The sequence below is a fragment of the Pteropus medius genome, unplaced genomic scaffold (genome assembly GCF_902729225.1).
Source record: "Pteropus medius unplaced genomic scaffold, Ma_sr-lr_union100, whole genome shotgun sequence".
NCBI classification, from domain to species: Eukaryota; Metazoa; Chordata; class Mammalia; order Chiroptera; family Pteropodidae; genus Pteropus; species Pteropus medius.
In genome coordinates this window covers 9,269,030-9,375,049 of record NW_024349802.1, presented here as the reverse complement: position 1 = coordinate 9,375,049, position 106,020 = coordinate 9,269,030, and the positions used below count along the sequence as shown (strand labels likewise).

The window sequence follows — 106,020 nt, the reverse complement described above, 5'->3', positions numbered from 1 at the left end:
CGGAAGCAGACGGCAGGTGGGTGGACTCGGATAGAGCACAGTCTTCCGTCTGCTGCGGGGCACTTGCCCTCCTTGCCTGGACCCACTGCTTTCTTCGTCAAGAAGCGGCGTGGTGCGTCTGCTTCGGAATTGGAGGGCGGCGCCCGCGACCCTGGTAGGGGAGTGTGGGCGCTGCACGAAGAGGGGTGGGAGGTGGCAGTGGGAGGTGGCAGTGGGAGGCGCCAGCCGAAGGCCCCACACTCTGAGCTCCAGCGCGAGGAGAGAGGGGAGCGCGGCACTTGGCACACGCAGATCCGAGCGCCCGCGGGTGGACACCGGCAGGCACCCCACGCCACCACCACCATGGTGTGCCCTCGGTACCTACGACCACCACAGCCTGTGTTCCTGCTGCTGCTGCTGCTGCTGCCGCCACTGTTACTGCTCGGAGCCGGTGAGTGTCGTCTGTGCGGATACGGAGCCGGATACTGTCGGGGCGTTGTGGGGAGAAGAGGGGACCGCGTAGGCGGGGCCCTGGACACCGCTACCCAGAGGAGTGAGACACTGCACTGCCACCTGGTCCCGGGCTTCTGTCCCTCTGAGCCTGGGGAACTGGACGAGGGAGCCCAGGGCGCCGGGAAGAGATAGGTTCCATGCCTAATAGACTGAACCGTTGTAGATGGAGTGTCAGCAGTGGCCAGTGCACCAAAGCATCTCCTTGCTCCGGGTTCCCCCTCTTCCCTCTTTTGAGATGTGTCTGCACCAGCACAGAACAACCTGGAGCCAGGCCACTTCCACGACAGCATCTCTAAGAGGCAGGGAGAATCAGAAGCAGGACTCCATTTGCTCCATGTGGGCTTCATCTCTTCAGCCTCCTGTAAGGATTGGGGAAGTGGACTCTAGGTACAAGTGAAGAACTGACTTGTCACAAATTAGGGTTGTAAACTGCTGCTGGAACATGCTAACATTATTATTTGGTTGTATTGCTGAGAATATTGCTCACCACCAACCTACCCCCTTCAGGATATACTTTTTGTTACTGTTTTAGAGGAGAAAACTTGCTATTGGGCAAGATGGCTTTTCCCTGAAAGCTGCCCAGTACAGTGCCTTACCATATTATAGATAAACAATAGGTGTTTTAGGGAATATGTAGTTCAAGGCTTGGTTTTAGAACCATGTTATTCCCTCATGGCTCCCAGGGAATGTGCCCATGGCCTTTGGGAGTAGGATGTGTGTGCTGAATCTTATGGTGGGGCTCCTGCCCAGAGCCTGAGTGGAGGGAATCCTGAGGCAGAGACCACACATGGACTGGTGACCTCACTCCACAAGGTACGTATTGGAGAAATGCAATTTTGGCTGCATGGCAGATATGGAAGGAAGGAGAGGAAGAACTATTTGTCCAGACTGCCTCCATCAGTAAATCAGGGCAGTGAGACATCACCAATCTGATTTGACTGCCCAGGAAGTTTCACTAACCCCAAAGTATGGCTGCATGTCAGGATCAGGGGTAAATGTTAACCACTCATCATTAACCAATTAAGTGGAACAAGTACCTCCTCATTATGGTGAAATTTATCATGGCTCCCACCTTCTTTTGAGCTGCGATGCCCCTAAATCTACTGCTGCTCAGATTTGATGAACTATCAGCTAAGAAATTAGGTTTACTTTTGAAAATTGTTACGATTCAATATTTAGAAAAAATATTTAGAAAAAATATGCTAGAAAATGTATAAGGTCGAAGTTTCATTGCTTTAACTGCAATGCACTTGTTGGGTACCCACCAGAAGTAACATCTTAAACATTTAGTATTTCTCAAACTGTTTAAATTCATGTCCCCCTTTTGGTAAAGATAAAAATCTCATGCTTTCCTTAAATATTTTTTGAAACTTCACAAGCTGTTTTTTCATCTTCCACATATAAAATTATCAAATATGCTTTTTTTGAACCACACATTCCCTTTGAAAATTCTGATATACCCCTAAAAGGGGCCCAACCTCTCTTTTCTCCATCCCCTCCATTGAGAAACTCTGATTTAATCCAATCCCCTCATCTTATATTTGGGAAACTAAGGTCCAGAAAGTGAAGTAAATTGTCCTAGGCAGGGCTGGGACTAAGGTGAGGTGAGTGAAGGGGGTGCTAAGAAACTCAGTCGTCAAGATAAAGAATATTTTAATGCGATATTTTTAAAAATCAAAACTAATGCCAAAAAATTCATGATGAACAAAATACTGGGATTTTAAGTAAAAAGAACAGTGTCCTGCTGAGGCATATTGGGGCTTAAAGCAAAAGGAAAAATCAGTACTACTGATTCTGTCTTTGTTTATGCATTGGATATGGCACCAATTCTCAAACTATAGGGTGCATATTAGTCTCCAGTGAACTTGTTGAAATTCAGATTCTGATTTATCACCAGAGATTCTGATTCAGTAATTCTGGGATGGGACTCAGCAATCTGCATTTTACCAAGTAATCTAATTGATTATCACGTGATTGGAAGAGGAGGTTGGACTAACTCAACTCTGAGACCCCTCCTAACATTGGGACTCTGATTGTAAATAAAGGGAAGGAGCCTGGAGAAGTTATAAAGGTGTCTCACAGAATGTCTCTGTTATCTGGTTCTAAATAGTAGGAGCTCACAAAGAACAAACACTGTTCTAGGCATTGCTGACAGAATAGTGATAAGATAGACATGGAAGTCTAAAGGGAGATATAATCAGAAAAAAATTAAGTAAAATAAATCAAGTGGTTATAAGGGCTCTGCAGACAATTAGAGTAAGAATGTATTAGAATAGCTAGGGAGTTATTTTACATTGGTTGATTGGGGACGGCCTTTCTGAGATGACATTTAAGCGGTGAACTGAATTACTAGAAGGGTATGGCCAGGTGAAGATCAGGGGGAAGAGCATTCCAAGCAGAAAGAAAGGATGGCCGAATGTTTTGGGAGAACGGATTTAGAAGACGGAATCAGGGAGACCAATAAGGAGTCTTGGCAGTAGTTCAGACAAGAGATAATGGTGGCTAGAGGTAGTAATAGATGTGGAGAGAAGTGGGCAGATTCCAGATATGTTGTGGAGTTGACAGGATTTGTTGGATTGAACACGGGATGTGAAGGAAAGAGAAGAATTAAGGATGACTCCCGGATGTTTTACCTTGAAAAACTGGGGGGTGGAGGGGGCAGGGTGATGGTGTTCTGTTACTCTTTGATAATGACCCTAAGTCCCTTCCTCCAGGGCTGAGCTATAACCAACCTTGGTATTCCCGAGTGAATAACAGAATCAGCAAGAGTTCCAGTTCCAACCCCAACCCCAACCAGTTCCCACTTTAAGGTCTTTTAAGTGACTCAGAATAATCTCTCTTTTAGCATGCCCATGCACACCTTCAATTCTCTGCGTATGGTGCTAGCCCTGCCCATGGCATAGAGCTGCCCAGGGCCCTCCTCCCTGTGCCTGGCAGGGTCATCAGGCTCTGCTTCAAACAACTGTCCCCCTTCCCCTCCCTGGAGTCTGAGCAGCCTCTCTCAAATCCCTACCTCTTCTTGGGCTTGATCTGTTCTGTCCAGGTTGTGACAGCTGCAGACTCTCCACTTCTGCTGGGCTTCTTTCTCCTCATACTTATTCCTAAAGGTCTTTTGTGCCACCCCAAGACTTTCCTACCCAAGGCTTCACCTGGACTCCCCCTACCTTATCTTAGGACTTGGTACTTCTAGGCAGCTACTCTGACCTTATGTGAGCCTCACCTAGTCTCCCGCCCTCCACAGGGGACCCCCTCCCCACAGAGAGCCGGCTTGTGAACAGCTGTATCCAGGCCAGGAAGAAGTGCCAGGCCAATCCCATTTGTAATGCTGCCTACCACTACCTGAATTCCTGCACCTCTAGTGTAAGCACCCCATCACCTTCGGAGGAGCCATCAGTTTCTGCGGACTGCTTGGAGGCAGCACAACACCTCAGGAACAGCTCCCTGATGAGCTGTACATGCCACCGGCGCATGAAGAACCAAACTGCCTGCCTGGACATCTACTGGACCATTCATCCTGCCCGCAGCCTTGGTGAGGCCTCTATCCTAGAGTGGACTAAGCTAGGGAAGCTGGCTCTTGAGGGTTGTTTAATCCTTCAGCATATGAGCCACATGATATATTCTGACAGGGATAATAATGAAGCTCTGCATGTGACATCAGTAAGAAGTGGAGGGAGGAATTGGTAGTATCTTTTGGGCTCTCTAACATTGCCCTCTCTTTTCCCTACTTCTCCCTTTCTTACCTGACGATGTATAGCCTCTGAACCAGGCTGAGGCCCAACTTGGGGAGCTCCTGGAACAGAAGGGTATGGAGAAGAGGGGGAAGAAAATGGTCTTAACCCATAAACAGCTTCAAATACAATATAATCCATAAATTCAGAGAGACTGGGAGGCAATGTCCTGATCTCGCCTTTAACAGAAGGATACTCGTTAGCCAGGCAGAAGATGGTAGAAGAAGGCAGGCACTGAGAGAGCCAAAGAGAGGAGCTTTCTCTGACTCTTTCCATAGACCCCTCTCTGTATTAGTTAGCTTTTACTGGACAATGCTGTAGTAACAAAGGTTTACTTGAAAAGAGGTAACTTGCAAAACAAAGGTTTAGTTCTTGCTCATGTTCTGTGTTGGCTGTTTCATGTGTCCCCTTCATTCTGGGATTCAGGCTGAAGGTGCAGCCTCTATCTGAGATGTTCCTTCTCAGGGCAGAGGAAAATGAACATTGGCAAAACCATGTTATGGTTTTAAAAGCTTCTGTTCAGATGTTACATAAAATACTTCTGTTCACATTCCATTGACAAAGCAAATCACAGGGTGCACAAGCCTAACATCACAGGGAGACATGAAAATTACATGGCAATAAGTGAGGAGATATAATCCTATAGGGAGAGCAAAAAACAATACTGCAATGTCCATAGTCCACTTGATCAAAATATTCTTTTTCCTCCCTTCCACAAACAAAATATACCTACCCACTTTCCAAGGATGATGTGCTGCGTTCAATCAAACATGACATCAGGCTCCAAGTCTAGGATCTTGTGATAATTTCTATATCAGGTTTGGCTCCTCTTGATCTAGAAACTTATAGGCAAGTCATCTAACTCCCATACATACTCAACGTACAATAATGGAGCAGGGACAGGAGAACCACAACAAACACTCTCAGAAAGTGGAGGAATGGGAGGCATATAGCGGTCATTGATTCATAGCAACTCTGAAGTCCTGCTAGATAAATGTCACAAGGGCTGTCTTCTCTGGGAGCAGAGGTTGTTCTTTAGTAAGGTCCTCTTTTTGCTCCATGAGAGAGTCACTCTAGCCACTGTTCTCCAGGGCTCTTGGCCCAGCTCTCTGGAAGATCCTTCCTTTTCCATTACAGTAAGTCTTCACTTAACATCATCAATAGGTTCTTAGAAACTGACTTTAAGCGAAACGACATATAACAAAACCAATTTTACCATACGCTAATTGATATAAACAAGAGTTAAGATCTTACAGCATATTTCTGGTCTCAAAAACATCACCAAACTTCTAAATAATATTAAACATTGAAATAAACATGAGCTCTACATACATTTAAGAAAGATTAACATTAACAAGTAAGGTAATTATTTTCCAACCTGTTTATTCCAGTTCGGGTCATAGGTGGCTAGAACCTATCCTGGCAGCTCAGGGTGCAAGGCAGGTACCAGCCCTGGATAGGATGCCCATCTGTAGCAGAGTGCACACACACACACACACACACACTCACTCACTCACTCACTCATGCTGGGACAATTTAGATACACCAGTTCACCTAACATGCACATATTTGGGATGTGGGAGGAAGCTGGAGTAAAAAATATGCAGATATGGGGAGAATGTACAAACTCCACATAGACAGTGGCCCCTACTGGGAATCAGTCTTTCCCCCCCTCAACGCTATGATGAAAAACATTGAACCAAGTGACGTTATCCAAGGAACTGCTGTATTTTCTTTGGCCACATCTGAAAAGAGCATTGGAGACTCTGACCTTGTTGGAGGGTAGGCAGCCTCCTGTCCAAGGAATGTTGCAGCATTTTAAATCTCAAAGTCACAGTCTTTTAATCCAAACTGGTGGCTCTTAGCAGTACAACTCTCTCAAAACATAATTGCTTTTTATACTTTGATTTCTGTCACCCCTTATGCCGGTAGTAGCCTTTCCTAGAATTCTTTTCAAGACATGCATCTCTTTCTAGACTGAATTAGAAGCATCTTGCCCTTATCAGCCTTCTGTGAGAGAGCCACTACCTTAGTCTTTTTTCCCTGAGCACATTTTTTTAACTGGCAAGATTTATTGGATACCATCTTAATCAATGGGAGATCTCCACAAAGGGCATGATAGCCACAAACTTGATTTGGTCTTTTCTCCAGTGCTGAGTTGTAATAGACTTTATTACTCAAAGTATTTTTCAATGTTATCTTTTACCATTTGAATATGAGAAGCAGTTGTTTCTCCTAATACTGCAAGTACTGGAATTTCTGGATTCTCCCTTTTCTGTTTCCTCTCTATTTGCAAACTGGCCAGTTCTTCTCTGAGCATCTTTCTTGTAGTTCCTTGCCAAATGCAGCCAATAGCAATCAAGACAAACTAGTAACTTGCTTCTCAGCTTCTTCCCCTTAAAGCATGAGCTTATTCAGTACATCATCCTTCTTCCAAGTTTACCACCCACTAGTCAGTCCCAAAGCCAATACTATATATTTAAATTTTTTTTTGTTATAGCAGTGCTCCACTTTTAGATACTAATTTCATTTTTAGTAAGAATTTCCTAGGTTATGCTGCAGTAACAACCAACTCACCCCCAAATCTCTAGCTTTCAACAACGAAAATGTACTTCTTGCTCATGTTACACATTTGCTGCAGGCTTCCACAAGTTGGCTTTGTCTTTGTTCTACCTGTCTTCATCTGGGGATCCAGGCTGGTGGGGGAGAGCAACAGCAGAACCATGTGATGGTTCTTAAAGCTTTTCCTCAGATGTGATTTACGTCACTTGAGTGCACCATCCACAGGCCAAAGCAAGTCACATGACCAAGACTTACAGTGGGATGGGGAAGCATACTCCTCTCATACGGGGTCTGAAAGTCACATGGCAACAGGTGGGGATGTATAATCTTCCCACAGGGTGGGTAGCAAATAATTGGAAACAGTAATACAATTTACCACCTTCCTTCCCTGCTTTCCACTCTTCATCCTAATAGTTTCAGTTTCGCAGCTTCCCCTGAGAGTTCTCCTTGGATCCTCTCGCTGCCTGCTTCGCCCTTAAGAATGTCAGGTCTTCCCAAGTATCCAAACCATCCTCTCCTGTTTGCCTGATGTCATCCATGTTTCTTCCCTCCCAAAGATGCATTCACAAAGGCTTATTAGATGACAAACCTGCAAACTTACTTCTCTCTCTTCCAACAAAATTTATTAACCAACATGTATATGAGCTATGTATGCAGTGATTTTATAAGACCTAGCAATCCCCCTTAAGAAACCCACAGCACCTTGGAGGTGACTGAGAGAGATGTGTTTCCTTCGAGATCACTGTATCTTCTTTCTCTGCTTTTCTCAGTCAGGTTCAGGGACCTGGCCGCACTTCCATTTCTTCAGCATGCAATGCATCTGCATAACCAAGTGGTCAGGCCTGGAACAGAGTCCACCAATGCCCCTTCTCCAATAGCAAGAGAAAACAAAACAGAGTCCCATTGCCTGCTTATGGACTCACAGGCACTAAACCTAGTGGTTAGGAGCAGAGATTCTGCAGTCAGATAGTCTAGGTTTCAAATCTCAGCTCCACTTCAACAGCTCATATCAGCCTGAGCAAGTAACTTAACCTCTCTCATCCTCAGTTTCTTCTTACCTACCCAAAGCCTTCTTAAGAGGATTAAATGAGAGTGAATATATAAGGATAGATAGAATCTCTGTGTGTGTGTGTGTATCTTTTCACTTACACCATAGTGGCCAGCACACAGTGTGCTCAACATGATAGCTTTACTGTTCTCATCATTAAACCCAGTTTATTCGTTGAGCCCAGCCTATGCCTTCATGGCTCTGTTTATTCTTACCTCTGCACACCTTGCAGCTAGTTAGGTAGAGATGGTGCCTTTCCCTTTTTTCCACGGGGCTTTGAGGTCTGACTCAGCAGCCTCAGCCCCTCCTGCTCCTAACCCCAACCTGGTCCTCAGGACTCTGGTGCTTCCCACCTTATCTCTAGGTGACTATGAGCTGGATGTCTCCCCCTACGAGGACACGGTGACTAGAAAACCCTGGAAAATGAATCTCAGCAAACTGAACATGCTCAAACCAGGTGTGGAGGGAAACAGAGGCTGAGGTGTGGGGGCTGGGCCTAGACCCTGAGGGAAGGGTGGCTGACGGGGAACACAAACTGGAGGGCTTGTGGAAGAAGAGTCCTCACCTGCCAGGTAACTAAAGCAGCATTGTGTAGGGTGAGAGTCTGAGCTGTGGGTCATGGTCTGGTTTTGCAAGAATCATCAAAGAGCATTGTTTATTAGGGAGGCATTTAAAGAGAGCCTATTAGGACTCCCTGGTTTCAAAAGGTATGTCTCTATAAAGGGTTTGGTGGGCGTGGCAGCAGTCCCAGAAAAAATGTGCTTTAATGGAGTATTTACCCTCATTGGAGCAGCCACGTCCCCGAAGACTAAGAAATTGCTTGTTTTCAACCATTCTAAAGGGATGGGCGAGGTGTTGGGCAGGGAAAATGGTTAGAGAGAGTGTGACTCCTCTGGGGTGACTCAGGGTGGGGAGCCATCTGTCTGGCAAGGGATATGATGCATGTTTTTCATGAAAGGGAAGCTCTTGTATTAATTTGGAAGGGAATGCACACATACACACTCTTTTTGAGGAAGATATGAGTTTTGTTACACAGTCCTATATATTAGAATTTTGAGAGAAAAGCATAGAGATTTATACATAATAAATCCTAGTTACAAGGAATCCAGGAATTACCTTACTCCATTGTTCTGACTGCTGGAATATTCTGTTAATAGAAATATTCCCATGATTTCCCAAGACTCAAGAGTATGGGAACCTTTTGTGCATGCATTGGTCAATAAAAGACAGGCAAGTGATATTAATACTGAGCGGAATGGACAAATGTAAAACAAAACAAAAATCCTAAATAGAATTTGGCTGCATCTGTTTTGCACAGTTCAGAAAAATGCTTTAGATTGTTGTAGGGCCTCTAGGCTATGATTTCCACTATGAGATCTCACTCAATGCATAGGATTGAGGAAAGGGTTTTGGTTATTTGAGCTTTCTGGCTGCTTGAATTGTAGATAAATAGTGTTAGATATACATGGTTGTTGTTGTTGTTTTTTTAACCTAGTCAAGCTGAGGAATAGGATGGTGATGGCTGGTAAATACCAGATTTGTTCGTGTGTAGAGGGAAAGCCCTGAATTAGAAGTGGCTTACTCGGAGCAGTCCTCCCTTTCTTCCTACCCTCTACTACCATGCTTGTTGAATCAGAGGGTTGAGGGGGTTCCTAGGGAAGCCGAGTTTGCAGAGAGTACTAGTGACTTGGTTCCACCACTCTCCCCACAGACTCAGACCTCTGCCTCAAGTTCGCCATGCTGTGCACTCTTAATGACAAGTGTGACCGGCTGCGCAAGGCCTACGGAGAAGCGTGCTCAGGGCCTCGCTGCCAGCACCACACCTGCCTCCGGCAGCTCCGAGCCTTCTTTGAGAAGGCATCGGAGCCCCACGCACAGGGCCTGCTGCTGTGCCCATGTGCACCTGGTGACCTGGGCTGCGGGAAGCGCCGACGCAACACCATCGCCCCCAGCTGCTCACTGCCATCTGGGACCTCCAACTGCCTGGAGCTGAGGCGTCTCTGCCTCTCCAACCCACTGTGCAGGTGCAGTGGGCAGGGTGCACACCATTCCTCCCAGGCCACCTTCCCATACTGGTGCTGGGTCTGACCCCTCAGGGACCATGGACTGGCTTCACCCAGCTGCCTTTGATATTTTCTGAAACTCTTTTCTCAAAAAGAGTATATAGTTTTTTCTTTATGTGAAAACTTCAGAAAATATAAAAACATATAAAATATCACTCAACATCTATCACCTGAAGATAATCTACCATACTTTGGGAGCATTTCCTTCCAGTCTTTTTCATACACAGATAACAAAATTTGACATTCTGGGAATATATTTGCATCTTATATCGTATCTTTTTCCACTTATGGTACCTATCTCGTGAGCATTTTTCCATGGGGCAATATGGAATAGTAGCGAAGACAGGCTCTGAAGTCAGATAGATGTGAATTTAAATCCTGGGTCTGTGTGACCTTGAGCCCATCACTTTACGTAAAATTCCATCACTTAACATAGAGTTTTATTTAGTCTTCTGTGGAAACTGGGATAATAATGCAGACCTCATAGGATTTTTGTGAGAGTTAAATTACGTAATTTATGTCAGGTGCTTCACTTACTGGTGCAGAGTAAGTATTCAATAAATGGTCGTGCTTATTTTGTCATTTACTGTCCTTTGACAACTTGATTTTTAAGTGCCTACATCTTATTCCATCTTATGGATGCCCTATACTTTATTTAATCATTCCTTTATTGTTGGATGTTTTAATTGCTTTATTGCTATAAATAATGCTGCGATAAGTATTACTCTTGTTCTTTCATCTTTGTGCACAAATCTAATTATTAGGATTTGTTGTTACAAGTGCTATGACCAAATCAAAGAATGTGAAGGTAGTTGCTCCATATTCTCTAGCCAAATTCTGATCTGGCTTTCCTCTGCCTCTTCAGGCCAAAACAGCCACTAAATTGAAGTTATCATACATTCAAGTGACATTCGTTGACATTGGGAGTCATACCAAACCTTATTTTGCAACCTGGTTCTACCATTTACTTCTCTGTAATCTTGGGCAAGTTACTTAATCTCTGAGTCCCACTTTCCTCTTCTGTGAAATATTACATAGTCAGAGCTCTCAGTAATCATACTAATACTTACTAAATACTTACTATGGGCTAGGTACTATTTTAAGTATGTACTATCTAAACCTCGCAAGAACCCAGTAAGATAGATGCTGTTTTTATTTTTTTTTATCATCCTTAGTTTACAGATGAAGAAACCACATTAAAGAAAGGTTAAATAATTTGCTCAAGTTCACCCAGGTAGTAAGTCAGGTTTGTTAATGAGGTTTAGAATCAAGAAAGTCTGGCCTAGAGTCTATGCTCCTAATCTCTCTGCCAAACTGCCTATTATTGTGCTGGTAGCTATTACTATTAGGTAATATGTGCTGGACTAGATGATTAAGATATTGTTCCTTTCTTCAAGGAGTTTGCATATGAGTGGGGGTGACAGAGAAGTAAAACACCAATCTAACAATCAAAATATAAGGAAAACTGCAGAAATTTTTACAGAAAAACATATTCGTAATTCCCATCATCCAAAGATAATGAGTTTTACCTATTGTAGGATGAATGTTAATAATAACAATATTTAACATTTATTTTTTAAACACAAATACCAGGCACTATGCTAAATGCTGTACATATATTCTCTTATTTCATTCTCACAAAAATCCACAATCTCTATTTACAGTCAAGGAAACTAAGGTTAAAGAACCTGCTTAAGCTCTCATTCCTAGGGTTTGTGGAGCCTAAATTTAGAGTGATATGCTATAGGAACTGGGATAGTAGTACATTTAATTGTGACAGGAGCAGGCTTCACTGAGAAAGAAGACCTGGGCCAGGTTCTGAAGGCAAAGGAGGATTTGGCTAGAAGATGGGCATGTCAACTAAAGGGCCAGCAAGGGTGAAGGCTGCAGGCCAGACCTTCAGTGGAAACTCTTGAAATTTCCCTTCTTCCAGATCACGCCTGGCAGATTTTCAGACCCACTGCCATCCCATGGACATCCTAGGAACCTGTACTACAGAGAAGTCCAGATGTCTGCGAGCCTACATGGGGCTGATCGGTGAGCTGGGGCTATTTGTAGGGAGCGCACAGATTATCCAGCACTGGGGATGAGAATACTCTGGCTACTGAACTCAGATGGAGTGCTCCTGAGAGAGGTGGGAGAGGGTGGGAGCTGAAGTTGGGGTTGACCTAGGCCCTGACAATCCCCTCTTCACCCCACAGGTACTACCATGACCCCCAACTTTGTCAGCAACATCAATGCGAGTGTTGCCTTAAGCTGCACCTGCAGAGGCAGTGGCAACCTGCAAGAGGAGTGTGAACGGTTGGAAGAGTCCTTCTCCCACAACCCCTGCCTCAGTGAGTATGCTCCACCTGCTCCCTCCTCTGTGGCCAGGTCAGCTGGATCCAGGGAGAAGGAAAGGGCCAACTTCGTGGTCCTCACTGGCTCTATCTGTCTCTTGCAGACAGGGCAGCCCCCTCCTCAGCATAGGTTTACATCCCCCAAGCCTGGTGCTTTCTTCCTTTTCCCACTCTCTGAGTGACCCCCAAGCTGCCTGTTTAACCTGTCTGGGCCCCAAGGATACTCTTTAGTTCAAGGAATAAACAAGCAGAATAAGACAATATCCATTCCCACCTGCCACCCATCTATCCCCTTATATCCCGAGGTCCCTGAAACCTTCCCTTTCCTTCCTTGGGAGCCTGAGAAATCTGCAGCATATACCCACTTCCAACCTACCTTCTCTCTTCTCCTTAGCGGAGGCCATTGCAAGTAAGATGCTTCTGCACAGCCAACTTTTCTCCCAGGACTGGACAGACTCTACCTTAGCCATTATGGAACGCCAGGTAGGGCCTCCTCTATTATCCTCCTCATACCTTTACCTAACCATCTGAGGGCAATCCAGACAAGGCAGACAAGGGGATGAAGCGGGGTGACCTTGTTGTCATGAATCTTGTAGACCTCTAATGGATACCGTGACTGAGGCTGAGGTGGTGAAAGGCGTGGAGCTGACTCTTGCATTTCTTCCACAGAACAAAAACCCTGCTCTGAGGCCACAGCCCTGGGTGCCCTCCCTTTTCTCCTGCACACTTACTTTGATTCTGCTCCCAAATTTCTGGTAGCTGGACTCCTTGGAGGCCCTTTTCTCCCTCTACTACACCCAGCCTGACCTGCTGCCTGCGAGAGGTGAGGAAAGGACAGCATCAGGAAGGAGGTGCAGTACACAATGTGACAACCCTGACCACCCCACCCCTGTACATCCAGCTTTCTCCAGATAAGGCCACAATAGAAACTGACTGGCTAAGTTCTCATTTCCTCTACTTCTGACTGACTCAGGCTATCCCTCCTTAGGAATTGGTCACCACCGTTTAGCCATATCTTCTGGTGATGAGCAGCTCTCCTTAGCTCTCTCCTGATCCCTTCGTCCTGCCCGTCAGGATCTCTAGGCTCTAACAAATCCATCATTCTCTGTCGCATTCTCCAGGTAGGCAGGGCTGGGTATTCTGAGGCAGCCTAGAAAGACATTCCCTATTGTTAGGAAGGCTGGAGCAGGACTCTTGCCCCCTTGTCTCCGCTGGATGAGGGACAAGCTGCTTGCCTGCCCTTCCCTGCCCTGCCCTGCAATCCTACAGAGCACTTGAGCATCAGGTGCCAGAGCATTCGGGCCTTGCTTTCTTTCTGCTACTCTCCCAAAGTACCCCTGGCCTCTTGGATCTCGATTAAACACTTTGACTTAAAACCTTGCTTTTTTTCTATTTCTCACATTGTGAATTTATACACAACTAGAGATTTTACATAGGCCAGGTGACCAAGAGACACAGCGACTCTATCACCAACTGCTGTATGACCTCAGGCAAGTCTCTCAGCCTCTCTTAGTATTTGACATAAAGTTGGAAAAAAAAAAATAGCTTATGTGAGACTGTGAATCTGGTATCTGTCCTAGCTTCAGCCATTTCTGAGATACTGCCTGGGATCTGCCAGAGCAGCTGAGAATGGAGGGTCTTTAGTCAACCACAGAATTTATTGAGCACCTGCTTATGTTACTCGTCTGCTCCATACTATAATGGGGGCCAGAGGAAAGGGGAAGCTGCTCCTTGATCTCGTTTGCCATCCTGTTGGAATAAAGAAACAGCTACCCATACAAAGTAGTTAGAAGAATATATTTCCAGAGCTGAGGACATTTGCCTATTAACTCATTCACTCACTCTTTCCATAAGCATCCTATGAGTGCTGGCTCTGCATGGCGCTTTGCTAAGTGCAGGAGATTCCAAGGTAATAATATTCAGATTCTGTTTTCAAGCCTATCACACACCAGAGCAAGGGAATAGACGAGACAGTCAATTAAAAAAAATGCATTGTGATAAGTGCTGTACAATAATCATAGTGATAACCTTTGGTTATTTAGCCCCTACTGTATGCCAAGTATTACTTTGCCCCTACTGTGTGAAAGTACATATATTAATTCTTTTAATCCTCCAACAACATTTTGTCAGTCACTAGTTATATGATCTTGGGTTTAATCTCTCTGGGTCTTATTATCCACATCTGTAACATGGAAAAAGCATAGAACCCACCTCATAAGAAATGAGATAGTCCATGTAAAAGCATTATGACGGACACAGTAAGACTCAAAAAAAGCAATTATAAAGTTTTTGTAAAGAATTTGGACAATATAGATAGTTATCAAGAAGAATGTAAAAATCTTTAAAATCTCACTCTCAAACTTCTAAACTTGCTCCCTGCACACCTGCACACATGAGAATCTTGGGTATGTATAATTTTTACATAAATGGAGGCAGACACTGCATAACGAAGTATAAGTCATGGACAGCTTTCAGCTTCCATGAGTAGAGTATGAGCTACATCATCCTTTTTATCAGCTGCCTAAGATGGACTTGCATGAATGCATATTTCTACATACATAGTTTATTTAACCAGTTCTATGTTGCTGAATACTTGGTTGTCTTTCCATTTTTCTCCCAGCCAGGTTTTAAGGCAATTAAGAGGTGAATGGGCATAAGATGTGCAGAGGAGCTGCCAGAGTGGTGGGTGTAATAGGAAAGCCTCTCCCTATACATTCTTGTGTCCCCATAGCCCACCCTGCCCCAGGATGTGCCCAGACAACCTGCCTCCCTGCAGACTCCAGTGGGGCACTGGCAAGACTTTCCTCTTCTTCCCCTCCCAGGAAGATCTCTGAGCCATCAAGACCTCTCCATTTGCTTTGGCTACATTAGCCTAGGGCTGGGGCTTGAATGGTGCAGTCATTCCTTGCTAAGTGCTTGAATTAGACTAATAGGTCATCTGTGCTGTTCTCTGAAGAAGGTCCAAATTCCTGGTAAACAACCAGACCACTCTCCCAGCCCTGGGCCCAGAGCCAAGACCCCGGGTGGGGGCACAGTGGCTGAACTGACATCCTGGCTGACTAGCTTCTGGGTAACAAAGTGGGAAGCGCTGCTGGCAGCAGTGATAAGTGAAGAGTGCTGAATTATAGGCCTCTGTATGGTCGGTGTGGAGCAGACTATCTTTTAAACAACTTTCTTCAAATTTCACTCGTTCAATCATTCATTCAGATAATGGACCTTTTAACAAGCACTTGCTCTGTGCCAAGCCATGAGTATTTTTCAAGATCTGTCCCCGTCCACTCATGAACTGCCATTTCAGTGAAGGGGCAGCCCAGGACTCTGGCAGTTGGGCCCTAAGTTCTGGCAGCTGGGACTCTTCAGTTATCCTGGTTGATTATAACGCTCAGCTGTTTGACCTTGGGAAATATTCTATACCCCTCTGAGCCACCATTTCCTCATCCACAGTGGGGATGCCAATAGGAATACCTAACTTAAAGGGTTACAGTTTTAGTTTACTTAGTTTTTAATAAATGTAACATCAGCAATTTAATTTCCACTAAAAAATGAATTGGCAATATCAACTAATGTTTATATCAATTTTAATGGTTTTGGTTGCCAATCGTTTGGCTTCCTATTTCTGTAAAAGTTTATAAGTATGAGGAACTTATGCTTGTTTTGACTTCCATGTGTATTTAGGTTAGATAATAGTAAAAATATTTAAAGCCAACCAGGGTTGTTTAGAGGGCTGGAAATAATTATAACACACATAGTGCTTGATACAGGATAAACACTCAATAAATGGCAACTATTACTATTATTACTTTTGAGAGGGGATCTGTGGGTACCATGTTTTCTGCTCCCTGTCCTGGAACAGTTGTGAGTGATGGTGCTGGCTCTCTCTCCAATTGTGGGCAGTAGGTGGGATTGCCCACAGAGACTTGCTGTTCAAGATCTGAACTCCAGGATGAAGCCAGAGCTCTGGGTCTGTAGCGCAGGCCCTGAGGGTCCTTGGACAAGTTATGGAGTCAAAGAAAGTCAGTGCTTTAGCCAAAGGTCTTTTGACTGCAAGTAACAGAAACATAGGAATTACTTAGGGGAACATAATGCAACCCAGTCCAGGAATTCTGCCAGACCTTGGGGGAGTTGAAACTGGCCGAGTCAGAAACCAGTTTTGGGCCCTATTGGTTGACAGCCTAGTCATCATGGACCATCTACTTTATTCTCTCTGCAAACCTGCTTCCTCTGTATGATCTTCCAGGTCTAGTGACTTCACTAAATGACCTCCCATCCCAATTCTAAATTCACAGAAAATCTGAATGTCTGTGCACAGGTTCTAGATTGACTTTTCTGGAGTGAGGGTCCAACCTAAGCCTATCAGCTGTGTAAAAGAAACAAATCTACATGCTACTAAAGTAATTTCAGAATCCCAGGCCTATTAGTAGAGGTCAGTTCTCAGAGAAGGAAGTGTGGCTCACTAGAACTCCCCAAAAGCATAGTCTCTTGTTAGGGAATTGGGGTGGATCTTAATAATCTGAGATCCAGCTTTATTTCTTTTATGGCTTCCTCCCTAGCCTTGGAGTGTCTTCTCTGAGCTTCCTTTTTAGATGCCCTGAAGGGATGGGAATGTAGGAACACAGGCCACATGCTATAGGTCTGAGAACCACCCTTGGAGCTAGATCTGAGTGGAGGTTCTTTATGGCTGCAGAAGGAGGCTTTGCTTCTGTGGGGCTTGCTAGATTTCTGGTCCTTGCAGTTTAGAGTAAGGCAAAGTGAAGAGGATCAGAATATGCCACCCCAAAATATGCCACTTCGGCATAAGAATTATTTTGACTTAAAAGCAATTGAGAATCAACGAGGACAGGAAGAGTTCTATGCCCACCCCTTATCTGCCTGAAAGCAGAGTATAACTGAAGATGAGAAGTCAACTCCAAGATAAATTTGCATAAAGAGAAATCACTTAAGTAGGCCTTATCTTCCATTAGTTTCTCCATATATTTTCTAGTCACTTCCCCACAATTTGTTGTCCCTTGGAGCCCAAACACTCTTCTTTTGTTTAAAGAATACACGAGGCTCTAAATCTAACCCTGAGTCTTATTTGATTATTACTTTTCCTCAGGTAAGTTCTAAAAGGATAGAAGAAAAGCATTGCTATATTCTTGCTATATTTCATTTGACCAACAGTCATAGGCTCTCACCCTCATTCCCCTCTTGGGATCTCTAGTTCTCAGAAATTCCAGTCTCTTTTTTTAGTATCTCTGCTTTTCTCAGGAGGAAGTCTATTCACATCTGGAACCTGTGACACTTATTGCAATAAAATTACACCTTCAGATATTGAGCTGGTCATGGCCTTATCTGACACATTGTGGGTGAGTGTGAGGGTGGAAGTGAGATGGAGACAATAATAATAGCTTAATGTGTGCAAAGCACCATGCTAATGGCTTAATGAACATTATCTCATTTACTTTTCAGAACTATCTTATTTTATTTTTCCCATTTTACAAGGGGGCTTACAGAGGCCAAGCAACTTGTCCAAGGTTACAAGACTAACAAGTGGCTGATCTAGAAATCAAATCTTAATCTTCCTGACTCCCAGGTAAAATCTTTGATCCACATCATATTTATCCAGTAATGGAGTGAGACCCCCCACATCCTAAATTACAACAGAGGCCATGAAGAGGGGTATGGGGTCAGAGGGAGCTCTATTAGGCTGCAGAGATGGTTTCCTGGAAGAGAAGGTATTGGGACTTGGCCTAGAAGAATAAGTAGGATTTATTAGGCAGAAATGGGGAAAAGGATACCCTAGAGATCAGAGTAAACAAATGCAAAGACTGTAAAGGGCAGGATGTTTTGGAGGAAACAACAGACAGTCTGCTGTGACTGGAGTTTTGTGAGGGAAGGTGCTCCCAGGTGTTCCTGTCACTCATCTTCCCACCCCACAGTCCTGCAGGAGGGATCTCCTCTGAGGACACACCGAGCTGCAGAGCTGCAGCTATGAAATCCAGGCCCTTTGGAGCAGGCAGGAGTCCTGGGGAACTGATGTGCAGAATTCTGGCGTGGCATGCTTGGCATCCCTGGCTATGGGGAGCTCCACGGCCCCTCAACCCCTCAGTGACATTCCAGGGCACAGAGGTCAGTCAGTGTGTATAAGTGAGAGGATGAAATGAGCCTGTGTCTTCGGCTGGTAACAGTGACAAACAGGAAGGGAGATCTCATTCCCCACAGAGAGATACCAGCAAATAGCCCTTCTCAGGTGCTGACTCTGCTACCAGTTGCTGGAGTTAGCTGAAGTGTCAGAGCATTTGTTCTGAGAGTCTGGTCTTTCCAGACTTTGCTTGGCTTTTGAGTTCCCATGGAGGTTTCAGGATTCCTGCTGAGTGCTTATGGTAGGCTGGGTAGGCCAGGCAGTAGGATGGCACAGAGACGAAGACAAGTTTTGTGGTGGAGACCGACAAATAATAGTAAGAGATATCATTATTTGAGCACTTGGTACATGTCAAAACACTGCACTAAGAACTTTGCATGTGTATCCTTTTTAAAGCTGAGCTGCCTCATGGCCTCATCTCCACATGGTATCAATCTAACATCCACAATATGTTAGGGAAAAAAAAGTTTAAATAATTTTTTGCGCAGTCTTTGAAAAAATACACAGCAAAACTTAAAATTCTCTTTCCCCATGTGCTCTCGGTATTGTATACACAAACAGTCACCCCTACAGACTCTCTTCTCTCTCCATGCTCCTCAAAGGAGAGATTTAGGCTATGAATATACATAGATAATACTTTTCACATGCATAATTCAATTTAAACTTCTTTACTGCCCTCTGAGGACAGGCTCTACTATCCCCATTTCATAGATGAAGAAACAAATGTCTAGAAGTTAAATCTTGCCTAAGTTCACACAGCTAATCACTGGCAAGTGGATTTGAAGGCAGGCTCTGTGTATGCTGTGAAGGTGCGTGTGATCCAGGGCCTGTGAGACTCTCAACAGAGGGGCAGTTAATTAATCTTGGGGGGCTTCATGGAGGAGGCAACATTTGAGTACGCTCTCAAAGGATAAAGAGAAGCTTAACAGATAGAGATGGGCAATAGAAGTGTTTCTTAGGAAGAGAGGGAAGCCTGGTAGATGAGTATATCATATAGTGGAATGTCAGAAGGGAGGCCATCTCATTGCTCCATCTCCATGGTGGTGGGCCTGGCATTTAGATTTGCCTCATTTTCCAAGTGCCTCAGGCAGATTCTGCCTGTGCCCTTTTTCACAGTCTCCATCACAAAGCCTCCTTGTGTCTTCTAAAAGAGACCATCTGATTCAAGCTGGCTTTTTTTCCCATCGTCCCTTCTACATATTGGAAGATGTGTGATGAAAGAGCCCACAAATGAACCCCGTCCTAGGCCAAATCAAATTCCTCAGTAATTACATGTCACATCTTAGGGAATGCAGCTCTCTGGTTCAATGAAAGCATGTTGTAGTGAAAATAGCACAATGGAAAGTGGGTCCAGCTTAACCTCGGTTTGAATTTCAGCAAAACTACATTTAACCTTTGCAGGATGTGGAGACTGGGGTTGCAGGGTGATTAGGAGTGCTAATACCCGCTCCCTCGGTAGATAACTTTTGACTCCTCTTAAATTGTCCCTTGGTATCTGCTGGGAGGTTGGTTTCAGGAATGCTCCCCATACAGAAATCCGAAAATGCTCAAGTCCCCTATATGAAATGGCATTTATCAATGCGTGCAGTTGGCCGTCCACATCTGCAATTCCAACAGGTATTTATTGAAAAGAATTCACATATAAGTGAACCCACACCATTCAAACCTGTGTTGTTCAAGGGTCAATTATACTTATCGCCTGGTTGAAATCAAGCAAATTGCTTAATCTTGCCACACTTCAGTCTCTTGATCTAGAAAATGATGGGCCCTCTTGCTAAAAAGTGGTGCCTGATAGGTTTGTCAGAGAGGAAGAGGAAATGGTTGGCTGGGGGATTTGTTGACTTTATATTTACGTCAGCGTTGCGTGTTAGGAACTTGTCAAATCTGGGTTTCTCCTACAGGAAGTGGATATTATGAGAGCTCAGGAACTTGGGTGGAAAGGTGACTCCCAGCAAGTGGAAGGAAAGAGAGCAGGTGGTACACAAAGCATGGACAGACAGTTTGCAGTCTCCTGAAGTCTTGCCAAGCTGGAACAATTCCATGAACCTCTCCCAGCCTCAGTTTCCTCACCTTCAAACACCAATTCAATGAATATTGGCCAGATACTTGAAATGCTATTTCATCTGTTTTGTTTTTAAGGGTATTTTTTTATATTCTACCTTATCCTAGAAAACACTTGAGGTGGCTTATAAAAATATACAATACAACGAAATGAAAATAAATGTATGGGAACCAGGGTGAGGAGAGAATTGGAGTTAAACAGTGAATGACAGCCGGATCATTTCAGTAATCCGTAATGCATATAAGAGGGTCCTGCCAGATTAATGCCATTACCACCCGTGTGAGTGTGTTGTGCTTGCAGGTAGTGGGGGTTAGATGTATCTTTAACAGAACTAAAGGTAACATTTCTGTTTTACAAATGAAACTGAAAATAAGTCCTGCCCTGGTTCCAGTATGTAATGTGCATTTGCACATTTGAGAGGGAGGAGAAATCCTTTGTAAATTACACACAGAGTACAAAGTTTGGGCCCCCTGTGTTTGTGTTTGGCAAGAGAGCATAGGCAGCTGCCTCTGCTTTGCCTCTGCTTTCTCTATTGTCCAAAGAATTACAGAACCTGACTACTTGAGTGAAATGGGCATCCAGGAGAGAAGAGGCAAAGAAGAATAACCCCAAATTTGTATTTCAATAAATTATCCTGCCACTCTAAAAATTATTGAGTGCTTATTATGTGCCAGTTATTCTGCTAAGCACTTCACATTTAGAATATTTCATATTTAGTATAGTCTTAAGTTACATGTTGGAGGGTAGGTAGCGTAGTAGGTTAAGGGAACAAACTTGGGTAGAACAGATGAGAGTCCGGTCTCCCTCAGTAGCTTGCTGCATATCCTTGGTTACTGGTATGGTCCTCCACCTGCGATCCTCAATTTTTCTCTCTGCCTCTGGAGTCGTGGTAATGATTCAGTAGGCTAAAGTATTTAAGAGCTTTGCCCAGTGTTGACACACATTGAGCAACATAACAGCAGACGTTTTTTGACTGGTAAGGATGGCAGGGGCGTCCAAACCCTGAAGCACAACCCCCTCACCTTCCATAGCAGCACCCTGGGGTTAGTTAGGGAGGTAACTGCATTGTCCCACGCCCTGCGCAGGGCTCCTGGGCGCGGGCTTAACCGCGGTGGGGAAGCCACAGGCGGCATGCTGAGGAGGCGCGCCGCCTAATGCAGTTGTCAGTTAATTAGGGGAGAAGGTTATGTCATTAACGGCGGGATCGATGCAAAGGGAATTAAGAGGATCTGGCAGCGCCGCCGCCACGCTTTAAAGGCGCAGGCCGTGGGCCGAATTCAACAAAAATTCGATACACATTAGCAGACTATCAGCAGCTGCCCGGGACACTGGGGGCCTATGAGCGCAGGAGCTGTGCCTGGATCCAGTGCTCAGGACGTCCCTTCCCGGGCTGCCTCAGCGAAGGGCGGTATCTGGGGCGTGGAATGCGAAAAGTCCTCGCGGGCAAGCATCGCGGCCTGACACCAGAGATGTTGGAGGCATGATGGCTGGGTCAGAGTTTAAACGTTTCAGAATGCTCCTTGTGCTGTTCCCTAGCGCACTATAGGGTGAGGAAACTGAGGCTCAAAGAAATGAAGTGACCTGCCCAAGATCGTCCTGGTCTCCTAGCCCCCAAGCTCTTCGCTTGAGCAAATCACCTAATCGGTCTCAATCTTGGTTTTCCTATCTAGGGAAAAATTACTTACAACTGCCTCCATAGTACATGCCAGAGACTATGCTAACATTGATTTAGATTTACCCTTTAATTCTCACAAAACTCTGTGAGATCAAAATATTTTATAAAGGAGGAATTTGAAACTAGCAAGCGCTGAGCCCATCATTTGCCTGTTTGGCCTCAGATCCATTGCTCTTCTTCTGATACTCTGTCAGTTGGACCACCCCCACTACTCTACCCACATCCCACTTCCCCGCAGGCTGCATTTTCCAGGCTTCCTTGTCATTTGTGTTTTGGCTAGGTTTGGCCAGTGGGAGCCACTGGCACAAGATTGGAGGTCTGAAGGCAGGAGGAGCCAGGATACTCCCAGCCTAGGCAGTGTGGGGGAGGAAGAACTTCCCTCTACCTTCAAGGTTCTTTCTGTTGGTCTAATAATCAAATAGATGCGAGACAGATTACAAAGAGAAAATGAACAAATTTACATTCATATGTATATGGAACCCCACATACACAAAAGAATCAGAGACTCCACATACATGAGAGGTTCAAAGAAAGAAAATGAACATGGGTGTATATGACCTTCTGAGCTGGGGATGAGGTAACACACCATGGGGCTTCAGCAGGTCATTGCGAGAAGAGCACATGTTCAGCAATTAGTAGTTTGCCCTGCCTGTAGATAGGTCATAAAAAGTTATTCCCGGTGATAACTCTTATCATGGCCCAAGCCCCTAATTTAAATTCTTTTAGATAGTTAAGGCTTGGGTAATTTCTCTCGAGCTTGCAGGGTCTCGGTTGCCTTTAGCTTAAAACAATTCGCATACCACAGAGGCACATCTTGGGGGGCCTTGTTCTGAACCCCTAAAACAGCTTCTGGATTCTGTCTCCTTTCTTTGGCCTCCAGACCAGGAATGGTAGTGGTTTCCTGCTCTTGCTAATTTCTGGGTTACCTCACTTTACCCTGTTTGTGTATGAGTCTGTTTGTGTATGAGAGTGTATGAGTCTAAATTGTTCCATCTTCTGATTGGCCACAGTGTTAAATTCTCTATATTAAATTTCCTCTGTTTGAAATACTTAGAGCGAATCCATTTTCCTGATTACTATAAGAGCCATGATTGGAATCCAGACCTGACTGACCACAAATGTGCGCTTAAAGTTTCTTATAGAAGATGACAGTGGGGCAAAGCAGAAAGAGAATGATTAACCATTTAACCACCCTTCCCAGAGAGCTCTTACCAGGTCTCTTCTGTGAGAGAAATTAGTTTTAAAGATAAGGATCCTTTCATAAAACCTGTTCATAATTTGCTATTATATTTAAGAATTTCTACTTTCTATAGTTAAAATGTTGTTTATACCTGTAAATGAAGGTATTAATAATATCTACCTACTAGAATTGTTGTAAAGATTGAATAAACTAATGTATGCCAAACATTTGGCATGTAATAGATATTCAACGATATCTCCTTAAAATCTCCCACTCTCTTAAAATCTAGAGAATTTTTAGTACCTTCAGCTTTCTCAGCTCTGTAATCCTGGAGTGTAGAAGACAGCAGCTCTGTTTTTCATTCCCTAGCATCCTCCTTTTCACATTGTAGATTCACCTTACCCATTCATTGGGCCAGTGAGTGAGAAGTAGTAATCAGATGGTTGGCCTGGCAGCTGCAATACACAGAAGATGTGTGCAGTGAATGTTAGAGCTGAGAGAATGCTCCTAAATCAATTGTACCACCCCAGAGACTTGGCTGGCAATGAATAAGAGTGTGAGGTGCTTTTGACACAGTCATCCAGGGTCTGATTTGAGCGAAGATGTCTGCTCAGCGGTCCCAAGGGCAATTTTCTCCTGATTGATTTGCAACTTTCAATCTTAATGGAAAAGAAGCCAAGTGTAAAGGAGGTTATTTTTCTCCCTGAACCAGAAATCCTTGTTGTGCTTTTATTTCTGAACTTGGTGGGAAGAGGGGATGGGTACCTGCAAAGGGGCTACAGAGGCCAAAGTTTGTTGGGAGAGGGTGCTCAAATGTGGGGATGAGATTTGGGAAGAGGAGCTTCTTAACCTACACAATCTCCAGTGATTTGAGAGAACTAGGAGACCAGAAACTGCCCCTGATGACTGAACAACTGCAGATAGTATGTCAGGTCTTCAGACACCACAGCCTAGAGCCTGGAGCTGCGAGTCCCACCTGTGCCCTGGACGAGGCACTTCATTTGAACCTGCCCTGTCTACTGCACAGGTTGCTGGGGGCTCATACAAGTCATTGATGTAAATGCAATTTGAGGAAGTTTGTAAACCTTACAAATATATTTGAGATAATGGTTTTAAGCTAGATCAACAGTTGAAAACTGTTTTTAACCACACTAGCATAAGCCTCCTGCCCCTAGAAGTTAACAACACAATATTTGGAGCCAAACAGATCTGGGTTCCAATCCTAGTGACTTGACTACTTCTTACTTACCCTTTCTGAGCACCAGGTTCTTCCTCTGTAAGACAAGAATTATAATGCCTATCAGGAAGGGTTATTGTGAAGATTAAACTAGGTATTAGGATGAGAGCTTAAGAAATGATAGCCATTATTGAAATTGTGCACACCTTTATTTTCCAGCTAACGTTTTGGAAAAATGTTTCTTAAAAAAAAAACTCAAGTGGTCTTCTTAGAATTGAGCTTATATACTCAAAACACACCTTATCTCAGTAAACTAGTTGGCACAGATCATTTACCCTTTTCCATGTGTTTTTGGAAATTTTATCATTATACTGAAAGTCCCAAAATGTTTGATTTCAAAAGCGCCTGGAAGTTCTCAAAAAATTGCATTACATGATTACGTAGTTTCTAAACAGATATTGAAGACCTAAGGATGGGTGAAGTTAGAGGACTTACATGGATAATTGAAGAAACAGGAAAAGGGAGAAAAAGGCTGTCTGAGAGTGTATGAGTCTAAACATCTATTATCCTCATCAGTAAAATGGGGATAATAACATACCCATTTCATATCATAGATTTGAGTATTAAATGAAATAGTGCATGTAAAATTCATTGCCCAGTGCCTTTAGGGCATATAGGTTAAAATCCATAAATGTTTTATTAACAAGTATGATCATGAAGATATGACATGCTTAAAATCTAGCTTGCTGCTGGAGTCAGATTTTAAAGGAAAATGCTCTAAAATTAAATTAAAATTAAAATAAATGCTCTGGTATCCACTCGACCTTGTAGCTTTACAAGGGGTAGGGATTGGGGCTTGGTCACTGTGGTTTTCTCAGTGCTTAATACCTATTCAATTTTTTGAATAAACAATTGATGACCAGTATGGTCATCACAGGACTGAAAAGCAGTTTGAAAGCTTTAGGAAGTAAAGTGGTAATTTTAAAAAGGATTCTAATGGTGTAGAAGTATTGAAAGGAAGTAGATGAAAAGGATGGAGAGTAGAAGTCCATGGACTTAGAAGCGCAACATGGACACAGGAAGAAACAACTGACAAATTCGTAAATTTACAAAAGTTTAAGATCATGAGTTTAATCAAGAAGTGCTAACATGAATTGTGTCCTCCCAATTTATATGTTGATGTCATAACCCCCAGTACCTTAGAATGAGACTGTGTTTGTTAATGGGATCATTGTAGATATAATTAGTTAAGATGAGGTCATATTGGAATAAGGTGGATCTCTAATCCAATATATCTGGTGTCCTTAAATAAAGGGGATAATTCGATATAGATTTGGGAAGAGGAGCACACAGGGAGAATGTCACGTGAAGATAAAGGCAGAGATCAAGATGGTGCTTCCACCAGCCAAGAAATGCCAAAGATTGCCAGCAAACCACCAGCTAGAGGAGAGAGGCCTGGAATAGATTCTCTCATAGCCCTCTGAAGCAACCAACCCTGCTGACACCTTGATTTTGAACTTCCAGCCTCCAGAACTGGAGACAATTTCTGTTGTTCAAGCCACCCGGTTTGTAGTACTTTGTTACGGCAGCCCTAGAAAACTAATATATGAGGCAAACAAATCCAGAAATGCTGCACCTCTGGCTCTTTCAGCGGTAATTCATGCACAACACTGGGTATTTAAAGCTATATGTGCTTGCCTCCAACCATTTCTGTTGTAGCAGCACCTGCCAAGGACACTTCTAAGTAGTAGGCAGAACGACATGAAAGCCCTTGGCCTATTAGTCCCAAGAAGCACAGTAGTTATAAGTCCAATCAACTACAACCATGTAACTAAAAAAACAAAATAATTCCTCTTTAGTTATGAAAAGCTTAAAAAATGTTTGACATTATTTAGCAATTTCACCTTAGTGTTATATTAATAAGTAATCATAATTTCTATATATTGATTGATTATTAGGGGCCAGCGAGTTTGCTAGACACTTTACATACATCATTTCTTTAATCCTCTCAACAACTCTAAGAGATAAGAACCGTTATTATATATTTTATAGATGAAGAAACGGAGACTCAGAATAGTTTGTCTATAAATGCACAGCTAGTCAATAACGGGGCTGACCTCAGAATCGAGTTGGCCTGAGTCCATGTTCTTTGTTCCCACACTCCTCTGTCTCCTGAGAGTGTATTGGGCCTAGTATGTAGAGAAAGCTTGTGAAATATGTGAGAGAGAAACTTTCCTCTACCCTCAAGGTTCTTTCCATTGGTCTAATAATCAAATAGGTATGAGGCAGATTAACGAGAAAATAACCAAATTTGATATATACATATGTATGGGAATCTCATATACATGAGACTCAGAGACCCCACATACATGAAAAGTTCAGAGACAGAAAAAGAACCTGGGTGTATAAGACATTCTGAGCTGGCGAAGAGATAATGCACCTTGGGGCTTCAGAAGGTAACAGCAGGGAGAGCAAGTATTCAGTAATTATTAGTTTGCCCTGCCATAGAGATAGGTAAAAAGTCATTTCTGGTTTTAACTCTTATCGTGGCCTAGGCTCCTAATTTAAATTCTAGATAGTTAAACTGGGGAGTAACTATCTAGAGCCTGCAGGGTCTTGGTTGCCTTTAGCTCAAAATAATCTGCATACCACTGAGACACATCTTGGAGTGGCTCATTCTGAATCTTTCTCTTTGTCTGACTTAGTCTTGTAATTGACGTAAAAGCTACTGCTTGTTCTGTCTGCATTTTCAAGCTCGAAATGAAAGAAAAGTGACTGGTACATAGTAAGTGATCAGTGTTAGCTGTTATGACTATCAATATTGCATTGTACATATTCCTCTGTGGCAAGGGAGGTGAATCCCTAGTCTATTGCTAAGAGTGAGTACTTAGAAGTGTTCTTGGATGAACAAAACCTGTGGGGTAGAGGCATGGAAAGCAAAGTTGATCTAGAAAAAATGAGAAGTGAGGGTGTGAAGGCTGAGACTAGGGGAGTGGGTGAGGGACAGAGAAAGTGGTTGGCAGAAGGCCAGACTTCACTTTGCCTTTGGTGTGGCTGCCCCTGGGGCTTGGGAGGTGGTGGTATGTAGCCCCTCTGCTCCTGATTGGTTGGCTCACCTTGCCTTATCCTTTATTTCTTCCCTTTTGGAGTGATGGGGAGGTTACAGCTTGTGGTTACATAAAGCTTCCAGGAATTCTTCCAGGAAGAGGGGAAGCAAATGAGGTGCTGGCAAACAAAGATTCCAAGGATGAAGCTGTGTGTGACTGAGAGCGATTATGTGTGGACAGTCAGCACCATGTGAAGCTGGAGGGCATTGGAATTGGGCTGATTTAGGTGTAAAACCCTGCTCTCCCTCTTTAGCAACTGTAGGACCTCGAGCACACAACTTACCTGCCTGAGTCTGATTTCCTCTTCTGTAACAAAGATGGTAATAGTACCTTCTGTACAGGTATTTTGTGAGGGCTTAATGAGAATGCATTTAAATCCTTAGTACAGTGCCTAATAAATAATAGCTCTTGTTATTGTTATAATTTTAAGTGTTACTAGGATTTGATGTGCTCTGTGCCTGAACATATGGATTCCCCATCTTCCTCCTCTCCCTCCTGTTCCCCTAGTCATGAAAATTTGAGTCAAATACCCTTGAATGTCCTTTGCTACCTCTGCTTTCCCCTAGGCCTTCCAGTGGGGCCAGGCCTTCGGGAACCCTTGGGTAGCATCAGGACAGTGCAAAGCATCCTTCTATGACTCTGGGATGGTCCTTTTTTTGTCCCCCACATCTCAGGAAGGATTGATAAAAGCCTTATCGGAGTCACATTCCATTATGGGATTAAATCAGACTTGCTCTGGGGCTTTCTGGCTGCTCCCCCAGGCTAGATGCTAGCAGATCCTGGTTATTATTGCCTTTGGCCCAATCTGAGGTCATCACACTTCTTTGGGCCCAAGAGATCCTCAGGGGCGGGGGCTGAGGAGAGACTCTAGCAGCCATTTGGGATTAGTTTCAATTAGCATGACTAAGCACGGAGGCCAGTAGCCAGGCACATACTAGGCACTATGAGGGAGTAAGTAGGAAGATAGAAGACTTACCCAACCAGCTCTGACCTGAGGCAACAAATGACAGTCTCCATGAGGGCAGTAGACAGGGATGCGGGAAATTAGCAGAGTTAATGAGGCAAAGGAGTAATTGTGTGATTGCAGGTAAATTGCTAAATTTCTCCAAGCCATGGTTTCTTCGTCTGAGTTTGGAACATTAGCATTTACTACAAAAGGTTAATTTAAATGGAAAGGAACTAGTCAAAACAACAAAGTTTTTGGGAAAAACATGGGTTTGAATCCGTCCTTGGCCACCCACTGGCTTTGTGCTATGGCTTTTAACTTCTCAGAGCCTCAGTTTCCTCACATATGAAAAGGAGGAAATAACACTGCCCTCCCAGAGTTGTCGTGAGGTTTAGAAAACTAGCTGTAGTAATTAGCAGGTACTCTGGCAACCTCATGCACCCCCCACTCCCAGGATGGCTCATTCGTTTTTCTTCTTAGCGTGGATGAGAGTAGATTTAGCCTTTTTGGTAGCCTCCCCAAGTTAAAGAGGCAGGAGAGAAGATGCACTCTTTCTCCCCGGGGTGGATTTGCATGTCTCTGTGTGTGCCCTGGCAGTGGGAGCCTGGACTGAGCCAGATGCCACCTCTCCATGAGGTCACCTATGTGGAGATGTGTTTACTGGACTTGGGTCAGCTTGGTACCAGCCTCAGCTTGGAGGGCAGAGCAGGGGAAAGGGAGAAAGGAGGATTTTATTGGCCTCCAACGACCAGGAGCATCTCTGAGTAGGCAGGAGCAAGCTGTGAGATGTCTGGGAGGCCTAAATGCTCAGGAGTCTTTGCCGATGGCCCAGCAGACTCAATCCTGAGTCTAAGGGGCCAGCTCAGGACTCCCAGCTTGAGAGTCCCAGAGAGACTCTCAGTCTCTCGCTGCTCAGATCTTTCATTTTCCTCACTACCTTCCTCTCCTTTACCCTTGTTTTTATTTGCCACTACTCCTAAGTATATTGTGGTTGATTTTTTTTCTGACTCAGACCCAGTTGGTAATCTCGCAGGTGTGGAAGGACACCGGCTTCTGTGCCTGTTGGAAATGTTACATTCTTTGTGTACCTACTGTATGCATAGCACAATCTCATCTCATTCTCAGAACAACCCTATGAGCGAGATTTTCTTAATATCCTCTTATTACAGTTGAAGGAAGTCATTCTAAGAGATAAACTGCTCACGGTCACCTGGCTAGGAAGTGGCCAGAACAGGACTTGAACCAAAGACTGTCTGACTCCAAAGCCCATGACTTTTCCACTCTGACTCCAGATAAAGAGCGTTCTCAGGTTCTAGCTGTGCTTTCTGCATTTGTACTCATGGACCCTGGGGAAGTGTGAGGGCTGTGCACTTGCAGGAGCGGGTATGCCAAGAGTAGAGATTATGCCATCTAAGTTTTAAAGGGAAGACCAGAGGTTCCTGAAGAACATAAGCAAAATAAAACAAAAATGGGGAGGCAGTAGGTTAATTTGAAGTGGTGCCAGTAGGTGCCCCTGCTATGGCAGTGGGCCTTGGAGTCTGGTAGACCTGGGTTTGAGTGCCACGTTGGCACTTGCTTTTTTTGTGACCTTTCACAAGGCATGAAAAATTTCAAAGCTTTAGTTTCTTTCTCTGTAAAACGGAGATGGGAGTAGTACTTTGTTGTGAAGGTCAAATGACAGCATGCACATAAAGTATTTAGCTTGATACCTGGACCTCAACTGATGTTAATAATAGTATTATTAGTAATAAAATTGGGTTAAGAGTAAACACTTATGAGAAATGTTCTACAGTCGACCCTTGAACAACACAGGGATAAGAGGCGACTACCCACCATGAAGTAAAAAATCTATGTATAACTTAGGTCAGCTGTCTGCAAACACAGATTCCCAACTGTGGCTTGAAAATATGTATATCTTGAACTGGGTGGTGATTATATGAGTATGTGCATATGTAATAAAATCATTGAACTATACACTTAAAATCGGTGTACTTTTTACATTTTATTATATGCATCTTGTACTTTAACTATAAAACACGAACAAGAAAAACAAAAAGGAGCTCTTGCAAGTCAGGGTTGGTAAAAAAAGTGTTGAAATTAAAAAAAAAGTTTGCAGCCTAAAACATAGGGGAAAAATGTATTATTGAGGTATGTTGGGCAGTTATTTAATAAAAACATATGTTCCCCACCCCTGGATTTTGTAATACTTGTGGTATTTGCTAGTTTTTTTATATGTTGTTATGACTTCTTTTATTATTTTAATATTCACTTTAGTAGTTAAAAAATATAAATGCCCCCTCTTTGGTAGGGCCTAGCCCTACAGGAGAGAAAGCAGGAGTTCGGGCAGCCTGGGTGTGGGGTCCTGTGGTTGTCCTGGGGGACCCGATGGGAAGCCTGCTGCGATCAGGCTCAGCCTGTTGCCCTTGCAGAGGGAATCCCTTTGGATCATCTTTCTGAGATAAAAAGGCTCAGCAACACAGTGATGTCAGCATGATCAATTCTCGCTCTTCCTAACAGTTCTCACTCAGCAGTGACCTTGGAGGTGATGCATCCTTAGGGGGGACTTTATTGAGTAATAGAGATAAAGGACACTGAGGAGGGGGGGTCCCCAGGCTGTGAGCCTCTGATGGGCAGGGATGGTAGGAGGCCTCCCCTTACATTCTGGGGCTATTACCTTGGGGAGATGGAATTGGACAAGCCTGCCTTTCCATTATGCAAAGAAAGGACTTTTCAAGTAAATTTCCATTTAAGTATGAGCTTAGATCAGTGAAGATAGGGCCATAATAGCTTAGATGGTCATCACAGCTATTAAAAATACATTTTTTTCCTGTGCTCAGGCTGCCTTGTCATCTTCATATTATTCATCCCCAGAAGACTGCGAGTCAACCTTTCCCAAGCTTCGGGGAGGCAGGTTAATGGCCATCTCTATTTTCAGATTTTTAATTCTGCTCACATCCTAGCACACATAGCTCCCTAAGTTTTTTTTTTTTCACTGCTCTTATAACTGTTATTGAATAATCCCTTGAATGATTATTTGTTTATTGTTTTTATTCCTCACTAGACAAACAACAAAGTCCGTAAGTGTAGGGATTGACTGTCTCATTCATCACTCTATTCCCAGATCTTGGCACGTAATGGAAGCTAAGTAAGGAGTTGTTAAATAAACGGATGGATGGATGGATGGATGGATGGATGGATGGAAGAATAAACAAGTGAAAGATAAGGTTCCAGGAGTCCCAACATTATAATATAAGGCTTTGGAGATAGCCCTGGGTTGGAATCCCAATTCTAATACTTCCTAGCTGTTTGACCTTAGGCAAGTTGCTTAATCTCGCTGAGCCTCAGTTTCTTTATTTTTAAAGTGGAGATGAAAACAACCCCTGCTTTACAGAACAATCCTAACTCCAAGGGTTTCAATTCCACATTTGTTCTCTCCCCTTTTCTTTGTGACCCTTTTAACTTTTCTTACTCATCAGGTGAGGGCTGCTAGTTTCCTTGTTTTAAGGGCCTTCCCCCAACTCCCAAGCATTGGAAATTGGGCTTTCAGGGCAGATGGCCCTCAGAGTATATCCCCCATTCTAAACAGACCATTGCCCCAACACCATTAATGTCTGCGAACCAGTGGTTCTCAACTAGGGGTGATTCTGCCCACCCCAGGGGACATTTGGAAATGCTTGAGACATTTTATTTTTGTTGTCACAGCTTAGAGGAAAGGCTTGCTACTGGCATCTAGTGGGTAGAGGCCAGGGATGCTAAACATCTTACAATGCATAGGACAACCCTTTCCCAACCCCAACAAAGAATTAACCAAAATGTTACTAATGCCGAAACCCTGCTGGGAACTGACTGTTCTTACAGCCCTCACCAGGTTTATATGTAATAAATTCTTCCTGGTAGTAGTCAGCCCTCACTCTCTTTGGCCTCCAGTGTCTGGTGACGGCCCCAGTCCTCCTATCCCTGGGCCGCATAGCTTTTAAGCAACAGTTTTTCTGCTTAAGCAGTTTGAAGAATAGAGAGGGAGGGAATGGCTCCATCTCTTGGCCAGAGCAGGGATCACAGCAGGATAAGGCAATGGAATTTTTCCCAAGAAAGGCCTCAGGTGTGTCAACTGTCGCTATATCTCAGGGGCAGATGGAGAATGTGAGGTGGGACAGCCTGTGACTGGATAAAGCTGTTGTATACAAGCTTGAGGTTAGGGCCTAGAATTGTATTTAGCAACCTCTAATTCTTCTTGGAATGCTTTTCTTCTTGTTTTCTATTATTTTTTTCATTTGTGAAACATATGATACATTATTATCATATACAGTATATAAGCGTGCTTATACATAGCATACAGTATATAAGTACATTTTAAAGAATAATATTAAAAGAGACATCTATGGCCCACTACTCAGATTAATAAATAGAACATTAGTTCTTTGAAGCTCCCAGTGACACAGTTACACTGTTGATCTGTTTCCTTTCGCTTTTGCTCTTTTCCCTTTTTCTCCTCTGCTATCCTCCGTTTTTACATTCTTTCTCCTATTGTGTTCCTTTTAAAGAATTCCTTCTTTTTTACTTACTGCACTCTGCCATTTTATTGCTATGAAACCTAGAACAAGATACTTCATTCTTATGAACTTCAGTGTCCTTATCTATAAAATAAGAACAATAGTAAGAACAATATCTACCTACTGGCATGTTGTGAGATTTAATGAGATAATGTTTGTATAAGGGTTAAAATGAGATCGCCTATGTAAAACTTTAGCACAAATCTTGGCATATAATAAACCTTGGAAGTCAATAAATAGGAGCTGCTTATATTTTTATTATTATTTTAAAACCATTTCTTCTCTGATTAGAAGAACTCTGTGGTATAATGGAAATAGGCATGAACTTTGGAATCAGAGAGACCTGGGTTCAAATTGTGGTTCCATTATTTACCAGCAGTGGCTTTATGCAAGTCACTAAAGCTCTCCTTCTATAAAACAGAGTGATGATACTGATGGTCAGTAATTGACTATACAGAGCTGTTGTGAGGATCAGAAGAAATGATACATCAGGTACCCACTAATCAGTTAAAATAAGTGTTAAATCTTTTCCTTCCTCTCTTCCTCTTTCTCTGATAGTTCCCAGCAGGGGCATTAACAGCAGCTGTGTGTTTGTGCACTTTCTCCTGGACTCTGGATTCAGTTAAGCAAGTGTTTATCAAGCATCCAGCAAGTGTTTAACAAGTACCTCCCTGGCTGGTGTGCTGTTAAACCAAGTACACTAACCCTCTTGAAGGAAATGAAGTTCTATGGTCATCTCCCTTCCTGGGTCTGGGCTGCTGGGTGGGGCCACAGTGCATCAGGGTATGGGTGCGGCCCACTCTCAGAGATTCATCCACTGAGCTTGGAAGCAGTTTGCTGGGCTAGCTCAGCCATTCAGACTTAAGAGAGAGCATCCAGTGACTAGACATAAACAAGTGAAAATATAATCTATGATTGAAGGGCAGAGGGCTAGAACTCTGGTCTCTTCTCCCCTCTCCTCCCCTTTAAGGAACCTGTCTGATACTGTGCGGAGGAGAGGGGGTCCTGGTTGTAAAGTAGGTGAGGTAATGAGAGACTGATGTCTCTGATTTTAGTATATGTGCTGCCGAAGCGAGCAAGACTTTAGATGGAGCCTGATTTCTGGAAGGAGTTCACAGGCTTCTCCTGGGAGAAGAGCTGTGCATCCCATAACTGTGACTTCTTAATTCTTCATTATATCTCTCCCTTTGATTTAGTGTTAATAAATCAAACCAAGGAGGTCATTCCCTCTCCTCTAACCTTCACAGAGGCATTCTGAGCTCCAATCTCCAATTAGAGATTACTGGAGGCAGAAGGAATCTTGGATGTCATCTTGTCCAGTTGTGTCATTTTACTAGAGGGAAACACAGAGTCCTGATTTCTTTACCACTGAATGGCTGAGTGAACCCTAAACCATGCTGTCTATCCCTTGATAAAAATAGTAGTATTGGCTTAGTGCACATATCTCTAATCATCATAACAACTCTATAAAATAGGTCTTATTATCATCTAAAAATGAAGATAGTGTCTTCACAAAATTCAGTAAGATAACATTTGAAAATTATAATGGCAAAACATACAAATAAGATGAATTTTTTATCATTATTGAAAACATAGTGGAAGAGTATGGATTTTAGTTAGAACTTATCTGAGGTCACCTCAGATAAATTGCCTATTTGAGTCTCTATTTTCTATTCTGTAAGGTAGGCGTAATACCTGCCTTACAGGGTTGTCACAAGGATTAGTGATCAGATATGTGAAGATACCAGCAGAATAAGTGTTCAAGAATAGCTTTCACGATCCAGTGCTTATTATATGGTAAAAATTGTTATTAATATATTATATGAATTATCTCATTGAGTTCTCACCCCAATTGACTAGCAGGAATTATTATGATCATTATTTTATCAATGAATGACCTAGTCCTAAAGGACATAGAACAAATGATATTCCCACAATCAGGAGCTAATAATGGTTGAGCTAGAGTTTCAATCTTCATAGTATGGCTTAGAGCCCACATTCTCAAGCTCTGCACTGGTTATGTATATTTATAGTATATCCATATAATAGGTTATCATTGAAACCATAAGGATATGATGTAGAAGAATATTTTCATGGGAAAATACTCCCAGCGAATTACCAGGTGACAAATGTGGGCAATAAGACAGTATGAAGCTATGTACACAGATGGATGGAAAAACACAGAAACCAGCAACTTCCTTTGGGTGAGTTAAATGGTAATGTTGTATTTATTCATTTATTTATTTAGTAGGCTTTATCTTTTTAGCACATTTTAGGTTCACAGCAAAATTGAGCAGAAGGTAAAGAGATTTCCCTATACTCCCTTCCCCCCAAATGCATAGCTTTCCATTATCAACATTCCCTACCAGAGTGGTACATTTGTTATAACTAGTAAACCTACATGTAAAATCTGTAGTTTACATTAGGATTCACTCTTAGTGTTGTACATGGGTTTAGACAAATGTATAATAACATGTATCTATCATTATAATATCATACAGAGTTGTTTCACTGTCCTAAAAATCCTCTGTGTTCTGCCTGTTCATTCCAGTCTTCCCCTTTACCCCTGGCAACCACTAATCTTTACTGTCTCCATAGTTTTGCCTTTCCCGGAATGTCTGATAGTTGAAATCATACAATATGTAGCCTTTTCATATTGGCCTCTTTCACTTAGTAAAATGCATTGAAGTTTCCTCCATATCTTTTCATGGCTTGATAGCTCTTTTTTTTTTTTTTTTTGTCCTGAATAATAGTCTATTGTCTGGATATACCAGTTTATTTATCAATTCGCCTATAGAAGGACATCTTGTTTCCATGTTTTGGCAATTATGAATGAAGCTGATATAAATATATGTGTACAGGTTTTTGTGTGGTTATTAGGGTTCAACTCCTTTGAGTGAATCCAGCAGTTGCTGGATCATATGGTAAGAGAATGTTTAGTTTTATGAGAAACTGCCCAGCTGTCTTCCAAAATGTTTGTACATTCTGCATTTTCACCAGCAATGAATGAGAGTTCTTGTTGCCTCACATCTTTGCCAGCATTTAGTACCGTCAGTATTCTAGATTTTGGTCATTCTAATAGGTGTGTAATGGTATACTTATTTTTCTTTATGATTACTATATTCAAGTTTTCTGTATTGATCATACATTATTTGTAATAAAAAATGTGTTATAAAATAGGAAGCTACAAATTCCATGTAATAGCAGGGAGTGGGAGGGAGGGATGGTGGAGGAATAAATATTATATAATGTCACATAAAGAAAACAATATAATGTAATAATATCAGAACAATTATGATTTTAAAAATTGTAAAAAAAATTGTGACAGTTATTCCAATTTAGCTTTTCATTCCTTGGGGGCTCCACCCAAAATGCATTGTTCGTAGAGTAGTGCTTGCCAAAACTATCTTGAAATAATCTCTATTTTCTTGTTATTTAAAAACAAAAAATAAAAACAATAAAATTATATACAATTATAAAAATAAACAATTTGGCAAAATGTAAGAATTCTAAACCAGTCATAAAAGCATTATTTGACTACCTGTAATGCCATTGTTAAACAAAAAATTTTAACTTCTATGGTTGAAAGTCTTTAAAAGAAAGCGTTTATAAGGCCATGGCTGGCAAAAAAAGAAGACCAGTCTTGGAGCATGGAGTCTAAACCACCAGCAGTATGGCTAGGTAGTAAAGACATGTCATATCGGAGTTTTACAAGTGTTTTTATTCATTAAGTAGGGGGAGAAAGTTGTACGCTGTTCTGAAAAGATTTACATTAGCTATAGACAGGGGATGGGAGAAAGGTGAATGGGGCTAGTTCTGGGATTGGCGCACACAGCAGAGTCCACAGCAAAGTCCCAAAAGCTCATGGCTAAACAAGAAGTGGAGGCTCCTGGGTTAATATCGCCTGGCTATTCTCTTTTTAGATAATCTCAGAGATAGCCACCTGGAAGTTAATTTAATAATTCCGACATACACTAAAGAGTGTGAGCAGCCTTCTGTTGGTTTTGCACTGCAGTTGTTAACAAACTGATTAACCTCTTTTTGTCTTTTTTCCACCCTCTGGCCTGCTGTAATTTAACTTAGGACATTTCAGAATTTTCTCCTTGTCACCATAAGCAGTTACATTTCATTTTATATGTCAGTATATATTCAATTTATATTTAATATATACATACATGAGTAGATGTATGGTATAATTTTTGTATTTGCTAATCATGCTTTTTTCTTAAGTTATAAATTTAAAACAAATACAAAGTGTGGATCACTTGTGAAAGAAAAAAGTAGAATTTTGCCTTAACATACTATATCTTATGGTGCAATACAGTTGACTTTATAATACAATCTTCAATAATATATTAATCTAAAACAACATGCTTTACCTCAAATCACTTCTATATAACAAAATGGTTCAAAAAATTCCTAAGTGAGTTGGTAAAATCATATATTGTGCTGGCTAAAAAGTTACTGCTTGGCTATCGCCCATGGGAACATAATGTTCTAACAATAAGCTTTCTGCTTCTGTACCCCCCCTTGCATAACCGACCGGTGGGTTGACAGTAAAAAAGAAGAAAAATAGACTTGTGTGTTCAAACAGGATGAAGAATAGGGGTTTAGGGCTTAAAAACCCTGTACCTCTACATTTCGGGGCTGCTTGATTTGGGGTCTGCGTACCCAGCTGGTTGAATAAAGAGTGTGTTTCCTATAACTCACTGATTTCTGGTGGTCCATGTGTCTATGGGGGCTGGCAGCTACAACAATATTACTACAAAAGGGTTAAAACCAAAAAAGGTTAAAAATGTTCATGTAATGTTTAAAAATGCTGGGCTTTGGAATTAGAGCTGTGTTATAATCTACACTCTCTCTTTTGAAGAGTGATAGGATCTCTCTGAGCTTCAATTTTTTTAATCTGTAAAATTTAGATGATACAAATATAATATAGCTGTTTTAAGGGTTAAACTAGATTATACTTGTAAAAGTACAGAACTTGTCACAGGATAAACCTTCAATAAATGTTAGCTATCTTTCTCACTCTGGGGTAAAAAGGGTGGATAAAGGAGAAGGATTCTCCACCTGTGGCCAAACATCTTAATATTAATAAATAGGAAAATCCATAGGATACAGGGAATCCTTGCGAGACACATGCATCACTTGGTTATCCAGTGGCACAGGACCTGCCCACACACTATCTTTCGTCGAATCACATGACCCCTAAGGTGCAAGCTCTTCCCCTTCTGCACTCCCTCTAGCCTCTACTTCCACCTCCAGTTTCCCAGTCCACCTTTCTCAGTTACCTATTTCTCTCTGTCCCGCCATTTTTTCCCTCCCTTTCCCGCTTCTAACTTTCCCGCCCCAGTAGCTCTTGGCCAACCGGGAATGTAATTGTCTCATCTTTCCCGACCTTTTAGTGACGTTGCGAGAAGTAAGATATTGATTGGTTTTTCTGGAGAGAAGCTCACCAATAGCAGGCAGACGTTTTTGGTGCAGACGCACAGCTAGTATTATCGCTGGTGATTGGCTAAAGTGGCCGAGATGCAAAAATGGCTGCGAGTCCCTCTGTAGTCCCTGTGGCTCTGACAACTCCGATTGTACCTGTCTTGACAGCGAGCGGCGATTTCTCAAATTTGCGGGAAATTAAAAAGCAACTGCTACTTATCGCCGGCCTTACCCGGGAGCGGGGCCTACTGCACAGTAGCAAGTGGTGAGATGTCGGGGTCGGCAGGGACCGGGCTTGGATCCTTTGGCCTTGGGGGGCTTGTGGAGCTGATACAGTTTTTGTGTGTTCCAGGTCCGCGGAGTTGGCCTTCTCCCTCCCGGCATTGCCTCTCGCCGAGCTGCAGCCTCCTCCGCCTATTACAGAGGTAAGGACTTCTTCACAGCAAGCACTTTCCATCAACCCAAAAGGTACTGAGTGACCTGTCACTGGAGGGGAGCAGAGCAGACTGCTTAGCAGGAATGTTTGTAGAGGGAATTAAAGCATTTAAAGAGCTGGATGTGTTTTTGTTTGTTTGTTTGTTTTGGAGCTTGGTGTTTTATGCGATTTTATCTGTGTGCTTCTTTTGAGCTTTGAAAGATTTGGTGGTGCTCTTACTTAAGCTTGAGAGAATTAGTAAACAGTCCTTAAGATTTCAGCCTTTTAGGGTTCGTAGCCCAACGTAGACAGTATTCTTAATGAAAAGAAGAATCGAAGGTTTTTACAACAGTGCGAAACAGGCTTTAGATTCAGACAGCTCTGGATTCAAATCTCATCCACACTAGTGACTTTTGGCAACTTAACCTGAACCATAGTTTCCTCATCTGTGAAGTGCGGGTAATAGTATTTACTTTATGGGGCTATTGAGAGAATTAAATAAGATACAAATATACTTTATGTATGGTCTGTAGTACATATGTTTATATAGTCTGTGCAGTGTGAATGCTTTTCATTTTATTTTTCCTGAAGATGCCATTTCTCGATTCTCCGTCCCCCCCACACACACTTAAAAACAGTGACTATTTCCTACTCCAAAAGGTATAATGCAAGTGAGAGGGGGCAGGGGAAGAAATAAGCAAATGCCGAATGGATGTGAAAAGGCCCACTAGAATCTTAAATGTGAATGGTCACATTTAAGACATGTCGATCCAAGGATGAAGAAACTGAATATATTTTGTTTTTTAGTTTTGTGCTTGTAATATTTGGGGCAAGAAGGATGAGGAGAATGAAATTATTAAAGTTTTAATCGACTTATCCCTAGAATTTGCAGGAATTGCGTATTTTTAACTTAAGCCTTACTTCATTTTTTTAATGTAGAGAATTATAGCTGTTTTCTCTGCTTTTTGCAATACTAACTTGTCAAAATTTTCTTGACGTACAAAAAGTATAAGTAATTGCATTTATGTAGGAATCTAAAAGCCTGGAGAACAGAGAGAATGTCAGATATTAATGCCAGACATTTTCCATGACTTTTTCACTTTTTCTTCATATCATATCTGTTACTGGCTCCATTTTACAAGGAATAAGTGAATATTCATGCAAACTAAGTTAAATTCCCTACTAGTGTCATGAAACAGGAAATCAGGGAGTTAGAATTTGAATCCAGATCTCAAACACTAAAGCCTAGGCAGTGCTTTACACTACTAGTGCTTTCACACTACATTTAAGAAACAATACAAGTTTCTGAGTGTGTTGGTTTATTTTTTAAAATTTTATTTTCCCCCCAACTTTTTAAAAAAAAATTTATTTAAATTAGTTTCAAATATACAGTACATTGGTTAGACATCTATAATGTTCATAAAATGATCCCCCCGATTGCTCCCTCCTTCCCCTGGCCCTCCACTTAACCATCATATTAATGCTAACTGCATTCCCCCCAACTTTTTATTTTGGGGGGAAAAAAGTTCTATGACCTTACTTCATAAATAAATAAATCAATCAATCTATTTATTAGGTTTTTAAGAGGAGCAAAATAATTATCTTCGCTTACATCTTGAAATTAATATGTATATTTGATTTGAACTTTTGTTGTCCTATTCCCAACCACTTTCATAAATTTGTCTCTTTTCTAGGAGGATGCCCAGGACATGGATGCTTACACCCTGGCCAAAGCCTACTTTGATGTTAAAGAGTATGATCGGGCAGCGCATTTCCTGCATGGCTGCAATAGCAAGAAAGCTTATTTCCTGTACATGTATTCTAGATATCTGGTGAGGGCCATTTACCTTCAGTGAAACATCCATATTTAGAACCAAGTAGAAAAAGTTAAATCTTTTAAATAGCTTAGCAATAGGACGTGGTTCTATAGTGTAGCCATTAGCATGTCTTCTTCACACACAGAAGGTCCTGGGTTCACGTCCTAGTGGAGCCACAGTCCATGGTCTACTGCCATGCCACCCTGAACTAGCCTGATGTCTGATCTTGGAAGCTAAGCAGGATCGGGCCTGGTTAGTACTTGGATGAGAGACCACCTAGGAAGACCAGGTGCTGTAGGCATTAAAAAAAAAAATAGCTTAGCAATAGTCTACTTGGTGAATGTATTTTATAAATACTTAAAAAAAATAAAGAGGATATTAGAAATAAAGTAAAAAGAATGATGTTATGAAAGAAAGGTATTAAACATATTGATAATATTCATTATTGATAAAGGTGTGGGGCAGTAGACCTCCTGTTTTAGAAATAAAAGTTCATACAGCCATTTTGAAAGTCAATTTTGGCAGATTATGTCAACTTGAAATACTATGACCAAACAATTCTACTTAAAGAAACCTGTCCAATGGAAATACTTTAATATGTACTCAAGCATATGTGTATAGGGATGTTCACTGAGGTATTTTTTGTAATAGTAAAAAAAAAAAATAGCCTAAAGATCCATCAGTCAAGAAATCCATTGTTAATTCTTGCCTTAAGTATTTTTTCTGTGATGCTACAAAATGATGCTTTTCTGCTTCAGCAGTCTCTCCACATTTACTATTCATTTTGTGTTCTACTCTAAGCAAGAGCCTTCCCTTTCTTTCTCTGTTTATTTTTCTATTTATCTGGTGTCAGCATGGACTCAGAGATTCCTATATTTTTAATTGTTTGTAATTCATTATTTTGCTTAATTATTTTGGTTTTCAAATTATTCCACATTTGACCAATTGGAGCCCCTAAATAGTTGTTTAAAATTAGTGACCAATAGTTCGTGCCATTTTGGTTGGACTTGGCCCTTTAGGTAGAATCAGGCTGCTGGTTTTAGAACAGGTTCAGAGTAATCTGCAAAAATACCAATTTGCTGATATTCTCTTACAGTCTGGAGAAAAGAAGAAGGATGATGAAACAGTTGATAGCCTAGGTATGAATTTTTTTCTCTTACCTTTTGGATTAAAGCAGAGGTTGCACACACAAATGTGTACAGGAGCCAGGCAGTTAATATACATGTATGAAGTGGTCTGAGGAGGACTGTTGCAAATTGGAGAACACAACTGGCTGGTTGTCACCCAGCTCCAGCTGAGGGCTACCTTATGGTCTGGTATTGCCAGGGCTTTATATCCTTGGCCCTACCCCATTTCTTGCAACCTGAAGCTGGAAATTCACATTTTTAGTTGAGGCTTCTGATTTTTAAACATTGATAACTAATTCAAATTTTTTTTAAAAACTGTAAGCCTTACAAAATATGATTGTAGGCCAGTTATCAGTTGTGATTTTTGGAATAAAGTAAACGAAGTAAGATATCATTGTTTCTTAAAAGTTTCAGGTGTAATTGGTTGATGCCAAAGGAAATATCTAGGTCTCTGAAATGAAGACCAGCAGTCTTAGATCAGATACTTTGTTTCTTTTCTAGGACCTCTGGAAAAAGGACAAGTAAAAAATGAGGCTCTTAGAGAATTGAGAGTGGAGCTCAGCAAAAAACACCAGGCTCGGGAACTTGATGGATTTGGTCTTTATTTGTAAGTGTTAGAGTAATTTGGAACTTTCTATAATATATTCTTCTGAGTAGAAGAGACATGTTGTAGAGCATTAACTTCTCCTCTGATTGCTTCCTTCTTTCCTAGGTATGGTGTTGTGCTTCGAAAACTAGACTTGGTGAAAGAGGCCATTGATGTATTTGTGGAGGCTACTCATGTTTTGCCTTTGCATTGGGGAGCCTGGCTAGAACTCTGTAACTTGATTACAGACAAAGAGATGGTAAATTGAGATGAGCTATGTGAAAAATCCTGTGTTCCAAGCCTTTTGTAGTTCTGTAATAATGGGGTGAGGGGAGAGAGGTTTGCTAAGCTTTTTATTAGAGCTAGCTCTGTTCTCTTTCTAATCTCTTTCGCCGTTGGGATTTAGGTCTTAATTTGAAAGACAGATATCTAGCTCTTGTTGGGTAGTAGCTATTGGATTTGCATCCAGTTGTACTAGAATATCTTTTTATGTTTATGTTTTCATATTTAAATTTTACTATAACTTATTGTATAGACTAAATGCTGTTAGTTTCTCTCCTAATTCCAAAGATGCTATAGTAAAGGGTTCTCTGATATCAAGGATTGTATTAAAACATTTTTAAAGTCTCCTTGGCTCTCATAGGACTCTCTAAAGATTTGAAGATTTGTCAATTAATTAAATAATTTGTAAACTGCAATCATTTCATTAGTCATTATTAGAGAACATTGTCTATAGAGTTTACTTTGCTATTCTTTAGTAGTTAATGGTAGTGATAACACATTTCCTTTTGTTTGCTTTAAAGAGACAAAGGCTGGTTGATTTCCCCAAATAATGATATATGCTACTAAATCTGTGTCTGAAATCTTATCTTGGTTTACTTGTATTCATCTATCTCTAATTGCCTACTAGACTTTCATTGTTTTATCTCTGAACTGAAAAAAAACAAAACCAGATTTCTCAGCTTACCTACCAAATTCTCTTTCTTCCTCCCAACTTGATAGACTCTCATTGGCATTACTATTTCTTAAGACACCCAGTCTTAAGGCCTCAGAGTTATATTTGTCTCTTTCCTTTCTCTTATCTCCCTTTAACTAGTCAATCTCCCGACATTGCCATGGTTTCCTTCTTGCATCTCTTCTCTTGGTTTTCTTTGCCATATTGGTTATCATCTCCAATTTGGATTTCTTATAAGTAATAGATACTTTCTAATTAGCTTTCCCATTTTTACACTCTCATTTCCATTCTTAAAACACTCATGTCATCATGTCATTCTCTTGCAAAAAATTGCAGTGGTTTCCTATTGCATCCCATTTCCTGTTGCACATAGGACCCACTCTACCAGTTCAGCCTTATTTACTAACACAAAGGCTCCTTTTCTCACTCTTCACCCACACTCATCATGACCATTTTTCCTCTGTGTCATTGCCCTTACCTGGAATGTTGTCTCTTTTCTCTTCCTCTCCCTTTTTTTTCTATTCAAGTCTACTCATTTTCAAAGACTTACCTCAAATCTTGTCTTTTCTTTGAAGCCTTCCCCAACTAGGCCATTTCTCCTTATTGTGTTTGTAAGTCTTATTATAACTGAAGTGCCCTATGTTCATTATTAGGTGCTCTAATGAAATTTTGGCGATATATCCTTTAGACCATAAAAATAGTTCTTTGATGTTCATTTGGGAGAGAGGTCAAAGTATATTAAGTGTGTCCCTCTCTCTCCTGCTGCCAGCTGAAGTTCCTGTCTTTGCCAGACACCTGGATGAAAGAGTTTTTTCTGGCTCATATATACACAGAGTTGCAGTTGATAGAGGAGGCCCTGCAAAAGTATCAGAATCTTATTGATGTGGGCTTCTCTAAGAGCTCATATATTGTTTCCCAAATTGCAGTTGCCTATCACAATATCAGAGGTGAGTGAATAAGGACAGTATGAAATACCATCAATCCCTGTAAGTAGCACTGTGTTGTTTTCTGAACTATCTTATTGCTGCAGATATCGACAAAGCCCTCTCTATTTTTAATGAGCTAAGGAAACAAGACCCTTACAGGATTGAAAATATGGACACATTCTCCAACCTTCTTTATGTCAGGGTGAGCTACTTCCTTTACTTGGACTTGATTAAGCTCTTTTGTGCTTTCATCTGGGTTGGATTGTCACCCAGTTGCATTAGCTACAAGAAAAATAATTTAGGGAGTTCCTTTATCATGCTTAGATCATCTTTCTCTTTTCTTCTAGAGCATGAAATCTGAGTTGAGTTATCTGGCTCACAACCTCTGTGAGATTGATAAATATCGTGTAGAAACATGCTGTGTAATTGGTAAGAGTCATTTTTTTCCTTTTAAAATTTGTTTTTATTGTAAGATAAATGTAAGAATAACAATATAAAAGTGTCAAAGGTAACAAAATTATATACAGTAGAAAATGAAAGCTCACTAATTCCACCCCCAAGATTGTTTGGAGAACATGACTTCAGAATATTTTTGTGTGTGAATACTAAATTTTGGTTCTGCCGCTAACCAGCTGTGTGACCTTGGACCTAAGCTCTCTATGCTGTAGTTCCTCATTTATAAAGGGACAATAAAAATAGAACTTTCTCTTATTGTAAGGATTAAATAAATTAATATATACAAAGCCCTTATAACAATGTAAGTTGCCTAGCACATTGTGATCATTGAGTACATTTTAGCAGTTACAACTGGTCAAAAATCTCATTTACTTGATCTGTCCAGAATGTATCTGTTCTGACTTCCCTAACACCTCCTTTGCCATCCTGAATCCTTTAGCAGCTATGATTTATACACTTGCTACCACTACCCCATTTCTCCTATTCTATTACAAAAGTTAACCTTTGTACACTGTCTAGAATCTGCTTACTCTTCTGTCTCTGAGTCTGAGTCAGTGGCAGAAGCAAAGATATTCTTGTGTAAGACATAAAGCTCTCCATCTTGCTTATTTCCAGATGAACATGAACTTGAATTTGAACTTAAATCATCAGGTATAGGGTGCAGACAATTGTTATAAATTATTTCTCCCAAATCAAGCTTACAACTGAATCTAGACAGATTTAAAAAAAACATATATGGAGCTTTTGTTACTTGGTTTTTACCAAAATGGAATCATATAGTTTCTCTGTAATTTGCTTTTTCCACTTGGCGGTATATCATGATCTCTGCAAGTTAGTATATATACATCTAAACATATCTTTTTATTTAGTTTATTTATGCACATACAGTTTACATATAAAGGAGATTTTTTTGAAATACAGGTTTTTTTCCCCCTTTTTGCTTGCTGCTTTGTTCCCTCTTTAAGAAACTTGTGTTAGCATGTTCCATGCCACGTAAAAATGTATATACTCATATGTGGGGTTTAATGGGCTGTTTGCTTACAAAAATAAGATTGTATTATATACATTTTTCTGTATTTTACTTTTTTTATTCGACAATATTTTGTAAAAAATTTCTCTAAGTCTTGATATAGCTTTAATTCTTTTTTAAAAAATAGCTTTATTTTTAAAAAATAGCGTTACCATAAAATTCACCCACTTTAAGTTTATAGTTCAATGAATTTTTATAAATTTATACAGTTGTATAACCATACTCATAATCCAGTTTAGAACACTACATCACCACAAAAAGTTTCCTTGGGTCAATTTGCAGTCAGTCCCATTCCCATCCTTTAGCAGCCACAGATCTGCCTTCTATCTCTATAGTTTTGCCTTTTCTAGAAATTTCATATAAATGGAATCTTGCAGTAGTTAGGCTTATTGTCTGGCTTCTTTCACTTAGTGGTTTTTGAGGTTCATCCATGTAGCATGTATCAATAATTCTTTCCTTTTCATTGCTGACTAGTATTCCATTGTTTTGATATATACCACATTTTGTTTATCCATTTACCAATTGACATAAGATAGATGGCTTTTATATCCTTTCTTCAAATAAAATCTTTCACAGAATCCTAAAATCTTATTTCCTCTTTTCAAGATCAATGATAATAGAACTGCATTGATTTCTGTGGGGTACCTCCTTAGAGCCCTAGGAATGTAATTGGAAAACCACCAATCTAAAGCTTACTCTAAAATTTTCTACCGTTTATTAAGAAAATATATGTATAAATACTACATCCAGATGAAATAAAATGAGGAAAAACTTGCAGTGTTAGGGAACACATTTTTTTTAACCAGAATGTGTGATAGATAGATGATATATATTTCCCAAAGGAATGACGATATTCTCCTTATGTATAATTTGGCTTTTCTGCAAGGACTTTCAGAGAATGGGTTATGGTTTCATGCCCACTCTGGAATGCTATCTATTTTAGTGGACTTTTATTTTCACTTTTCTAGTTACACACACACACACACACACACACACACACACACACACACACATTTAGTGGACTTTTCACCTTTCTAGTTATTCACACACACACACACACAGATAAATATATATATATTTATATATATTTATATATATATTGTTTTTCAATCAGGCAATTATTATAGTTTGCGTTCTCAGCACGAGAAAGCAGCCTTATATTTCCAGAGAGCCTTGAAATTGAATCCTCGGTATCTTGGGGCCTGGACACTGATGGGACATGAGTACATGGAAATGAAGAACACATCTGCTGCTATTCAGGCTTATAGGTGAGCTTCTAGCTGGGGGGGTGGGGGTTGGTGAGGTGGAGTAGGTTGCTGATGTTAAGAGCCTCTATTGAGCCTATAAGTCGCTAACCTTGATTCTGCCCTCTTACCGATCTCTCTTCCATTTCTTAGACATGCCATTGAGGTCAATAAGCGAGACTACAGAGCCTGGTATGGCCTTGGGCAGACCTATGAAATCCTTAAGATGCCATTTTATTGCCTTTATTATTATAGACGGGCCCACCAACTTCGGTAAGTCTGGCCACTTGACGATGTGTTTGTTGTGGGAAGGGCTGATACTTTTATTTCTCTTTGGATGGCCACTAAGTCGCTTACTGGTGGGTAATATACACAGTGTGAATACACACTGGACAAAAGGATGATTCATGTCCTGGATGGAGGAGCAGGACTGTGTGAGATTTCATGTGCTATTCACAGTGGCATGCAATTTAAAACTTAGAAATTTATTTCTGCAATTTTTCATTTAATATTTATGGACCACACTTGACTGTGGCAACTGAAACTGGAAAGTGAAACTGTGGACAAGTGGGGACATACTGTAGCAATGGTGGTTGTGGACAAGTGGGGACATACTGTAGCAATGGTGGTGGTGGTTCATCAAGTCTTTGCTCAGACTGACTATTTCCATTCTTTTAGGCCCAATGATTCTCGTATGCTGGTTGCTTTAGGAGAATGTTATGAGAAACTCAATCAACTAGTGGAAGCCAAAAAGGTATCTGAAATTGGGTCCTGGAGAATTTAAATTGATATATCTACATAGAGAAATCTGAATATTTAGAGGTGCATAGGCAAAAAAAGCAAAGTGGGGGTGATATCATGGGAATGTCAGTATATAACCTGGACCTATCAGATTTAGTAAAACTGCCTTGCATCCTACAAATCTGAAGTTCTGGGAGGCTAATAGGATCTGAACCTTTATGTGACTAGTCATGGTACATTAAGCCTTACCTCCACATGGGGCAATGGTCAAAGTGACTAGTTTATTTTTTTGACAGTGTTATTGGAGAGCTTACGCCGTGGGAGATGTGGAGAAAATGGCTCTGGTGAAACTGGCAAAGTGAGTGAAAGGAGTGAAATGCTATTGATATTTCTGTTGGTTTCTCTGGTATGGTGGGTTCCGCATGCACTAGAGCCTCCTATCCATCATCCTACAAGAGTGTGGTATGTAGCAGGGTGTAAGAATCCTGGTCTGGAAATTTAACCATCTTGACTCAAGAGAATGCCACTTGTCTTTGAAGGGGGAATTGCTTTCATTTTAGGCAAGGGGTCAGGAATGAATCGAAAGAAATGAAATTTTCAGGTCAGAGCAGTCTAGGAAAACTACTTTAAGTACTAATCTCCTAATAAGAACCAGGAAAATAAGGAATAACTCAGAAATAGTAGGCAAAGAGGTTCTTAAATGCAATTTCGTTCATGCCAGTTCTTTTCTGGATTCTTAGGAAAAAATCTAAATTGCTCGGTATCTCTTTTTAATCTCACTCAGTGTATTACCAGAGAATTTTTGAAAAGATGTATTATCTAGCTTAAGTATTTACTAACATTCCCTCCATCACCAGTAACAGAGTAATGATTCTAAGTTTTGATAAAATAACCATCACATCTGGGCACTAATACTATTCTGGTGTGCCATGTATGTCAAAATTTGTACTTGTCTGTTTGTCCTTTTTTGATCTTAGTCATGTGCTTTTATTTTTTATCACTAGCTGGCTTTGAGATCTGATTTGTACTTATAGGACCAATTTCTTTTGTAGGCTTCATGAACAGTTGACTGAGTCAGAACAGGCTGCCCAATGTTACATCAAATATATCCAAGATATCTATTCCTGTGGGGTATGTGTCATGAGCATGAGAACTGGGTTGCCAGTCTTATTCTTATCACCTCAGTCATTCCTGCTTTCCCTATCTAGGAAATAGTGGAACACTTGGAGGAAAGCACTGCTTTTCGCTATCTGGCCCAGTACTATTTTAAGTGCAAGCTGTGGGATGAAGCTTCAACTTGTGCCCAAAAGTGTTGTGCATTCAATGATGTGAGTATCAATTTTTTAATAAAGGGCTTGGATTTTAGGCTCCAACATATGATGTTTACCATGATCTAGGGTGGAAGGTGGATAAGAAGGTAAGTGGAAAGGCTACTTTGATCTGTGGAACTTATTTATCAGTATTTTAGAACCTATTTATGACAATAGCCTTGGACATATTTTGAAACAGTTGCCTTTGTTTCAGACCCGGGAAGAAGGTAAGGCCTTGCTCCGGCAAATCCTGCAGCTTCGGAACCAAGGGGAGACTCCTTCCACTGAGATGCCTGCTCCCTTTTTCCTCCCTGCTTCACTCTCTGCTAACAACACTCCCACACGCAGAGTTTCTCCACTCAACCTCTCTTCAGTCACACCATAGTGGCTACTTTCAAGCTAGCACATTGCCAGACCCATATTAAGCCTTACCTCCAAGTAAAAAACAGCCATGTCTGTTCTTCCAAGGACTTTAGCTCTTTTTGTTTGTATAGATGGAAAACAGTTCCTTGGAGGAGTTTATAGAATCACCTTAAGAGCAGACTGACAGAAGAATCCTGGCAGGAATAGTCTTTTGTCAGTTAGAAGCACTTCTATCGTCCTTCTGTTCACGGTGGCTACAGATCTTGGACTCATTCCCAGACACCCCACCCACCCCACTGCAAAACATCTCTTTAATAGCACTTTAGCAAAGGCAAAGCTACAGGAACAAAGTTTTAATGCTGCTAGGAGTGGAATCAGATTTCTTTAGAGGGGCAAGGAAAGGAGAAAAGTCTGCCACTCTACTGTCTGTGGTCAGTAGGGGCACTAGATAGACACGATCTTGTCATGCTTGGATTTACTGAGCGTGACTATTTTGATGTCAGAGATTGGGTTTAAATGGAGTGAAGCTATACATTTGTTCTTACTCTAGGGAGACATTCTTCCAAAACATGGTTTTGAAGTCTCCTGGAAGCTTTCAAATTGGAAGCGAACTTCCTAGAGTTGAATAATAGAAGGCAAAAGATGTCTACAGCTATCTATACCTCTACTAAAGCAAAGCAGAGACAGGATTATAGATAATTTCATGGATATGTGGGAATGATAACTTTTGTGATTTTACAGATAAGAATAAACTCACTTCAAGCTGGTCTGTTTTTAACACTTTTGATGTAATTGTTTAATTTTTTCCCTCTATCTCACACAGAATATTTTTTCAGCCTTTATCTGATGAGATAAGGTAAAGGGAATCATTCTTGGCTGTGCTGTTAGAGGGTTTCAAGCCTGTGCATGTGTATTCAGTAGGAGATAATATGCTATGTTTACTGTAATGAATTTGTACAGTAGATGCTATGGATTATTGAGTTCAGGGCCCAGCCTTTCTTTGTTTGTTTCCAGAAGTTTGTTTGTTACCCATTCACCTCTTAAAGTATGACACTTCATTATATATTAAGGCAAGTTTAGAATATCTAATGTCTTGAATTCATTTCTTACCAAGTTTTCTTAGGTTGCAGTACACTAGTTGCTCTCTACTGCCATTCCTGTGCAGGGTTCCCATGAGCCCGAATGATGTTTGATTTTCAATTTTTATACTTTTTCTGCCCTTTTATAATTTGTTTTAATGATTTTGCTAAATTTGGAATTCAAATAAAACCGTGAACAATACCTTTATTTAATATAACTTTTTTGTGTGCATAGAAACCATATAAGTAAAAAAGTATGCGATTACATAGGTGATATTACACAAGGGGGAGGGGGAAACACCTAGTGTCTGAATATTGCATTCTGGATAGAGTTCAGGTACATGGTAAAGCTTAAAAAGAGACCTATTTCTTAAGCTGAGCAGCTGACCCACCTCAAGTCAATGAGTGCTCACTCCGTCCCCACAACCTTAGTATTTTTTACCAAAAGGCCCAGATTTGGGCAAAGGAGAGCGCCGTGAGCGCAGGATCCGGGCATAAGGGCTGCAGTCTGTTGAGCTTTGGCAGGTGGTGTTCGGGAAAGGAAGTTTCGAAGAAATGGTTTTTTCCCTGGGGGCTGTTGGTCTGGTTGCTGGTTTTCCTGGTTGGCGCCAAGGCGCTTTTTAGTAGAAGCCTGCCCTTGGAGTTTTAGCACGGTATACTGCTCTGCGATGCATGCTGCCTTCTTCCGAAGGTCCAATTTTACTAGCATCATGTTATTCTGCAGCTCAGCCAGGGTCTGATCCTGAGGAAGATCAATAAAGTTAAAGAAAACATTTATGTCTGGTATACTAGAGAAACAAAATGGCAAAGTAATACATGCCATCCACTACTAGTTACAATAGTTTTTATAAAGATTAACTCTTTAAGATCAGATTTTATAATTGAATAGGGGATATTTAAGACCTAAACAAACATCATTGGATATAAGGACATTTTCTAACACAAGATGATATGAGCTTGAATAATTTTACTTAACCTCCTCAGTTCCTAGGTATCAAAATTAAGTTCTATGTTTAGTCTAAGACTTTTTAAAAATATATTTTAATATCTCTAGAATCAGGATATATTTACTGACAACAAATGTCATAACTTAATTGTTAGACTTTTGTCTTAGTGGTACATGAAATAGATTGTAAGAAACCATTAAGTATCTTGGATGAAATGTGATACTATATACCTTCCCAGGGTTGTTATAACAGAGAAAGTGCCTATAAATTAGCACAGCATCTTGTACTTCATGACTGGTTATTTTTATTTCGCAAGAAAGAGAAGTTCCCCTCACTCTAAGATTAGTCTAAAAATCTTTATCTTTCTCTTCTGTCCTCATTTCCGTTCCCACATATACTCTGGCATGGGCTGATGGGAGAGAGGGGGGTATATACGCTGCCCTAACCTGTTTGATTAAGATGTCATCACAAGTGGTCAAGGCTTGACGAAGTTTTCCTGCCCCAGTGCTGTGGCAACAGGCTCTTTCTGCTGACTGGAGAGACTCACCAAGTTTCTGAAGCTCTGTTCGCAGCAGCCTTATATTCTGAAAAAGGAGTAGTAGTAACCAAATGGTGGCCGATATCAACCAGGGTAATGATCTGGAGGGGTCAAATAGCCATTTGAAGAGAGGTAAAATTAGAAAGTCTAAGTAGCCAAATGAAGTAGCCACTTTCCAGGACTGTGCATAAAAACATCCTCACATGAACCAGGAATATAGTGTGGGAAATTGCCTTAGGTAAGAGCTTCAGTAATAGGGAAAGGTGATTACCTTCTGGCCCTCCTCTAACTTCTTGTCCACATCAGTGGTGAAGGGCTTGGCAGAGGGTGGTGGTTCTAACATTTTCTGATACTTTTGCAGCTCTAAGGGAAGGAAACATGAAACTTCAATATGTAGGCTTACGTCTTTAACTGAATTAACAGTAGCTTGCAGCAAATATGCAAAGTGAGGCCACCTGCATCCCAGGGTGAAAGGTCAGGGGGAATGTGGCTTAGAGTTAAGGAAATTATCTTAGAGTTGGTGTCAGAAGGCCCAAGTTAGGAGAATAGTTCTTCTCTGAGTCACTGTTATGCTTCCTGCCCTCTCTAACTTCCTCACCTTCAGTGGTGGAGGTTAGCTCTGCTCTGCACTGATCCAGCTGAGCTTTAACCTCCTGGAGCTGCTGGGTGGAGGCAGAAGTTGCCAACCTTTGTGACCTCCGCAGCAGGGATAATTCAGACCCTGATTGTTGATGGGCCACTGGCTGTTGTCTGGCTTCCTTCAAGAGAGCTTGTAGCTCTTCAATCTTCTCATCCCGTTCCTACAAGGGAAGCAGAGGGCACAATTCCACCCAGAGGCAGACAAATATGGCAGAAACAGATGACTGAATAATGAACAAAACCTTCCTTCATACTTATGCCTTAAAAGCCTGTTTGTTAGCACTTATTTAGCACTTTGTTAACATTTCCTGGCCAACCAGACCCTTAATTCACCAAACGTAGACTGACACAAAGCATTAAAAATACTAGAGAAAAGCAAGTTACACATTCCTACCCCTATCAGTTTATAAAATCTTTACCTCAGGCAGTAGGAATCTGAGTAGTCAGTGGGGCTGGTTCAAAGCAACTCACCTGAAGCTCTTCTTGGTAAAAATTTGTCAGTGACTCTTTGAGGATCTTTAGTTTCTCTTCATACATTTCCTCTAATAGTTCCTTTTGGGTATCCAAATGTTCACTATCAGAAAGAAAAGAGAAATGAGTGAAGATTCTGAGAAGTGAGCTTACAGGACAGATCTTGAGGCACAACTCTGTCCTAGTCCCTACTTCCCACCCTCTAGACCAAGAGGGGTCACTCAGCTGGTACCTGCACCACTGTTCGCGTTGTTGCATCTGCTCCACCATCTCATTGCAAATTTCATCACGAAGCTGCATCTCCAGCTGCAACTTTTCCTGCCGTTCTTTCAAAAGCAGTGCTTTCATGGCTTCCACTACCTGTAGGAGGTCCTAGGAGGTACATACAAGTCAGAAGTCATCAGATGGCCATATCCCAAAAAGGCACAGGCCCACCTAGAAGGCAGCATGGGAAATGTGTAGCCATCAAGCTGCTGCACCAAAGCTTTCTTACATCCCCACCTCTTTGCCATACATGGAGATGTCAGCTTCATTTTCAATGTCATCATCAAGACCTAGGTCTGTCTTAGTTCCTGTCTCTAAGCTGGGAGATGCTTGCAGACTGTGTTCCTTGATGAATGAATGTAGTGATGGGAATCCCAGTTGCACAGGTGGAGCATGCACAAGCTAGCAGGGGAAAAAAATCTTAATTGAATCCATAACTAGCTCCTAGTAGCATTCATAAATAAAAGTACCAGTCCAAAGTGAGTACAACCATCACATGTACACTACAGCTTCTTACCTGGCTGGCAATGGCTGAGAACTTAGCCACATGAAGAGTCTCATCATAGGTAGACGCACAGGGATTTACATTGACAATCATGCAGGAACGACCTCGGCCCGTGAAGAAGCCTTGGAACACTCGAGTCAACTTGCTGTCACGGAAAGGAACCAGATTCTGTTTTGACCTGGCAGGGAATCAGAATAGGGCTATGAGCAGAATTCCACCCCTTGGGATATCCTAGCACCATCCTCAGTGACCAGGAAGTTTCTTAGTAAACTGCAGAACTCCAAGCCATCCCAGCCCACGGCTCACAGTCAGAAGCTCACCGGTTCTGCTGGTTTTGGCGCAGGGCAGAAATACAGCGGCCCAGGGTGTGCAGAGAAGTGTTAATGTTTCCTGCTTCCTTCAGCCGCTCACCATTCTTCTGATCTTTGCAGCGCTCTGAGCCAGCCAGATCACAGAGTGACAACCTTGAATGATGGACAGGATATGACATATAGGCCCATGTTATGAGCCTTCCATCCCTTCATATACTTCTGGGGAGGGGAAGAGAAGGACCCACCAAGAATCTCTCTACCCAAGGAAGGAGAACAAGAATCTAACAGAAGTGATTCCTCTGAGGGTCTCCCTTGCTCCCTCCCTCCACTACCATTTAAGGCCAAAAAGCCCAAATTCCTAAATAGAAAAACTTACTCGCTAATCTTGGGGACTATATCCCCTTCCCCTTGAAGGTGCAGGATCCGAATGGAGAAGATGCTGTGACTAAAGTTAATTTGAAGAAGAGAAAAATCATTGCACATTTTCCATGCCTAGGTAGAAGATTAATATTTCCTGGAACACAGTGAAGACTTGACTCTCACAACCCACTCACCTGCGGCTGGAGTTCTGGTTCAGGTGGGTGCTGGCAAAGCTCTGGTTTTTACGACCCACTTTCAGGAGTTTCCAGGCCTCCTCAGCATCCTGAACATGAATCCAATTGAGATCTGAGGCCAAGGAGAGAAGGACATACATAAGGTGGGAGCACCTAACTCTTTCCTAGTTTCTCCCCAAATCCTCTCCAGGGTTCATGCCAGCCTTCCTGCTTTCCCATCCATACCTTTCACATAGGGATTGCCATTCTGGTCCTCACATAGCCGCAGAGTTTGCCTCTTGCGCTGCTGGCTAGGTGGTTCCAACAGGTCATAAAGCAGTTCATTGTAGATCTCAAAGAAGGAGATCCAGATGGAGAAGCGAATGTCCGCAGGGACACTTACAGGGGCAGTGTCTGGCTGTGCCCATCGGTGACTTGTTTCTGAGAAAGAAGCAAATATACAGGGTATCAACTCCAGAGAAGTCAATCTCCCCTTAGGCCTGCAAGGACCTTGGAAGGCAGAGCTCAGGTTGCAACCTCTGGTCTCTTGTTGGGAGCTCTGGCAGCTGTTGGGAGCAGGGAGTGGGTTCCTACTGTTACTTGGCATGGAGCCCAGTCATGGTACCTACCATCTAGCTGGCTACTGCTGGTGAACTGACTGATGGAGGAAAGCCCAGCAATGCCACTGTCAAAGCTGGTGCTGGTACCTGTCCGACTTTCAATGTAGACACTCCTCTTTAAGGAGGTAGACAGCTCCTCCTGAGGGATCCAGGAAGAAAATAAGTACAAAACTTTGCAGAGATTTGTCCCCCTATCCTTGCCTCTGTGGACACTAACACTTTACCTCTTGGAGGCCTCCATTTAGCAGGACCAGTTTCTTCATTTCCTCCTGCCGGATCTGCTTGCTGTCAAGCCAGATTACCTCATTGGAGAGCAAGGGCTTCAGATCAGGTATTGGATGAAGTTGGCCTTGGAGACTATTGAAGATCAGAGCCAGGGACCGTGGCAGGATCCCTCCATCCCTAATGGTACCTAGAGACATGTGAAAGATGGGATAGCTGAGGTAAGTGCCTTTCTCCCCCAAATGACAGCATCAAAATGCAAAGACAATACCATTACAGGCCAATCAGCAATCTTGTGAGGCCTACTACTCACCTTGAATTGTGTGGGTTTTCCCCGAGTTGGTGACTCCATATGTATAGATAAGCCAGTTCTGCCCTTTGAGTACGTCCTTTACCATCTCCTTCACAGTCAGGTTGAAGAAGGATGCTTGTCCCACTTCTGGCCCAAAAATCTAGAGACAGACACAGTATCTCAGAGGCCCAGCCTTCATCTCCCACCTGTCTCCTGTGCAGAGCTAGCAGATGCATCTCCTCCTGAGTGATTGGCTCTGGACAATACTGAAGCAACTTCTTCCTGCAGTGCTGCCAGATGCTCCCTAAAGACTCAACCACTCACTGCCAGTCCATCTTTCATCCAAATTAATAAATGCCTAAGGAATGCTATCTCTTAAGTCCAATGCTGGACACACAATATGGCAACATAATGGTCATAAGCATGGGCTTTGGAGATAGATGGATCTAGATTAAAATCTTAACTCTACTACTGACTAACTACATGATTTTAGCAATATTACCTTCACCGAGCCACAGTATCCTTGTCAGGAAAATAGGAACAATAAAGATAATAATAATAGAGCTGTTGGGACTTAATGCACCTTAATTACTTGACGCACTGACTAGTTTTAAAAAGGGTCCTCCAAATTGCAGACATGCATATATAAGGAACTCACAATCAAGTAAAAAGCTTTCCCTCTAAAGAGGGAGTAAAACCCCCTACATGTACCTCCATACCTGGGAAAAGGTGAACCTATGGGTGGCTTGGCCAATTCCCCGCTCATTGCTCTTCTGGGCAAAGGAGTCTTTGGGTGCCTGTAGAACAAGGGTCTCCATATTCTCAATATGGACACAACCCTGAGAAGGGAGAAAACACAGTTGACACAGAAGGAAACATTCCTGGGAACCTCTTCTGTATTGCATCATTCCACCTTAAATCCTCCCTCAGAAACTCACCTGATCCTCTTGCCGTTCCAACTCTGAAGGTAACAAGGGCCTGACCCTCAGGTATACTTTCACCTTCTCCGTACTATCCTCAGATGGAACCTATGGCAGAATTCCAGGCCGGAACTATGGATTAATCTCAGCAGCTACCTCTGAGCAGATGTGCAGGCATAACAGTTTCAGGGAATCATGCTAACACTACCCTCTTTCCACCTCAAATGTCTCTCTACAGCTACTCTTTGGTTCCATAATCATTCCATCTCACATGAACCTTTTCACTACTTTATCACCTTCCCTGTCTCTTTAGTAACCTGCGAACCTGGTTTATCACACTAGTTATCTGAATTAGAACTGGTTGACTGGTATGAAAATCAGCATGTGATATTGCAGTAAAGCACAGTAGTTAAGTACCTTGGAGGCAGACACACCTGAATTTGAGGCCCAATTACATCATTTAATAGGAGAGAGGCCGTGAACAAGTTTTTAAAATTCTTTTTGGCCTCACTTTCCTCATCTGTAGAATGGGGTTAATAATAGTAGCCACCTCATTCTCTCAACAGACATTTGGCGATCTACCTACTATGACCTAGGAACTCTAAGAGGCTCAGGTGGTCCATAGTGAAGGGCATTATCAAGGCTCTTGCTCTTATGAGACTTTCTCTATAAAAGAGGAGACTTCTGAGTAGATTTGTTCTCAACCAGGGCCATTTCCTCCTAAAGAATATTTAGCAATGTCAGAACAGGTTTCTTGGTTGTCACAAGTGGGAAGGTGCTACTAACATTTAGTGGGTGCACAGTAATGAGAAAGGCCAGCCTAGCTGAAAGAAAGGCTCCATAAATGGAAGTTATGGTTAATATTTAAAACCTGAAGGTACAGCCCACCTACTTAATGACAGTATGGTTTTGTGCAAATCCTTTAATGTGTCTGGGCCTCATGGTGAAGGAGAGATAACTATTATCCTTCCCTCATAGGATTAGCTGATAGAATGCACTTGAGGGTACTTCATTAACGAAATGTAGCAATAGTTCTTATGGACACACAACTCTACATTTTTTACTTGTCATGCTCTTAATTTTGAATTGATCTCTTAGACCCTCAGAATTCCTAGTGACCTCATACTACTCTGTATGGGCAACTAGTAGTCTGAGGCTATTACTTTCTGCTCCCAAGCCACCCTCCAACTCCTTTACCTGCTGCTTGTCTTCCAAGGAGGTAGAGATTACAGAGCAGTCAGATAGCAGATCCTTGCGTACCACAGACCCCAAATCTGCAGCTGTGGATTCAAACATGGGGGAGACTACGACTTCCTCATCTGAAAGCAAGCCGGCTGGAGGAGACAGGATCCCTCGCGACATGACAGCAGGGCAGCTTAGGTGTAAAAGGAGACAAGAGTGGGTAGGGAGAACCTTAAAGGACAGAGGGGGCTGCAAATCCTAGGTAAAAAACAATTCCCTTGCCCCAGAACACCGTGGTCTTGCTGCCTGAATTCATTCTCCCTCTCTCACTCTACCAGCAGAGGGGAAGGGGATGAGAGAAGTTAAACATTTAATCCAGTCTGAGGCGGCATTTCCGACCGCGAACAGGAGTGAATAGATATTCGGCTCCAAAAGCAGGTCACGCTCCAAGTAGGGTGCCTCGTCCTCCGGTGCTGTAGAGGTGGTGTCAGTAGCCCTAGGCTCTTTCTCCAACCTCGCCCCCAGGCCCACAATGAGGACAGAGGTATTAGGAAAAATAGGGATAGCGGCAGCTCGGCTTTCTGAAAGTCTATTCCGCGAGGGCAAGAGCTGGTACACCAGCTGAGCTCCGGCACAGCTACACTCACCCAAAGATGTGACACTTATTCCACCTCCGGTACCGGCCCACTCGCACCCTGCCGCCGAATCCAGACTTCTGCCGACTGAGAGCACCACCCCGCCCACGAGGTGCACCTTTGTTACCGATACAATGTTTTAAATTACGCGCTGCGTTCCTTCCGCCAATCAGATAGCAAAGCCTGCAGCTACCAATCAGAGCAAGGAAAGGGGGGCGGGGAGCGAGACTGGGAGACGGTTTGTTCTGGTTTGACCTTTCCACTCTAATGTGGGTCCGGGTTACCAACTGTCAGAAGTTTGAGTAGGGTCGCCTGGAATTCCCGCCTAACACTTTTTCTTGAACCTTAGGCATATCTTTTCTAAGAACCCTAAACGAAGTCCTGAGGTTTCAGCCGCCGTCCTCTGTCCTTTAGCACGTTCCTTCCCAAGAGCGCAGAAGAGAAGTGGTTTGGGGCGCTTGTTTGTTTTGGGATGCCAGTAGAGACTACATTTCCCAGGAGGCAGCGCGAACAAATACCCAGACTCTATTTCCCAGAGTTCCCCGGGCTTGGGCCCTGCCAGGCGGTCTTTAGAGGGTTGGAGAATTCGGGGCCAAGATGGCGACAGGAACGGGCAGTAAGTAGGCGCACTGCATATAGAGCAAGGCCTTTGTAGAGCCAAGGCCTGGCACCAAATATCAGTCACACGCAATGATTTTCATGAGAGCCCAGGGTCTTCCGAGATCTGCGTTCAGTGGCGTGGTGAAGGCCGAGGTTTAGGGGTCCAGAAGCGTAGGGTCTTCGTGTCTCAGGGAGGCAGGCCGTGGAGAGACAGCTCAGCATATGTTTGGGAGCTGTGTGGTTGAGCGGTAAAGGTGTTCTAGAGACTCAGGCGTACAGTCGAAGACATGTTAACATTACGGAGTGGCTGGTATCAAAGAACCATTCACATTCTGACCAACGTTTGTGAGGCCCGTATCCTATCTCCCAGAGAAACGGGATCTTTTAACCGTTGAGCTTTTTCTGCCACTGGGGAAGTTGCGTTTCTTGCACTTCCGTAGCCATTTTCTTCCGTTTCATGGATTGAAAAAGTCTTTGAGGTCCGACAACTAAAAAGGAGTGGTTTGGGGTTTACTGAAAGAGGTAAATGTATGTTTAGAAGGAGGCGGGGCAGTGACGGGGGTAGCCGCCTAGAATCATGGGAAATAAGCCCGTGCGTTCATACTGAAATAAAGTATGTATTCTTAAAACTGGGCTTTTCGGGAGAACTGCTTTATCTTAATCTGACATTATCTATTTTTGTTTTCTTATAAAGCAGAATAGTCGTGAAGAAATATTTTACCAAATGCTCAGAGTGCAATTTGCACGCAATGAATAGGTACTATCTCAGTGGTGATATTTTACTAGGGAGGTGAAAAATCAAGATTCGGCAATAATAGTTCACTTTGTCCTTGCAAGTTGGGATGTTTTGTATTAGGTTTTTAGTCCTCCTTTTGGGGCTTAGAAGTGTCTCAGTGGTTGCCTCTAAGCCATTTCTTCTTTCAGAGCACAAGCTTCTGAGTACTGGCCCTACAGAACCATGGTCTATCAGAGAGAAACTGTGTTTAGCGTCTTCTGTCATGAGGAGTGGAGATCAAAATTGGTAAGGTGCTTAGGATATCTGAAACTGTTGAATTTATTTTTTTGCAGTAGTAGATTCCTGTAGTTAATCATACTAACCTTTCAGCAATATTTCTTTTTTAACAGATTTGAGTTATAATTCACAAACTATAAAATTAACTCATATTCACAAAATTTAGTATATTCACAGAATTGCGCAGTCATCAGTCACTCTACAATCTCCTCTTCTTCTCACCCAGTCACTGATCTACTTTCTGTATCTTTAGATTTTTTATTCTAGACATTTCATATAAATGAAATCATAATAATTTGTAGTATTCTGTAACTGGCTTCTTTGACTTAGTGAAATACTGTCAAGATTCCTATTATAGCATGTATTAGTACTTTATTCCTTTTTATGACTAAACTGTATAGACTGTGTATGGGTATGCCACATTTTTTTTATACATCAGTTGGTGAACATTTGGGTTATTTTACTTTTTTGACTATTAATGCTGCTATGAACATTTGTGTATGAGGTACCGACTTATGTTTTCAATTCTCTTGAATTGAAAGAGTTCACTTGCTGGGTCATATGGTAAGTCTATGTTTAACTTTTTGAAGAGCTGCAAAACTGATTTTAAAAGTGGCCACACCATTTTACATTTCCACCAGCAAGAAATGAGGGCCCCATTTTCTCTGTATGTTCAACAACTGTCTTTTTGATTGTGGCCATACTGGCAGATGTGACATGGTATCTCATTGTAGTTTTCACTTGCATATTCCTGATAACTAATGTTATTGAACGTCTTTTCATGCATATTAGCCATTTATATATGTAATTTGGAGTAATGTCTGCTCAGATGCTTTGGGTTATTTTTATTGCTGAATTTTATATGTTCTGGACACAAATCTCTTGTCAGATAATTTGTAAACATTTCTGTCTCGTGTGTTGCCTTTTCACATTCTTTATTGGTACCTTTTATAGCACAGAAGTTCTTAATTTTGATATGTCCAATTTTTTCTTTTTTGCTTGTGCTTGTGTCATAGCTAACAAATCATTTATTTCTATAAATGTTTTCTTCTAACAGCTTTATAATTTTAGCTCTATACATGATCCATTTTGAGGTAATTTTGTGTATGTTCTAAGACAAGGATCTCTTTCGCATGTAGATATCCACTATCCTAGTACCCAGTATTCGTTGAAAAAAACTATTATATTCTTTCCTTATTTAATTGTCTTGGCACTCCAGTATTTCTTTTTAAGTACCAAATAGTAGGATTGTGGTTTCCAATCTTTTTTGCTGCCAGACATACCCTTTATCATTTTTAACATTTCCCTTTTTCTCTTTTACCTCAGGATATTTTTATTATTTTAAGTCTTATAATTATTTAACTTTTTGTATTTATATGGTATATTGCTACTACTGTTTATATGGTATATCTCTACTACTTTAACCATTCAAATGAGTTTACAAAAACACTGTTACGGGTCACACTTAGCATTTCTGCCACTTGTATATATTTTAAAAATAGCTTTTCAAATATGAAACAAGGATATTTTAGGTGGCAACTGTTCTTGAGTCAAATTAAATGGTAAACCCCAAGACAAAATGAAACACACTAATTTGATAAATCTCAGGTTGAACTTAAATGTAACTCAACTCAAATATAAACTGAACAAACCACCAAGTAAACTGGTTTGAAATACACTTCAATCTTATAATTCTCACATTTTTACTAGAAAAATAGCATAAAAACACTAAAATTTTAAATTGTATTTATTTTTTGAGGAAGTACTTAAGTCATAAGGTTCAAAATTCAAAATAGTACATTGTCTTCCTCCCATCACTGTGTCTCATCTCTCAGCATTAGCAGTTTCTTATGTTTCTCCAGCATTAATTTTGTATACATGAGCAAGTGTATATTTCTTTTCTCCGTCTTCTTTTTAAACATAAATGGTTATATACTATTCACACTGTTCTTTACCTTGCTGCTGCTACTTTTCTCTAAATTAGTACTATGTCTTTGTGTATCTGTATGTGAAAGTCTTAGCTCATTTTTTTAACAGATGCATGGTATTGTTTTTATGGAGATGCCATAATCGATTTAACTGCTACTCTATTGATATACATTTGAAGATGCAAATACAACTTTGCATAGTTATATATACATTATATCTAAAATAAATAAAGTAGAATAATGGGGTCAAAGAATATGAGTTTATAAAATTTGAAAAATATTTTTAAATTGCCCTACTCAGAGATTATTTCAATTTATACTCCCAGTGGTAATATATCAGAGTATCTGTTTTTTATGCGCTGGTTCATCGAATGTGTTAGGTGTTTTTGATCTTAGCAGTATTATAAAGGGTGAGAAATAGTTCTCATATATTTCATTTACATTTATCCTATGACGAGTGAGGTTGAATATCTTCGTGTGTTAAAGAGCCACTTATATTTCCTTTTCTATAAACTAATTTTCCTATTTTTCTATTTGATTATTAGTCTTTAATTTGGGGAGCTCCTTATATATTGGGGAGATTAGCTATTTGAGCTGTGAGATGCATTTTTTTGAAACCAGTGTGCCATTTGGCTTGACTTATGGTTGATATTTTTACATTAAGACTTTTAAAATGTAGTTTATTTCTTAATACGTTTCTTTCATAGCGCCTGGATTTTGTGTTATAAATAGGAAGTTCTTCCCTAGTCTGAGATTATAAGATAATTCTTCTATGATTTCTTGTAGTACTTTCATGGTTAAATTTTTTTAAACATTTAAATCTTTGATCCGTTTGGGGCTTTTTTTGGTATAAGGTGTAAATTTTGGATCAAACTTTATTTTTTGGTTATAGCTATCCATATAACAATGTTCAGGTAAACTTTTTATAAAGGAAAATAGCTCTGTTATACCAATATCTCAACACAAAATTTAAAAACTGTTCTTTGGGTTTTTTTCTGTTTTCTTTTTAAAGTTATGAAATATTTCAACCACATAGAGAAGTGTGGAGAATAATATAGATTGCCTAGGTACCCAGTACCTGGATATAACAAATCTTAATATTTTGTCATGTTTCCTTCAGATCTTAAAGAAACTAACAGATAAAGTTGAAGCCCCCTTGCACTCTTCCTTGATCCTATTTCTGTCCAACTATTTTCATTTTTGCCTGTTTCTTAGTCTTTATACCTATAACTTTTTTAAAGTTTGTGTGATTGTATTATAAAAGAAAATTGTCCTTTTAATAGTTAATATAAGTATGTTCTGTATCACCACATGTATTTTATAGTTATTTTTATGGACTGTTTAATATTCATAGAGTTGAAGTGCCATAAGTTAAACATTCTTCTACAGGTATTTAGAAAAAAATCTAACTTCATCAGTCTGATCAAGTCTAGATGGTGCTTTCTTCTTGGTGCTTGCTGCTTTTGTTAAATTATTTCCTATATTACATTTCTAGGAGCTTTAGTAGTGGATCAAAAGAACTTTTTTGGGTCTGTAATTAATTACAACTTGCTTTTAAAAAGGTGTGTGTTTTCTAAACACAAAATCAACATTAAAATATTTTCCTAAATGAACAGAAATGATACTTTAAGTTCTAATACCTTCACTTTACCCAGGAAATATATCATCTAGGAAAACCATTGAGCAATGACTTTCCCTGTAAATGATTTTCAAGCCCTTATGTCATTTTCCATAGTCACATTTCAGTATACTTCACAATGGCAATTTTTTATTCCAAGATTTGTACTCTAAACCTTGAACTCTCACCATGCTTCCCCCGCCCCCTATTTGGTATGTAATAAGGCTTTTCTCATTTTATAGGGTATCAGTTAGCAGAGCTATTAAACCCTTTGCAGAACCTGGCCGCCCTCCAGACTGGTTCTCTCAAAAAGTAAGTTCCCAAGCAAGTGCTCTTTTAGAGTAGTCTTTGAGATGGGAAGTAGGTTCCTTTCCAGGCTCTGCCCTTTAATCATAAAGATTTTATACCATGAAGAGGGAGAATAGTTGAGAATCCCTTTTTCTTTTTTCCGTTTGTCAATCCATTGATGCATGCTTATATTACAAACTATTCTTGTCTGTGTAGTGTAATAGTTAAGTACCCAAGCTTGAGAGTTAGATCTGGGTTTAATATGACTCCACTTAATAACTTTGGACAACAATCTTCAGTCTTCTCATTTGTAAAATAGAGAAAAAAGTTGCTTCAGGGTTATTTTGAAGATTTAGTTGAGGTAGTACCTGTAAAGCATTTAGCATAGCGCCTTGCATATTATAACTACTCAGTAGATATTAGCTGTAAATATTGGCTATTAGATTTTCCCCCAAATACTCAAACTCCAGGCCAGAAGATTCCCCTTTCTGTGTCTTGGTATTGGTTATTTTGAACCAATTCGATTGCTAAGTAATTTGCTTTCCTGGAAAGCATTCATATCTTACATATAGCTCCTCTCTCTAAACCTCAGTCTATCTGATATTTTGAAACTTTGAAAGGTCATTTCTTTAAAGGCTTGCTCCTTATATTTTCACTTTTTTTCCACAGCATTGTGCTTCTCAGTATTCTGAGCTTCTAGAGACCACTGAGACCCCAAAGTGAGTACAAAGCCACACATTTAAGCTAAATCTCTTTAGGGAAGAGTGTTTACTGAAGAAGTCTGGTTTTATATCAGTTTATATTACTGAGTGATAAAAATATAGAAGTTATCAGTGGTTACCTGATGGAGAAGGCTCAAAGAAATTAAGTAGGAGTGGGAACAAATGTTCTCTTATTCAAGTGTGTGTGTTGTGTGTTTGTTGCAATTTTCCACAGACGGAAACGGGGTGAAAAGGGAGAAGTGGTGGAAACTGTTGAAGATGTTATTGTTCGGAAACTGACTGCTGAACGAGTTGAGGAACTAAAGAAAGTAATAAAAGAAACCCAGGAGAAATATAGGTACTTACCAGAGAGATGCCAAATGGTTGGGAGAGATGGCTAACTTCTAGTACTAGTCGAATTTTTTAATAGCAGATTAAAAACCTATCTATCTACTTACCTCTCTTTCTTCTTACAGACGGCTAAAAAGAGATGCAGAACTAATTCAAGCTGGGCACATGGACAGCAGACTGGATGAGCTTTGCAATGACATTGCGATGTGGGTTATATTATATCGTTTTTCTATGTATACTCTTTTCTCTCTTTTTACCTCTTTTCTCTTCAAGTAATCTGGCTTATTTCCTCTGTCTGTCATTCCTTTAGACTTGAGAGATTCTGGAAGGGGAAAGCTACAGAGTGGCCTGGTAGCTGGGAGGGGGGAGTGAGTCCTAGAAGTTAATGTGATAGAGCATTTCAGTGTGAAAATGTAACTTAGTTCTAACTTAAAAGTGGCTCTGGTTTGTGTGGGTGAAGAACTGGTAGTTAGACAATAACTTGACATTTCCTGTTTTGCTCATAAGGACTCTTTTTTAGGCCTTTCCCCAAGAAAGTGCTAGCCAAACCGCCCCCAAAAAAAAAAAATCCTTGTGAGGGCATTGAGAACTGCGGAGGAACTAGAGCTGGTTAGGATCTAACTCTTAATTCCCTCTTTAGGAAAAAGAAATTGGAGGAAGAGGAAGCTGAAGTGAAGAGGAAGGCTACGGATGCTGCATATCAGGGTAAGCTGAACCTAGTAAACCTGTTTAGCAGTTGACTACACAGTACTACATGCTAATGATAGTTGAAAAATATTTTGTAGCATAGAATTTACTGATTCCAATTTACTTGCATAGTTCTCTCTGTCATCTTCTACCAGAATCAAAACATCCCTCTATGTCCAGGAAGAAACAAAAATGAGCTCTGCTCAGATCCAACTAGACCTTGTGTCCTTGAAGGACACAAAGGCTTAATAATAAGACATTGAACATAATTAAGGTTTTAGAAGTCAAAGCCTGTAAAAAAGTTGAGAATAGCTCAGTCACTCTATAAGGGGAAGAACTTAAGCATTTGTACTCTAGGAATACATGCTCTGAGCCAATGAGGTCTTTTCCTCTTGTTAAAAGCAGAATCTTAATAAGTTATTGAAGAGGCTGTTGAAGGGTCATTAAACCACTTTTCTACTTCATGGACCTTTAGGATAGTTGAATAGTTAAATGAGTTTGCTCAGAGTGAGAGTTTCTCTTAAGCAACATTTCCTGTCTTTTAGAAGAATTAAAAAAACTTTCTAATCCAACTCATAAAGCTGTTTTAATAAAACATCTCCACTTGTCCTTTATTATACAATAGCCAAGTAGTGTCTAGTTTCATTTATTTAATCTCGAAGACTTAGGAATTGTTCTCTTATGGTTCTAGCTCGTCAAGCAGTAAAAACACCCCCTCGAAGGTTACCTACTGTGATGGTCCGCTCTCCTATAGACTCTGCCTCTCCAGGAAGTGATTATCCACTTGGGGACTTGACTGTAACCACTATGGAAGAAGCCACCTCTGGGGTGAGTCTATTTTCATCTGCAAGAATTAATCAGCAAAGGGGCAATAAGCCAGCAGAGAGCTGAGTGATGAGGAAACCACTTTTGGCCTAGAGGCAACTTCCTCTCTTGGTCAGAATCTAAAGACTTAATTCACCTTTTCTGTGCTCTAAGATAAGGATGGACCTAAAGACATTAAGGCTTTTGATCTTTTGAGAGAGATGAAAAGACTATGTATTAGTCTTAATGAAATTCCCGCTGAAATAAGGGACAATGACCTTGTAAATACAAAATATTGGTAGTGGGTAAGGAGTTTGTAAAGGGCAGGTTGAGTGGAATGGTTGGGTCTGAGTGAATGTAAGAGAAAAAATTGTGGGGAAGAAAGGTGTGGCTGAGAACAAGAGAGGTAGAGGGTTTCTGGGCAGTTCCACTCAGGACTGTTAAAGTAATAGTTAGACACAGTAACCCATCCAGATTAGTAGGGAACCTTCCAGAGTTTGAGAAGTCAGATAAAGGTTCTCTGTTGTCTCTTAGGTAACCCCTGGGACTTTGCCGAATACCCCAGTCACCTCGTTTCCTGGGATTCCTGACACCCTTCCTCCAGGCTCTGCACCCTTAGAAGCCCCCATGACCCCAGTAACAGATGATTCACCCCAGAAAAAGATGCTTGGACAGAAAGCAACTCCACCCCCCTCCCCTCTGCTGTCAGAGCTCTTGAAGAAGGGCAGCCTCCTGCCTACTAGCCCCAGACTGGTATGGAGACTTCTGTGGGTGTTTGAGAGCTGTGGTGATTTAGTACTTTGGAAGGGAGTGCCTGGGACCTAAAATATGACACGGAAAAAAGTTCAAAAGAGAAATAGATTTCCTAGTTAAACGTTAATTAAGGAAAAACAAAAACCCACACAGTAAGTTGGTAGAATCCTTGGGTCCTGAGGTATCTGAAACCATAATTAATTTGGTTCTCTTTTCCAGAGAACTCTTGTTAAATAAGTTTTGAAAATTAGAGTTTCCCTTGGGTCTGAAGTTATTCTCTTTGGACATTAACTTTTAGATTCATGAAGTTTGGTCAGCTGCTGGAACTCTTTTGGGAAGTGGTAGTAAAGGAAAGCTTGAGTGTAGCCTTCACCTCTATTCTTCCCTGGTAGGTAAATGAGAGTGAAATGGCTGTGGCTTCTGGCCACCTGAACAGTACAGGTGTCCTCCTGGAGGTAGGCGGGGTCCTTCCCATGATACATGGTGGGGAGATGCAGCAAACACCCAACACTGTTGCGGCCTCCCCTGTTGCCTCAGGTAAGTCACCACTTTTCCGTTACCTACTTTTTCAGAGATGTTGAATTCAGCATTGATGGCCCTTGATTTCTAGCCTTTGTTACTAAGCAACTGTCAATCCTAGATTTAAAGCCCAACATTGGAGCTACTTAACCTCTTAACCTGCTAAACCACGTAGTGCCCAAGATTTTAAATCCATTCCATCTTCAGAATATTGGTAGCCCTGAATGATATTTGATAGATATTGATGAGAAAAATAGTGAAGTTAATAGTGAAGCTGCTTCTCTGGGGTTTACAAAATCATGGAAGGGTGCTAGAGATACCTGAGATTATAGAATAGGGGAGTGAGATTTGGAACCAGAGAACTGGACTTGGGTCTTAGGCCTGCCACATACTTGATTTTTTGACCTTGGATAGATAACTTGACTCTTGAGTCTCACTTTCTTCTCATTAATTGTAGTGTATATACTTTACAAGGCTTAGTGAGAATTAAATGAAGTAGAAAATGTAAAGCAAAAAAGAAAAGGCTTTACTAAATAACAAATAAGCATTAGATATTGGCATTTGAGTGGTGTTAAATTTGGGTGGTGTATAGCATGCTTAACTTTAGCAGAAGTGACAGATTTATTCAAACCATTTTTTTGTTGTTGTTTAATTTTCTTCTGAGAAGAAATTTCCAACCATTTTTCATACACGTTGTGTGTTCTCGTGCTTTGGGTCATTCCTAACTTGGCAGAAGATCTTAAGGTTGGAGAAAGTAAGGATATAGGTAATGAACTTTTTTAACAGGGGACTTGCTTTCATCCTTTGAGACTAAAAATTTTCTTGGTTGAGAAAGTGGCTATTGCTTCTTGTTCATGTGCTTCCTTCTTATCTCATTTTGTGTACTTCTTTGTCTGTTAGGTGCTCCCACTCTTTCCCGGCTTTTAGAAGCTGGTCCTACACAGTTCACCACACCTCTTGCTTCCTTCACTACTGTTGCCAGTGAACCTCCAGTTAAACTTGTGCCACCCCCTGTAGAATCTGTGTCCCAGGCTACCATTGTCATGATGCCTGCGCTGCCAGCACCATCCTCTGCTCCGGCTGTCTCCACTCCTGAGAGTATAGCTCCAGGTGCGTCCCTTACCCACGCCCTGAGCAGCCACTAGGTTCAAAATTTCATCTTTAACTCCAGTTAGAGAAAGGTGACTGAGAGCATCAGCTCCAATTCAGATGTTTCAGTTCTGTTCTCCATGGACATTTGTCATCTTTATCCTTAGAAAAACAAGGATGTGAGAAGAGTGGGATGGGCATTTATGCGCTGGGGGAAAAGGCTAAGTGTACATAGCAGTGGGCTTGAGAATGCGTTCTCACCTTTCTGGATAAAACTGGAGAGAAGGAAATGTAGGCAGATATAAGATAACTTTCTGAGCTTTAGTGTATGGGTACTTGTCATCTGTTTGTAGCCTTGGTGTGATCTCCAGGTGGTCACTTGGTACTAAATAAGTTTCTGAGGTGTTTTTCTCTTCCTGTTACTCAGTGAGTCAGCCTGACACCTGTGTTCCTATGGAGTCTGTGGGGGATCCGCATACTGTGACTGTTTCCATGGATAGCAGTGAAATCTCCATGATTATCAATTCTATCAAAGAAGAATGTTTCCGATCAGGGGTAGCAGAAGCTTCTGGAGGATCAAAGGCTCCCAGCATAGATGGGAAGGAAGATTTAGATCTGGCTGAGAAGATGGATATTGCTGTGTCTTACACAGGTGAAGAGCTGGATTTTGAGACTGTTGGAGACATCATTGCCATCATTGAGGATAAGGTAACTATTGAGCAAAGCCCAAAAGAATCTCTCATGGGTCCTGCATAGCCTTCTCTCCTCAGCCTCTTCTTGCTTCTCATAGTTTGTTCTCAAACATGAACAAACAACTCTCCTTCTGCCAACTTCCATCTCTGTAGTCCCAAAGCCCTTTGGTGCTGACATACTAGTCATCTTCCCAGCCATCCCTATGTTACTGGTTTGCATAGGACAGGTTCCTGTCCATTGGTTATTTTTACTATGTAGAGAAGGCGGAGAGAAACTGCAGATTTAGGCCATCTTGTTTTGGTACTAACAGAATTGAGGGACTTGGTCTTCATTTTTTGACTTCAACAGTGTATGTATTATTGGACAGGTAGATGATCATCCTGAAGTGCTGGATGTGGCAGCAGTGGAAGCGGCACTGTCATTCTGTGAAGAGAATGATGATCCCCAGTCTCTGCCCGGCCCCTGGGAACACCCTATTCAGGAACGGGACAAGCCAGTACCTCTTCCAGCACCAGAGTTGACAGTCAAGCAAGAGAGGCTGGACTTTGAGGAATCAGAAAACAAAGGACTCCATGAACTGGTGGACATCAGGGAACCCAGTGTTGAGATCAAAATGGAACCTGCTGAACCAGAGCAAGGCATTTCGGGGGCTGAAATAGTAACTGGAGTTGTTCCAGCCACAAGTATGGAGCCACCTGAACTCAGGAGTCAGGACTTGGATGAGGAACCCAGAAGTACTGTAACTGGAGAGATTGCTGAAGCAGATGTTTCCAGTGGGAAAGGCGATGAGACTCCACTTAGAACTGTGAAGACTGAGGTATTTAAGATCAGGGGCTGGAAGAATGGAGGGTTATACCTTAGGTAAGAAGTGACAGTTTAGGCCTTCAGTTTTTTTGTTGCATTCCTGAGTTCTGACATGTTTGATGTTTGGTGTGTCTAAAGCCCATAAGTGTGATCAGTGCTATGTATATACATACTTGTCCTACTTTTATATAGGCATATATTAGAATTGTATTATGTGGGTAGGACTTAGAATTTCTTCTGTAGTCTCACTGTCATTGAAGAATAAAATCATGTAAGCTATAGTGACTTACCAGTATTTACAGTATTTGTTCTTTTTGGTCTTCAGGCATCCCCTGAAAGCATGTTGTCTCCATCACATGGCTCAAATCCCATTGAAGATCCTTTAGAGGCAGAGACTCAGCACAAATTTGAAATGTCAGGTAAATAATAAGGCCAGGAAATCTGTATTCTGTAACTAACTTGAAATCATTTGCTTTGGCTTCTGAGGGATCGTGGGTTGTGGGCAAGTAGAGGAGGTAGAATAGGTCAGCATGGAAAGGAGAGCTGCAGGGGATTATTGTCCATAGGAAGGGGAAGGCGAAGGTGGAAAAATCTTCAGGTAGTCTTTCTCTCCTCTGCAGACTCATTGAAAGAAGAATCAGGGACTATTTTTGGAAGCCAGATAAAGGTATTTCAGACTTTTCTTTATTCCTCTTGCTGTGTGACTAGATTTCCTTATAGCACAACCTTTTAAATGAATTTCAGTAAATTCACATCTTTATTCTCTGAGATGAGACTGATTAAGAAGTTGCATGAGGAAAAGCTGCAGTGGACAGTTAGGCATAGTAGAAGTACTATGTTATCATGTGCTTCCTATCTGAAAAAATCTGTGACTATCACACACACTTTTCTGTGCGTATAATGCACAAAGAAGTTTTGATACATCCAGAGGGCTTTGAAATTAATAGGAATACCAGAGCCAGGGAGACCATATAAGAAATTAGATTATTAATTACAGTATCTAGAAAACCATCCAAAGTTTTCTTTTTAGAATTATTAAAACAGTAGTAACCAACAGACTTAAAATAATGCGATGTGACCTTGCTCCATCCGATGAGACACACAATAAAAACTATTTTTGATAACTTTGTACCCAGGGTCAGAGTTCCTCTCAAGAGCAAGGGGAAAGAAGGAACGCCTCTTAGCTTAGTCTTAAGTAAGTAGCTTTTTTTTTCTTCTTTTTAAGAGGATCCTGGGTCTTATTCTTTGTCCAGGTTCTGAATTACTTGATTGATCAGTGTCTGTAAGTAGATGGTAGTATAAGTGATAGAGGGCTCAGTCAGGAAAGTGTTAGGTCATTTTCTAAAACTGATCTAACCCAAAAGACAGTTCATATTTAATGATGCTTTGCTGGATAGCTTTGCTTACATTTGTTAACTGGAACATGCTGTGTCTAAGGATGCCCCAGGTGAGGACGAGGAGGAAGATGGAGTCAGCGAAGCGGCTAGCCTAGAGGAGCCTAAGGAAGAAGATCAAGGAGAAGGCTATTTGTCAGAAATGGATAATGAACCCCCTGTGAGCGAGAGTGATGATGGCTTTAGCATACACAATGCTACGCTGCAGTCCCACACACTGGCAGACTCTATCCCCAGCAGCCCTGCTTCCTCACAGTTGTGAGTATCAGATTCTTTGAGGTCAAGGCAGTGAAGGTGAGAGGTAGGAGAGGATCTTTAATCTTGCTTTTTCATCTTCCCTTTTTTGGCCTGGAACAAATGCAGGCATATTGTGGAGATAACACGGGTTCAGTTGCAGACCACTGAAACTGAGATTTGCAATAAAGTGAATTACAATCTTTTTGCTGGTGGAGGAGCTTGCCTTCAATTTGTAAAAAATGTAATATGAAGTACACTAAAGTGAAGTGTAGTAAAACGAGACACACCTGTATTTGACAAGAAACAATTAGGACTTTTTAAAAAAAATTACGCCTAGTGGGACTTCTGTGTTTCTTTGATTTCAGCTCTGTCTGTAGTGAGGATCAGGAAGCTATTCAGGCACAGAAAATCTGGAAGAAAGCTATCATGCTCGTATGGAGAGCTGCAGCTAATCATAGGTGAGTGGAGGTTTTACCAGTTAGTAGGAACATTTTCTTCTGCTTCTCCTCATTGTTGGTGGTTAGAAAAAAGTCTGAGTAGGTTTATATGGGACTGCTGGCATTGGCTCTTATAACCTTCAGCTACTTAGGTTAAGTTCCCTCACCCGTGCTTCTGGAGGATAAGCCAGTAATTGCATCATATTCTCTTTGGACAGGTATGCCAATGTATTCCTGCAGCCTGTTACAGATGACATAGCACCTGGCTATCACAGCATTGTACAGAGGTAAGCCACAATCCATTCAGCATATTGACTTCCCTGGATTGTAAATTGTCCAGTCTTAGTGGATTTTTACTTTAGACAGTAAGTTTAAAGCAAATGTTTTTGATAATGAGTAAAAGTGACCAAGTACTAAACTGATCATTTCAGTAGCTGGATCACCAATGATAGTCTAAAAGAACTAACCTCTTTTATTACCTTTTTCAATGCTTATCATACAGACTGACGTTGGGTTAAGTGCTTGTTTCAGGATGAGGAGTTGGCATTTGAGACCTGACAATTAGGACTGAAGGGATATATGAGATCTGTATGGTAATATATTCAGGGATTCATTTGAGCCCTCTTCCCCTCTCTGCTACCATTTACCTGTTCTTTTTTTCAGGCCTATGGATTTGTCAACTATTAAGAAAAACATTGAAAATGGACTAATCCGAAGCACAGCTGAATTTCAGCGTGACATTATGCTGATGTTTCAGAATGCTGTAATGTATAATAGTTCGGACCATGATGTCTATCACATGGCCGTAGAGATGCAGCGAGATGTCCTGGAGCAGATCCAGGTACTTTGAGGATCCTTAGTGTTTTAGCAAGGATGAAATGAAAATACTCAAGGGAGTAATTCATATATTGATGTCAGGAAGGGGTGCTGTGGCTTTTACTTGGAATAGTTAGGAACATAAAATTTTGTTCTTTCTGGATTGATGTTAGTTTTCTCATGTTGGATTGGTAAAAGAATTGTGAGAGAATAGTCCACCTTTCTTGGGCAAGTTTCTTGAAGTTTTTTAATAAAATTCTTATAAAATGGTGAGTGTATATTTTTGATTACATTAAGTGTGTATATAGTAGACAATCAACAAATAGAGTTTCTTCTCCTTATTCATCACAGGTAACCTACTTCTATCCTGTAATTGCATTATCAGACTTCCTTCGGGATATTGAACTTGAAGGGATATGGTCTATCTCTGCAGAGTCTGCCAAGTACTTAGCTTACTTGATGTTCTTTGGTTCATCTAGTTTTATTCTCTTTCTCATTCTTAAAGGATAGAGACTTCGATTCTATATTATAGCAAAAAAAAGCCATTTGGCATTTTCAAATTTCTTGAACACACACAGCTAGAATTAAAACCTAGTATGTTAAAATTCTAATCAGTCAAGAAATATTTGGATGCTGATTGCAGAAAGGTACTATACAAAGTCCTGTTTACAAAGCCTAAGGTGTCTTTAGTTCTTCCCTACTGGATCAGGTCTCTAGGGCCAACTGTATTTCTTCTCCCTACAGCAATTCCTGGCCACACAGTTGATTATGCAAACATCTGAGTCTGGGATCAGTGCTAAAAGTCTTCGAGGGAGAGATTCTACCCGCAAACAGGATGCTTCAGAGAAGGTGAGGAGACCAAGAAAGGGCCAGTATGCCAGTGCTAGAAGTCTGAAGCATCCAAAGAACCTTATGTTACTGCTGGGCTTCTGAATTCCAATGGTGTGCATATAAATCTGAGAATGGTTGTTGTTTGCTCCCATCCAAACAAAAGAAACCTGTTGTGACTGAAAGGCCCAGTCACAGGGGAGAAATTGTGAGCTGAGTGAGTGAATTACTAATTCCTCTGAGAGAGTGCTTGCAAGGTGGGGTAAACGACTTAGCTTATAGCAATTGGGGACCATCAGTTCCTGTTCCAGAGGCTTAATGGCCAGATTGCTTTTGGATCTCTTTCCTCTTATTCTTGAGTTTTTAAATTTTGTCTTTGTATGTGTGGTGCTTGTGTCTCTATCCTGAGGTTTGGGGTGCTTGCGGCTTAGAGTTTCCGTGGAACCTGATCAGTGTTTGTTTGTCCTCTAACAGGACAGTGTCCCCATGGGCTCTCCTGCCTTCCTTCTCTCTCTCTTTGTAAGTATTGAATGGCTGCAAGGGGTGGTGTTGCCACAGAGATTCTCAGCTCCTGCTGGGGGTGGGTGGCAGAGGGAAATCCAACATGGCAGACTGTGGCAATGTCTTGAATTTCTGTTTATTCAGATCATTGAATAAGAAACTGTCTTTTCTGCACTCCTATCTTTCTGTGTGTGTGCGTGTGCGTGTGTGTGTGTTTGTGTGTGTGTGTGTGTGGGCTGGGTAGGGACTTTTCATGAGTTCAGCAGGCTGAAATGAAGTATTGGTAAGGGTCTAGGATGCACCTGCTCCTTATTTCTTGACTTCACCTTTTGCCAATTTTCTTACAAATAGAAGATTGTTCAGAGCAGCAGCTACTAGCTGGATTTTAAGTGTTCTTCATACTGGCAGATATTCAGCACATGGTTTTTTTCTTTTCCCCTAATACTAAGTTGCAAGGCTGATGCCTGATACACAAACACTCAGTAAAATTTAAGATGAAGATCTCAGTAACAATGACGACTGCATACAGTAGTGGCTGGTGGAATTAGAGATGAGCTTAGTAAAGCTAGCCTAAAGACTTTTGCTCCATGAATTGAATGATCCTCTGACTCTGTGATGTTCATTATGGGGCACTGAGGCATGATATGGAAAGAGCATCGGACTAGAAAACCACATGATCTTAAACTGACTGGATTATTTCATGGAGCCTTGTTTTCCTCATCTTTGTGATGGAGCTAATATAATGAGGTACCTGTCCAGCCTACCTCACAGGGATGTTGTGAGGATAAAATGAGATAATAGGCATGGAACTGGCTTGGAAAAAAATGTTATACAAATGCAAGGTGGTATCTTTGTTCTCACTTTGCCTCAGAGGCAACTTGTGTTCTCAAGCTCTAAAAATTTTAGAGTCCTTGCACGTTAGAAATGTAAAAATGGCCTGGCCCAGCAGAAGTGTTCAATAGTTCATCTTGCCTACAGGCCTCAGCCTGTACCACAGACAGAACACTGTAATCTCCGTTCTTATTGACCTGCAACAGTGACTCTGGATCCCCAAGCAATTGGCTGGCTGTTGCAAAGCTGGTTAATAGGATCTTTTATCTATTGAAGACAGCAAAGTATTGCACAAGAGGAAGGAGCTGGGCTACAGGGAGAGAGCAGCAGATGGAAAGAAGCCTTCTGGTTGTCCTGATCTCATGGAAAACAACTATCAGGAGGTGCTAGGGAACTAGTGCCAGGGTCAGTCTGCAGGAAAGGCCTTTCTTATAGGGACCAACAGCTGGACAGGTATGTTAGCCAAGAATCTCACTATCCACTGCCCTTTCTGACTCTCCCACCTTTCTTTTACTATTCCTGTTCCTTTGCACATAATTTGGGGCTGGGTGGGATGACTAATAGTCATTCTGTGGGACCCCAGGTGGATTCCAGCAACCTCTGGTGGGCAGGAGCAAGATACCCTGTAATACATAATCCTCTCACAAACTACTACCAGGTTATTTTTATCACACTCTGTGGGAAGACAGATATATGCCCCTCATTTCCTGGATTTTTCTGCTGATTCCCCTCTCCCCCAAGAAACCAAATCCTCAGCATTCTTGTTGTACCTTCTTTTTAACCAACTCACTCATACTCCCTTTTTTTGTCTGCCTGTCATTTAGGATGGGGGCACCAGGGGGCGCCGCTGTGCCATTGAAGCTGATATGAAAATGAAAAAATGAAGTTTCAGAGTACCTTCATTGAGCTGACCTGAAAAAGTAAACATGCTTGGGCATGTGGGCCCAGTTCCAGAAGTGGAAGTTGCAGAAGAGGAGGCACCTGGGCCATGTGACATGATTTAGGAAAATCTCTCTCAGAGAGTTGAAGTAGCATAATTGCCTGTTTTAGGGCAAAAATCATGGGCTGTGTTAATGTCCTAATGTGTAGCTAGCAGATTGTAACTAATTTGTACTGTCTTGTGAAGTGTACAGACTTTTAAAAAAACCTGTGAAGTGTGTGTGTGTACACAATAAACTCTGAAAGAAAACTCTAGCCTTTGGTGTGTTCTTTTTGTACGTGTGTGTGTGTGCACAAACTTGTGATTTTTTTCTGCATGATAACTTTCATTATTTGTGGAAATGAGATGGTTAGAGCAGGGAAGTGGTCTTATAATATGAACTGTTCTACAGCACAGAGAAGGTAACCAAGATTGAATTTATAATTAATAGGTTAAAGTATTGCATTGTGCTATAAGCGCTGTCTTATTCAGCTTTTCTTGAATGTTTAGGAAAACGTAAAGGTTTTCAGAGTTCTGTTCATGGCATTGCTTAAAGAAGATAAGAGCATGGACATCGGTAGCACTTACCTTTACCTTGGACATTTGTCCTTAATACTATTTTTGCATATGGTTATTTGTAAGTTAGTATATTACTGTTTCCTTCTTATCTATTTTGTGTGTAGTAGTCTTGTGTATTTCAGAATTTATAACATTTCTATTTGAAGGCTACACTCGGTTTAAGCATTATCAAATTTATCACCTGACCTTATTCCAATTTCTCTTAATAAAAATCAACTCCATGAAATGAACCTAATTATGAGCCTTTTATTTTAAAGAGACGGATGTTAATAGAGTATCGTCTAGTACTTTGAGCCTTCTTGAAAAAGATGTGTTTAAGAAAGATGAATAGAAGTCAGATCTTTTTGGTTTAAAACTTAAAGCTTGTTAGGATACTAAGGAAGTAGAAGATACAGTCTTTGTGAAGTGATAGGAATTCCATCCAGAGTTTAGAAAATTAACTACAGTATATTCCCAAGCAATCCATAAACATGGATAAGATAGAAGGAATGAAGCCCTAAAAGTTGGAGAAGCTTGTGGCGGAGGAGGTCTATTGAAGGACATAGTTTTGAGTTGGTAGAGGTGATGAATAAGCTTAGCAAGCTGATTTGACAATGTAGGCATCTGTGGTGGGGACAATAAGGAGACAAATGAAATCAGAACAGGGATTATACTAAAGAATTGTGAAGTACAGGTACCAGGCCAGGGAGGCAAAATGGGCTTGCTTAATGGAGGACTTTGGCAGATTGAGAAATTTATATTGAGGTAATAGCTACTGTGAGTCCTTGAATAGGGACACTATTTTCTTACAGCAGATCAGATTATAGAGAAACTGACCAGGAGGCTATGGCATTTATTCAGGAACAAAGGATGGGCATTGAGAAAAATTGTGGAAGAAAATTGGGAAGTGGACTTGCCTATTGAATATAAGAGAAGAAAGAGTCAAAACAGGATCAAGAAAATAGTGTTGATGGTGGGGATAAGGAAATTAGGGAGAGCAAATGATTCTGGAGATATTCAGGAAGATGAGTAATTTTGGTTTTTGAAATGTTGAATCGAAGTAGATGGTAGGGCACAAAAAGGGAAGCCCAAACTGACTTTTGGGTACATGGAGAAATGATCCAAAATTCATATAAGTAAAGGTGGAGAGATTTGGGAGCCATCTGAATAGAGATCAAAGTTGAAACCTCAAAGTATATACATTTTTAAAGGAAATAATAAGGAAACAGAGGACCAAGCAAGAACATAGATGACAAGGATTTGTTGAAAGGTGTAAAGGGAGAGGACAAAGGGACAGGAAAACCAAGGTAGTGTAGTATAATGAGAGCAAGGGACGACATTTTAAACTTCTGAGACATGAAATTTGGATATGAACAGAAGGTTGCCACAGGTAATCTTAAAGTATATTTTGTGGATTTAATGGTTGATAGGTTAAGAATGTCTATACGCTGAGGGAAATATCCTTTGTCTCTCAAATTTACTGCCTTGCAGTTGAATTTAAGGGTGGTTTTGGATAGAGGAATTCTGTTTAGCTGACTATGCTCCAGTTCTTTTGGAGTATGAGGAAATCCAAGAAAAAATACCTGTTGAGCAATATTTTTATTATACTCTCTGATGTGGGCTTCTTTTTATTTCCAATGACAGAGATTTCATCTCCTGATGTCTCCTTTCAGCTATCTTTTACTCTTCTTAATGATGAGTGGAAAGTAATTTCTGGCCTCTTTCTAGCAAGCTTAGGAGATGCAAATGCCTTAGGAATATTGATTTGAGTGAATTTAATGCATTTTTTCTGTGTATTTACAGATGGGGCGTGAGTGGGTTTGGTTGGATTCTGAACGAGACTATCCCAATGATTCTGAATTGAGCAACGACTGCAGGTCCCTCTTCAGCTCATGGGACTCTAGTCTGGACCTTGATGTGGGCAGCTGGAGGGAAACTGAGGAGCCAGGGGCTGAGGAACTAGAGGAAAGCAGCCCAGGGAGAGAACCTAGTGAGCTCCTTGAGGGGGACGAAGGCAGTGAGGAATATCAGGACGAGGCAGAGCAAGTCAGCCGCCAGAACCTCCTCCACTTTCTCTCTGAGGTAATGGGGAGCCATAATTTCCAAAGTTGGAAGAGTCTTACCTGTACATATTTCTAACCACTTGTAATGTTGTTTACTAAAATATAAGCTCCACAGTGGCAGGGACTAAGTTCATTGCTGTGTCTTCAGCACTTGGTACTAACCAAATATGTGCCCAATGTGTACTTCTTGACCGAATAGTCTAAAATCTCAGTCATTAGGACTCTGAATCATAGAAAGTGAAATTTCTGTATGCAGGACTGCCTTGTAAGAGTATTCTTGCAATTCATTTTTTGAGAGTCATGGGAGGTGATAACTTGCCCAAACTCTTCTTGAAGTTTATAACATCAAGACTCCAAGGCCTTATTTTACAGTGTCCTTATAACCCTGGTTAAGGGCTAAGGACCAGAAATAAACAATTGGACAGAGTTTATATTTATGCAGCAACTACACATATTCAGGAAAACCTATCTCAAGATCAGCAAAGATCCCATTCAGATATTGCCACTTCTATCTGCATTGTCTGTGGCAGACAAAAATTTCAGCAGTTTGCTTATCATTCCCAATTGTTCAGAGTTGACACTGAAGATGAAAAATTAGAAAATAAGCTCCTTGAAAAGGCAAGAACCATATCTATCTTGTTTACTGTTTTGTCCCAGCAATGAGTCCAGTGCCTATGTATATAAGATATTTAATACATTTAAAATGATTGACTGAATTAACTTATTTGCCATCTCAGACTTAGTTACAGTGGCAATGTAATCATGTGGCATTATTGATATGTAGATGATTACCATTGGTGTTCCTATGCATCTAACAATAAATTGTGATTGCAGGTAGCTTATTTAATGGAGCCATTGTGCATTAGCAGCAAAGAATCAAGTGAAGGCTGCTGTCCTTCACCTGGTAACAGACAAGAAGGAAGTGAGATTGAAGCTACTGAAGGAGAAGTGGAGCCCTGCAGAGGTTCTGAAGAACTTTTAACCATAGTAGACCCCTTGGTAGCCGAGAAATCAGTGGGAGAAAATGGAAGGCAAGAGGTGGCTCCAACTCCCTCAGATGTTTGTGCAGTTCAGGAACTCCTCACAGAGAATGAAGAGGTAAGTGAATAACTCAAACTGGCCATCTGATTGTCCCTCTACACAGGGAGGCAGAGTAGAGTGGTTAGAGCACATAGGTTAACTCCAGGGAGTTCAACTACCTGGGTCCAAATCCCGCTTTTAGCACGACTTAGCTGTGTGACTTTAGGCATGTTAGTGAACATTTAGAATCTCAATTTTCTCTGCTATAAATGGAATAATAGTGCCTCTATCTTAATAAGTTTGCTGTGAGGTTTAAATGAGACAATTCATGTAAAGCACTTAGTGTAGTACCTAGCTCATAGTAAGTAATCAGTAAAATTTAGAATGCTATTATCATTAATATTATCTGACCAGCTAGACTAGTTAGTTCCAGGATCCCAAATGATAATGACAGCCTTAAAAGAATACAGCATCCATCTAGAATTGAGTATATTGCTTTTTAATTTTTTTCTTAGGATACAGTGTCAAAGTTCTCCAGCATAATTGTTACTAAGAATTCATTACGTAGGTCTAGTTAAGTTACCTTTAACTAATTTATTTTATAGCTTTATATAATTGGCCTCTTTTCACTTTAAGGTCAGCTTTCATTTACCCCATACAAGTAAAATTACCTTGCAGATAGTAAATCTCTTTCTAAAATTTTCTTTGTTTCTTGGCATTCCCAGGGAGAGGTTAAGCAAGAATCCAAAGAGGAGGACCTGGGTGAAGGGTATGTGTCAGAGATGGAAGACCAGCCCTCCTCAGGTGAGTGTGATGATGGCTTCAGCATTCAGGAGCCTCCTCTGGTGGACATCCTTTTCAGCCATGCTACCTCCTCAAAGCTGTAAGTATAGATATTTATCCAAGGTTGTTGAGATTTATATTTTTGCTGCTGTTATGCCTATTTGAATTTGTTACCATGAACATGGATTACTTTTGTAAATTAAAAAAAGAAAATTTAAGTTGGAAAACTCTAGAAATAGAATTAAATAAAATTTTATTGTATAAATAGAAGTCTATGATTTCCTCTTATAAAACAAATGTTTCAACATTCAAGAATCTTTCATAAATAACCCTTCTTTCTATTATATTTATTCAAGAAACATTGCTGAGTCACTGTCCCTTATGTCTAATACTATACAAAATGTACTTTTTAAGAATACTAAAATGGCTTCTATTAACCTGAAATTAAAAATTATTTTGAAGTTATACTCTCTTTTTTTCACAAATCTTGGGAAATTGTTTACATAATTTTCTCATCTTTTTATAAGTAATTATGGGGCACATTTTAGAATCTTAATTTTTTTTGTAAAGTGAATTTCTTTTTAAGTCAGAAAAATAGTTCTTTTCCAGGCTTGGTCCTTTTGTCTTACCTATTGAGAGAAGACAGCATGAAGTGTTTCAGTTTTTTTTTTTCTACTAGACAATCCCAGATCCATCCATGTATCTGTAGGAAGGCAAACCAATAATTATTCTAGACTTTTTTTTTGTTTAAGGTATACAATGGAACCACGCATATATGTTTTTTAAATAGCAGATTTCAGATTTTTGTTACACAAATAGAATACAGCTTAAAACTTAGGTTACTAAAGAATTACTTCTTTGCTTTTTCTGTTACTTCCTATGTAAGCATGAGCAGATGGCATATGATGACTATCTAAAAAACGGGAAATCTCTAATCTGGGACATTTTATCTCATGGCATTCAGTGTCTTGAATGGCATACTCCACACTATTAGAATTTAGATTAAACATTAAATCTTTATTAGAAAGAAATAGATATTAGTAATTGAGTCTGCTTGGCTAGATAGTTTAAGGGGAGATAGAAAGCTGAGTTCTTGTTTTATCATCAGGGAAGCTTAAAACGACTTTGAAAGATAGACATTTTCCAGGCTCCTCTTTTCTAGTTCCACCCTTAGTTTGTACTGACTCTCAAAGGGAAGTAGAGCCTTTGGAGCATCACTCCCAGTCTACAGATCCTTTCCACTCCCACACTTTTACTTGTAGTTGCCTAGCATGCATTTCCAAATAGATGGAAATAAAGGTAAGCAAGAAATTATTTCTTAAAATATCGCAAAAGTGATTGATTATGAAGTTACAGAACCTGGTGTAGTACCTTGCTTATAATGGAAACTTAACTAAACATCTGTTGTGTGGACGTGTGAATAAAATTGCACCAGTGCCAAGGGGTTATTGTTCATTCTGGTTGACTGACTAGAAACAAAGGAAGAGGTCTGTTTTGGACTCTAAATGCCTTGTTTTTATAGGGTTCTAAATTTAAGGATAAATTGATTTTTGTGGTATATAACTTAGATGCTGGTAAGATATTATATCATGAAAATGAATAGTTATGCAGAACTGCTGAAATTGGAGAAAGATAAAATGAGATGTGAGTTGTACTCAAATGCAATATGGTGCATAAAGGCTTCATCCTTGTGAAGCCTTAGGTGTGAAGAGAACTCGTTTAGAGAGAATAATACAGTGTATAAAGTGGGAGGGGTAACATGATGTTTAATTTTGGAGTAAATAGAAAACTTGCCAACTGGGAAAATTATAAAATGAAATAAAACATCAAACAGTTGCACCTTTGAAGAAAAACTAAATAAATTAGACAATTTAGCCCAGAGAAGAAAGGGCCATGAGGATAAATGACTTTTTAAAGGTATTTTAAATAGTACTATACAGAAAGAAAAAGTATATAATTATTTGGCATTCAGATAAAATGCAAGAAAATTCCTTGGGATGTGAAACCAAGTAATTTTTTCTCTGAAACATGGGAGAGACATTTATCCATGTGGCATATTTCTGCATAAAACAGGAACAGATATTCATTTATCATATACATAATTGAGTATCTACTATGTGCCAGGCAGTTGGGAAACATCAGTGAACAAAGTACTTTCATAGGTCAGTTCTTTAGAGTCACAGGCGCTGAGGAGCAAAATCAGCAAGATGCCAAAAAGCACAGTCGATTGTAGACTTATAGTATATTTTATAAGAAGGTAACTACTTCGTTGGGTAATAGTGATCCACAAGAGAATATAAAGTTTGGGGTCCCTTATGGAAGCATTAAATATGTTTATATTCTTATGGTGTTATATTCCTTCAGATATTAACTAGTAGCACTATGTCTTGAGAAAACCTCATTACCACCAGGGGAGACAGAATGCCATTTGTGAAGTTATTGTTTCTTTTTCTGTCCCATTTTTCCCATAGGTCAGATTTAAGCCAGAGTGACCCTGTTCAGGATCATTTGCTATTTAAAAAGACTCTACTACCAGTCTGGAAGATGATTGCCAGTCACAGGTAGATCTCCAAGCCATTTTTGGTGTTCACAGCCACTCTTCTAATTTGAGCGACTTTCTAGGGTTTCTTTTTCCTTTCTGGGTTTGTCCCCTTACAGGTTCAGCAGTCCATTTCTGAAGCCTGTATCAGAAAGGCAGGCCCCAGGATACAAGGATGTGGTGAAAAGGTCAGTGGAAAAGGGGTTGAGAAAGGCTGGTTGCTTTTATATTTGTCTTTTCATACTTTATTTCCCACCTATTAGATTATTTCTTATTTCATTTACATTACTTACAAACTAAAGAGATGTTTTATAGCTGGATAAGTTTGTAAAGTTATGATAATAAAGGCTTTTTTTCTAGTGTTGATTTTTAAGTAATATGATTCATTCATTATAATCTTACATTATCCTTCGGTAGTTTTTGACACTGTTCTTTGGAGCAGAACTTTAAAAGGCAAAGATGATAATCCAAATGATATTACAAACACTGGTTGATGGCAGTATTTTGGATTTTTATAGCATATTTCACCTAAAATGCCGTCCCAGACCAGTGTGTTAATAGAGTATAAAAGATCAGGAAAGGACATTTGGAGACAGACTCATTCTATAAATGAGGAAACGAAAGCTCAGAGGTGGTCATGACTTGTCTGTGATTAACAGTAAATAGCAGAGCTGAAACTAACCCCAGATTCTTACCTTTAAGTTCAGTCTTTTTTCTACACTGCTGTGCCTTCTCTTATATACCCATGCTCTGTCTCATTAATAATTTATTTGTCTTAATATTTGTTTGATTCTCTTTTCACCTCCATAAAAGGAAAAAAATTCTTAGATTTTGATTATGCAGTCAGTAGGTTAATACCTAGTATATTACTATGCATTGTAAACAATCAGTCTGTAATAACCATGTGAAAAATTGATTGTTGGAGCTCTTTACAACTTTGGTACCTGGGGCCACCACTTCTCTAATAGTAGAGTGTAGTGGCTGGGCCTGGAGTGGGCTCTGGAGTCAAGCTGCCTCTGAATTGGAATCCAAGTTGTATGACTTTGAGCAAGTACTTAACATCTTTAGATGTTTCCTCATCGCCAATTGGTGATAATAATGGTATGTACTTGATAGGTTTATTGGGAAGTTTAAGTGAGTTAATATAGAAAGTACCCAACATAGCGTTTGGCCTATTGTAAGTAGTAGCAGTCAGAGATTAACTGCTGTTGCTGTTTTATATCTAGTGGGGATTGTTATCGTTACTGCTATTTTCCTTAAGAGCTAGTTCTCCAAGAGAGCATGTTAGGTCACTACATGTTCCACATGAATGTTTGATTTCCTCTGGTTTCTCTTGGCCACCTGTAGACCCATGGACTTAACTACCCTGAAAAGGAACTTGTCTAAGGGACGGATTCGCACCATGGCACAGTTCCAGCGGGACCTGATGCTGATGTTCCAAAATGCTGTGATGTACAATGACTCTGATCATCATGTGTACCATATGGCTGTGGAGATGCAGCGAGAAGTCTTGGAGCAGATTCAGGTACTGTATGTAGAGAGTTGCAAGAAAAAAGAGTGTAATCTCTGGAATCTGGTTTAGAAAATCTGTGAGAATATGGGTGAAGTTGAAGTGTTTCCAGAGTTTATATTTAGGGATGAGTCAAGGCCCTGAAGGATTGACATCATACCTACTGGTTTGGAAAAACCTGAGCCTCAGTAGGTCCAGAGTTAATGGTAAACTAAAGTCATCTAGGAAGACAAGCACTGCTGAAGAACTCTCAAGAGAGCTGGAATGGTAATGGGAGCTCCTGCTTCCAGAGCCTCAAGCCAGAGGGCTAAACATGTAAACCAGATGCTAGAGTCACTGTCCTTTTTTTTGTTCCTATACCTGTTGATATTGTATGTTAACACTGTCACATCAATAGGGGATAAGACATAGTAGCCAGAAGAAGACATTTGATGGTTTCTTTTCTGGGCAGCATCATATTTTAAAGAAAAAAGCACAGTCAAATCTCATGTGGAAAAACAAAGAAAATTGTATTAAAACCTCTGTACCTTTTAAGATTCATAGCTTGCTATCTGCTTTGACCCTGTAGGTGCTGAGTATTTGGTTAGACAAAAGAAGAGACTTAAATAGTCTGGAATGAGAACCAGCCAACCCAGTGCATGATGGAAAATCAGTTTTGTTAACCTGGAGCTGCTACCCTGACCTGTCCTGCAATTTCGACCTTCATTGAGACTCTGACCCAGAGAAGATCCCAGCACTTGTTTATCACTTCTCTGTTGTGTTTTCTAATAAAAATAAGGCCTTAACTCGCAACCAAGGAGTCAAAGGTGCCTGCCTGTGGACATAATATAAGGAAAAAGGGTAAAGCCAAGATTTGGGGCTTTGCCATAAATAATGCCCATGTCTTTGTTCCATAGGCTTAATTTAGAGGTAACTAGATTAAACCTCTTATTACTGCTCTATAAATAAATATTATTCCACAAGTGGAAGATTGCTTTTTAATGATTACAGAAGTGGGAATAGAGGGGATAGCATCATCTGGTGAAATGAGGAAGGTATTTAACATGGGTTTTCTAGAAGGGGCTGGAGTGGGATGAGAGGAGAGTGTTTATGATTTGTCTCATTTAGTGCTCTAAGGTTCGGAAGGGGAATAAAAATGCCTGGGCTGGCTCCCTTTCTTGGTTAAAAGGAACCGGTTAGAGGCTGTGAAGTGTGCTGCTGGAATTGTCCCTATGCAGCCACCGTCCCTAAACTGGGTTTCAGGTCTCCTAGCAACAAGCTGTCTTCTCACCTCGGGAGTAAGTGCTGAGGTGAGTGCACAGAGGAGGGTCGGAGTCGGCATTTGACAAGAAAGGCCCAGGGGAACCCAGGGATCCTATTTTCCAACCAGGCCTATGATAGTCGTCCCGGTGGGGTGGGGTTGCTCAATCTGCCGCTGGAGAGCTGGCGATCTGGTCTCCTGTTCCTGCCCAAGAGTCTGTGTGGGTCCCAGGCTTTTGGATTGTCCGGTGGTCTCTCCACCTCGATGAAAATGTTTAGGAAACCCAAGGCATGATTTATCTGCAGAGTAGAAATTGTATTACAGGCAAATATTTTATTGCACTTCGAGCGCTTTATGCACTTGACAAGTGTTGCATATTTTACAAACTGAAGACAAGACCCTCCACAAGCACAAAGATTAGGACCCGCTTTATTGTGATACTCGAGACAGAACTCGCAGTATCTCCGAGGTATGCCTTTATTGAGAAACTGTTTATAGAAAAAGATACTGCAGTTTCTAACTTTATAAATTAATAAAATCAAGCGCCCAACAATGCTGTTCTTAATCACTATTGCATTAAATCTGGGATGTGGGGGGATGCATGTCATTGCAGTTGATACCTGTCAAGAATCTCTTAAATTGTACCCCCAAAACCCAGAATGGAGCTATCAATGCCCTCACCTCAGATATATGTAGAAAAAACTCTGGCCATTATCAAACCAGATATTGTTGACAAAGAGGAGGAGATACAAGATATTATTCTCAGATCTGGATTCACCATTGTTCAGGTAACTTCTGGGCACGATGATTGTGCTTTCTGTCATTGAAGCTTAAAAAAAGAACTGTTTATGTAAATGTGTTGACCCATTTAGATCTGTAGTATTTTGCATTAAAAAAATTAGGTTTATTAAAAGTCACATGTGATAGTTTTTTAAAGTTTTTTCACACCTCAAAAGTATATAAAATGAGAAATAAAATTTCTTTACCTCCCACCTCTCCTCTTCTACCCCAAGTCTCATTCTCCAGAGAGAGATAACCACTTACCACTTTGTTCTTCCAGGATTTTCCTATGCATTCGCAAACACTTTTCCCCACTGGAATAGGACAGTTCCCCTCCCTTGACTCCCTTTATGACTCAGATAGCATTTCAGATGATTACATCTGAATCTAGCTCATTCTTCCTAACTTTTGTGTCATATACCCCTATGTGGATTGTGGATGAACCACAATTTATTTACTTGATCCTCTACTGATGGACTTTGAGACTGTTGATGTTGTTTTTTCTGTTATTACAAACATTTAATGTTTTAAGCCTTATATTCTGCAGTTGGTAGAGGTTTGAAAATGAATGTAAAAAGAGTATTGTTAAAGATTATTGAATAGAATCGAATATACTTAATCTTCCTTTTTGTACCATCCTTATTTGAAATTAAGTATTATCTTCCTTTTTGTACCATCCTTATTTGAAATTCTAGTTTTTATTATACAGTGTTACATTGCCTGTTTAGTGTTTTAAAAAATAAAAAAGAGAAACTCAGTCTTCAGAAAAGATGGGATTTCGGTTGAACTTAGGATAGGTGGAGGCTGAGGGAAGGGATGGTACAAGAAAGTGTAAGGAAATAGTACAGGAAAGTATAAGGAATTATTTAATACAATAATGAAAAGACTCATGTAAAGATGAACTTTTTAATACATGTAGTTAGGAAAACTAGGTATCCATTAAAAAAAAAAAAGTTGGATTCACGTATTACACTATATACACCGGGATAAACTCCTAATGGATCTGAAATTTAAATATTAAAAAATTAAACTATGTAAATTCTAGAGGAAAAAATGCATGAACTTTTTTATTCTTAGAGTAGGACAGCCTTTTTTACTATGACTTATTCTAGGAACCACGAAAGAAAAGATTGATAAGGCTATAAACATAAAGTTCTGCATAGCCAAATAAGCACCATAAGCAAAGTCAAAACACAAATGACGAACTTGGAAAAAAGATTTGCAACTCATATCATAAAGAGCTAATCTCCCTAATATATAAAGAGCTCCTAGAGAACTATAAAAATTCAGTTGAAAATGGACAGAATATGTGGATGATCACAGAAAAAGAAAACAAATGCTTCTTTAACGTATACAAAGATGCTCAATCGCTAAGTAGGAAAAAGCAAATTAAAATCATACTGAGATACCATCTGGCAAAAATATAAAAGTAAATGGCATAACCCCCATGAAAGGGAACCTGGCAATTATCTATTAACATTACAGATGCATTTATTTACCCTTTGATCCAGCAGTCCTACTTCTGGGAATCCCTCCTATAACATATGTTAAGATGAAGTGACATATATGCAGGTTATTTTTTGCAGCATTGTTTATTTACCAGCAAAAGGTTGACAACAACCCAGCATTAGTGGTTAATTAAGCCCTGGTGAATCCATCTATGACCATGCCACCCTGAACGAGCCCAATTCTGTCCAATCTTGGAAGCTAAGCAGGGTAAGGCCTGGTTAGTACTTGGATAGGAGACCACCTAGAAAGACCAGGTACTGTAGGCGTAAAAAATAAAAATTAAAAAAATAAAAGATTGTAAACTGACAAGGTCCTTGCAATCTGTGAGGTCAACCAAGGGTTGCCTTGCCTAAAATAAAATAATAATAAAATAAAATATAAAATAAAATAAAATAAAATAAAATAATAAAATAAAATAAAATAAAATAAAATAAAATAAAATAAAATAAAATAAAATAAATATAAAATAAATAAAATAAAATAAAATAAAATAAAATAAAATAAAATAAATAAAAAAATAAAATAAAATAAAATAAAATAATAAAATAAAATAAAATAAAAAATAAAATAAAATAAAATAAAATAAAATAAAATAGAATAAAATAAAATAGAATAAAATAAACCCTGTGTCCACCAAATTAAATACTATGCAACTAACTAAAAAGAATAAGGAACCTTTCTGTGTCCTCTTATGGATAAAAGGAAATATAGAACAATGTGTAGCAATCTCTTGTGATAGAAAGAGGGAAAAGTAATATACATGTTTGCCAATATTTGCAAAACGAAATACTAGGGATAAATAAACATTAAAAAAATAGTTGCCTATGGAAGGCAAGAATAAGGTGCATTAGGACAGGGATGGGAATGAGATTTTTATACCTGTTTATATTGCTTTGAATTTTTTAATGCTCTAAGTATATTACTCATTAATATTAGGGAAAAAAACAATTAGAGGAAATATACAAATAAGATATCCTATTTAAGTTTTTTTAAAGTCTGTATTTTAAAAAGAAAATAAAGCCTACATTAAAAGCACACTTAAATGGCTAATGTTAATCACAAATTAGAAAATAATATTAATACTAATATTTAACATTTTTTCTAGTGAGCAATAAATTTCAGACCAAAGAAGACCTTGGTATTGTAGGTTTTTTGTTTTTTGTTTGTTTGTTTGTTTAAATTGTGGTTAAGCAAATACAACATAAAATTTACCATTTTAACCATTTTTAAGTGTAGAATTCAGTGGAAGTAAGTACCTTTACATTGTTGTGAAACCATCACCACTATTCATCTCTAGAACTTTTACATCATGAAACTCTATACCCATTAAATACTATCTCCCTGTTTATCCCTCTTCCCAGCCACTGGTAACCCGTATTCTACTTTCTGTCTCTGTGATTTTGCCTATTTCAGATATATCATACATAAGTAGAAACATACAATATTTGTCCTTAGTATTGTGTGCTTTTAATGTAGGCTTTATTTTAGTTGGGAGTCCATTGAACTTGAAGCTTTCTTGTCCCATCCTGGGAAAATCTGGAAAATGATGTATCCTTTCAGTAGGTGGCAGTCTTTCCTTGGTTACAAACTAATGGTTCCTTTCTGATATTCTTTAATATCTTTGCTTCTCTTTGTGAAAATATTCATCCAAATTCCAAAAATTTTTACCTGATCTAATTTTAAAGTAATCAAATGGAATCATTGATTCAGTATCAACTTTAGTTTAAGATGAGCCCTTAATTTTTATAATTATGCTACATTAACTAGCATACCTGAGAAGGAAGCTTCCCCTGTTTATTAAGGGGCATGTGGCAGATAAGGGCTTACATGGCAACAAAAGAGATTTTCAGTTTTGAACCCAGCAACAACAACAACAAGGACAACCCACACTAATATGTGTAAGAATCACAAATACTGGCATGTCTTAATTTTAAAAAATAGAATCAAGGATTATACTAAATCAGGTGATATAACTTCTCAAATCTATTTCTTGACTATATGAATTTTAATATGAGAATAGATGTCAGAACCTTTATTTATAGTAACTGGTCCTTGACTGGTAAGAATGTTATGCTTGTCCAGTAGAACTTGTTCATGCAGTGCTCTGACCCACCTAGATAAGCATCTTCCCAAAGGTCTCTTGCTACAAACCAACCAAGCAATTTTACCAAGTTTCTGAAACCTGAAGACACATGATAGTTTTGGAAGTGGCTTTAAGAAGTAGGTCACTTGGTAAAAGTCACACTGTACTCTCAGGAAAATCTAACTCATTTTAGAAACATGGATTTCTACCTTAATCTTGCAGATTTTTACCCTTCACCTTGAAACTTATCTCTATGTCTTCTCATCGTTCCATCCAGAAGTTTTCCTTGATGTCTACTTTGAATCCTTCTGTTATATTTTGTGCCTTTCTCCTCATGATACATACTGTTTGCTTTTTCTTCTGTTTTGATATGTAGTAATGTATGATTTTTAAAAAGCATTCAAATAGCTGCTTTTAGTTTTGGAAAGCACGATGCTTTCAATTGGAAGAATAACTACTCCTTTGATTTTTTTTTAAGCTTATTGATTCATTCATATTGTCTCTCATTTATGAAGAAAATAATATTTATATGCCCATAATATTTTTTATTCTTTCAACTAATTTTTCTTAAGATCACAGTGAATCAACATATTTATGGTGGAACCAGAATAAAGAATACACAGCTTATTAAAATGAAAAACTTGTTTATTGCATCATTATATACCATGTTATTTCACAGAACTGCAATGGTACCAGCTCCCTAACGTAATGTAGGAAAATTTCACAATAAATAGAAAAATACCACACATAGACAGAGAAAGATGAATTTGGAATATTCCGAAGTCCAGTTTTGTTACTTTATACAAAGTATATATCAACAAAATATTGATGATTGGAGTGTTTTTACTTTAAGAAGGAGATATGATGAATTTGTCATAAACCATATGTTGAAGGAGGCTACTAAACAGGAATAGTTTTTAAGTAGGTTAAATAATTCTTATAATTTTATTTATAGCCTACAATTAATTTTCTTATCTCATCCTTCATAATGCAATCAGATTTGTAATCAGATTGGTACTAATTTCAATTTATTAATGACTTAATGAGGTATTATTGAACTGTCATTTTAAATGCTTTTGTTGACTTTGTTTCTCTTATAGAGAAGAAAACTACATCTCAGCCCTGAGCAATGTAGTAACTTTTATGTGGAAGAGTATGGGAAAATGTTTTTCCCCAATTTAACAGCGTACATGAGTTCTGGACCTCTTGTTGCCATGATATTAGCTAGACATAAAGCCATCTCTTACTGGAAAGAACTTTTGGGACCAAGTAATAGCTTAGTAGCTAAGGAGACACACCCTGACAGGTAACTTTCCTATGGGAAAAATGGAATACAACTATAAAAATGAAAAAATCTGATTTCATTGTAATAGAAATTTCCTTTCATTTGAAAGTTTTCCTAAATCAACTGTTTTTTGTTTGTTTGTTTGTTTTGTTTTGTTTTAGTGGTGGGGAAGAGGTCCATTTTATATTTCAACTATTTAAATGTCTATCTTAATACAAAATACCATAAAAGGCCTCAGGGAATATCTGCTTTCTGGTTGATAACCTTATTCTCTCATCCTAGAATTAAACTGCCACTGAAGTAGAAATTTTCATGGGAAAATTGGTATGGTATTTTAAAAAATATTAATAATATAGGACCAAAAATCCAGATTTTCAGTCTTATGATTAATATCTGAAAACCAAAGGACACTGAGTTCTTGCAGTTTTGAATATACATTGCCTTTTCATTTCTCACAAAACATCACCTCTTTTTCACCCAGACAACTCCTATTTTCCGTGTATCCCTCTTGCAGATTTAAATATATTTGACCCTCATCTAGATAGATTTAAGCTTAAATTCAAGATAGCTTAAAGCCTCCATATGTGAGAAGTAGCAATGCCTCTGTAAAATATCTAAGTAGAATGTATATGTACAAGATAAGGATATCAGATTGGATGATCATCATCTCTAACTTGCTTTTAGTCTAAGGGCAGTTTATGGAACAGATGACCTAAGGAATGCACTTCATGGGAGTAGTGATTTTGCTGCAGCAGAAAGAGAAATTCGATTCATGTTTCCTGAAGGTAGTTACAGGTGACTAATTAGCTAATCGCATCTCCTTATTGTTTGCTTTTTCTTTTATTTTGGAATGTAGCTGGGAAAGAAGATAACAAGGTTTTTCTCCAATATTCTTTTTAATATTTTCAAATTATAGTTACTTAAAAACTTGAAGCTGAGAATGGAAAACTCAACATTTCTCTCCACCCCAAATGAATTGTGTTCTCTAGAAAATCTTTTGAGAAGAATTTACTTTTTTTCTTTCTTTTCTCTTGGGCATATTTAGGGTTTCTCTTCTGCATTGTAATTCCTTTTAGTTTTCCCTAATGCATCAGTGAAGTTCGTTACACATGAAAAAAAGAATTTCCCTTGGAAAATATGATTGATTTACCATTTTCTTTTAACAGTTTACTGTTGGCCTAACAAACACTCATGCAATTGTGAAATTAATAATTCTCAGTTCTTTTTTGGTTTCTATCCTGTTACAGAGGTGTTAAATCTTTTAGAAGTGGGCATAATGAAGACAGCACTGAGATTTTTAGTTTGAAAATTTGGTGGTTTTCATGACAAAGAAAAAAATGCAAAGCATTGGGTAGTTTTTAAATCTTTTTTGCCATGTTATTTTTCTCTGACTCATTTAGATCTGTTCCTCAGTATTTTGTATTGAAGATTTGTTCAAAAAAACCTGAAAACTATCTTGGAGATTTAAAAGTCTGATTCTTAAATAAACAAAAACTGTTTTGTAGATATTTGTACACAAAAAGATTTACCTACTTACATATTTTATTCTTACTGTTCTAATTTCTGTCACATATGCATTCCATTAAGGTATCCTTTTCTTTAGAACTGCTTATTGTGGAAAACTACATACACAAAAGTAGACAGAATAATGTAATAAGCCCTACTGAACCCAGCATCCAATTTCAACAAATGTTGTCGGTCTTATTTCATCTATAATCCCTACTCCTACGTTTGCTTCCATATAATTTTGAAGCATACCTTAAACATGAGATTTTTAAAAATGCAGTAGCACTTTAGGTTTAGTCCTGCTAATGAATTAGATGTTTCCTCTTTAGCTTTTAACTAAAATAGGACAAAAACTCACTTTATCTTTAGTAGAAAATGTATTTGGAAGCTCTTCTAACTCCTAGGGTTATATATATAAACTGTTATTTTAGGTTACCTTTAATTTTTTGCATTAATTAATCTTCTAAATGTGAATTTAAGAGGTATGTTTAGATATTTGAAAAGCAGCAGTTGTAGGATAATTATAAATTATTAATTATCTACTGCTGTGGGAATATGAAGTTATTTAGAGTAAGTTCTTAGTTTGTGGCATGAGCTCCATCTAGTTTAGCAGTCGGTCAAGAACTATCTGCAAAACCCTATATGATGAATGGCTAAAGCAAATTATAAAGATAGTCAAAGACATGATCCTAACCCTTGAAAAGGATAGTGCTCTTCCCTTTCTCTTTCAATGGGTTTGGCCAATTTAAAGCTTTGCTATATTTCATTCATTCAGCAAATTTACCAACTTAATAAAGACAAGATGTTGCTGTTCTCATGATAATTATAGTTTAAAAGTCTATAAAAATAAATATACAATGCAATATATAAATTATAAATGTCATTAAATTGTTTTAAAAAGTGCAATGAAAGTTCATCGATGTAAGAAACATGAAAGCACTCTTTATTCTCTCATTAACTCATCCAGCCTTAGGTACCTGAGACAGATAATAAATGGTCAGCAAAAATAGATGTGGTAGAAACAATTTAAAAATGAAAGAAATAATTTCAGAATAGCATGAAAAATAATAAAATATTAAAGAATAAGTTTAACAAAAGAAGTGCAATTCTTATACAATGAAAAGCACAAAACATTGCTGAGAGAAATTAAAGAATATCTAAATAGACATCCCATATTCATGGATCAGGAGAGTCAATATTGTCAAGATGGCAATTACGTCTTAATTGATCAATAAATTTAATGCAATCCCTATCAGTCCATGCATGCATTTATGTAGAAACTGACAAGATAATTCTAAAATTTATACGGAATTGCAAAGGATCGAGAAAAGCTCAAACAATTTTGAAAAAGAAGGACAAAGTTGGAGAACTTGCACTAAACTGATTTCAAAACTTACAAAGTCACAATAATTAAGACGGTATGGTACTGGCATCAGAATAGACATATAAATCAATGGAACAGAATTGAGAATCTAGAAATAAATCCTTACATTTATGGTCAATTGATTTTTTACAAAAGTGCCTAGATGATTTGATAGGGAAAAGATGGTCTTTTCAACAAATGGTGCTGAGACAATTAGATATCCACATGCAAAAATAAATAAATAACTTAGACCCTTGTTTCACACCATACACAAAATTTAACTCAACATGGATCATAGACCTAAATATAAGAGCTAAATACATCTAGAAGAAAACATAAGAGAAAATCTTCATTACCTTGAGTTAGATAAAGAGTTCTTAAATATGATATGAAAAGCATGGTTTGTAAAAGAAAATATTGATAAATTGGACTACATCAAAATGAGAAGCCATAATTAAGAATATGAAAAGATAAGCCACAGACTGGGAGAAAAAATGTACAAATCATATATCAGATAAAGAACTTGTATCCAGAATATAAAAGGGCTCTTACAACTCAATAATGAAAAGACAACCCAATTAAAAACTGGGCAAAAGCTTTAATAGGCATTTCACAAAAGATATATGAATGACTAACATACACATGAAAAAGTATTCAACATAATTAATCATTGGATTAAATGCAAATTAGAACCACAATGACATACCCACTAAAATGGCTGTAATCAATAGTAAGGATATAGTGATACTGGGATCCTGGCAATCATTATTGTAAAATGTTATAGCCACTTTGGAAAAGTTTGGCAATTTCTTAAAAATGTTAAACTTACCAGGTGACTCCATTAGCATGTCCACTCCTAGCAGAATCTACTCACCCAAGAGAAATGAAAACATCCATCTACATAATGACACATGTGAATCTTTATAGCAGCATTATTTAATATAGCCAAAAACTGCAAACAATTCAATTGTACATCAATGGATAAACAAAATTCAGTATGGCCATACAATAGAATACTACTTAAATGGAACAAACTACTGATAAATGCTACAACATGAATGAACCTCAAAACATTATGCTAAATGAAAGAATCCAGGCATAAGAGACCACATGTTACATGATCCATTTATATGGAATGTTCAGAAAAGGCAAATTTTTAGAAACAAAGAAGCTCAGTGGTTGCCAGGGGGTGGGAGTGGGAGCAAGAATTTATAAATGGGCACAAAGAAACATCTTTGGGGTGATGGAAGTGTTCTAAAACTGGATTATGGTGATGATCATATGACTATAAGTTTATTAAAAATCAATTGTATATGCCAATGGGTGAATTTTACGATATGTAAATTATACCTCAGGACTTTAAAAAATTATAAAAAATAGGTCTGTGTTCTTATGGAGCTTACAGTCTAATGTTTGAAAGATAACCTTTAAACAATAATTACCCAAATAATTGCATAGTTATTGTGTGTTAAGTTTTATACAAGGTAGTTACAGGATATCATGAAAGATTATAAGAAAAGCTTGACTGAGGAAGTGACTTTTTAGCTGAGATCCAAGGAATAAGTAGTGGTTAATCAGAGTAAAGGGAAGAGCATACCTGCAGAAGGAACAGCATGTTCTCAAGTCATGAGGAGGAAAGAATGTGGCACATTCTATAAACTAAAAGGTCTAGGGTAAGATAAACATAAGATGAGGTTGGAGAGGTAAGTAGAGGTCGCATGGTCTTATGGGCCATGGTATAGAGTTCTGTCTTGACGATAAATGCAATGAGGGACCAATGAAGCATTTTAAGGATGGGAGTGACATAATCCGATTTTCATTTTTGAAATACTACATAGGGCCTGGGCACAGGTAACAGTGAATGTGATAAACGTGGTCTTACCTTTTAGAAGAGACATGACAGAAATATTTATATAACCAAATAACCAAAATAAAAATTATTATAATGATCAGTACAAAGAAGTGTGCTATAACAAGACTGGTAAGAAAGAAACCTTTTACTGAAAAACTGTGAGGAGGCTTCCAGCGTTTTCTTGCATCCTAGCAAAGGACTCGCATTGTTAGTCCTTGTCTCATTAAGGCTGAGCCTATACACTAGTCATACAGAAATTTCTGCTCTCATCCTTCTTTCCCTTGGGCCAGTGAGGATTTAGATCTGAACACAGACCAGTAGCTTCCTTTTCTCATCTTTATCAAAAGTAGCACATTAATGGAGATCAACCTCAAAAGACTTATACTTACATTTTCTAACTTATAAAGACTTATACATTCTTTTTTTATAACTATATTCTTTGTAGTATTGCAAATCTGGTTCACCTGTATAGTGTCTAAATATGGCTGAAAAGACTAAAATTTCCCAAAGTCTCATATGATTTATTTAAACACCTGCAAAATAAGAGCAGGAATATTAATATATATTATATAGGCAAATATAGATTTTATGTGTATATTCAGTAGATTGAAAGAGAGCAAGAACTATGTATTCTTATTCACTGTTGTATCTGTCCCACTTTCAAAGTGCCTGCCATTTTATTGGCAGAAATTAGTTGTCAGAATGAATTAATCTAATCTCCCTGATTTTACATATTCTTCATTCATATTTTTCTTTTTCATAGCAGTGTCCAATATATTTACTGTAAAAGCATAGAAATAGAAATACAGTAAAGAATATGGTTGAAAATATAATCAGAATCCTATACATGATCACTATTAATGTTTTGATATGTTTCTTGCCAGTCTTATGCAGTCTTATTTTTTTTTCATGTGTGCTTGTGGTTTTGAACACACTATTATGCTATGTATCCACTTCTGTTCCCTTAAAAAAAAACTTAAGTATTTCTTATGCCATTAAAATTTTTTTGAATGGCTGTATAATATTTCATCATTTATGTTAGCTTTAATGGGACTACATTTGTATTCGCAGTGATCATTGAGCCCATACCAGTTGGACAAGCTGCTAAGGACTATTTAAATTTATATGTAACATCAACTCTGCTTGAAGGACTCACGGAGCTTTGCAAGCAAAAACCAGCAGATCCTTTTGTAAGAAATCTTTTTATTTACACTAAAGAATATTGTTTATAGTTTTCATATCTAAAATATTATATTTGAAACAGTCAAAGTATCGAGGGCCTTTTAACAAAGCTTTTATATATTTGCAATGACATTGATGGACCTAGAGGTTATTATGCCGAGTGAAATAAGTCAGACAGAGAAAGATAAATACCATATGATTTCACTTATATGCAGAATCTAAGGAACAAAAAGAATAAACTAATCAAAAACAGACTCACAAATATAGAGGACAATCTGGTGACAGCTGGAAGGGAGGAGGTTTGAGGGACTGGGAGAATAAGGTGAAGGGTTAAAGAAGTACAAATTAATAGTCGATAGATGGTGATGGGGATGGGGAGCATGGCATAAGGAATGCAGTTAGCATTAATGTAATGGCTAGGTGGGGGGCCAGAGGAAAGAAGGAGCAATTAGGGGGATCGTTTTATAAACTGTATAAATGTCTAACCAATGTACTGTATACTTGAAACTAATAAGAAAATAACATTTTAAAAACTAATAAAAGATAATAAAATAAAAAAGCTTTTATATACATTTTAGATACGTATTACTTGATTACTTATTTTCTTGCTGTGTTTTAGCTCTTAAAAAACATTGTTTCTAAATACATTTTCAAAAACAATTGCTGAGCATTGTTTTTGTGTATAATTGATATAATTAAATGATAAAATTAACATATATAAATTTTGTTCAACATTTTTGTTTCTCATGATATCTAAATTTTTTAAATAGAAAACTGAACGTTTAGTCACATCCCTAGATGCCTCAAATTGCTCATTCGGGGGAGAGTGGTTGGATAGGAGGAACTGGGTTGTCGAGGGCCAGATCTTATCCTGGGTCCTTCTTTATAGGTAGGTACTCCCACCTATTTGAAGACTCAGAGATAATTAGGGAAGGCTATTTCAGTACCAGCCTTACCAAAACAGTATCTCTAGCCTATGTTACCATCCTCAGGAAATTCCCCTTGGAAGAAAAAGATTTAATCTCTTCTACTAACTTTGCCACTTTTACTGAAAAGAAAAGATAGATGGTTTTTTCTTTAATAACTCTTTTTCACAGTGAAAATAATGCATGTTTATAAGAAACCTGAAAAATATTGAGAGGAAAAAGACAGCCCTGGTTCCATTTATTAAACATGGTCTCTTAAGTCTCTTTGCCTAGATTCAACTTAACTCTAGACACCTAACCTCTCTCTGAGTCTCTATTTTTATCAGTAAAATGTAGACGTATTAGTACCTACTTACCTAGTAGGGATAATATTAAGATTAAATGTATAAATGCATGTAAAATTCTTAGTTAAAGTGTCTGGTGCATAAGTGTTAAAATATTAGCTGCTGTTATTGTTATTTTTTCCCCATTCCTTTCCTTAGCTCAGATTTTATTTTTATATGACTAGACATTAAAAAAAAAACCTATAAATGTTGCTATATTTAAATATATATTTTATAGAGGTTATTTTGACAGTTACGTGATTTTTTTTCTCTTATTACCTTTACCATTCTTCTTTTGCTGTTTGAGTTGTTGCTATTATAAATACTGTCACAATAACCATCTTCAAGCATAAATCTTTTTACACATCGAGATTTTTTTGATTTGGAAAGACACCAAAAAGTAGAATTATAATTCAAAACACAAAAATTCAAAAAATTTGTCTCTTAAAGAACTTGCTTTATTTTTTAATAGTTATTAATGTTTTGGATAAGTAATATTTAAATGTGGTATAATTCAAAAGTTACAAAATGATATATAGTGAAAAGTAACTCTTCTTGCCATCTTGTTCTTCAACCTCCTAGTTGTACTCCTTGGAGCCAATCACTGTTACCAGCATATCATTTATGAGAAAATCTATGCATATATAAGCATTATAGCTATATGTACTTAAAAACCATATACACATACAAATACTAGCTCCTAAACACACTATTTGGTACTTTTTACCTTGTTCACTTAATATATAATAAATTTTTAGATAGCCCCACGAACAAAATTGCTCTATTTTAAAAGGACAGCTTATGGCATTCTGTTGTATGGATGTTCTACAATTTATTTATTAGTCACATATAGATGGTTGTTTAGGGTGTTTACCCTTATTTGTTATTACAAATTGCTATGGTAAATATCCGCATTTTTGATAATTTTTTACAAATGGAAATACTAAGTCAAAAAGAATGTTATTTTGATGTTTTTGATATATGCATTTTTAATTTGGATAAATATTGCCAAATTACCTTTTGTAGAGGTACCATTTTATATTCTGATAAAAAATAGTTGAGAGCATCTGTGTTTTTCAAGCTTTGTGGGTTCTTTTGCCAATCTGATAGGTGAGAAATGGTATCTCATAGTTTAAGTTGTATTTCTTTTGTTATGAGTGAGTCTGAGTGTCTTTTCATATACACTATTTAAAGTCTTTTGCATTCTCTTTCTTATGAACTTCCTACGCATGCCCTTTGTCTATTTTTTTTTTGCAGGGTAAGGACGGTTCCTAGATCTTTTCCTTACTGTGTTGGGACTTTGTTTAAGAAATTAACCGTTTGTGGTTTAGTAGATTTTCTCAATTTATCACTTGTTTTTTTGACTATTTTCATGATATATTTTAATTTTAATTTAGCTGAATTAATTGAGCTCTTTTATGGCTTCTGGGTTTCTGTTCATATTTAACGAAAGTTTTCTAAGATTATTAATAACATTTTATCATGTTGCCTTTTGGTACTTTTTATACCTTCTTTTTATCTTTGATCATCTGGAGTTTATTTTACTATAGGGAATGAAGTAGGGAGTCACATTTTATTTTAGTTTTCACTTGGTTCCCCAATTAAGCAGTCATTTATTGAACAACTCATGTTTTCCTCACATTTATGATTCCACTGTTAACATATACTAAGTTCCTGCATGCATTTCTGTATTTTCTTTTCTGTTTCTTTTATTTGTATGTCTGTTCATTACAAGTACTACATGTTTTGATTACTATAGCTTTATAATATATTTTAAGATCAGGTAGTTCTAAACCTCCTAATTACTCTCTTTTTTAGAATTGTCTTGGCTTTTTTTGGCATTATCATTTCTAATGTGAATATTTTTAGATCACAATACATACCATCATATTGCTTTCTTAAAGGATCGTGTCACTTTTCATTGTGGTCACCAACGTGTATAATAATTCCCATTTCACCCCATCCACATTAGTGTTAGATGTAAGTTAAAAATACTAGAGCAGGAGTGGGACTGATTTGATAACAAGCAAAAGAAAGATGATGTTTCAGTTGTTTTAACTTCCATATGTATGTTTACTGGTAAGGTTAAACTTTTTCCCTTATGTTTAGTTATAGTTTCTCTTTTGTGAATTATCTATCTTTTGTCCACTTACCTTTGGAGTTTTGTAAGAATTCTTTATATGACCTTTAATCATATTTGCTCTGAAAATGTTTTCTGTTTAATTTTTAATTTTTCCTTTTAAATATTCAATAAGTTAAACCTTGATTTTTTTTCTTATTGTGGGTTTCCACTTATCACCTAAGTTTGGAAAGTCCAGGGTCGCCTTTAGCTCAAGCAGTTACTTCATCATGGCAGACTACTATTTAGAAAGTCCTATCCCACTGAAAGTTTTGCTAAATATTCACTTTTGTTTTCTTCTAGATTTCTTATATTTAACTTTCCCATGCATCTGGAAATTATTTTTGTATATAATACAAGATGAAGATCTAAATTCATTTTTTTCTGACCAGTTGTCCATGTACATTGATTTATGAAGCCTTATTTATTAATATTAAATCCTGTGTTTGAGCATGTATTCTAATACATGGATGGTGTGTTCTAGCAGCATCACAATAAATTATTCCTTTTAACATTATTTTCAATACTTCTGAATATATTTTATTTTTTTGTGTGTTTTTTGTGACAAATACATATGAGGTAAAATTTGCAATTTTAACCATTTTTAAGTGTACAGTTTAGTGGCATTAGTTATAGTCACAATGTTGTGCAACCATCTTCACTACATATTTTCAAAACTTTTTTCATCACCCCAAACAGAAACTCTGTAACCTTTAAGCAGTAATTCTCATTACCATCTTTCTCCAGGCCCTAGTAACCTCTAAGCTACTTTCTATCTCTATGAATTTGTCTATTGTGGATATTTTATATAAGTGGAATTATAGACTATTTGTTCTTTTGTGCTGGCTTATTTCACTTAGCATAATGTTTTTAAAGTTCATTTATGTTGTAGCATGTATCAGAATTTCATTCCTTTTATGGCTGAATAATATTGCATGTATGTACATATCATATTTTGTTTATCCATTCATCTGTTGGTAGATACTTAGGATGTTTCTACCTTTTAGTTATTGTGCATAATGCTTGAGTACTTGTTTTTAATTTTGGGAGCATATACCCCTAAGAGTGGAATTGCAGGGTCACATTCTGTGTTTAGCTTTCTGAGGAACCACCCAACTGTTTTTCATAGTGTCTGCTTTTTACATACCCACTAGCAATGTATGAGAAGTCCAATTTTTCTACATCATTGCCAACACTTGTTCTTTTCTTTTTCAATTTTATTATAGCCATCCTAATAGATATGAAATGGTTTATTATTGTGGTTTTGATTTACATTTCCCTAATGACCAATGATGTTAAGCATTTTTTCCTGTGCCTATTGGCCATTTGTATATTTTCTCTGGAGAAATGTCTAGTCAAATTAAAATTTTTTGTTCATTTTAAGTGTTTTGTTGTCGTCGTTGAATTATAGTTCTTTATATATTATAGATATTATATCCTTATGAGGTATATGATTTGCAAATATTTTCTCTCTTTCTGTAGGTTCTTTTTTCATTTTCTTGATAATGTCCTTTGATGTACAAAAGTTTTAAAATTTTGATGAAAATCCATTTATCTATTTTTATTTCATTGTTTATGCTTTTAGCACAAGCAATGAAATAAAATTTGGTAGGGATTGTGTTTAATCTGCTTATCACTTTGAGTAGTATTGACATCTTAACAGTATTAAGTCTTTCTACCCATTAACACAGAATGTCTTTCCATTTATTTAGGTCTTTAAATTTTTTTCAGCAATGTTTTAAAGTTTTTAGTATACAAGTATTTATTCCTAGATACTTTTTTTTCCCAGTGCTATTGTAAATGACAGTGATTTCTTAATTTCTTTTTTAGATTGTTCATTGCTGATGTATAGAAACACAACTGATTTTTGTGTGTTGACTTTGTAATCTACAACTTTGCCAAATTTATTTATTAGGTATAATAGCTTTCCTGTAGATTCTTTGGGATTTTCTATATACAGGATCATATAATGTGTGAATGGAAATAGTTTAACTTCTTCCTTTCCAATTTGGATTTGTACTTGACAATCTTGCATAATGTAAAACTTAGTGTTTCAATTTTTAATGTTTATTTATCTTATTCATAAAGTGATATTGAAAATTGTTTTGAATTTTAAATTGATACTCTATATTGAAGAAAATGTTTAAATATTTATTAACTTAAGTTTTTTTTTTCCATAGATTTGGCTAGCCGATTGGCTTCTGAAAAATAATCCCAACAAACCTAAACTTTGTCTCCATCATATTGCAGAAGAACCTTATTAAAATAAAATCCTCCAAAGAACAAATCATGAACTATCTCATTGTAAAAGACATGCTTTACATAAAAACAAACAAATCATAATTCCTAAAGGTTTAAGTAACCACATCTGAAAGAAATTATTTCTTGAAAATAAGTCTTAAAAGAATAACCATGTTTTATTCAGCAGATAATATTATCTAAGATAAAATATAGGTTTAGGGTAAGATTTTTTTTTCTATTAAGAAAACTGTATTTACTTAGAGGTATTTAGAATGTCAACAACACAACTGCAACTTTTCGGTGAGGGGTTTATAAAGTAGTATTCATTTATCAGAATAGCACTTAATTCGTATAAGATGCATCAGAGAAAAATGAAGGTGAAAAACTACCACCCTCATATATAATTGATATGTCTTATGTACCAACAAGAACTCGCTTTAAACTTCTATGCTAGTTTACAACCTCCATACTATACCAGACAAGGTTAGTGGCTATTGAAAATACCAACAGGACAGGGCTAGCATTTAACACGTTCGGTAGTATGTTAACCATACAAAAACAAAAACAAAAACAGAAAACACTGTACAGTTTAAAAACAAATCTTACACAGCATTATATTTCTTTTTTTTTTTTTCTTTAAAAAGAGTAAATTGTATACAGGGAGGTTAAATACTTTATAGACAAAAATTAGAACCACCTCTTTATCATTATCATTTTCATCTTCATCTTCTCTTCCTCCTTTTTCTCACTTTTTTCAGCAAGAAAATGATAACTCCCTTTTTTGCCACATAGCCTTACACAAGAATCTCCTTTTCATATTTTTCCTTTAGCTTAGCAGCAGTGTTGTTCTACATCTCTCCCAGTTTCTTTTCAGCATCACCAGTGGGTAGGCCAGGAAGTTCTTTGATTTTGGGGGCAATATTCAGAATAATAAAAAGACTGAAGGAGGCCTCTTGGATGCATTGGAATCCTTGAACTTTTTGGTTTGCCCTTTAGGAAGAATATAGGTTTTCATTCTTTTTTTATAATGAGCTTGTCTGCTTTTGCTATATCTTCAAAACTTTCTTTCTCCAGCAGACATGGCCTTCTTCCTGTTGGCACTTTTTGGAAAACTGAGAAGGTGACTGAAGCATCTGAGAAGGTGCTTTCTCTTGTGCTCCTCCCAGCAATTTACACAAAGAATGCATATGATGACATTTCGCTTCTGGGCTTCTTAGGCTCTCTTTTGCCCATGTTTCGTTTTTTGTTTTTTTTTTCCCTCAGTGAGGCACAGGGTCACCCAGTGCCTGTCTGGCTGTCACTTGCCCTGGTGCCATCTCTATGTAGCTTGATATACTGCAATGGCTATCAGCCTAGGGTATGATTTTAACAATAATGTAACATTAAGTAATAGAAGGTTGATGTAAAATGTTGCTATATTATTATTTTTTATGTTTGAGGAGTAAGACATGGAATTTTAGTTATGATATTTTCCCAAGCATGTATCCTATATCTAGATGCATAATTAATGCACAGTTAAGATAGTTTAGTTTAAAAAGTATAAGTATATAAATTATTATTTGATATAATGAAAATAGGTAGAACCAGGTCATGATTTTAACTGATTACTTAGATAACTATTTCCTCAACATTAGTAAGAGCCCTCCACAAGTGACTAGTCACAGAGCATGGTTTGCCTGGGATTTTCCTGGTTGTATAACATAACATCATGCATTCTGGGAGCTTTCTCAGTCCTGAGCAACATGGAATGATTGGTTACTCTACCAAATAGTCTTTAGGTTAATATTTTCCAATTATGTTTTTCTGACAAGGTGTTAGGCAAAAAATGTAAAAATTTTTATTTCTTAAATGTTAATTTACTTTTCAAAAAAATCCAGGTTATAAAGCACTTTTATTAAGAATAAATACTTAAACTGGCCATTATAAAACAAAAAGTGGAAATGGGGAGGAATTGTTCTAGATTAAAAAAGACCAAAGAGACATCTTAACCAAATGCAATGAGTAGATCTTGATTGGATCCTGGTTCAAAAAAATCTTTAAAAGACTTGTAGGAGACAATTAAGGGAATTTAGATATAGGCTAAATATTAGAGAATGATATGGAATAATTGATAAATTTCATAGGGTCAAAATGATATGGCCATAAAAGGAGGATGTCATTGTATTTAGGTGATGCATTCTGAAATATTTAGGGATAAAGTTTGTGATGTTTGCAACTTTTATTCAAATGCTTCAGTAAAAAAGAAATATTTTTATACATGTGTAGATAAAGCAAGGTTAGTAAAATATTAACAGTTGTTCAATCTAGGGCACCTGAGTGTTCATTGTACTATTCTTTCAACTTTGCTGTACTTTAAAACTATTCATAAATGAAGTTGGGAAAAAAAGAGTAAAAAGTTGACTGTCATCCTAATCTAGTGGTCAATTTTCACATCATTGATAGGAGACATTCAGATATTATGGAGCTCTTTATACAAATTAAATATACTAATCATTTATGATATATTCTAGCCAAAAATGTATACTTTAAAATTATCAAAGCTTTAGGCCAAACTTCCAGTGAATGTTAATGTAGGAGATAAAGTGACTACCTAAAGGACACCATGAAAAGCAACCAGAAAAATTCAGAAGATGAGATGTTCTGCAGGAGAGCTGCTCTGGACTTTTCAATAAATTGGTATCATGAGAAAAGGGAATATTTTTTATTAAAAGAGACTT

General features: G+C 39.0%; 6 protein-coding genes and 2 pseudogenes across 19 annotated transcripts; 6 read left to right on the top strand and 2 right to left on the bottom strand.

Annotated features, from left to right (window-relative positions):
- Positions 1-893: 893 nt before the first annotated feature.
- Positions 894-13,608, top strand: GFRA3 (GDNF family receptor alpha 3). Its single transcript, XM_039836207.1, has 8 exons — positions 894-3,302; positions 3,734-4,021; positions 8,195-8,287; positions 9,542-9,854; positions 11,827-11,930; positions 12,095-12,229; positions 12,627-12,715; positions 12,902-13,608. The coding sequence occupies exons 2-8, from the start codon at positions 3,937-3,939 to the stop codon at positions 12,989-12,991; spliced, it is 909 nt and encodes a 302-aa protein (XP_039692141.1). The 5' UTR covers positions 894-3,302; positions 3,734-3,936; the 3' UTR covers positions 12,992-13,608.
- Positions 13,609-38,548: 24,940 nt separating this feature from the next.
- Positions 38,549-50,740, top strand: CDC23 (cell division cycle 23). Its single transcript, XM_039836173.1, has 16 exons — positions 38,549-38,748; positions 38,836-38,908; positions 40,593-40,730; positions 41,812-41,854; positions 42,344-42,449; positions 42,555-42,687; positions 44,153-44,330; positions 44,414-44,511; positions 44,657-44,738; positions 46,910-47,063; positions 47,193-47,312; positions 47,718-47,793; positions 48,077-48,138; positions 48,833-48,911; positions 48,989-49,108; positions 49,305-50,740. Exons 1-16 carry the CDS (start codon positions 38,588-38,590, stop codon positions 49,473-49,475), a joined length of 1,794 nt encoding a protein of 597 aa, XP_039692107.1. The 5' UTR covers positions 38,549-38,587; the 3' UTR covers positions 49,476-50,740.
- Positions 50,718-58,906, bottom strand: KIF20A (kinesin family member 20A). The gene is given in 20 exon segments (XM_039836172.1): positions 50,718-51,058; positions 51,061-51,274; positions 51,926-52,063; positions 52,289-52,380; positions 52,616-52,817; positions 53,128-53,230; positions 53,360-53,499; positions 53,629-53,793; positions 53,909-54,074; positions 54,217-54,360; positions 54,584-54,652; positions 54,762-54,873; positions 54,987-55,181; positions 55,370-55,499; positions 55,585-55,772; positions 55,896-56,034; positions 56,594-56,713; positions 56,813-56,902; positions 57,992-58,169; positions 58,624-58,906. Coding segments are annotated over 19 exon segments (2,670 nt in total). The 5' UTR covers positions 58,157-58,169; positions 58,624-58,906; the 3' UTR covers positions 50,718-50,960.
- A 168-nt stretch (positions 58,907-59,074) lies between these two features.
- On the top strand, positions 59,075-76,696 carry BRD8 (bromodomain containing 8). 12 transcript variants are annotated; one of them, XM_039836161.1, is made up of 23 exons: positions 59,075-59,227; positions 60,136-60,232; positions 64,012-64,081; positions 64,727-64,776; positions 64,994-65,116; positions 65,235-65,315; positions 65,750-65,814; positions 66,488-66,624; positions 67,135-67,353; positions 67,746-67,890; positions 68,540-68,638; positions 68,773-68,982; positions 69,389-69,669; positions 70,022-70,471; positions 70,784-70,877; positions 71,079-71,125; positions 71,896-72,110; positions 72,455-72,547; positions 72,745-72,813; positions 73,190-73,367; positions 74,087-74,191; positions 74,645-74,689; positions 76,327-76,696. In XM_039836161.1, exons 1-23 carry the CDS (start codon positions 59,209-59,211, stop codon positions 76,384-76,386), a joined length of 2,952 nt encoding a protein of 983 aa, XP_039692095.1. In that variant the 5' UTR covers positions 59,075-59,208; the 3' UTR covers positions 76,387-76,696. The 12 variants fall into 12 exon arrangements, with proteins under 12 accessions (XP_039692095.1, XP_039692094.1, XP_039692099.1 ...); XM_039836160.1 differs by lacking the exon at positions 76,327-76,696 and adding an exon at positions 75,779-76,305; XM_039836162.1 differs by lacking the exons at positions 59,075-59,227; positions 76,327-76,696 and adding exons at positions 59,440-59,733; positions 75,779-76,305.
- A 161-nt stretch (positions 76,697-76,857) lies between these two features.
- On the top strand, positions 76,858-85,970 carry LOC120581346 (bromodomain-containing protein 8-like). The gene is made up of 7 exons (XM_039836174.1): positions 76,858-79,061; positions 79,877-80,140; positions 80,788-80,945; positions 83,317-83,406; positions 83,504-83,572; positions 84,732-84,909; positions 85,463-85,970. Exons 1-7 carry the CDS (start codon positions 78,783-78,785, stop codon positions 85,511-85,513), a joined length of 1,089 nt encoding a protein of 362 aa, XP_039692108.1. The 5' UTR covers positions 76,858-78,782; the 3' UTR covers positions 85,514-85,970.
- Positions 85,971-85,972: 2 nt separating this feature from the next.
- NME5 (NME/NM23 family member 5) lies at positions 85,973-103,349 on the top strand. Of its 3 annotated transcripts, none has more exons than XM_039836176.1 (6): positions 85,978-86,183; positions 86,793-86,922; positions 91,607-91,812; positions 92,476-92,576; positions 97,584-97,702; positions 103,243-103,349. In XM_039836176.1, exons 2-6 carry the CDS (start codon positions 86,794-86,796, stop codon positions 103,324-103,326), a joined length of 639 nt encoding a protein of 212 aa, XP_039692110.1. In that variant the 5' UTR covers positions 85,978-86,183; position 86,793; the 3' UTR covers positions 103,327-103,349. The 3 variants fall into 3 exon arrangements, with proteins under 3 accessions (XP_039692111.1, XP_039692110.1, XP_039692109.1); XM_039836175.1 differs by having other exon boundaries at positions 85,979-86,183; positions 86,748-86,922; XM_039836177.1 differs by lacking the exon at positions 86,793-86,922 and having other exon boundaries at positions 85,973-86,183.
- On the top strand, positions 88,571-88,689 carry LOC120581833 (uncharacterized; annotated as a pseudogene).
- Positions 103,350-103,623: 274 nt separating the features above from the next.
- LOC120581347 (putative high mobility group protein B1-like 1) lies at positions 103,624-104,536 on the bottom strand (annotated as a pseudogene).
- Between the last annotated feature and the right edge of the window lie 1,484 nt (positions 104,537-106,020).

Bases quoted from the DNA above. Each gene is read 5' to 3' on its own strand.
- BRD8 (XM_039836160.1), top strand. The intron at 64,777-64,993 runs GTGAGTACAAAG...AATTTTCCACAG, and splicing joins GAGACCACTGAGACCCCAAA to ACGGAAACGGGGTGAAAAGG. The intron at 68,983-69,388 runs GTGCGTCCCTTA...CCTGTTACTCAG, and splicing joins TCCTGAGAGTATAGCTCCAG to TGAGTCAGCCTGACACCTGT.
- GFRA3 (XM_039836207.1), top strand. From the start codon at position 3,937: ATGAGCTGTACATGCCACCGGCGCATGAAGAACCAAACTGCCTGCCTG. The intron at 9,855-11,826 runs GTGCAGTGGGCA...CCCTTCTTCCAG, and splicing joins CTCTCCAACCCACTGTGCAG to ATCACGCCTGGCAGATTTTC. The intron at 11,931-12,094 runs GTGAGCTGGGGC...TTCACCCCACAG, and splicing joins AGCCTACATGGGGCTGATCG to GTACTACCATGACCCCCAAC.
- CDC23 (XM_039836173.1), top strand. From the start codon at position 38,588: ATGGCTGCGAGTCCCTCTGTAGTCCCTGTGGCTCTGACAACTCCGATT. The intron at 44,512-44,656 runs GTGAGCTACTTC...CTTTTCTTCTAG, and splicing joins CCAACCTTCTTTATGTCAGG to AGCATGAAATCTGAGTTGAG. The intron at 47,794-48,076 runs GTATCTGAAATT...TTTTTTTGACAG, and splicing joins AACTAGTGGAAGCCAAAAAG to TGTTATTGGAGAGCTTACGC.
- LOC120581346 (XM_039836174.1), top strand. From the start codon at position 78,783: ATGGGGCGTGAGTGGGTTTGGTTGGATTCTGAACGAGACTATCCCAAT. The intron at 79,062-79,876 runs GTAATGGGGAGC...TTGTGATTGCAG, and splicing joins TCCTCCACTTTCTCTCTGAG to GTAGCTTATTTAATGGAGCC. The intron at 80,946-83,316 runs GTAAGTATAGAT...TTTTTCCCATAG, and splicing joins CATGCTACCTCCTCAAAGCT to GTCAGATTTAAGCCAGAGTG.
- NME5 (XM_039836176.1), top strand. From the start codon at position 86,794: ATGGAGCTATCAATGCCCTCACCTCAGATATATGTAGAAAAAACTCTG. The intron at 86,923-91,606 runs GTAACTTCTGGG...TTTCTCTTATAG, and splicing joins CTGGATTCACCATTGTTCAG to AGAAGAAAACTACATCTCAG. The intron at 92,577-97,583 runs GTAGTTACAGGT...TTGTATTCGCAG, and splicing joins TCGATTCATGTTTCCTGAAG to TGATCATTGAGCCCATACCA.